This window comes from Amblyomma mixtum, chromosome 2 (assembly GCF_055824585.1).
Source record: "Amblyomma mixtum isolate Tamu chromosome 2, ASM5582458v1, whole genome shotgun sequence".
Taxonomy (NCBI): domain Eukaryota; kingdom Metazoa; phylum Arthropoda; class Arachnida; order Ixodida; family Ixodidae; genus Amblyomma; species Amblyomma mixtum.
Genome location: NC_143013.1, coordinates 227,229,780 through 227,373,958, shown reverse-complemented (window position 1 = coordinate 227,373,958; position 144,179 = coordinate 227,229,780). Strand labels below are relative to the sequence as shown.

The following is a 144,179-nucleotide window of genomic DNA, read 5'->3' as shown; positions in this document are numbered from 1 at the left end:
TGTTCTCTGCGAGTGAAGGCGGTGTTTCATTCTGTGGTTGGCGGTCAAACTTCGCAAATAAGCTTTCAGCACCGTTAGGCTGGTTTTCTTCTGTGCGACATGGAGGTGTATTGCTCAGGTGGGTGCCCCCAGGGCTAAACATATACATTTGCCTATAACACGCAAATCTCTGTCCTGTTGTTCCGCAGGAGCTGTAGGGACACTCTCTGCCCGACGCACTCACGGCGGTTGGTGAAGTAGAAAGCCCCGGCGATGAGCAGAGTCATGACAATGATGAGGTACAAGGCGGCGCAGACGAAGACCAATGGATCCGGAATGATGGGCCGCTGCATCAGGTCGTACATTGCTTGTTGGCTGCGGGAAAGGAGGAAATCGTCGATAAATAACGAAGAGTTGTGTTGTTTCCATGTTGAGTTTTGCAGCGGCTAGCGGCTAAGGCAGGCGAGCATCAATAAACCTCGATGACAATGTCTATGTTGTGTTCAGTGTTCTAAGAGCAACCTCTGGTGGAAAATGATTTGTTCGTATTACAACGCTGCGCAATGTAAATGTAGCACATGTACATACAAAGTGGTTTACTTTGAGCATACCAACGCGTGCTTCAATTTTAAGGTGATCTTCTTGTACGTTCATAAAGTCGTGTGTACCACGTGGACGAAGAATGTTAAGGGGGCATAGAATCACTGCAGTAGAATATCCAGGGCTAAGAAACGCTTATTCGATTAAAAGTTGTCGCGAAAGGCACATCTTGAATGCACCTTTCGAATTCCTGCCGCCTTGAAGTAAGTTCAGGCATTCTATCAGAGATCGTATAACGGGACGCTCTCAACCAGAAGACACTCTCAAAACAGCCACTAAACGCGCTCCCACTCGTGAGCCGCGACCACGAATAGTTTTGAGGCTCTCTTTATATTGACAGCCTTCCGTTATCCGGCCGCAGATTAGAACCTGTCATTCTAAATAAGATATAGCTTCATGTGTGGGTATGACAATGGCAAAGAGCCCGCGGCACAAAGCTATCATGTCAGCCAAAAATCTGCATCTCTCGCGACCGAATCCAAGTGGTTTCTCTCTCCTGTCTCGTATTAAGGTTTCTGTACAGCTGCCCTCAAAACGTGCCCTCAGAGCATTCTTCGAGTGAGAGTGTCATTTGATCTTTAAAACCGAAAATATCACCCCATAGCTTCATTTTCTGTACACGTTTGGCTAGTCGGACGGTCTCCCTGCAACAAAACTTAGTAGGCACCCTAGAGCAGCCACTCACAGCATCATCTCCATCTGAATGGGATCCATCTCGTCGTCGGGTCCAAGAGGGACGCCTGGAGCCCCGCCGGCTGAGACTGGCGGAAGTGGAGCCCCGGCGGCTGGGAATGGCGGCAATGGAGCAGGCTGGCCCATCTCTCCTCAGTACGGTGTTTTCCAGGGCAGTTTTAAAACTCCTGGGCAGTGGAATGGAGCGGCAGGCGACCGATGAGGCAGGCTTCTTCTCTTCTTCTGCACGCGCTTCGCGTGTCTTGCTCCTGCTTTTTCTTCTTCTTGCCGACCGTGGTTTAAACGGCATTGCACAACGGCACAAACAACACTAGGCTTGAGCTGGGCTGCTAAAGGAAAACGCATGGGCATGCCAGAAAATAGACAAGCTATCCATCATTGAAAACCCGAGTGCGGAACAGTGGGAGAGGAAGCTATCCAGCGACATCCTGAGAGTCCAACAAGGACTAGTCAGGGCAGCTACCCTCAGCGGAGCCCTAGACCAGGCGAACCGACCCTGATGATAAGATGAAAGACTCCATCTGAAGGCGCAAAAAAATATTGTAAAAAATAAACGTTTACCACCAACACCATAAAGGAAAACGCGTGAAAAAACGGGAGTTCAATATCATCAAATAATTACTTCATTTCGCTATTATTTATGGGGGTTTGGGTATTATCATTGGCAGCCAGTCTATGCAGTGTGTGAGATAACGGCGTCCCCAATTAATCTCCAGGATTGGTCCGGTAACCCAGAAGCCTCGATGCGGAGATACCTGGATGCGCAACAAGATACCTGGATACGGTCGGTATCCAGGATGGATGATTAGATGAAGCCTGTAGCGCTTGGAAGACACAGACAGATGCGAAGTAGACTACAGAAGCTTTAACTTTCAACTCATTTTATTCACTGGGAGCACAGATTATCTTATAATTAACTTTTTAAATGGTAGGGTTAGGCGCCTAGTGGCAAGTAGGTTTGTAGCCGGTCATTGGCAATAGCCGCATCAGTTTTTAGAATTTCGGAAACGCGGTTACCCTTGGTACTGTAGCTCGACATATTTTGGCTTTTCCGACTAATTACGTGCACTGGAAAGGTTGTTTTGCCTACATGGTTTTCGAAAGCACATGCATTTTGCCACTATGTAACCAGAATTGGTTGAGCCACCATGCCGAGGATAATTGCAAAATTCTCAAAACTGATATGGATATTACTAACGACCGGTTACAAATCCCTGGTTGCAACGAGTTGCCTATTTGTGATAGTTAAAAAATTAGGCTTTGCCTTAGCTCTGTTTAAGCTTGGATATAGAAGCGAAAAGCTGCATTTGTGCTTGGTTTGACGTCATGGCTGTCGCACTTGGCGCACAATGCACTGGGAGCACCACGATAACGGTGGAATGAATGAATGAATGAATGAATGAATGAATGAATGAATGAATGAATGAATGAATGAATGAATGAATGAAAAACTTCGTTGTTATAAGGTTCTCTCAGCGTAGGTAGAGCCCTCAGTCCAGGGCCCCAGTGTCCTTTGCAGTCTTGCGAGCCCTGTCGATCAGCTTGAGCTGTTCTTCAGGCTTCGAGCTAGACAGCGCAGCCTCCCACTGCTCCGGTGGTGGTGTGCTGTTTATCGGCGCTGCCTGCATTTTCTGACAGACCCATGCAACGTGGTAAAGCTTTGGGTGTTCACCGCTTAGCGGGCATTTGTTGTCATATGTGGAAGGATAGATTTTGCTTAGTAAGCTCAGATTGGGGTATGTATTAGTCTGGAGTTGTTTCCAGGCAACCGACTGCTCTCTACTAAGGTCCTTGTGGGGAGGGGGATACGTCCTCCTGAGGGCTCGTTGGTGCTTTAAGATGGCTCCATACTGTCTAGTGGCTGCGTCCAGTTCCCCTTCTGTGCGCGCCTCCCGGTTGGCGTATGCTCGGGCGTTGGCGTCCTCACGTTGGTTTCCTTTGACAGCCTCATGGCCGGGTGTCCACGTTATGAAGCATCTCGTAAAGGTGGAGGCGTTCGATGGAGGCGTTCGGCCGTCCACACACTGCCTGTACGGAGGCGGAGGAGGAGACGCGCATGTAGTGAACACGGTGCTGTTTTAGAAGGTTGCTTTAGAGACATACCGGGTGTTTTTTTTTAGAAGGTCCAAAATTAAAAAAAAAAGGGTAAATTGCTTTAGATTTATTTTAGCACTGGGGCTATACTGGAGGCTACGGCGGGCGCCAGGGGAGAGGGAAACTGCTTTAATTAGTTCGCTGAGTAACTAAATGTGCTAATTAACTTTTCTAATTTTTGTTTTAGGTGATATGTTGTATTCGCAGAATTGGAGATCGTCCTCTAAACAGTCCAACCGAGAAAAACCAATTTTATTTAAAAATTTTTCACGCACGTTACGAGGCGCGAAAAAGTGACCCTGGTAGGCACCTTCACACCGTAACGCAGCGGCGAGAGCGCCTCTGACGTAGTTCACTCCGCCCTGCGCTTTGCGTCACGCGTCCCGGACTGGCGGCCTGCGCTACCGCTGCTTATCTCGCTTCGCTCCGCGGCCTCACGGCAAGCCGCGCTGGAACAAAAACGCATTGACACAAGGTGCAGGGTGGAGCGAGCTACGTCACAGGCGCTCACGGACGCTGTGTTATAGTGTGAAGCTGCCTACCAGGGTGAGTTTTTCTCGTTTTGTTACGCGCGCAAAAAATTTTTTCATGAAAATCTTTTTTCATGGCTGGACTGTTTGGAAGACGATCTCCAATACTGCGAATACAACATATCCCCTAATATAAAAATTATAAAAGTTAATGAACGTATTCAGTTTATCATCGAACTAATTAAAGTAGTTTGCCTCTTACCTGGTGTCCGCCGTAGCCCTCAGTATAGCCCCAGGGTTAAAATAAATCTAAAGGAATTTACCTTTCTTTGAAAATTTTGGACCTTCTAAAAAAACACCCGGTATACTGTGGTGTCAGTTGCTTTCGGGTGTACACCAAGATATGAGAGACAGGCATTTCCTTATCTTAAAATCAATTTTCATTTATGGCCCTTACGGCGCGGTTCGGGTATGCACCGAGATATGAGAGAGACAGGCGTCGTTTCCTTTCCTTAAAACCAATTTCATTTTCATTTTCCTTCCCCTACGGTGCGCTTCGGGTGTCCACCGAGATATGAGAGTTTCGTGGCGCACTTTTTGTCTGTTATTTATTTTTTTGTTTGTGTCGCGTGTGACGTCACTCCTTTCCGGTGTACCAAAGATATCAGACACAGGCATTTCCTTTCCTTAAAACCAATTTTCATTTCATTTCATTTTCCTTAAGGCTCTTACGGCGCGGTTCGGGTATCCACCGATATATGAGAGAGACAGGCGTCGTTTCCTTTCCTTAAAACCAATTTTCTTTTCATTTTCTTTCCTTTACGGTGCGGTTCGGGCGTACAACGAGATATGAGAGTGTCTTGGCGCGCTGTTTTTTTTTTTTAAGGTTAATGCCTCGCACTGTGGTGACCAAGACTTGTTAACAAATGTGTCCGCGTTTCGGATGCATGCCTTATATGGGCATATGCCAATCAATAATCAATCGATACTTAATCGGGTTCAATCGAGAAATCGGTACATGATATAAAGGGATTTCATGATTATATCATTGTACTTAACGACTAGATGACGCACTGGTAATTGGTAGTAGTTAAGAAGTTGCATGTCTCAACTAACACTAATTCACCACTCTACTAGTTAAGATCAGGTTAACTATTACTATCCATACATTAACTACTATCAAGAAATGTGGAAGTCATGCTTAACTATCATTAACCATCATTAATAGTTAGACGTTTCATACACATCGTGTCGAAAATTCGATTTCCATCACTTGACAGGTGAGTGACAGGACATGATGCATGGCATTAGACCAATGGTAAAGACCAATTAGCCTACTTAACTTTTCTAGGCAGACCACACAAATAAATAAAACAGAGTAGGAAATTGGTCGATGTGGAGAATCGAACCAGAGTCCCCGGACTGCGAGACGAGCACGCTAACCACTCCACGATGCAAAGCTCGACAGTTTGGAATGAACAAAGGCGCGTCTAGCTAGTACGGTGTCTTCGTTCATTCCCCTCTTCTTCCCTTCCCTTACGGCGAGGTTCAGGTGTCCACCGAGATATGCGGGTGAGCTACATTTCCTTTCCTCAGAAACCAATTTACCGCCGAGCAAGGCGTAGAGCCGAACGGGCGATGGCGTTCTGTGGACTCCCTGGCAGCGTTGGAAGACGCTGTCGCGTTCCACTCTTAGAGGCGAAGCTTAACCATGCATCAGTGACACAAGCAGCAGCACTGCGTTTAAGGCTTTCGCCTCACCGCACTTTAGGTCAACCAAGTGCCCCCCTGATTTTTTAAGGCGGAAGCCTTTAATGCCTCATCGTTGTAAGCAGGAGCTGTCGACAGAAATGTCACGCTTTTCAGTTGGTCGAAACAGTCGTGACGTCCCAGTGCGCGAATTTCAAACGGGGCCAATTGTACTTTGGCTAATTAACCATGCAACCAATTAAAGGGATCGTATAGTGATGTTCCAAGTTTGACTGAGTTTAGTTAATTGCTTACTTAACCAATTAGTCTAATTAATCTTTCTAGTCAGAGCAGATAAATAAATAAAACCGAGTAAGAAATTGGCCGTTTTTGGGAATCGAACCCCGGTCTCTGGAGTCCGAGTCGAGCACGCTACCACTCCGCCATGCCAGCTCGATGGTTTGCAATGAACAAAGGTGCGTCTATACTCCGTTTCATACATCAGGTGCAACGCTGTTAGACCTTTCTAGTACACTCTAACGCTGTCAAAGCTAGCGCTCTTTTTTGCGCAGCCTGCATCCGTGACAGAAAATAGTGCGTTGCTTGTGGTGAGCGAAAAATAACAAATGCATTGCCGACAGGCTTCGTGGGTAATACATTTGTCATCAGCGTGACAAAAAACGATGATATTGCGAATGAATCGGTCGAGATCTGTGATTTTGTATTTTGCGTGTGTCGTCTTTTTCCATTTCACGTTCTCGCTGTCCCCGCTGGCCGCCGTGTTTACTCTTTCTGTCCGCCTCCCTTTTACTTTTGAGAAAATGGCGTCCAGCTCAGCGGCGTGACGACAATTTGGACCAATCTGAAACGCGGACAAATACGCCTTGCTCGTCGGTAAATTGGTTTTTGAGGAAAGGAAATGTATCTGTCATATCTCGGTGGACACCTAAACCTCGCCGTAACGGGAAGGGAGGAAGATGGAGCGACGCGTTAGACCGCACGGCCACAAAACAGCACGGAGGGATACACCTCTCTTTATTTTTTTCTGCGGACTACTTCCGTAGCCTTCACCGCGTTGCACATGATGTATGAAACGGAGCATAGTGAATACGGTGTCTTCGTTCACTCCCATCTTCTTCTCTTCCCGTTACGGCGAGGTTTAGGTGTCCACCGAGATATGAGAGACACACATTTCCTTTTCTCAAAAACCAATTTACCGACGAGCAAGGCGTATTTGTCCGCGTTTCAGATTGGTCCAAGTTGTCGTGACGTCACGGCGCGCGAATTTTGACGGGTGTACACCGAAATATGTGAGACAGTTAATGCGTAATTTCCTTTCCTCAAATACAATTTTCATTTTCTTCATTACGGCCCCTCTTTCTTCTTTCACTCACACTTCATCCCTTCCTATAAGGTGCGGCTCAGGTGTCCACCGAGATGACAGAGAATTACAGCCCCATTTCCTTTCCTCAAAAAGCGTTGCGTTCAAAGGGCAACGCATCGCGCCGAACGGGTGGTGGCGTTCCTTGGACTCCGTGGCAGCGCTACAACACGCTGACGCGTTCCACTCCTCAAGGCGAAGCTTAAGCGTCATTAATTGGCAGTTAATTAATGCACCAACAAAATGTGCAGTGAACAATCGCGTAGCAGAATGCAGCACTCAGGCTTTCGCCTTTCACCACTTTAGCCGCTAAAGTTCCTCGTAATTTTTTTTTTATTTGTGCTGCGTGTGACGTCACTCGGTTTCGCGCATTCGCAGCTGTGGCAAATCTTGGCACCGACGGCTCACGCGAAGCTCGGCTGCGATGCGGGTAGTGTAGCGTTTCGCTTCAAAAGTTAATTATCACAAGTTAGTTAATAATATTCAGCCTGAAGAGATTTGTCAACATCATAAATTGCTTATAGCAAGATTGAAAGTGCACAAACGTACGACGAGGAAGGTAAGAATCCAAGAGAGTATGCGGCTTTGCACTACATCGGTGCGGTGAGTGGCGAGAAATTTTACGTAAATGAAGGGCTTTCCGCTGTTCGCCTACACTGCTAATACTCCAAGAGGATCGGTCTTGGCGTTTGTAATTTGCCTTTGGGATCTGCCAGGATCTGCCACCAATTCGCCACTTGAAATAAAGCAGAGGGCATTTGGTGGGCTTGCCTTGTGGCACATAAAAACACTACTAATGAAGCAATTAAAGGTGATATGGGATGCGCAACATTAGAATCGGGTGAAGCAAGCGTAAGGTGCAGCACGAACAACGGTTGAGGCATATGAATGAGACGCAATGGGTGCAGACAATCTTCAGATGCTTATACTGATGGAGTATCTATACAGTATGGTGGCTAAAAACTAGATAGCTTATTAATACCTACAAATGTCAAAGGGAAGCAACCGGCAGTAAGACATCCTTGACACAGAGAGTACGATCCCAAGAAAATACACAGTGGCAAAAGAAAATGCTGGATGTGCCGAGGTTGGAGCACTATATGACGGCTAAATCTAAAATTAAAAGGGAGAACCTTATGAGAATTCCAAAGGAGGTGGTTTACTTTTCGGGTTGCTTCTACTCTATCTATCGGGGGTGCTGTTACTTTAAAAAGACGGCACCATGCGGTTTCAAGCCGATAGCCTCTAACGCCTCATACTGTCGTGACCAAGGAATGTTAGAAATTGTGTCCGCGTTTCGGCGTCACTACTTAAAAATAAACTGTATCGAGGCTGGGAATCGAACCAGGGCCTTTGGCATTCGAAGTGGAGACGTACCACTCCGCCACGAAGGGTCAGTGATTGAGCACGACTAAACGCGCAACTAGTGAATGCATGGGTTTCATAAATAAAGTAAAAGAAATTAGAAAATAGAAAAATAGAAACAGAAGAAATTAGAAAAAATTAAAAATAAACAAAAATAAAAAATGAAGCAAAAGGAAGCAAATAAGAAAAGAAGAAACAGTAAAATAAGAGAAAAATAAAGAACAGTGCGCCAGGAAACGCTTTCGCCTTGTAGCGCTTTAGAGAGCCAAAGTGCCCACTGAACTTTTTTCGAATCACTTTTGCGAACAGTAAACGTATCGATGAATCCCTTCCCTTAGATGTTCTGTGACTTCGTCAAAGTCTTTGTTCGTATCTGAACACATATGACTGACTAATAACAGTATCTCCGCTAAGAAAAAATGGGCACTCTCAGTGTATATTTGAGACATGTACATTCTTCAATTCAACAGTTCTCCGGAAAGCGGAAAACAGGTATCCATGGCCTCTTAAGGTGGACGACCCGGTTCTGGGACGGGATGCGCAAGCAGTGAGCAGCGGTCGGGCAGTTGTGGTCATCACATTATAAAATTTGTCGGGACAGCACGGCAACGACTCATGCAGAACTGGACTGTTAAGCTATAAGCCTACGGCGCCAGTAGCTCATTTCCCCTTCCGTGTCCGTCCGAAGTCTGGAGGGGTTGACAATGATGACAGCGCGTCGCGCCCTCCGGACGCTGTCCAAGGCCGCGGGAAACGGGGAGCAAGACCGTGAACAGCGTTGTCAGGGTCGCAAAGAGCTGACGACCGTTTCCCATTGAAAAGACATGAGCTCTCAAGTGGTGGGGGGTCAGTAAGGTCGGAAACTTCTTAAACGACCCGTCTGTCGAGCTAAGCGGTGGGGTTTACTGGCGCCTCGATAGGTTGCATGTTCCAGGCTATGGCGAGCACTGGGCTCGGCCCACATGTATCTACAGTGCCATTGCAGCGGTATTGGTCGAAATTGGGCGAGAACAGATTTACTAAAGCTCCGCCCGATTATCGAAGGGATTAAAAGCCCACTGCAAACAAAGAACGAGAAAAAGAGGTGCGCGCCGAGTCTCAGTCGCGGCCGCCTTTCTACAGCCCAACACCCTTTTCTCTTTGTACTTGCATTTTGCTCCGGTCTTCAATAAATCCGTTTTGTCTGTCAAGAAGTTGGAACTGCTGCCCGCACTGGATAACAACTGGATAGCAATGTCTATTTTGTGTTCAAAGTTTTGAGAGCAACCTCTGGTGGAAAACGATTTGTTCGTCTTCTAACCCTGCGCAGTGTGAATCTTTGCACATGTACATAAATGGCGGTTTACTTTGGGCGCATCAATGCATGCTTCACATTTAAGGTTATCTTCATTCATGTGCGCCGCCGCGGTGGCTCAGTGGCTATGGTGCTCGGCTGCTGGCCCGAAAGACGCGGGTTCGATCCCGGCCGCGGCGGCTGAATTTCTTTGGAGGAGAAATTCGAGGCCCGTGTACTGTGCGATGTCAGTGCACGTTAAAGAACCCCAGGTGGTCGAAATTTCCGGAGCCCTCCACTACGGCGTCTCTCATAGCCTTAGTCGCTTTGGGACGTTAAACCCCATAAACCAAACCAACCAACCATTCATGTGCATAAAGTCGTGTGTACCACGTGAACGAAGAATGTGAAGAGGGCTTAAAATTGCTTCAGTCAAACATCTAGGGACAAGAAACACTTATTCGATTCAAGGTTGTCTCAAAAGGTACATCCTGAAAGCATATTTTCAATTCCTGCCGCCTTCAAGTAAGTTCAGGCATTCTATCAGAGGTCGTATAACGGGACGGTCTCAACCAGAAGACAATCTCAAAACAGCCTCTAAACGCGCTCTCACTCGTGAGCGGAGACCAGGAATAGTTTTGAGGCTCTCTTCAAATTGAGAGCCTTCCGTTATTCGGCGGCAGATTAAAACCTGTCATTTCATAATCATATATAGCTTCATGTGTGGGTATGACAATGGTAAAGAGCCCGTGGCACAAAGCAATCATGTCAGCCAAAAAGCTCCTGAATCTCTCGCGACCGAATTAAAATGGTTTTTCTCTCCTGTCTCGTACTAAGGCTCCTGTACAGCTGCCCTCAAAAACCGCCCTTAGCACTCTATTCGAGTGTGAGTGTCATTTGATCTTTAAAACCAAAATATCACCCCATAGCTTCATTTTTGTGGGCGCGTTTGGCTAGTCGGACGGTCTCCCTGCAATAAACCTAGTAGGCACCCTAGAGCAGCCACTCACAGCATCATCTCCATCTGAATGGGATTCATCTCGTCGTCGGGTCCAACAGGGGCGCCTGGAGCCCCGCCGGCTGAGACTGGCGGAAGTGGAGCAGGCTGAACCATTTCTCCTCAGTGCGGTATTTTTCTGGGGCAATTTACAGCTACTGGGCAGAGGAACGGATCAGGAGGCGACCGATGAAGAAGTAATGTTCTTTCTTCTCCACGTGCTTCGCCTGTCTTGCTCCTGCTTTTCCTCCTTATTTCCGAGCGTGGTTATAACGGCGTTGCGCAACGGTACAAACGGCACCACGTTGGAGCTGTGGTGCTGAAAGAAAACAGGCGTGGATAAACGGGAGTTCTGTATTATTAAAGAATGACTTCACTTCGCTTTCATTTCATTAGCAGCCTGTCTATGCAGTGTGCGAGATAACGGCGTCCCCCATTCATCTCCAGGATTGGTCCAAGTTAAGTTTTTCTGCGTAGAAAACGGCAGGCCGGATTGGGCTGGTCGAATGCTCGTCGCGAGCGACGAATAACGGTGGCACGTTGGTTGATGATCGTATGTGGTTAGCAGTACGAAATGCACTTCATCTGCTTCGCACGCTCCTCCGGTGGCACGTTGCCGGTTGGTGCAGCAGTTCCAACTTCTTGAGAGACAAAACTGAGTTATTGAAGACCGGAGCAAAATAGAAGTACTAAGACAAAAGGCTGTGTAAAAGAAGGGCTTTAGAAAAGCGGTCGAGACTGACACTCGGCGCGCTCCTCTTTCTTTAGTTGTTTGTTTGCAGCGGGCTTTTAATCCCTTCGATAATTGGGCGGAGCTTTAGTAAATCTGTTCTCGCCCAATTTCGACCAATACCGCTGCAATGGCACTGTAGATACATGTAGGCGCAGCCCAGTGCTCGCCAGAGCCCGACTCGGCGTACCGCGCACTTTTCCTGGAACATGGAACCTATCGAGGCGCCAGTAAAGTCCACCGCTTAGCTCGACAGTCGGGTCGTTTCAGAAGTCGCCGACCCTACTGACCCCACCCACTTGATAGCTCATCTCTTTTCAATGGGGAACGGTCGCCAGCCCTTTGCGTCCCTGACAAGGCTGTTCGCAGTCTTGCTCGCCGTTTCCCGCGGCCTTTTACAGCGTCCGGAGCGCGCGACGCGCTTTCATCATTGTCAACCCCTCCAGACTTCAGACGGACACGGTAGGGGGAAATGAGCTACTGGCGCCGTAGGCTTTTAGCTTAACACCTCCCCACCAAGAATGTTGGTTGGGCACTCGCCGTGCACACAACATAAAAAAGCATGCAAAAGCAGAATAGACCCGACCGGCAAACGACATAAAAAAAAAAAATTCCAAAAGCACAAGAGACCTGCCGTCAACTGGGCACTGTACCAACAACATAAAAAAAGGGAGCGCTTCTGCGTCTTACTAAAAATTGCAAAAAACGCTCTGGAAGAAACCTTCAGGTATGCAGATAAAAGCACAATCCTTAGATTGCACATTTCACTTAGAGGCAGACAAACAAATGGAACCCTCTGGTAAAATCAATACAGAAATGGCGCATGCAACAACACTGAAATAAATACAGAACGAAGAAAACATATCCCTACACAGTCTTCCCGAAGTTGCATATGACCTCAATATGATCCCGACGAGGGCAAAACAAACATTATACCACGGCGCTCTTAGTTAGGCACGGATTACATGTCAGCAGAAAGTAAAACAAAAAGTGAACAGTTTACATGAGACAAAAACAGCACACCCGCATGAGCTTGTCCAATCAGTCGCTTGGCTGTAAACTGCTCTCGTTTGCCCATTCTCACCCACTGTACCATTGCGTGCTCAAGCCACTGGACACTTTACGCTTATTGACACGTGTCAGTAGCAGAATCAGTTACGGCTTTGGACATCAGCATTCGTCGCCAGCCACCAGGATCGAACACTTGATCTGGTCTCAGAAAAGTGAACATTACATGTTGCAGCTTGCACCATCCTCGCATACGTGTTGGTTTCCAGCTGTGTCGCTCAGCTTCTATTTCGATGAAGACGCCGACGGTGTGCGCGTATGGGGCGCATGCCTCCGCGAAAGGCTCTAAGTGCTTGTACCTAGAGGACCTCTTAGAATGTGGCATGGCCACCTCAATCAGTTCATCGTCAGCGACCTCTAAGTTTGCTGCCCGCCTGTTGCGCAGACCCGCCAGGAGATCACAGGATGGGTCGCGGCTGGCTCCTGTCAGCGGCAATGTAACTTTGCTTACCTCAGGGAGTGTTGCCAATTCGCCGTCGCGACTGCTCACATTCCGCTCGTTTACCAAGCTCATCGCGGCGTTTCATGAGTCTGAGCTTTCCGGCTCGGAACAGCCTCGCCTACCCATCTGTGCTGCTCCCGGCTTCTCCGACGTCACTGTGAGTGCTGCGCATGCTGTTTGAACGCCCATGCCACTTTCGTCAAACCCTGCTTTGCATGCTGGCGCTTCAGTTGACAACAAGAGGTCGCGCGGGGCAACCTGGTCGGCCGAGCAGTTCATGTTGCGCTCATCGATGCCATTAACATGCCATTAGCACGTCCTCGGCTGCCTCGCAGCACTCAACCTGCACAGACTGATCATTGGTCAGATTTTTCCCAGGGGTGTTCGTGGAGCTCACCACCACCCAGGGAATACCAGACTCCTTGTCTGGGTCAACAATCGTGGTTGACTTCACAACTCGTGGATCCTCGACGCTAACGATAGCTGCACCGTTTGCAGAAACCCGTGATTCCTCCTATGTGTTCTCAGTAGGACCCGATTGAATTCCGCTGCTGCTATCCTGTTTATGTGCCACCTCGATCAACATTAGATCAGCGTCTTTCGCTCTAATGAAGCGCGGCTGCGTCTGTGCAGGCTTCCGCAGTACACTCGCTGCTCTCCATGAGCGTTGCTCCTCCTCAATTCTCTTTATCTCCTGCCGGAGATTCCCTTCAGCAATCGCTAACTGACGCTTGAGGTCTCGAATATAAGCGTCGCTTCTCTCTTTTTCTTTGTCTCATTCGGCCTCAGACATTTGTGGGCTCTCAGCGCCATACCCACAGCCGTATCCATAGTCATATCCACTCCGCCAGCCAACTGCAGCCATTGTGCCTTGGTTAATTCTAACCCTGCGGCTCAAGCACTCAGGAGGAAAGTAAATGAGACTGGGAAAACTCACTTTGTGGTCGGAATGTCGATCATGGCACTTGCTGTGCAGCAACGGCAGGTTGCGTTCATAAGCGCAGATGAATGGCCAGCGTCCAGAGCTCGCAGCAGGCTCATCACGTCCTCCCGGCAGACGAAGTCGGCAGCCTCAGGTGCCGCCGAAGGCGCAGAGCTTTGCTCCGTCGGTCTCGTTTCGCTGGCTCCTCGGCGCTCTCGTGGAGTCTTGGCTCTGAGGCCTCTCACAACGATGTCATCTCAATTGAACCTTGGTCACCGGGGCTTCTCACCAGGATGTCGCCCCGCAATATTCCGGAAAGTACTACCTCCAACCGCTTTGCAGAAAGCCGCTCAGACGATCCTGGTCACGGAACCACTTAAGTTTTTCTCCTTAAAAACTTCAGGACGGATTTGGCTGGTCGAATGCTCGTCGCGAGCATCGTGCCAAAACACATGCACTTTCGAAAAGCACGTAGGCAAAACAACCTTTCCAGTGCACATAATTAGTCGGGAAAGCCAAAATATGTCGAGCCACAGTACAAAAGGTAATCGAGTTTTCGAAATTCAAATACTCATACGGTTATTATTAATGGCCGGCTTCAAATCTCTACTTGCCACTAGGCGCCTAACTCTAGCAGTTAAAAAAAAATGGCTGAGGCTTAGCTAAGGATAAGCCTAGTCAGATGCGAAGCATATTGATGGCTAGGCTTGGCAATACATGGCTTTCCTTGGTTGAATACTTGGTCATTTTAATACAACCACTAGAAGTGTAGCAAGGATTGCCGTGGCAGCTATATACGGGATCATCGGTGAATTCAATGCAGAGTGTACAACCGCTGCCCCAGCACCGGCTACAACAGCATTCTTGGCACCCATGGAAAGTACATTGGAAACACCCTTAGTTATTCCACCACCGCCACCAGCTTTCGCTTCTCGTTCAAATCAGCCCTACTTCGAGTCGGCATCCCAACACCTGGCCGCCTCGTAAGTGCCGGGAGAGCGAGGCAAGCTCAGCTTTATACCGCTGCTGTAGCGTCACGTGGTCAGCTGCAGCACCTCTGATGTGGAGCCTCCACCGCCGCGGCCGACCGCACGAGCCGGCAGCCCATCTCTCCTCTGCTGTGACGTCATGTTGTCACGTGGTCAGCCGCCGCGCCTCTAATGTGGAGCCTCCACCGCCGCGGTCGACCGCGCGAGCCGGCAGCCCATCTCTCCTCTGCTGTGACGTCATGTTGTCACGTGGTGTCACGTGGTCACGCTAAAGGTCAATGGTAGCTCTACCGCCGCGCTCGACGGGCTGTAGTGTAGCTCTAGTAATATGCTTCGCATAAAAGTCAATTATTAGCTAACCTGTGCTTCCAGTGAATAAAATGAGTTGAAAGTTAGCGCTCCTGCAGTCTACCTCGCATCTGTCTGTGTTTTCCAAGCGCTACAGGTTTCATCTAATCATCCATCCTGGATACCGGCCGTATCCAGGTATCTTTTTTTTATTCGAGATGTTTGCCATTAGGCATAATATAAAAGGGAAAGAAATAAGAAGGAGTGTAAACAAGCCTCGCTTAAAAAGTGGCAAAAGTTCACGATAAAGCGATTATCTTGAGTCCACTTGCGACAGTCGTCTGCAACGTCCCGTTGCAGGCCTACATTCTTTAGGAAGCGTCTTCTCACGAGACCTGTAGCCGGGCAAGCCCACAGCAAGTGTTTTTCGTCACACTGGTCCGGTGCAGCACCACAATGCGGACACTTGTCCATCCAGGTATCTGGATGCGCATCCAGATATCTCCGCATCCAGGTTTCTGGGCAACTGGACCAATCCTGGAGATGAATGGGGACGCCGCTATCTCGCGCACTGCATAGAATGGCTGCTAATGATAATACCCAAACCACCAAAAATGGTAGCGAAATGAAGTAATTCTTCAATAATATTCAACCCCCCCTCCCTTGTTTTCCATTACCAGCACAGCTTGAACGTGGTGCTGCTTGTGCCGTTGTGCAACGCCGTTCGAACCACGCTCGGAAAGAAGAAGGAAAAGCAGGAGCAAGACACGCGAAGCGCGTGCAGAAGAAGAGAAGAAGCCTGGCTCATCGGTCGCCTGCCGCTCCATTCCTCTGCACAGGAGTTTTAAAACGGCCCCGGAAAACACCGCACTTAGGAGAGATGGCCCAACCTGCTCCACCGCCGCCATTTCCAGCCGTCGGGGCTCCACTTCCGCCAGTCTCAGCCGGCGGGGCCCCAGGCGTCCCTCTTGGACCCGACGACGAAATGGATCCCATTCAGATGGAGATGATGCTGTGAGTGGCTGCTCTAGGGTGCCTACTAAGTTTATTGCAGGGAGACCGTCCGACTGGGCAAACGCGCACAGAAAATGAAGCTATGAGGGGATATTTTGGTTTTAAAGATCGAATGACACTCTCACTCGAAGAGAGCGCTGAGGGCACTTTTTGAGGGCAGCTGTACAGAAGCCATGGTACGAGACGAGAGAGAAACCATTTTCTTTCGGTTGCGAGAGATGCAGGAGATTTTTGGCTGACATGATTGCTTTGTGCCCCTCGCTCTTTACCATTGTCATACCCACTCATGAAGCTATATCTGATTATAAAATGACAGGTTCTAATCTTCGACCGAATAACGGAAGGCTCTCAATATGAAGAGAGCCTCAAAACTATCCGTGCTCGCGGCTCACGAGTGGGAGCGCATTCAGAGGCTTTTTTGAGATTGTCTTCTGGTTGAGAGCGTCCCGTTATTTGACCTCTGATGGAATGCCTGAACTTACTGGAAGGCAGCAGGAATTCGAAAGGTGCATTCAAGATGTGCCTTTCGAGACAACTTTGAATCTAATTAGCGTTTCTTATCCCTGGATATTTTATGGCAGTGATTCTATGCCCTCTTCACATTCTTCTTTTCACGTGGTACACACGACTTTATGCACTTGAAAGAAGATAACAAAATGTGAAGCATGCATTGATGTGCTCAAAGTAAACCAGCATTTATGGACATGTGCAAAGATTCACACTGCGCAGCGTTAGAAGACGAACAAATCATTTTCCCCCAGCGGTTGCTCTTAAAATTTTGAACACACATAGACACTGTTATCCAGGTATTTGATGCCAGGCTGCCTCAGCCGCTAGCAGTTGCAAAATTCAACAAGGAAACAACACAACTTTTCGTTCTGTATCGACGATTGGCTCCTTTCCCGCAGCCAACAAGCAATGTACGACCTGATGCAGCGGCCCATCATTCCGGATCCATTGGTCTTCGTCTGCGCCGCCTTGTACCTCATCATTGTCATGACTCTGCTCATCGCCGGGGCTTTCTACTTCACCAACCGCCGTGAGTGCGTCGCGCAGAGAGTATTCCTACAGCTCCTGCGGAACAACAGGACAGAGAGCTTTGCGTGTTATAGGCAAATGTATATGTTTACCCCTGGAGGCACGCACCTGAGCAATACACCTCCATATCGCACAGAAGAAAACTAGCCTAACGGTTCCGAAGGCTTATTTGCGAAGTTTGACCGCCTGCCACAGAAGGAAACACCGCCTTCACCCGCAGAGAGCTGGTGGGATGGCTTGACAGTACTCTATAGTCACAGTGCAAAGAATACAGGGGAGGACTGTTACTGCGCCGTTGCGCCACGAGGGGACTCTTCGCTCGCTGGCTAATTTTCGAGCCTTATTTGAATATTATAGGTGTAAAAACTGATGACTGGTGAGAACACAATAATCTCGCCTGGCGTTCCTTCATTTGTCCACTGGGTGGTTTGCTCGTTCTTTCTTCGCCGCTCCATGCGTCTATCACTGCACACCAGGTAGAGTTTCTTCCATCCGAAAAATAAAAGCTCTTACCAAGCTTACCAACCGCAGATGTGCAGCACAGTGGCTAGCTGGCTGAACATCAACAAAGCAGCGTCCGGTAGAAACGTGGAGTTTGTATGGAAAAGAGATAATAATGTATATATATACGTGTTTCTGCGACGAAGCAGCACCGTTCACTCGATGCAACACGCTGCGATCGCAGGATCGGATTCGAGGTCCTTGAATGATACTTTAAGTGCTCACTGGCATACAGCGAATTTCCCGTGCTGGGTTGCCATCTATATATCGTGCACACCGCCCCCCATCCAAGCTCTCGAGTGCGCCCACCTCAAACCATGCGTGGGCGATGTAACCTCTAGTGGCAAAGTCCGTTCTGCTGGCTGCCCTTGCTGCTCCAGTACAGGCGACTCAGCACTTTCGCATTCATTTTACCAGTCTAACAGGCGCGCTCATCACGTACGTATCGGTTCTGCAAAAGTGCCCGGCCAGCCCAGCATGATTCCTAGGCAAGCTTGCACTCTCCCAAGTGAAGGTGCAGATATAGTGCAGCAAGCAGCATGACGGCGCAGGTGAGGAGGTTGGAGAATATATGACTGCAGAATTAATCAAGTTTGCCCAGTTCTTTCTTGAAAGGAGCAGTTGGATAGCTGTTCGTAGCGTCAGAATAGTAAACCTGAGTAGTCGGTTGAAGCCGCGCGGGCAGTTTTTCGGAGCATGTGTTCGTGAACGACAATTTACTGACGTTTATCCATTTGCTCTTCGTAATCTATTCACACGGTTCTAGATGCTGGTTGCCGTTGATGTGGCCGACACACATCTGGCTGCAATTTGAATGAGGCACCATAAGTACCAGACGACCAGGCCTGCACTCGGCCATTCGTTTTGGATGCACCGAGTGCAAAGCTCGACTGCAGTGCCAGAAATTGCCCTGCGCGCTCGCGGCACCAGCGCACAACATTACGGCATCAGTGTAGCCAGTGCAGCCAGTGCAGCCAAATCGAACAGGACTATGGCGACGAGATCGGCGCACGTGTCCTTCGTGTCTGACGTCGGCCTTAGGTGCGTAGTCCTTGAACACGATGTGAACACGAAGGTTTTCAGCCGTGACGCGCTGAGACTGCAGGGCCAGCGCCTAAGTAGACGTCAATGGTGGAGTAATTTATTCTGGAGTCAGGTTGTAGAGAGCGAGCCCGCAGGCAAACGCACTACGCGAAAACGGACATCGGGCCGTGGCGTTAATCGTCGCGTATGCAACAAATGGTGAATCATACAGTAATGAACCACAGGCATGTTCTGTCTGGTTGCCGCGTCATCGCTAGCCGCACTACAGCCGCCGCGCCGTTTCCGACCGACAACGCACAGGGACCGCGCTCTCCCATGTCTTGCAGCAACCATTCGGCGCTAATCGCGGGCGCGCCTTATGTATTGTGCTGAGTCATAGGCCGGTGCTGGCTGTTCTCCATTGCATAATATGCGTGAGGCATGTGTGTAAATATAAGAGGTATCGTGTTCATGGTTCTGTCACGACAATCGTGACGTGACCCGGACGGAGCTGGGACTGATGACCGAGTACCAAGTCCGAAGAAATTAAACGTTGCAAAATACTCCCTTAGGTGTGTACATTACTAACCAGCGTTGCCGTAGTCTTTTTTTTCCGCCCATTGAAAGGGACAACGATTGGAAATGAAGGATGTGGAAGGGGTGACGGATGAAGGCCCGAAAAGGCAGTACGCGAAAGTTGTAATTCTGCATGATAAAATGTCCACTCTCTGATCATCATGCGTGTTTTCTTACGCGCGATCAGTGCAACCACCGCCCCCACCCACACCACCAGAGGAGACCGAAACTACGGCTATATACACGGGTAAGCTACCAAGAGTCCAAATAACGGCGATAACCCCACGAGTTTGGAAACGTTTTACTCGAAAGTGCTAGTTAAATAATTCATTTCACTTTGTTCTCCTTTTCAACAGAACCTCCGCAAGAGAGTAAGTTGAACGCTTATATTAAACGCACCGTGTTCTACCATTTGGACTTGGTTTGCGAAGCAGATATTAAAAAGGGGCTGTAACTTCCCGTCCGGGGTGACCCACACACGCTTTCATTGTCTTCATCTACGTGCACATCAAAGAACTCTTCCTCCGATCTCATCTGCTCAGACTTTGTTTACTGCGAGGAGAACGTCGTATGCAAAGGACAACGAAAATCCTCACCCCATCACAGCCACCTGCTGATCGCGGCGCACAGGCTGCGCACTAACCTTCGCTGTACATTTCTGGCATCTTCTAGGATGCGAATCTTTTCCACGCTTTCGAAGTAATAGTGTGTATGTACGGGGTATGCCTAGTGCCGTTATGAAACGTGCCATTACGTTTTAGGCTTAAATATGGCACGAGGGCTTTCCCGCTGTAGCAAATCCTTTTGGTGTGTGTCCACTGAGCCAAATCCCTACCTTCCCAACCTCGCGCTGTCTCGAGCGAATGAAAGTGAATGATAAATGGCAAAACTTCGCGTCCTACTCTGTTAGCATGCAGTAGAAAGATTGCAGTGTGCGCAAGCAGGCACTGGTGCGTATTTACGTCTGCCATTGGCCCTATGAGGACGAGAAGAGAGTTTTCGGGAGAGGAAGGCGTGACGGTTTCTCACTGTTTAGATGGCCACGTAAATGGCGCCAATCGAGAACGGTTAAAAAAATTATACGGGACTAAAACAACAGAAGTGCAGGTATATACAGCATGTAGGACATCAATGTCCAGCTTTATTATAAGACCAGTTACTGCATTGTGAATCAAAATCTGGACATGATCTTCAAACACTTTCTAGATTTCTCTATATTGATAGTCAACTGCCAACCTACTTGCTAAGAAAGTCCTAATTTGATGAGGACTCTACCGAAGTGACAAGCTGCAACTTCAAAGGTTGTGTTCTACTACGACGATATACGTCATATTTATTGGTTCTGTGCAAGTTTTCTTTGTTTCCTGCATATTTCGGGGTCATCAAGTGTTAGTGAGATTTCGCTGCGAATGAACGGCTAGATAAATATTGATAGAGTAGCATGCGGTTCATCACTTGGTGCTTGGGAAAAGTCTAAAGCAGTCTTCAGCCTCAGAAGCCTCCGAATTTAAGAAATCTATAGACGCGAGGAATGTCTAAAATTTCTTGTTTTGACTGAAGTAAGTATTAAATGGGCGTAGCATAGCGCTCAGGAGTAGTCGCTGTGCAAAATAACTTCTCAAAACCAAAAAATGTTTGCCTTTTGCGTACGCAAAAGTGTTTGCGTACTTCATCTTCTGTAACAGTTGTGTTGCCAATGGGCACCTCTGGCGCCCTCTGGACCATGTATGTGCCACATTAAATGGCCACTGGGGAGAAAAAAAACGACAGAGAATTTTTTCCCAGATTTCATGAGTGAAAGCAAAATTGCATGAATGTTGGCTTGTGTTGTTACTTTACTGTTAGGGTATCATGCTGCTTTTCTTGTCGTAAATGTTAGGTTTCTAACGGAGTTAAACCGAGTAGGAAGAGCGAAGCAATTTAGGCAACAGCGCCTCAGAGGCAACCGCATCAAAAGACAGGCACTGGCAGCGCGCGTTCGTCGCCGCCGCGCGGTTGCTCGGGTGGCTGACACGCCGATGGCTCTCGCGCATCGGGAGTGCGAGCGGCGGAGCGCTCTGTCGACGCGGTGTGGGTTGGAGTATCGGTAGGGTCCCTAGGGACCCTAGTATCGGCCAAGCGAGGGCGCTAGGAGTGTAAGCGTTGTTGTGGGATGGCGGCATCGTCGCCATTGATCGCACTAACTCGCAACGTAGCATCTTGACAACACAAACCCATAAATATCGCATGGTTTTGCTCAGGGTTCACCCATCGGAATAGCAGTTTCGTACCAATCAAAGTCGGCCTGTATCTACAGGGTACCGTGTTCTCTCTCCCTGAGGAGGAGGAGAAGAATAAGCTTTGTTTACGCCGGCAAAAGTAGCAGATAGTGTGAGGTTATAGCCCCATCAATTGGCCATGAGCCCGTGGCGTTCGGCGACTTTTAGGGCACTTGTCACAACTCGGATCTCTGCGTCCAAATCGAAACTGAGCAATGCAGCCTCCCACTGGTCTGGATTCGAGAGCTGCAAACCTCGAGGTGGAGAGTCCCGAGGGCAAGGGCAGAATATGTAGAATAGAGTAGCATGTTGGCCACATAGTTGACAGGAAGGGGGTAACACCCGGATGTATGCGAGCATATATCGCGGTTTTGGGAAAGGTGTTTCTTCGGAGTTGCCTCCACAAAACCTCTTGGGGTTTGGTAAGGGAACTTTGTGCAGGGGGGATATATACGAGGGGGTACCCAAAAGAAACCGGACTAAATTTTTTCGTCGGCAAAGCTTCTGTGGTAACGCGTTTTGCCACTAGGAGCGCATAGAACGAACATTCCAGAGTCAGTTAGCCGAGTGCCGTCGTTGAAGGAGGTGAGACTAGTTTAGGCAGAGTTTTAGAGTGACGACTGTTTTGTGTGAATGTCGTTTTTGCAATGGCTGATTTTCGTGAACAGCGTGCGCCGGTGAAATTCAGATTTTTGCTCGGAAAAAGTTGAATGGAAACTCTTGAATTATTATGAAAGACCTACAAGGATGATGCTATAGGGGACAACTCAAGTGTTCCTGAATCAAATCCTGAATCAAAGCAACAATCATGCCAATGGAAAACTTCAAATTCACCTCGCCTCAAGAAAGCTCGTCAGGTGAAACGAAACCTGAAAACAATGCTGATTTGTTTTTTCCACGTGAGAGGAGTCGTCCATTGAGAATTTGTTCCGCAGGGTCAGACAGTTAGCCAGGCTTTCTACTTGGATGTCTTGAAAAGATTGGGCAACAGTGTGCGGTGGAAGCGGCCAGATTTGTGGCGGTCGGGTGACTGGTTTTTCCATCATGGCAATGCCCCTGCTCACACAGCCCTGTCTCTACGACAATTTTGGACCAAAAATGGCATGACCCCTATTCCTCAACCCTCATACTCTCCCGACCTTGCCCCGTGCTACTTTCTTTGTTTCCTAGAATGAAAAAATAGGTGAATGGAAAGCGTTTCGCTGATGTTGCTGAGGTGAAGAAAAAAACGACGGAGGCACTGTCAAGCATAACAAAAGATGGATTTAAACAATGTTTTGAAAAATGAAATGAAAGATTCGACACGCGTATCATTGCAAGTGGGGAATACTTTGAAGGAGATTGAAGGTCTGTGCTTAAAATGTGAACAAATAAGTTCAAACAAAAATAAGTCCGGTTTCTTTTGGGTACCCCCTCGTAAGTCCAGCTAAGAGGTAGTGCATGGTTATGTCATCAAATGTACCCATATCTGTTGTGGCCGTATGGCTGCGCTCGGGTGGACGTCAATGAGTAATTACTCCCTTATTACCCATACGACCTGTCGCCGTCCGCAGGACTGGCGACTCCACATCCCGATCGGCGAGTCCTCGGGCATAATTGTGGGCTGCCTCGTTCCCTGGATGGGATGAGTGCGCAGGGACCCAGAACAATTGGATCGGGCGGAATTGGAGGTTGGTGGAGGGGAGGAGACATGAAATTACGAATCGCAGATTTACAGTCGCTGAAGATGGTTTCTGCAGAGCTGGAGACCATCGCCAAGGCTATGGCCGCCTCCTCGGCCTCTTCAGTCGATCTCAAGGGAATGCAGCACGCAATGAGCGGCCGTAGACAGTAGTTTAAACCGAGAGCGAAAAAGCATCGAGATCGGGGTATTGGGCGGTGTCGACGTAGGCCGCTCTCATATCTGTTAAATACTTTTTGTGCAGAGCCTTAGCCCCCTCCTTGCGGCGAACGAAATGATACTCTGGGTGCATGTTTTTAGGAACAGGAGTACCGATAAATACTTTCGCCGGAAACGGAGCTTATATAATGCAGTAAAGAAGAAAAAATCAAATACGGGTGTTTCCGTCACCGGCATTTCGGAAGTATCATCCTTGCGTCGACACCAATTGTTGGGAGAGTGTCATAGAGGCTACGTGACAAAAATAGCAACCAGTTATTTTCATGGTAGGCGTCATATGTGCCCTTGAGTCTGTCGAGGTCATCACAGGATGCCAGTGTAAATCCCCCTGTGCTCATCCAGTGTGCTGTAACTGAGGAGCTTGCGGAGGAAGCCTTGTTAACACCCGAGGCTTTTGAGGAACTGAAGCGAGTTCAGAGTAAAACTCAAGAGCTTGCAGTACACAGGGTGAAAACAGAGATCGAAGCCTTCGTTGATGAACCCACAGAGGAAGTAATAGCTGTCAGAGCGGATTACGGGCTTTGAGTCAAGTGGCGAGAAAATTTATGAACACTATTTTTTCAGTCTTAAATCAGAGCTTTGCTCCCGGACAAGCGTCACCGTTCCCACAAAGAGACCAGCGAATCATATTGCAACGTGGCGGCCAGCCGAAGAATGAGGCGTGGTGAACCATGAACGAGAGTTGATTTAATGGCCGCTGGCCTAGCGCGAGCGCTCCGTCCCGCGCCACTGCCAGTTTCGTCTTCGTCACACTACCCGGGGCCTCCGAGCGATCGTCCCGATCAGTGACGAACAGACGGCGAAATGGCGATGGTCTTGAGTGGGGGGTTGAACAGTATGCAGAAGATGGTGCAGTGCTGGCCGCCACGATGAGAAAGAAGAGAGGATTAGTCCTGGTCCCCGAAGCATCCGCGCCGTAGGGTGCCAGGAGCTACCGGCCGAGGTCTCTGGACGCACCGAATGGCAGGGGCAGGGGGGCGGTGTCTTCACGTTTGGGTCTTGGGTCAGCGGGGTCTTGGGTCGGTCGGCTCTTGGGTCGGTGGGCTCTTGGGTCGGTGGGGTCTTGGGTCCGTCGGGTCTGGGATCGTCGTGTCGTGTGGTCCGGGCGGGGGACGGGGCTCGGTGAGCGTCGAGGTCGGTTCAGGTCGGGCAGGCTGGGGCACGGCCGTGCGGCGCTGACCAGGTACTCACGGCCGACGTCCACGGCAGGCCCAGGACGCCGAGGCTCCGTGACCAGGACGGCGATGAAGGGACCCCAGCACCTCACAGCAAATGTAACGTGGCTGCCAGCCGAAGAATGAGGCGTGGTGAACGAGAGTTGATTTAATGGCCGCTGGCCTAGCGCGAGCGCTCCGTCCCGCGCCACTGCCAGCTTCGTCTTCGTTACAATATTTTCACTGAGAACGCCATTTGGACGGAGTTCTCTTCAAAGTACTTGCCTTTAAGCTGTGCAGATTTGTTACGCATTTCGTAGACGGGTTGGTAGGAACTGAACCTGGGTAGCATTTTGGAGAATGTGTTCGGGCAGTCTGCGCATTTAGGAACCGTTTTTTACCTTCAAAAAAAGATGCGTCATGCCAGTGACGATAAAGTTCTAGGCCGTCAGCCTTCACTGGCGCTAAACGGAGACAATGTTGCATACATAATTAAAAAAGTTACTCTACGTTGACTCTGATGGTAACATGTGCGCATGTGAGAGAGCAAATTTTGTTTGTTTTTTTCATGTTCCCATGCGGATATGAGAAAAAAAAGTTGTGAACGTCTGTGAGACGAAGAATTGTTCCGTTAACTTGCGCCATATTTCAAAGTACTGGAAAATCAGAAGCTTTGTCTTCTCTCCTTCGCTAATAGGTTGGTATATTAAGGAGCAAATCTTACTTTTTGTTTCCTGAGTACTGATATGAAACGGAGTTGTTATAATTCACTTTCTTAAGTTAACGTCAAATTTCCACAGCTACCATCGAAGAAAAACTCTGGAGTACTCGTAAGTCTCTCCGTTTTCATATTTCGTCCGCAGCTCTCTAGACGTGACCAGCGCCTCTTTCGAGACTGCGCGGTCAAAATGACACAGTATAGTTGCGTCTTACTGCCACTTTTATTAAGCTAGAGCAGGGGTTCTCAAACCTTTTTGCTTGGAGGAACCCCCCCCCCCCCCCCCGCCCCCGCTTTCACTTACCAGCAATGTTGTCGAGTGCATTTTTGCAAAGAGAGAGTTGCAAAGGTTAAATGTTTATTGCACAGATTAATACAAATACTAATGTGATGGGTGGTATTGCTTCCCTTTTAAGAGCAAGTCAAAGCGTGGCTCAGTAGCACTCAGAGCCAGTCTCATATCATCTGCCGGGACAGGGCCGGTGAGGGTTCTCGCGGAACACAAGAAGACAGCCCGCGGAACACAGGGGTTCCGCGGAACCCAGTTTGAGAACCCCTGAGCTAGAGCATAGCCAAAAGAACCGAGAAAAACAGAACGTTCATTACCTTCTTGCCGCGTAATGGCATTCCTTTAGACTGATTGTGCGACGCATATCAACATCACCGTTAAAGAGACCGGCGCTTTTTCTAGTGCTTTTCGCTGCCCCAGCTCCTAGAGCCACATTTTGATCAAGGCACCAGACGCGTGCAAAGCAACTATTGTACTTTCAGGAGTAGATATTTACAAGAGGAAAGAAGGCGCAGATCGCTTAAAGATTATTGCTACCTTCATAGTAGTAGCCATCCTCGCTTCCTTGAAAAGCACTTCGACAACAGAGATAGCCCTCAGCAGTTCGCATCTGGGCTTGATGCTCTTGTCAAGCAGTGTGCAAAGGGGCTGAGTTTACATCCAGTCGTAGCTTTTGGCCAATATTTGCCTGGCTTCCAAAGCTGGACGCAGGCGGAAGGGGTATGTTGCGGAGCAAACCGTTGCTGCTTCTCACAACAATAATGGAATCCGACGACTTGAAAGCTTTTGAGGCCATTCAAGTACTTCGCAACTTGGAAATACATCCGTACGTCACGATAAAATAGCTATATCATCTAAGAATGACACTTTCGTGGACTGCATCGGCATAACTACGGATATCATGCAAGTGACAATTGCGTAACACTAGAAAAAAACAATGCGTCGCACATTGCGACAGCTCCACGGTCAAGAGAGCTTTTCACGCGCAATTAAAAATAACCGAAAGAAACTCAACAACTCACCCGCGTAGACCTCTAAGCAGTAATAAAGGCATTCTTAGTAAGTGCAGTGTAGCAAGTCAGGGCTCGAGTCGTCAAGGTTTGTAGCTGGAGCGCGGTGAGTACGGATCGCCATGACTTGCCGACAACTGAATAACAACACTTCTTTGCCGCTGGACTCTGTGCTTCAGGAACACCTGAGAAACATTTCCCAAATCTAACACGTCGTTTCTGCACGTTTCGTTATGTTTGCTTCCAACTGACTACGTGCATACAGGAGAGTTAATAAACGAACAAAATTGCCAACTGGTTCTCACAAAGTGCAGCTGTTTTTACCTATAGCCAAGCAGTGGTTTCGTTTTTTCCACCAAGGCAACATGGCTGTCGCAGTTCCCAGAGCGCCAAGAGGTGGCGTTCTGCTTTTTGGATATCGTCAGTTAATAATTAAATAGGTTAGAAAAAAATAGCTTTTTAGCTATTAGGTTTCCAGCTAACATTCAGATGAGCAATTGTAGACTGTCCGGAACCAATTAAAATTGTTTTTTGAGGAGACGTAATGGCGCAGTAACTAACATCTCGATGGACACCTGAACCGCGCCGGAAAGAACGGGATAAAGGAGGGAGTGAAAGAAGAAAAAGGTGCCGTTGTGAAGGTGTCCAGAGTAATATCGACCGCCCGGGTGTCTTTAACGTGCACTTACACCGCACAGCGCATGGGCGCCTTTTGCGCTTCGCCTCCATCGAAACGAGACCTCCGCGGGGGGCTCGAACCCGGGAACTCGGGCTCTGTAGCCGACCGCCCTAACCACTGAGCCATCGCGGCTGGTACATGTTGATGTATGGTATAATTTTTTCCCGCGTTGGAAAGAAAGCGCGCGAAATATAAAAACACATGACCATACGGTCGCGCGCCGAGACAGTAGTGCTCTCAAACGCGGAACGTGTTAACGTAACCGCGTTCAATGGTGCTGAGATTGTATCGAGAGAAACAGCGAAGTGGGCTCTGGCGGTGAAATTGAAAGCACCTTCCACCTGGCCACTTTTATGCGGAAAGTAGCGGGCACTCTGGCTTCTGTTAGGGATACGCAGGGCGAAATACTTGAGAAGTTCGTTTAGTGGTCGGTCGGGCGTTTCATCAGTCGGGCAGGAGAAAAATCATCGGTTTAAGCCGCAAAGCAATGCGCCAGTACGGAAAGACGCAGCATGCGGGGTACAATACGCGTAACGCCGTCCTCGGACTGTGAATGGAGCTTAGCGATTCGGCCGGCGTAAAACTTGCAGTGGTTCGGCTCTTCTCAAGCTAGTTAGAGAGAGCGAAAGCTCTATTACACTTTGTTACGCTTGGGTAGACCCTTGAAATGACTCTCAAACGTTTCAGGCACAGTGTCGCGCGGGCTCTCATCCATGTCGAAACTGCATGTGAGAGCGGCGTCGCTTCTTTAAGCGAACGCCGAGTGAGGTCCAGAAACATATAACCACATCTGGCGAGGCGGCGCGGCGGCTGCAGCTGCGGCGAGTCCCATCATCTGACGTTGCAACCACACCTCCAGCGTTCCTCCTGCTGACGGCCAAACTGCAACACCTGATGTCCTTGGCGAAACATAGCGTATTGGAACCTTCGCTCCAATAGCTATCGGGAATCAGCGCGCTCGCTGTACTCGGCATCGAAGGCGGCAATTTCACAGTTAATTTCAATTCTGCCGGCTGCCTTCACTACATTCTCTTGGCCCCACCACATTCGCGGAGAGAGAGAAGACTTTATTCACACCGACATGGGCCTTAGGGCAGATGCTCAGCCACGGGGAGGGACTCCCCCTTGCAGGCTCTCCTGCGCCGTGACCGCAGACAAGGTCTCGGAGTAAGCCTCCTCCGCCCGGCGTAGGACGATCCTTTATACATCCGCATTTGGGCTGCAGTTGCAGGACTCCCAGGCAACGTGATCAAATGATCAGGTTGTTTCGCTTCCGGAGATTTGGGGCATTGTCAGATTAGATGATTTTGACGCAGATGTACGTTGCAGAGATTTCAGAGCTTCTCGGTCGCCTATAAACTCATTACGGAGAATAACACAAGTGAAGAAGCGATTTTCCTAAATTTTTCGCCAGGCCCTACATTTTGAGGGTGGTGCATAGACACTTTTCACTGTTTAAGAGCGTACGTTGTTGGGCTAGTCGGTCAATCATGGTGAATACAAGTGGGGGTATTGTTGTGTTGTGCGCTTGTTGTGTTATCTTTTTGTCCTTGTCTTTTTGTGCGCAGTACCCCCACTTGTATTCACATTTCTCTCTAGTTGGGGGTATCAGAGAGCTCCTTGTAAGGGATGAGGGTGTCTTTGTCTCCATTTTGCTGGGTCTCTACGGCCGCTCGGGTGTATATCTTGAGCGAGGCGATGGGCAGCCTCATTGCCTGGTAGACTCTCATGAGCTGGAACTCAGATGAATGAAACCTCCTGGTTTAGCGGGTGCTTAATCAATAGACTAGCCGCCTGCTTGTAAATTAGGCGTTTGCAGAAGTTCCTAACAGCCGCTTTATTATCTCAGAGGATAGTTTTGGCTCGTACATGCTAGCGCTATCGTAGTCTCCTCAGAAATTGAAGCGTTACGCTTATTAAGGGACCCAACCTTCTGGGAGTCGTTCCCATCTACCACTGCTATGAACGCGGCCCCTTCTAGCCGGCAGGCAGCATCGCAATAGGCTGATTCCTAGGGAGGGTCTGTCATTAGTTTGCATTGAACAAATTTTGCTCTATGTCCCCTTCGTACCTCATCATGGATGGGTGCATCTTCTTAGGAATCGGTGCAATTCTGAACAGTTTCCGCGTCTCAAGCTCCACCGGTTCAGCGACATAAGGTGGCTCTCCTGACGGACGCCGTAGTTCTTGTAGCATTTTTCGGCTGGCTACAGTGCAGCTGCGCCGCCAGATCTGGGCCCCCTGACTGCTTTGGCAATCTCTTGCCAAGTATTATGCATTCCCATAGCTAGAAGCTTCTTCGTCTAGGAATTGGGGGGATGCTTAAAACCCGTCAGAGTGACGTTCTGATCATGATCTCGAACTTCTCCGCTTCGTCAGAATTAAGATTGAGAAAGGGTGTGCATAAGCAATCCTGCTGAATATGATGACTTGAACCGGTCTTATTAGGCAGTATTCTCTGAGGCCTTTGTACCTGAAGGAGATTCCCCGGAATATCCCCGTTACTTGGGTGATATACGTGTGAAACAATTTAAGAACGGTGGTGTTTTTACTATTCTGCTGTAGGAAATACGCCAGGATCCCAATGGTGCTGACTGTCGGTACCTTACTCCCTCCCGCGTATACCTCAACTGGTTTGTGTAGGTGCAGTAGGTGGGATTGTCAGGTTAGTTGTGCTCGGCGGCAGATAGATCACAGTTCAGACTTCTGAGGAGAGAAATATAGTCCTCTATATAGGGCGTAGCTCTCAACTTATGCACCGCTTCCTGTAGCCTATGCATAATATCGGCGCTGGGCCCTCCTTCGGTTCAGATTGTGATGTCGTTGCCATAGATGCTGGGTTTGGTGGCTTCTGTCGTACTCATCTGGGACGAGAGCTTGCATTGCAAAACCTAAAAGTATCGGGGAGAGGAGAGATCCCTTGGGGTGCCCCTCTGCCCCCGGTACTGATGGGCTTGTACCTGAGTCCCACGAAGGTAACTTCAGTTTGTTTTTCTGCAGGTGAGGAAATTATTGACATATTTGAAGCCCTTGCTTCCCACTCCAGTCGAGTTGAGCCCTTCGAGAACCGCTCTGTGCTCAACATAATCAAACCGTTAACGAGATCAAGTCCCAGAATGGCTCTATATGATGTAGCGTGCTCGGGAGCTTAGGATGTCACTCTTTAATCTAAGCATGACAACCTGGGTGCTTAATCCCGCCCTGTCTCTTACCATCTCTATGGGCCAGAGTTCCTTGTTTTGCATATGCAGAGATATTCTTAGTTGGACGACATTTTCTATGACCTTTCCCAGACAAGAGGTGAGAGATATGGGCCTCATGTGGGATAGTTGAAGTTTCCTGGCAGGTTTAGGTATACGGATCAATCTATAGATTTTTCACTGCTCTGGGATTTCAGCCCTTTTCAAATTTAATTCATTACTTCGCAAATAAACTGTAAGGAGTCATCGGCCATATTTTTGAGCAGGGTGTTTGTGATACTGTCTGGCCGTGGAGCAGATCTTTTGAAATCCTGCAGGACCGCCCTAATTTCTGCCAATTCAATTGGAGCATCTGTGGCCTTATTAATGAGGAAGTATTACCAGGCTATGACGGCGGGGTCGTCTATGGAAAATGTGTCGGCAGCAGTTGTGGGCAACTTAGAAGAAATAGCTTCAAACGAATGGTTGTAATCGAAAGAGGATGATGCGAGGATGCTGTGCAAAAAATGAAATTCGAAAAAGGATTAATAATTAATTACAGCCAAAAATGTTCAAAAACTGTGCGGGGCCAGAGCAAAAGTGGCGCCAAATTTGAAAATGCCGGAAGTATGGGGCCACGTGACCAAAAGTGCGGGCGGAGCCAATGCGCGGCGCCTATTTGAAAGTCCGGAATCAATACTGAGAGTTGAAACGACAGAAAATGTGCAGTTAATCTAAATGCAATCAATAATTATTGATTATAGAAAGTGTCAAGAGTGATTTAAGGTGAACTAAGGTGCATTAATTGTGAATAAAAGTGATTTATTTATTAATCAAGGTGGAATAATGTGATTCAAATGGGAATAATGGTCCGTTAATGTGAATTAAGGGAACTGACTGCTAAATAATTACGAATTTATTGTGAGTTAAGAGGAATTGAAATGAATTTATTATGAATGAAGTAGGTAATTAAGGAACCACTTAAAAACAAGTAAGAAACTTGAAATGAGCAGTAGTCAATGCATTCGCATTAATCCAGTGCGGGTTACCGCAGTGATCTCGATTTTGTTCTCGGGCCCAGTATAACTAGGTAGAAGGGGGCCGGGGTCCTGACATGTATATGTTGTCCTAATTTTATCCAGCAGCTCCTCGTTTCCCCCTTGGAACTTATTCTTGATCTTAATCTGGTCTAGTCTGGCCCGTCTCTTGGTGTTATTGGGATGGTGAGGTAGCGGAGGATAGCCCAGGTCTTGGGAAGGCTCATGTTGAAGCTCATCTAATCAGACCTCGGCCCAGCTCCTTTCAGACAGATTGGCTGCGTACCGCCCAATTTCCTCATTGAGCTTAGCAATCCCCCTTTTGAGATTTCTGTTCCATTTTTTTAGTTTTCCACCTGCCATCCAATCCTCTCTTGGATTTAATGAGATGTAACAGGTGGTTGTCTAAAATTGGACTTGGATATCCGTCGTCTGTTCTTCCGTATGCCTGCGGCGAGAAGGATTTGCTCCTTTCTTTTTCAGATGCACTCCATATTTAGCTTCCTGAGTTGCAGATTTCCTGCCTATTGTGGGACTACTCCATTAGTTCTTTAAGAGACGTTATGTCTACGGCAAGCTTGGCGAGACGCTTGTCCTCAGACTTGGCCCTCTTTTTGCTGGGGGGGTCTCCATTCGCGTTTTGGTTCGTCCTCACTCACGGATAGGGGGGGGGGGGAGAGTTCCCTCATGTTACGATTTTCTAGCTTGATCAACCCCTCTTCTCAACTCTGCATTTTCTTGCTCGATTTTCTCTAATTTCTGCAGGAATTCCTGGTTCTCCCTGATTAGTCTTTCCATTTTGCTTTCAACACTCCCTTAATCAGTTGCAAGCGGGTCCTTGCCTCCTGCCAAGGTACTCTTCTGCTTGAGGCCCCATGGGCCCGTCGGGTCCCTTATGAGGGATCAGAGTTCCGTCCCTTCTCGCTGTGGAGTTCTGAGGGGGCGGGCGCCTGCTCTGGCGCAAGTCCCGGCCCGGGCGTAGCGTCCGCCTTCCCGGTATTGCGATCTTGACTGCTGGCCCTGGCCTGGTGCCCGACATGAAGCGGCTGCGGGAGCGGGAGATGGAGCTTCTCTCCTTGGTTCTGTGGGTCTCAAACTTGTTCTTTAGAAGAATGAGTCCCTGTTTGGGGGCGGTCTCTTGCTCTCTAAGTTTCTTTTTCTAGAGTTTCCTTTTCACTAAGTAGGGGTCCTGTAGATCTTGGTGGAGGTTTTGTCCTACAAGGGCGTGCTGCCCCTGACAGAGTGCATATTTGGGGGTGCACTTATGGCCCGGTAGGGGGTTTTAAACCCCGCATTCTCGGCATTTGCCTGTCTCGGGATTTGGGCAGACGTCAGCCCTATGCCTGGATTGCCCGTATGTGGCGCGCACCTGTTACTTCTTTTTGAACAGCCGGCACTTGAGTGCCGTTGCTTTGAAGTTGATCGTCCACTATCATCCACTGTCTTCTATAAAACACAGCTACCCAGTGCCTGTGTTTTCTCGCAGCCGCGTAGCTGATGTAATGGCCGGATTTCCTGATCTATTCAGGATGGTCAAGCTGTCTTGGTCCGAGAGGCCCGGTGGGATCCCGTAGATAACCCCCCTTCCAAAGGCCTCCGGCGTCACAGGGTAGGCTGTGACTGGGGCGGTGCCTTCTTTATGTCGGAGGTCCACGATGCCTCGGTACCTTCTTACTATTTCCTCCGATGCCATGGCGATCCCGATAGTTTGAGTCTTAGAATTGGTCGCGATTTGATCACCTTGCATATTCTCTTCGTGCATGTCCGCGGCTCTAGCGATGACATCGGTGAGCTCCTCCAACCCGTAGCCTTTAAATATCTTTTCTATGCTTCTTCGAGGTCTTAGGACAATCTTCACCCACTCTCTGGATACCGGGAAAGTCCGCAAATTGAGGTTTTCGCGTCCTTGAGTGCCTTCTTCGTCAGCAGCTTCGTCGCTGTCGCGTCGTAAGCCGCTTTCATTTCCTCCGTTTGTTGCTGAGAAACATATTTCCTCCTGAGCCTGATTTTCCAGTCATGTGCGCCTATCTTTCCCGAAAATTATTTTGCGTTCATAGGAGCATCGCCTACTTCGTTGCGAGGCAAAGAGCAATCTCCCGAGGCCGGCGTCTCCGACATGGTAGAGCCGCAAGACGTCCACTTGCACGGTGTGGCCGCGATTTGGGTCCGTCACAAAACACCTAAAAAGTCGCGAAATTCGTTTGCAGCACATAAAATTCGAATGATGCAATTCGGGCATATACTGATGGTAAATGATGATGAAAAGCAGGCGAGTATGTTGAAGCAGATCGCTGATGGAAGTGGATTAGGCGGGGCACAGAAACATTCGTCCGTCCTCGCTGGCAACTATCCCTCCCCCCCACCCTCCCCCATTCGGGGCAGCATCGAACGCGGCTACGTTCAAGATTCCCAAGTGTGTGAGCTCTTCTATCGCTGCACGCTAGCGCGTGGTTCCATGGGATTTTTTCATACACTGGACGCTTTCTTTTAGACGCGGAGAAAACTTCACCACATATCAACATATAAACTCATGAATTTGAAGTTTTTTAGAGTCCTCTGCAAATTGGCACTAGCATTTTGGCGAAAAATCAAACAGCTAAGAATAATTTTTTCTTTCATCTAATTATTTACATGAACAAAGTTCAAGATATTACAATATGCTACATATAGTGGTCAACAACCAATTCAGCACACCGACCTCATCTAACGCACAGCTTATCTCCGAGCGTAACAGTATTTCATTTGATGCTTGCATTTCGCTCTCTTTTTTGCTTATTTTGAAATTTCTTGTGAAGTTTTCTTTTGCAGCTGTTTCTTTTAGCTCCCCTGTTTGCAATTTTCAAATGTTTGTGAACAATGTATTGTGCTCTGTTTTTAAAATGAGTAGATAACAATGTATTTCAAGTGTGTGTTACCATTGGATTGTAAAGTGGGCACTGTCCTCGTCAAGCCACTAACTGGCTTTTTGACTGCGCCCCCCAGCATCAGTGACGTTGAAATAAAAGATCTGATTTGGTTTTAAGTTTTGTGGGACACTTAGTATACTGATGTTTTACAAATCATTACAAAGCAGTGAACACGCAACCGAAAATGTGTTCCTCTACTCCTTCCAATTAAGCTCGTCTTTTCGTTAGTGTCCCATGTTTTGTTCCCATAAATCCACACTGGGAACGTATAACTGTTGTATCCTTTACTCTCAAGGTGTACTGGTAATATTCATACTGGTGAACAGCGCAAAAAAGGCGGGACAACAACAAGACAAGCGCTTGTCTTGTTGTTGTCCCGCCTTTTTTGCGCTGTTCACCAGTATGAATGCATACCAACTCTCCCAGATCTCAGCCGTACTGGTAATATGTGATCCATTACCTGCAACTTAACTAATGTGGTCCGTGTCTACCGTCGCTACCTCCCCTGAGTAGACGCAGTCCCTAATCACATTCAATTCTTCTCTGCAGCCTACCGTAAACTTGTGTTGTCATTCCTGACTGCTGCACATTACTACAGTTTTCTCCATAATAACTTTAGTCCCTCCAATACGTTTTGCCATTTAAAGCTTTTTACTTACCTTGCCCCAAGGCAGCACGCTGGTTCATCGTCATGGGACATGTGGGCTTTCAGCATTGTGCAGCGTGATTTGATATATCCTTTGAAGTACAGCCTTTTGAGGCAAACAACATCACATACCCTTGTTTATCTTCGGGTAACTATTCGTAGACGGGTGCCTAGTTTTCATTTGCTAGAACTGAGTAATGCGTTTGTGTGTACTTATTTTGCTCTTCATTTTGCCTTCCACTAGCTCATCCGGACAAAAATCCATTTGTCTGCCTCATCGGTCTCCAACACAAGAACCAGAGGGACCTAGTTGAGAGCCTCAAATTTACGTGCGATCACTTTGCGATGAAGGAAAATCTTGACATCGCCAATGGGGTCATGACTCTCCAAGGGAAACGTAAGCCCATCGTAGTCCTCCGTTTATCTCTGCTAAGCTCGAGAATGGCTGCTGCAGTTTTGATACTCGTGAGTTACATCCAGATAATGCCTGACACCGATGCGCGAAGCAAATACGAAGAAGGGATGATCAAGAGACCCACCTTCCTTATTCCCTTCTCTCCACTGATGGGTCAATACGAGGGATGAACACAGGGCAACACGTCTTATTTTTCACTTTGCGACTCGATCATCGATAAACGATCCGCTGTTAGTACACACACTAGTGATGCAAAACTATCGATAGTACTATCGATACTATTGATAGTTGAGTGACTATTGAACTATCGATGGTAAAAAATACTACATCGATAGTAGTATCGATAGTACTATCGATAGTATTTTCGATGGTTCTAATCATAGTACTATAGATAGCCGTATCGGTACTACTTGTTATATATAGTACTATCGATCGATTCTATAAAATCAACCACCCGTACCCACTGCATCCTAAACTTGGTTTCCCGAGTGTGTGGTATGGAGGTGATGGTATGAGTAACTGACAGGACTCGCCCGTTTTCGCTGCCTGCGCGTCAACGAGCTCTGCAGACATTCCCTGCGTAAAGTTGCTGGATAAAATGTTAGCGTGCTAATTTCCAAGTTGCGAAGCATGTGTGCGAAAAGCATTTCTGCAGCGGTTACGTCAGCAAGACGACGCCTGCAGCGCACGATAGTGTCATGCAAGCCAGCAACACTTGGGCTCGTTGTTCTTTAATCGGATGCAGTTCCAGGTATTTATCCGAACTGTCGCAGTGCACGTTAAGAAACCACAGCTAGTCGAAATTTACCCAGAGACCACCAATACGGGATCTCTCATAGCTTGATTCTCTATGGGACGTTAAGCCTCATGAGACCGAGAAACCAATCAGGTGTCGCAAATGTTTTAAGGCGAAAGCCTTTAATATCTCATCGTTGTAAGCAGCAGTTGTCGACAGAGAATGTCACGCTTTTCAGTTGGTCGAAACGGTCGTGACGTCACAGTGCGCCAATTTCAAACGGGGCCAATTGTACTTTGGCTAGTAACCATGCAACCAATTGAAGGGACCATATAGTGATGCTCCAAGTAAGTGGGGCTGAGCTTAGTTAATTGCTTAATTACCCAATTAGCCTAATTAACTTTTCTAGTCAGGCAATATAAATAAATAAAACCTAGTAAGAAATTGGTCGAGCTCGGGAATCGAACCCCGGTCTTCGGAGTGCGAGACGAGCATGCTATCCACTCCGCCATGCCAGCTCGATGGTTTGGAATGAACAAAGGCGCGTCTAGTGAATACGGTGTCTTCGCTCACTGCCATCCTCCTCCCTTCCCTTCCGGCGAGGTTTAGGTGTCCACCGAGATATCAGAGAGAAATACATTTCCTTTCCTCAAAAACCAATTTACCGACGAGCGAGGCGTAGAACCGAATGGGCGATGGCGTTCTATGGACTCCCTGGCAGCGTTGCAAGACGCTCTCGCGTTCCACTCTTAGAGGCGAAGCTTAACATCTTAACCACACATCAGTGACCACACTTTAGGTCAAAAAAGTGCACCCCCCCCCCTGAATTTTGACGGGTGCCCACCGAGATATGTGAGACAGTTACTGCGTAATTTTCTTTCCTCAAATACAATTTTCATTTTCTTCATTAAGGGCCATCTTCGTCTTTCTTCTTTCACTCCCACTTCCTCCGTTCCTCTACGGTGCGGTTCAGGTGTCCACCGAGATGACAGAGATTTACTGCGCCATTTCCTTTCCTCAAAAACCGTTGCGTTGAAACGGCAAGGCATCGCGCCGAACGGGTGGTGGCGTTCCGTGGACTCCCTGGCAGCGCTACAACACGCTGTCGCGTTCCACTCCTAAAGGCGAAGCTTAAGCTTAAGCTTAATTAGCAGTTAATTAATATTCAGGCATTAATCAGTAATTAACCATTAATTAGTGATTTGTCATCACTTAGTAATTAGCACTCAATTACATGTGACGCCACCAGTGCCACAGAAGCACTGAAAGTGGTGCGGAAAACGCTTTCGCCTCTACGCACTTTAGACAGTCTAAGTGCCCCCTGAATTTTTGGTGATATCACTGGCCAACAAATGCATAATATCAGTATTCTTACTATCATTAGTCTTATCATCGACAGTTTCACTATCGATAGTCTTTCTATCAATAGCTGTACTATCGCTAGTAATACTATCGATAGCAACACTATCGGTGGTAGAATCGATAGTAATACTATCGATGCTGACTATCGATAATTCTACCGATAGCAACACTATCGATAGTAGAATCGATAGTATTACTATCGATAATAGACTATCGATAATACTACCGATAGTCTATCGATAGTAGCATTATCGATAGTTTTTTTGCACTATCGATAGTCAATTTTTCGACAGTTTCGCGTCACTAACACACACACACACACACACACAGACATACGCACACGCACGCACGCACGCGCACACACACACACACACACACACACACACACACACAAACACACACACACACAGCACGGAAAATCAACAGAGCCTCATTCCTATTTGTCTTGTGTGCACTGAACGGTCAACACGTGGGATGAGCACAGGGCAACAGTTCTTTTCACTTTGCGAATCGCTCATCGATAAACGATCGGCTGTTCGGACATAGAAGTGTAAGGACAATCAACAAAACCTCCTTCCTATTTTCTTCAGTGCACTGAAGGGTGAACACAAGTAATGAGCACAGCTAAACAGCTCTCAATATCACTTTGCTACTCACTCATGGATCACCAATCTGCTGTTAGCACACATAAAGAGTAAGGTCAATCAACAGAACATCGTTCCTGTGTGTCCTCTGTGCACTGAAGAGTCAACACGAGGGACGAACACTGGGCAACAGCTCTTATTTTCACTTAGCGACTCGCTCATCGATCAGCGATGCGTTGTTAGCACATACACAAAGTAAGGACAGTCAACAGAACTTCATTCTTAATTGTCTTCATGCAATAACAGTCAACACAAGGAATGAGCACAGCTAAACAGGAATGAAATTCTTCGTTATTTGTGGCCTGCGAGCGAAGCACCCTTTTAATTTTTCAAAACTGCCGGCGCACTAGCGTGCCGGGCAGATAAACGCTACAGTCGCATTATCAGTAATGAAAAGGACACGCAAGCCAATTGTCGTAAGAAAGCGGTGGCACCATTGATATAGGTTTGGGGTGTGAGCATTGCAGCAGCAGTGCATATTCAGTACTGTACCCAAACTGGTAAAACATTACGCGTTGGGCCATGCTGGTAAGCAACGATCCAAGCAAGGCACATATTGAATGCATAGCCGTGCTTCAGGAAACTAGATTTCACACCTTCGCTAGTGTTTCCTTTTGTTTTCCTCTTTTAGGGAGTGTGTTCAAAACGCAGTTAATTATTGTCCCCATTTCATGTTTTGTTTTTGTCTCTCGATTCTTGTTTTCCAGCTCACAGTAACGACGAAATAACAAGTATTCTTCAAGCCGAATACGGCGACAGTGCTGGAGAGGTAGCAATCGGATTACTGTGCTGTTCTCTCATCTACAACAGTGATCTTCAGGACACTTTAACTTTTTTGGCCTCTAAATGCAAGATCAAGCTGCAGCCAAACCTCAATGCGACTGCCTTAGACAACTACATCGAAGTGAGTACGAGTAGTTGTAATGTGGGGACATTAAGGCATCTTCGTGCGTGGGAAGCGTACGTGCAGCAGACTCGCCACGCGGTTGTTTCGCAAGACTGTGAATTGAAACGGCGGAAGGCCACGCGTATTTTCTGGAACATACCACCACGTTTTTTTTTTCACGCCGAAGAGTTGATTGGATAGCACAGACATTAGCAAACAGCGTGACTGTGCTTAAAAAGATGGCTTTTCGTCCACTCGGCTATTTAGACACTCCACTGTTACAGGTGTTCTAAGAAGGCTCGGAGCGCCGGCATCGCGCTGAAAAACCCCAGATACGAAAACCGCAGACTCGCTCAATTCGCGATGGCGCCTTTGTGTAATCCGATGCTGTCGCCATCGGCGTTATTGAAAGCGGGCAACTGTCGTAAATTTAACGCGAGCGACGCCAAATGTCGCAAAAGGAAACGCTCCCGCTTCTTGTCCCGTTAAGCAGGGGAGCGCACAGTGAGCGACCGACGCTTGGATAAATGCTTGTGGGATTTAACATCGCGGTAAAAATATATATATATATCTATTTCTGCGAGTTCGTACAAAGCAGGTTAGTGAAAACAAGAGATGCATCAGGAGATACTTGTGCCCTATCCACATCAACAAACACAAGCTCACTGGCTATAACGAAACTGCAGCCCACAAATTTTTGTCCCCCACTGTACAGTCTAGCGGCAAGGTGGGTTGGTCACCAGCCATGTACAGGGTTGGTCAAAAGATAGCAGACCACAGGGTCTGCATTTCATTGTTATATCCTGGCCCTTAAGTTACCGATAAGCCTATCAAGGTTCTCAGAGGTTACAACAATACTTCTTCGTCCTTCTAGATATTCTGTGCTTCACGAATTTCGTAACTGCTTGACGATACTGCTCAAAACGACACCTTGTGACCTGGAAGTTTTTGTCTGACCTTGTACATGCGGTTGCCAGCACTGTTTCGTTATGAGTGAGAAAGGCAGCATTTGGACTCCAACTGCCGTTAACAACTGCTGGGTGTCCGCCGTCAGAAGACATCAAGAGGCTCTAATTTGCTTATCGACTATAAACTATCATAGTCCAAGAATGATTGTTTTTCTGAAGTTTGTGAAAGCGCCTCAGGTTTACTGCGAGAAGCAGTGATGCTGAGCGTGCCAACGCGATGGGATGTTTCTCTATAGAACATTGAGCGATGCACTTCGGGATCAAAAGTGGAACATTCCACGCGCTATTGTACAGGTTGAGCTCCCGCGATGCCTTTTGGGGGGTCTTATCCAAGCAGCAGAGGCGCCTGACTGCGACGATAAAAAAGGCGTGGTAAATGTAAAAACTGTCTCCTCCTCGCCTTGGTGGACCGCAGGCGTTGCGAGTAAGTGGAGTGGTATTGAAGTCCGACCGAAGCTCGAGTGGTATGCGCCACCTTTGCTCCCAATAGTATATAAAAAGCCATCCAGCACTCAGTTGGTCCTTTGGCCTTCAGTCAGCCTGTATTTCTCCTGTGAGATTTAAACATGGCGCAGCTAGGTATGCGGCTGCATTAGTACAGTCGCGCGAACGGAGCGGACACGGTGCGGAGAAAGACGTGCCTTCGATGTGCAGTTGCGGACAGGTTAACGTGTAATGACGCTAAGAGGACCAAGCAAGAAGAGGTGGCGTCATTCAGCTAGAACACGAGCCGATTACGTCACAAGCACTAGCAGCACGACAGTTCGGCCACACTTCATTCTAGTGCGGGTGGCTCTCCCGTTCGTTGACATCCTCGTGGTTTGATAGAGCCACTTGAAAGGCAACAGGCACAAACTTTCGAACGCAAACTAATAATATGATCTTAGTCGTGGATGTAAGCAGATGGCTTTTGGCAAGTTCCAGTCGCAGGCGTTGAATGATGGTTCGGAATATTCTGTGACGAGCCGCTGGGTACTTCCACGCACTTCCTTTGATGACAGGATGCACATACCCAAATGTTGTGGCGTCACCGAACCCACCTGTGCACTACCAGTGCACAAGTGCTTGCCGGTGACGCGAGGTGACGCCGACGCCATCAGGAACGTGGTAATCAAAATTGGCTGGTCGACGGTAACGTAAAGGTTCACAACTTCCTCGCGCCTGCCGAGACGAAAACTGTGTGCACGAATTCGCTTCTAATTATTCACTTTTACGTACTGCGGTTTTGAGATCCTTTTCGTGAATGCTAGATACGTGAGCCGCTTTAAAAGAAAACGGACACACAAAAACTTGGTGCATATCTTTTATTGTGGCCCCCTGTCTATCGTTTCTTTTTGACTCTCTATGACCATATTCGAGCGAGGTTCTAGTCGGTAGAACTTTTATAATGTAATGAGCAACGCATGTAAAGCATGATGAATGGCTAACCGAAAAACTTTCGGAGCACCTGATGTTTAGCCTCCTGTATAAATATGAAATCAAAAGGGGTTTCTTTCTGGGCCCGTTGTGAAACCTTTCCTTTCAGAACCTCGCGAAAGTGAGGTGAGCTCATGTGCCTATATTGCGAGTGCCGCCAGCTCCATTACGCGGGTAATAATCAAATCCCTTGGACCGAAATATTTCACAAAGATACGCACGCTTGCTCTAAAGTGGAGAGATCACGCGAATGGTGGCGGGTGCTGCTTTTCTGCAGAAGAACTCATCGCCAACTCAAGTGCGCCGGAAATAGGACGTGCTAATTCACGTGGGTTCTCCACTTTTGCATACTCTTGCACGTGTACGCATTGCGAGCCTCGAAACCAAATAAGCTATGAGACTGTTGCGAGAAACGCCAAGTTTTAACGCGATAGCTTTAAAGGCTCACAATAGAGACGATGATTCCACAGAAGAGGCTCTTTCTGGCTTCGCTTTCGTCCCTCGACCACCGGCGCTAATATTGCTGGTCCTCTGATTTTGAGCTTCCTCGGAGCATATCTGTTGCGGATGTACTGTACTGACACACAGAGGAAGTACTTGAGAGGTACCTGTATGGGCAACGTTGCTCCAGATCATGTCGTCGTCACGGTCCTCGCACCCCATCATTGCGTACCTTGCAGACACTCCAATAGACCCAACGTCGCACCTCCCTCGCCACCTCCTCGCGCCTTCCCTCCCACCTCGTCACACCGAACGCTCTGTTTAAATGTATGGATTGGCGGCCGTGCGAGACTAATGGGTGCGCCTCTCGTGTGCATACCATACACACTAATCGCCATACCCTTATACTTGGATTGTCATAAGCGCCATAAATGAGAATATAGCGACATGAACGCAAGAGACGCCCCAAACACACGGTTATTATACAGCACACCAGCCGGCGCTGCAATTCGCATTATTACCGGTATGCAATTTCGGTAATGGTTTTGTAAGAATGAACGCAGTTGCGGTGAACCTAGACATTGCAGTCGTCGCGTCGGCTGTATAAGTCACTCAGCTCGCAGAGTGCGCGGACTTACGCTGGTTCCGGTGTTCCGCTCGTATCGGGGCTGCAGCCAAGCTTCAGTTAATTATGCGAGAGCTTCAAGGAGCCCGTTGAGCTGCGACCGGGGTGCCGTAGGCTTGTCGGGAAAAGCAGGTGGCCATCTCGCCAACAAATTCAGGTGACCTTGTGACGTCATCACAATATGCCCACTGCAGTAAGTAGCGGTTAAATTAATCACTTGTCGCAAGAGCTTACTCGGAAAGAGCAACATATTTCCCACAAGCCCCACCGATGGCTGTGCTGTAACAGCCACCTGCCGGTACTGCCACGCGTCGCTTAACCGCTCCACCACTGCATCAGGAGTGGCATGAGGACTCCCCGCTGTCTGAGTGTAGAGGATGACAGTGTTTGACTGACCCCCCCCCCCTCCTGACCACTGAAGGGACTCATTAAGGCTGTCGCTTCGTACCCTTAGGGAGCAGCTTAACTGACCCTTCACGTTTTTCCATCTTGACACGAAGCCTCGTTGGTCGGAACCAACCTGTGCTTCTGACTATTTTGTTTCGTCTCTTTTGACATACCCGCGGTACCTATGTGGATCAGGGGAGTCCTCCTCTGTTGAACTCATCTACTCTCTGTCTCTTTTGACAGGCGTCCGTGGAGTGTCAGAACAATTTACTGGAAATTGGCGAGGCTACCGAAGAGGAGGTGACAAGGCTTGCGCCACTGTACGAGTTTCATTTCATTTCAGTTTTGTTTGCCGAAAAAATTCTGGTGGGACATCTGAGCTAAAAGTTGCTTTTGTAAGCTTGACGACGCCTAGGACCCAGCGGTTTACAAGGCAGGGCCAGTCATACAAATATTGAAAACAGGAAAATAAAGGAACGTAAAAATATAAATACCTAAACACAAAGCACAGATAGACGTGTAAAATGTGGTTATAAGTAGAACGTGTATACAGTTTAGAAGTAATGTAAAACTGAAAATTAAACATGCATATTGATGATTTAAACACATTCAAAATCAAAATAAATAACATGAGTCCAACAGGAGATAGAACAGTGCAAAGAAAATAACAAACAGTTTATGTAATGTGGTTACAATGGTTGTGTGATGAAAAAAAGAATATAAAAAATATTTTGAACGATGGAAAAGTTATTGACCAGAACGTATGTACGGACACAAAGTACTGTCGCAACTGGTTAAGGCTGGGATTGGTAAACTGCAAGAGTTTGTTTCAAATTAACGGGAGGTTGTGGTTAAGTGACTGCAGTTTGTAATTGGTGCGGGAACGGCGAATTTGCTATAAACCAGTGCTACGTGTAAATGTATTATTGCCGCTATGTTTAAGGGATGCGATTGCAGAAATAAATTGTCTGAAAGGGCCTGGTGAAACATAAAATGAGCGCAACAGGCGAAATTCATACATATTTTGCATGCGGACGATGTTATAGTGACGAAAATATTCTTCAGTAGAAGAAAAGTAGTCAATGTTAGCTATGTTGAGCACAATCTTTTTTTGTAACATGTGGATCTTTTTAATGTTCCCTTCAGTAGTTGTTAGCCACACTAAATTGCAATAATTAATATATGACGAGAAGAAGGCGTGGTATATTTGAAGTCTGATATGAACTGGCAGAAAAGAACGGCATCGCGATAAGGCGCCGGCTGTTCTGCAATGTTTTGTGCATATGTTGTCAAAGTGTGAATCCCACGTTAATGTTTCTGATAAGGTCACTCCTAGAATATTATGTTCCTTAATAATAGCAATTTCTTCCCCTTCGCACTGAACAACATATTGTAGGTTCACTGTTTTGTTTCGTGGGCGAAAATATTTACAATTGTTTTTGTCGGATTAATCTTCAGTCCGTTACACTGTGACCACAATACCAATTTTTCGAGCAGGTCATTACACCGTATTACAAGTTTATTTTCATCAGGCCCAGATAACAGTATGTTACTGTCATCGGCATAAATAATAAATTGAGCCTTTGAATCAATGGTTACAATGTCATTAATGTATACATTAAATACAAAGGGTCCTGAAATACTGCCCTGTGGCACTCGGGCTTTAATGTGTAGAAAAAACGACTGCTAATTACTAACACGCACACACTGGCTTCTGTCGCGTAAATAAGAGCGGATCAGATTAAGGGGTGTTCTTCGTACTCCGTGTAGATGTAATCTGTGTCAAAGAATGCCATGGCTGAGGGAATCAAATGCCTCAAATTTCGGTGAATAGGCCGAGGGTGAAAAGCTTATCTTCTATATTTTGCAGGATCTTTTCTTTCAGTCATAGCAAAGCATTTTCAGTAGATCTCCCCTCTCTAAATCCATACTGCGCGTCTGAAAAAAGCTTCATTTTATCAAAAAAAATGTGTTAATCTAGATGACAGTATTTTTTCTAGCCCTTTCGAAAACATCGGTATTACTGATATTGGCCTGCAATTCTTAACATCATTTCGGTCGCAAGCTTTGTGTATGACTCTTAGCCTTGATTTTTTCATTTCCATAAGAAACTCACCATCCTCAATGATCAAATTAAAAACGTATGTGAGAACAGGAATAATTAACTGTAAAACATGCTTTATGGGTTTTGTTTGCAAATTATTAACGTCAAGAGCTTTGCTATTGTTAAGTTGCATAAATGTTCTAGATTCTTCTTCCTCGGTAACTGGGTGACAAACAAAACTATTAACTGGGCTATTGATTTCAGGTGCTGCAAATGGCAGACTGTCTTCTGACGTTATGCTATCGACAAATTTCTTATTCAAGTGATCAGTCAGTTATTGGCCAGAAAGTTCACTGTTATTGAATAATATCTTATAAGGCGCAGCATTTTTAGTCTGACGACCTAAGACTCTGTTGATCGCTTTCCAGGCGGCTGCTGGTTTTTCTTCATTACGTCAAGACACAGGTGCTCAAAGTAGGCAGTCTTTGCACGCCGAAGTTCACTGTTGAACTTATTTCGAGCAGCTTTTAACTCTTTGAACACATTCCGTGTGCGCGCATTTAAAAATGCATGGTACAGATTGTTTTTCTTTATCATGGTTAAGTGAACAGGAGTCACCCATGGCTTTTTATCTTGTTTGATTGGTGAAATGTTCTGAAGAGAAAGTGCGCACAGTACATTTTATAAACGTCTGAATGAAACCTGTGTATGCATTATTTGAATTCCGCTTCCTAAACATAAATGACGAGTCTTGTGTTGTAATCTCTTGCTCGAAAGATTTAAGTGCTTCTTCTGAAATGTGTTGGAAAGTGAAAGCGTCGAGGTGATTTTTGTTCGACTTTTTGGGTGAACCATAGAACATGAAAACAGGGCAATGGTCACTTCTATCTGCAGTGATCGTACCAGCGAGGGAGACAGCTGTTTCAATATTTGCGATTAGTAGATCAAGAGCGGAGGATGTGGACACTGTGACACAGGTTGGTGTCGTGATCACATTTGTGGAACCGGTTGAAGTGAGACTTATCACAAAATCATAGGTACTGGCGCTAGCGTCTAGCATATTCAAATTAAAATCACCGCCACAAATTAACTGACAATTATTCGCGCACGAATATCCCAAAAAACTTTGAAAAAAATCAGTAACTTGTTCATACCTGCCACTGGGGGACGGGAAACAAGGGCGAAGATTTCCAGGTTATGCTTAAGTGTTAAAATTTCATAGCCACTTGTAATCAGGCAGTATGCAGGTATAGGCTAATAATTCCAGGAGTCATCAATATAGGTGGCTACGCCACCTCCACGACGGCCATCACGATTAATGACGAAGCTTTTGTAACCATCAAGGTGAACCCTAATATGCCATCGTAGTACCAAGTTTCGGTTATCATTATGACGTTATATTTAAATTTAAACCTGCTCAGTAGAACGGCGATATCATCTTTGTTTTTAGCGGAGCGCGCATTTAATTGTAATATGACTTTTCTGATGCGAGAGGAGTTCGAACACTGTATAAAAAAACAAGCTGGAGGTAATTCATTTCAGGGAAGGCAAAGATGTACGCCTAGTTTGCTCAGCTGTCGGGGGGCGGCGGCGGCCAGACTATCTTAACAAGGTCTTTCTCACTGATGATCTGAATACCTTCCGATGTGTCACTTTGGCGAGCGAAGATCTTCCCGTTCCGCGTCCAAACTGACTTCCAGCGTTGCTCCTTTTTACGTTTGATTATCTTTCCATGAAGTCGATTCAGAGTAGGGCAGAGGTGCTCATTAATGTAAGTGGCGTCCGTGCTGTCGAGTCCAATGTCTTTATTACTGATTCTAACTTTCCTAGCTTTGTAGAGAGTAGTGTCCAGTTTCGCCCCAGACATGAATTTAACTACAGTATTTGATGTGTCAGGTTTTCGAGTTAGAATACGGTGGCAGGCTTCGATATTGCACTCATTAATAGGCTCCTTGATCAGTCGTCTAATTTTGGACACAATTTGCGAAACATCCTCATGGTCAGTCTTCGTGACTCCTTTAATCTTCAGATTGGCAGATCTTGAAAACTGTTCCAGACCTACCACCTGATTTTCAAGGTCGGTTCCTTTGCTTTCTGATTTAGCGCATTTAGCTTGGATTACCTCGTTCTCTGCGGCTGGCATTGCATTTTTGTCAATTTCAGCCTGAAGTTCTGCTTTAACTGCTGAATATCCTTATGTGCGAAATCAAGACTGTTAGTCATGTTACTCTGCTCAGTTCGCAATTCACGTATCTCATTGAGCAGGTCCGTGCCGCTTTGATTTCCAGCTTCAATTCCTCTCTCGCCTTTACAACATCATTTTTGAGCTTTTTCTTAAATTTCTCAAGATCTCTAGACATTGCTTAATCTGTTCCGCGCAGAACCAGCCACTCAAAAATACCACTTGGCAGCAGGGACGAAAGATCAGGAAGAATGTAACAAATGTATAACGTAACATACAGTGCGAACACCAACCTGCAGCGGAAAAGCAGAGCGATGCTCATTCCATGCTTACAGCGGTCGTCGCCACTGCCAAGTGATGGTCCGGTTCCCGAACACGCTCTTTTGTAGCTGTTGGGATGACGTAACTACCCGCGTTGCAGATAGCAGGTGTCGCTCATGCCGCCGATGCAGTTAGTGAATTAAAACTTGAAGCAACGAAGCAAAGCTTTTTTTTTGTACATCCGCAGAGAACTGAGATTTACATACAAGTAAATCCTCATCGAGCTTGAGAGACTGATACTCTCTCACCGGTAACGTTAAAGAAAATCACCGTTCTGAATTATACATTCTACTTTTTGGTACTGTTGAGGAGAGTGAATGCTAATGAAGGCGGCTAAGATGTTCAGTACCAAATGCGTATTTGGAAAGATTCAAGACGTTCACTTTCACTCTGCCCAGATTGCAAGCCGGGAGACCTCGGACGAAGCCTTCGCTTATACATACAGGCAGCTTGAATTTCAATTTAGGTGAAGACCAGGACAAACATTTGAAACGATTAAGATAAGACATCGGGAACTCTTTTCAGCAACAAATGACGAAAGCAAAAAAACAATTATTCCGAAGCTTTTACGTGCAGTGACGTGGCGGCGTAATTCTTTTCAGGCGGGGATAGCGTTGTGAGGTATAGGGTCCTCGCCCCGTACATTTCAAACAAGCCCGCTTTGCCCACCTTTGTATTCCATCTTTTTTTACTTCACCCCTACAGTTAAGTGAGCGGGTGAAATTAAAAAGCTTGTGGGGTACGGTGGCCGCAGCTCGCAAATGACAGGGTTAATTAGAGAGACATGAGAGAAGCTTTTGCCCTGCAGTGGGCATAGTGAGGCGGACCCTCCTCTGTAGGTGTGCACACGGCCAACTACCTAAGAGCCGCGTGACACGTGCCTGCGTGGCAATAGGAGCGAACAGGCAACTCCTACAATGCTGATACATTTTACTCTCTTTTTTTCTCGGGACGACTCTGAAAGTGCCGCGCGTTAATTTCGAATTTGTGCATTCAGCACTGGTACAGTTCTTCTCATTAAGCATCTCTCCGGCCGCACATAAAAACCTACAAGCGAAAATTTCTCTCACCTCGATTATTTTAATAATCGCAATCACCACGGAAACTTCGAGGCTGCAAACATTGTTTTTTACATAGTACACAGCGCTTTAGATTGCGGGTGAACAGTGTGAACATGTTTAACAGCGAGATCATCGCGTGTAAAACAGTTAGTCTCGGTGCTCAACTTGGTACTCTGCCTCGCAACAATCGCATACAGAGCTTCACCTGTAACCAGACTGTAACCAGGTCTCCTGTAACCAGGTCACCTGTAATCAGGTCTCCCATCAGCACGCTTACCTTTTTTTTTCTATTGTCGTTTTCGCTATCGTCACAAGCGTTCCCCATTGGTTGTCTATGGCAGTCTGAACAGCTCAATGCGAGCGATGGTAACACTACAAGAAAAAAAGATTTGCCACATATCAAGAGAATCGGCCATTATCTTCATTATTTTTAAATAAGTACCTTACAGTTATCCAATGTTCAAAATTTTTGTTTGCGAAGATTAGACATGATATGCCACGAACTAGAAGAAGCGAGACCACATCCGCCGTAGTACAACCTCCGCGCAGTTTGTGAGCAGTCTTTGATACATCTTTGTAAGAAACAAACCCAAAAGTAACACATCATACAAGAATCGCTTTTTCTACAAGAAGATTATGTGAAACACACTGTTTTACGGGTACCGATAAAAAAGAGCCATGCAGGTCAGAAATCCCGGGGGTACGAAAAAAACTGGGCGAGTAGAATACACTTCAAGCAAAGCTTCTCAATTTTCGCTCCCCAATTCGGGCGCCGTTTTTTGCCGCAAAGATAAAAATATTACAAGAGGACAATGTGATCAGTATAATGGACATACTCTCACTTTGCGTGTTGAATGCACTGCACTTAGAAACTCGGCACTCATACAAAGATAGTAAGGGCTACAACGCGCAGAATAAAACATTATTATTTTATGGGAGGCTAGAATACGACGGAACTATGCAGTGGCGCGGGCGGGTGTGCTCGATCCAGGCCGTCCGCCATTAAAACAATCCTGTAACAATCAGTCATCTCGTCTGTATTCGGCTTTCCGTCAAGTAAGAATGTTGAATTCAGAGCCAAGTCGGCATAGCCGGTAATTAAAATCAGCTGCCGCATAAGCTGCACGAACTGACCAAGGTAAAGTAAAGGAAGAAAATTTTCCACAGAAAGATTACTTGAAGCTGATAGACCGTAAACTAATAAAAGAAGTAGCAGCCCCACTTAGCATAATGGAGTCATCTACCAATTTTCTTTGCCAAATCCTATCCGCATTGAAGGGAAGTCTTGTGAATGCCGAGAATGCTTTACGGGAGTTATCTTATGCGCCTTTGCATTGAACATAACGCACCTTACATATAACTAAATATCCATGAAGCAAGAAAAGAGTCTCTATTAAATATGTGGCCAAGAGGTCATAGTGCACCGTAAAACACTTTCATGAAGAAAACTCGCAAAATTGAGAAAAAAGGCATTCGATATTATTTCGGTGGAGGCAAAATTCTAGAGGCAAGTGTAATGTGCGATGTCAGTGCACGTTAAAGACCCACATGTGGTCAAAATTTCCGGTGCTCTTCAATACGGCGTCCCTCATAGCCTAAGTTGCTTTGGGACGTTAAACCTCCATAAACTAACCCAAGCCCATATTATTTTGCGGCAAGCACATTCCTTTACTGACAAAGGACAGGGTTAATTGAAGAGACATGGGAGAGGCCTTTGCCCTGCAGTGGTTGTAGTCAGGCTGAGATTCATGATTAGAGGAGGAGGAGGAGGCGGGGGAGGAGGAAGGGGTGGTGGGTTGAGTGGCCCGGCGCAAAGCTAGGCGTCGGAGGTATGCAGCTTTAGCACACTCGCGTTGCTTAGCAAGGATGAAGGGGCAAGTGGGGTCGAGGGAGGGGTGGGTGTTCACCTGGCAATGAACGCACCAGGGCTGGGCACATACATGAGCGGAAGGGTCGGCGGGTAGAGGAGCAGCACAGCGACGGCACTTGGCCGGAACGCTGTGCTGGGGGCATTGGTGGGCGCGATGGCCTAGAGTGAGACAACGGGTGCAGGTGGGAGGCTTAGGTTTATGAGGGCGGCACCGGAAGGCAACGCGTTTGAAATAAACAAAGTGGGGATGACTGTACCAGCGAACGTTATGAGCACTGATTGAGTGGATCCCATCATGCGAGCAGCGAGAATATCTGTTTTGAAAGATTCCAGGTCATGCATGAGGTCATCAGGAGTGAAGTGGCCCCCGACGTTATGGATGACGCCGAGGCATGAGATGGGAGGATGGGGGGTGTAAGTTTTGATGGTGACAGGCTTACCATGAAGCTGAAGATGCGTGACAGAGAGTAGGAGGTGGGCGGTGAGAGGAGAATGAGTCTTTAGAAACACAAGGCTTTGGGCTGGCCTGGCCTGAGGGGTGATGTCGGCACTGGTCTTCGAGGAAAGTTGTGCAGCGGAGGCGACTGCGGCGAGTACGTCGTAGAGAGGTAGCTTGGGGGTGAGGGTTCCAGGGGGAAGCTGGATGGCAACTGTGATGAGCTCGGCGCGGGGTCGGGCTGCGGTGGCAGGCTTGCGGTTGGCACCGATGGTGGTCCAGCCGATTTCCTGGGAAGGAGTGTCGTCTGCCGGGGACGTCGTAAGGTCCATGTCTGAGTCCTCAGCCGGAGTCTCAGTGTGCGACGCGGGTGCCGGGCTGGAGGTCTTGGTGTCAGTGGGACCTTTGGCTGGAGTAGGTGCAGCGGCTCCAGCGGCGGCGACGAACGCAGCCGGCTGCGACGCGTCTATGGCCCCGAAGCTCTTGGCGTCCCTTAGAGCGTGGAGTTGGCTAGGTGTGGACGCTGCGCCGACGACGAACGCTGCCGGCTGCGCCGCGGCCGTCGATCCGGTGCTCCCAGCGTCGCTCAAGGCGTGCAGTGCGGCAGGAATGTGCTCGGTTGCGTGGGCGGCGTTGAACGTACCCGTTTGAGAGACAGTACCCACTTGTCTAACCCACACCACCTTACCCGTGGCACTCCTCAAGGTGCTGTTCTCTCTCCTACCCTTTTCAATCTCGCTATGGCCCCTCTCGCCTCCCAGCTAGCTGAAATTCCCGACCTGCATCATATATTTTACGCCGATGACATCACTCTCTGGTGTTCATCTGGCTCTCCCGGTCACGTACAGGACACCCTGCAACGTGGCCTAGATCTCAACGACTCCTTTCTCACCACCGCTGGCCTCTCTCCTGCTCCTGAGAAATCCGAGCTTCTCCTTCTCAACCATTCCTCCTACCAGCGCTCACACAACCACTTCGTCTCTCTCCACCTTTCTGGCTCTCCCATTCCTGTCGTCACACAGTGCAAAGTTCTTGGTTTCCCTTTGCATGCGGCTAAGAATGTGCAATCCCTTCACCGCGCTGTCACCACTTGCCACTCTGTAACTCACCTCCTGCGGCGCGTGGTCACTCGACGCTCTGGTCTCCACGAGGCTCACGCGTGCCGAGTTGCCCACGCGCTGGCCCTCAACAAGGTCTTGTACTTTGCACCCTACGCTTCCTTCACTCAGACTCAACTTAACGCTCTCGAGACTGCCCTTGTGGGCCTTTACAAGGCAGCTCTCAACCTCCCTATCACTACCTCTACCACTAAGCTCTTTGCCACAGGCCTCTTCCATCCTCTTCGTTCTCTTCTCAGTCTCCATCGTGACTCGCAGCTTGCCCGGCTTTCCCTTACCCGTCAGGGTCAGTGGTTATTGACTCAAGCGGGTATCTCGCCCATTCCAATCTCCCCGTTTACCTCTCCTATTCCCACCCCCGCCCCCAATCTTCGTATCCTTCCCCTCCCGTCCAACATGTCCCCCGTCCTGCACGCCGGACGTCGTCATGCGGCCGCACAGCACCATTCCCCTCTCTTTGATACCCAGGGTGTAGCTTACACGGATGCCTCCTTCGTGGCTCCTCGAGGTTCCTGCGGCTACGCCCTGTACCATCCACACCTCCCTGCTCCTGAAACCCACACCAGCGGGCCGTATCTACACCCTCCAGACGCATTGTCCCTCGAGGTCCTCGCCATTGCGCATGCCCTCCAGTCATTCTCCCTCCTTCCCTCTCTCCAAGAGTACACAGTCTATTCGGACTCACAAGCCGCTATACACCACATACAGAAACGCACCCTGACCCCTTCTCTCCTACAGGAGGTCGAACGAGCGGTCTCCGCACTGCAGCCTTCCATCGTTTTCCTCCGCTGGGTCCCTGGGCATTCAGGGATTGACGGCAATGAGCTGGCCCATCAGCTCGCCCGCGACACACTTTTCCGGGCACCGTTGATCCCCTGGCCCAAGCCATCGGAGGACAGTGGGAGACTCACCCTTCGCCGCACCATAAAAGAGGTCTACCTTGAGCTCCGCCTCGACAAACGCCTTTACCCTCCCCGTCATCCATCACTCACGGTGCCGGAGTCTCGCCTTCGGCACATTCAGATGAATGCAGTTATCACCCCGTCCCGCCTCTTCCTCTATCGCTATCGATCGGACCCTTCCTGTCCCAACTGCCCCTGTATCTATGCAGACCTGGCCCATTGCCTCTTCTATTGCCCGGCTGCTCAGCAGTCGGGTTCCTTCCCCCCACCCTCTCTATCCATCACCACCTGGCTCGACTGGCTTGGCGCTGAAGGGGAAGAAGAACAGCGGCTTCTGGTCGCCCAGGCGGTCGAAATGCTCGGCCTGTAAATTATGGTCGATTAAAAGTCTTTTACTACTACTACTACTAGTCAGGCTGATGATGATGATGATGATGATACTTTTAGGAGAGAATGCAACAGTAGACTTATCGAGAGTTGTTAGGTTCGTAATAGAACGAAATGTTAAAAACAGACTCTAGTATGTTTAAAAAGGTGGTAGTCTGAATGGCTTCTTGCACTAGTAGTCCGATTAAAAGTCCTGCTTTGTTAAATGAAACAGTACAGAATACACACACACGCACATTTTTTGTGTCTGTTAACCAGTAATACGGCAGGGAAACAATAGAGCTGCAACACGCGGCCAGTAACCGGAGATGTTTTCCTGGGCGCTGTTTTGGTTCGCTAACACTGGAGCTTCTGCACACCGATTACGCCTTTGTTGGTTCGTCCGGTCCATTCAAGCTGTGCAACCTGCCCACAGTGCCAGGGAGCAGTTCAGTTATTCATTAGTCGTGAGAGGTTGCTCGGGAAGAGCCACCTGTCAAGGCCTATCGATGGCAGCACCTGACATCGTAGGGTAGCGGCGCATCGCTTATTCGCTGCACAACTGCGGCAGGAGTGATATAAGGATTCCAGCGATCTATGAATGTAAAGTACAGAATGAGCAGTTCCTCATATATGGGTGTTAACGCATTAACGCTAGCGTGACACCCTTGAAGAAGAGGTTAAGTGTCCCTTCAAGCGTTGGCGCGCTGGCTTGGAGGAACCCAACCCGCAGATTTTGCCGATCTCTCTCTGAAGGCTACTTGACATTGAAAACCGGACCTCAACCAGAGAGCGAAAAATGATCACCAGTTTCAGTCGTTAGGCCAAATGCGTATTAGGTGCGCCAGCAGTTCGATCTTCCTTTCGGTTCTGGTGTTAAGAGCCAGTGTTCCTGGATAGCGATATTGGGTTAATGTCCATATATGCGGAATTCGTCGTTCTCTTCATTCATAGAACCCTGAGAGTCATCCTACCACACTTGGCGCAGTGGTTGAGTGGTGAAGATAAGATGCGCCACTGCTCTTCTATAGCAGGTGCTGCCATCGTTGGGACTTGGGCTGCGTGATTTAGGGTACGATCTAGGTTGCTCTTCTCGACCGCTCTTTTGCGATGAAATGAGCTGCCAGGTATATATATATATATATATATATATATATATATATATATATATATATATTATTGATATTTCCCCTTGATAGGGTTTGGACAGAACAGGTGAGCGAGAAACAGAAATAGGTAGACAAAAGTACAAAAAATTAGAAGTAAAAAGTTTTTGACTTGTATTTTTTTACTTATCTCTACTTATTTCTGTTTCTCGCTCGCCTGTTCTGTGTCCAACCCCTATAAACGGGGACGCAACCCTAGAGGCCCGTGTACTGTGCGATGTCAGTGCTCGTTAAAGAACCCCAAGCGGTCTAAATCTCCGGAGCCCTTCACTACGGCGTCCCTCATAGCCTGAGTCGCTTGGGGGGCTAAACCCCAGTATACCAAACCAATAAACGATATACACACAAACACACACACACCTAAACATGTTGCCCACCACCCCGCAGGCAGGTGCGCAGGCTGGCACAAAACCGGCTTGAGACAGTAGCATCGTGATAATGCTCTTTAATGCGTGATGCACCGGGTCGGAGCAGATTATCTTTAAAAGGTTGGTTGGTTGGTTTCTGGGGTTTAACGTCCCAAAGCGACTAAGGCTATGAGAGACGCCGTAGTGGAGGGCTCCGGAAATTTCGACCACCTGGGGTTCTTTAACATGCACTGACATTGCACAGTACACGGGCCTCGAATTTCTCCTCCAAAGAAATTCGGCCGCCGCGGCCGGCATCGAACCCGCGTCTTTCGGGTCAGCAGCCGAGCACCATAACCACTGAGCCATCGCGGCGGCTATCTTTTAAAGGAAAGAACATGTTTCAGAGTTTGCTTCTAATGTATGACTCCGCTTGCTGCTACCGCGAGCGCTGCTAATATCTTGTTTAGAGTCTGTGCTGCGGAATAAATTACGTGGCCACTGCAGTTTTCGCACAGTGAACACTTCTGCACAGCGTATCGGGAGTTCAGCTTGTGGTTTCGGTTTTTCTCTGTTTCAGTTTCCACGCGCAGAATGTCATCGCCGTGCTTTTCGCTCCCACCCCGATCACGCAGGAAGCCCTTGCGAAGCAGCGCATGTCTCTGCTGCCGAACAACTTTCAAACGCTGGTGAGGATAAGTTCTTTAACCACGGAATCGGATCTCGTGGGAGGCTCTTTTCTAGCCTTGCAGCTTACGTATCAGTTTAGCCCTTTCGTAGAGGTTTTTAGCGTACCCCTCCTGCGCACGCGCAGTGGCATTGCTGTGCTCAGGCGGGGCCACTGCGCGTGCCAGCAACCAACATCCACATCAAGCTGTCATGGTCTTTTGAATGCGAGTTTTTTTTAATGGGCGAAATGCGATAAATAGGAAGTGGGAAAAACGCAAGAGTCTGCGCTTCCTCACAAATCCTTGCACTATTCAAGATACTGTATTCTATTCCCACATGTTATAACAGCAACTCCACACCATTGTCTAATGAAAAAATATGTGCATAATTTTGTAGGTACCAGCATGTAAACTGAATTCTTTCGAAGTGACACTGAACCTGATTCAGTTTTAGACAGAAAAGTAATTTTTACGATATTAACTCACGCTCTGTTTATTTAAATAAAAATTACCCTCTGAATTCAGCAGCAGTAATCATTGAATGCAATAAGGTGCACTGCTGTGCTTAACCAGCAGAAAAGTAAATGTGTGTAACAGGCTTCTGTCGGGACCACTGACGTGACAATCTTCTTTTTTTGGAGCTCACTTTTCGGCAGCGGAAAATTAAACTCGGCACATTGCATAGGATCAAAAATATGTACTATTCTACTCCACTGAGCATTAAAAAGCGATGATTAGTAGCAAAGTAGCAGACGCAGAAGGGGCAGAAAACTACACGACCACGAAGACCGCATTTGAATAGGCGTATTCGTGTTTGCGGCGTACGTATGATTTTTCCGTATGCACGAAGTATTTCTTTAAGTATCCGAACTGATATTTCCTTCCGCTGTGCAACTCCTTCACACTAAACTGTTGCTTTAAATTACCGTCCCCCAAAAGCCACTTCGTCGATTTGCTGTACGATTTGCTGGATTTGCACTGCGTACTGTGGCGCAAGCAAGCGTCAGCAATTACGTCAGAAGTGTTACTATCCAATGCATTGTTCTTACAGCTCCTTCGCAATAAGCCCACGCTCCTTACGGTTTGAAAGCCCAGAGGCTAGAAAGTGCCTGTAAAAAAAGAACTTCAATGTAATCGTAATGTCTTACTGCAGTATGGGGCACTGTGACTGGTCTCACAATGAGCCGGTTTCAAGTCTAACGCAGTTAACACATTTTTAAGATATTGTGTAGAGTTTTATTGAATGTTATTGCCCTACAGATTATAGTTTGATCCTGTATTGCATAATTAGCAATCAAGATAGAAGATAATACGCAATTAGCCCTAAGGGGCGCGGGTTTGATTTCCATCTTAGCCAGTTTCCTTTTCAGTGCAATTTATTTACTTCGCAGTCGTACATGCATAATGAAGTTTTAGGAATGTTGCGACCTTATATTGAGCACTTTATGTGGAGTGGTAATCACTTACGATACGGACGAGCTTTTGACCAATGCGCATTTTCTCGCACGGACGCCGCCGGCGCCGCCGGGCTCTCGCGTAAATATAAAAATGCTCTTATACAACTCAAGAGCGAAGTTTCTTTTCCCCGGCAAAGGACCCTCTTTCAGCCAATGGCGTCGGCCGATTCTCACGAGCCCGGTAGCGTGACAATGCAGGGAGTGGCAGATAAAAGAAAACAGTCCCCTCCCTGCATTGTAATGCTAGCAGGTTCATGGGAATCGGCCGACGCCATTGACTTGAGTTGCATCCGACTCTGGATACATTTAGCATAGCGCTCACCTACTTCTGTGCGATTGCTGATTGGTACCGTCTCGCAAGGCGCGCGCGCGCTGTTGACTGGAACTTGGCGCCATCTGGCGGCCTCATCTGCGCGTGCGCAATGGCGAATCGCGGTAAGGGTAGCGGTACCTGCTATGCTCGAAGTATCTGCTGTATATTGGACATGCATGCCGCATGCAAATCCTCTAAATTCGGGGGATGATTTATGGATAATTTTTAAATTCCCACTCTCGGAACTCGCGGCGACTACCGGCACTGGTCGTTTGCTCTAATCTTTCCTTGCGATGACGTTTACCTTTGTGACGTCAGTCGTAAGGGGACGGTGAATGGCTAGCTAGAAACCGCTATGGCATTCGTTGACCACAATGGCGGAGGTGCGGCTACCTGAAGACGGCGCCGCTTTGCTCCCTCCCACTTTCCTCTCGATCCTCCTGCCCAGGGGAGCGAATGGCAAAAAAAGACATAATAAACAATCGATAATAATAACAATAATATTAAACATCAGGCTTGCTGATGTATTCTTTTGTTATACGTCTTATTTTGTGCTCTGTCTTCTTCCTCGCTGCTTCGCATACCCTCCTAAGACTGCAGGCGACGGAAAGGCCCTGGCGGCGGCTAGGAAGAACGCGAAGAAAGTGTGCGTCATGTTCACCGTGGCGGCACTCAAGTCCACCGGTGTCGCGAAGAACAGCGCGAACCCAATCAATCAGCCTGCGACGAGCGTGGTCGCGGTGAACCAGTCAATGGTAAGCACTCAGCTTGTACAGGGTCCTTCAAAATATGTGCGAACACGGCGAAGCGTGCCCGCGCTCCGCGGAGCGTCAGCGCATCCGGCGCGGTCGCGCATCGAAACAATGTGGCGCATGCGCACAGCAGACTGGAGGCGGTGCTTCGTGTCGTCTGCTACAGCGCGCCGTGCTTCCGTGCTGTAGCAGACGACACGAAGCACCGCCCCCAGTCTGCTGTGCGCATGCGCCACATTGTTTCGATGCGCGACCGCGCCGGATGCGCTGACGCTCCGCGGAGCGCGGGCACGCTTCGCCGTGTTCGCACATATTTTGAAGGACCCTGTACGTCTACAGTTGCAAATCCTGCCACTTGACTGGCATCAATTCTGCTTTGAATTGCGGGCACTTAATTTCTTTACCCGGCGTCAAGTGAGAGTGATATGCGAAAGCGGCTAGGTGTGGATTATGGAAAGGTGAAGTCCTTGCTAACTAACGTCATTACACAATCACCAGGTTGCAGAGTTACCCAGAGCTATTGCACGCCAAATCCAGAGCTGTTTGATCCCAACAGTTGCGAAACTTCTCATATGGGGTCCGTGTATTATAAAACGGTGTTCTGATGGGGCTAAAATTCAGGAGTTTGAAAATTGTCCGACGCCCATGATAAATAACGTTTACTATGTTCAAGTTGCAAACTTCGAGACTTGGTAAACGCACAAGCGCCTGGCATCAGTATCAGTGCTACATACGCCGTAAAATAAAATGCATACCTATAAATCTGAGACATAAAAGAAGAAACAAAGAAAAACAAAAACACGGCAAAAGGTAACGGTGACGAGTGGCGATATTTTTTATTGGCCGCTTCCAGACTGTGCCGCCTTTCGTCACCTCCCTAAAAGTGGCTACTGGGGCTAATAATATTTTCCAGCAGAGTTTCCGTAATATTATGTAGGACCTCTGGGCGATGCCAACGGCGGCTCGCTCGAAATCTGCTTTATGACGCTAAATATTCAAGGCTAATTTTTGTATAACCAGTAGTCGCAAATGGGGAACGTGACTTAATCACCACCTCGTCCACTGCCTTTGCTTTTCATTTCTACTGTTATTCTTATTAGCCAGCACTATATAACTATAATGGTCACAACTAAAGTACCTCGCTGCATTTCCGCTTGCTGCACTGTATTGCGCTTTCCATTGTTATTAACCACTGCCTTCTGCGTAATGAGCTTTTATTGTCTAATGCACCAGAATCTGAGGGCGATCAATTGAATTCAAGCGGCAGCAATGCTCTGGCTTTAGGTTTGCCTTGCTCTGCCCCTTTTGCACGAAATTATGACGCGGTGACTCATTACAGTTCTTGAGACCCAGCTGTATGCTTCAGGTACCTTGCCAAACGCTCTTGTAGCTCCTAGGCCGTTTGAAGTGCGGTCTGCCGACACGTCTCCGTCACCTAGCCTTGGCATACTACCGTCAATGCTCTTGTACAGGATCACTCGTACTACTCGTAGAATACGTAGCTTCATTACTTTCAACAATATGCAACTCACAAAACACAAACGTAGCCACTAACGCGACTCAGATTGCGCTACACCTGCCCGAACGCGAGTGAGGTCCGTTTGTTAACGACCGATGCGCCGAGTGCGGGTCCGCTTTCTAGAGCGCTGCGCGCGAACACTGCTGTCATCCAGGACGCGGTTGCTCCGATTGGTCAGCAGCGGATGGCGTAACACGGGCGCCTCCTCTTTTCCCTTTTGACCTAGCTACTCCTGTTGTCACTTCCTCGCGGCAGCTTCCACTTAGGCGTCTCCTCCCCTTCCACTTGCGTCGGCCTGCTTTTCTCTCCTCTCTTCTTTGTTGCTGCACACAAGTTGACTGGCGGGTTATGATTCGCGTGACCATTCTAATCCTAACGCATTAATTAGCGATTATCGGTGATGCCGACGTGCAGGAATATGCCCAGCATTCCTCGACTTTCAAACTAGCGCCAGCTATTAGCGCCCAGTACCGCACACCCCGTAACTCAATGGGTATACATTTTAAACTTGTGATTTTAAGAAAACTAGAAAGTTCCAAGAGATTCTACGCTAACATGGTGATTACTCTGGCCAAACCTTCCTCCTTGCTGCATAATACGGCTTATGAAATGGTTTCTGCGCTCGCATCAGCTATTTCTGACGGCCATAGAAAATCAATGTACAGCGCCACGCGAATCACGGCGGCAGTCGGGAAAACTAGAAGTGTTTTTACAGATTTGCTGGGCTTGCGAGGTTCTCTCACATCGGACATCCATGAGCCGCTCACGCCAAGCGGTGTTTCGTCATTCGTCCCCTTGTGAAAATCACCTGAAGCCACTTTCTGCACATAGGAGACAAAGGCGTCATCCGGGATCCTGGGACGCAGTTGTGGACAGCACCTTGCGAATTTTCTTAGCATCCCATAGTCCGTGCTCCGAGTAGTTGATTTAAACACCGTAGATACCTTGAAAGCCGGCAATGAAACTTCGAAATAACAGGACAAGGTCATGTATAGTAATCTGGAAAAACGTAGATACAGCTCTTCATGGCTGCGATCAATCGAGATTTGTCCGGTCGCTTGTCGCGCCACGAACAAAAATGATAACACCCCTTTCCTGCGGCCTTGAGCGCGAACGAACGGACACTACAATGATACGTCGCATTACCCCCGCTCCCAAAGAAGCATCGCCTCGATGCTTCAAACATGAAAAAAAAAAAAAACACGGAAAATGCAAACTTCGAGTCCTCCAGCTTTCATAATATGGTTTAAGGCGTACGACATGTACGACTTCCGGGTGTGTGCGTCGTTGCTGAGATGCTGTCGTGCCGTCGGGGATGACTTCATAATCGAGGTCACCGATGCGACGGAGAACCCTGTACGGGCCAAAATAGCGTCGCAGCAACTTTTCACTCATTCCACGGCGGCGAATTGGCGTCCATATACAAACACGATCACCCGGCTTGTAATGCATTTCTCGACGGCGCAGATTGTAGCATCAGGCGTCGGTGTGCTGTTGGTCTTTAATACGAAGCCGCGCAAGTCTTCGGGCTTCCTCGGCGCGATGAAGGTAGGCGGTGGCGTCGAGGTTGTCTTCGTCGGAAACATGCGGGAGCATAGCGTCGAGTGTTGTCGTGGGCTTCCTGCCGTATACCAGCTGAATTGGGGTAAACCTGGTTGTCTCCCGGACGGCAGTGTTATAGGCGAAGATCACGTAGGGCAGAATGATGTCCCACGTCTTGTGTTCGGCGTCGATGTACACGGAGAGCATGTCTGCGATGATTTTGTTCAGACGCTCTGTGAGTCCGTTGGTTTGCGGATGATAGGCAGTTGTCCTCCGATGGCTTGTCTGGCTGTAGTTTAAAATGGCGTGCGTCAGCTCCGCTGTAAATGCCGTTCCTCTGTCTGTGATGATTACTTCGGGGGCGCCGTATCGCAGGAGAATTTGTTCGACAAAACATTTTTCGACTTTTGTTGCGGTGCCACTAGGCAACTCTCTTGCTTCCGCGTAGCGGTTCATGTAAACGGAGGCCACGATGATCCACTTGTTGCGTGATGATGAAGTCGGAAAGGGGCCGATGAGGTCCATCGCTATTGGCTGAAAGGGCTTAGTTCGCGGTGGTATGAGGTTCAGGAGTCCGGCTGGTCTAGTCGGAGGCCTTTTGCGTCGCTGACACTCACGACACGTTTTCACGTAATGGGAAACGTCGGCAGCTAGCCGCGGCCAATAGTACCTCTCCTGGATGCGGTGCAACGTGCGAGCAATCCCGAGATGCCCTGCAGTCGGCTCATCATGACATGCCTGCATAATTTCTTGCCTGAGAATTTTGGGCAAGACAAGAAGATGTACTGTCTTATTGGGCGCGAAGTTCTTCTTCAGGAGGACATTATTGTGAAAGACGAAGGGCGACAGGTGCCACTTGAACCCTCGGGGAGGCGATGCGGTCTTGCCTTGCAGATAATCAACTAGGCTTTGCAACTCAGGATCCGAGCGCTGCTGCTGCGCGAAACTGCTGGCGCGTACCGGTCCTAAGAAAGCGTCGTCGTGTTCCTCTTCCGGTGCTGCGTCGACGCGGGCTCGCGACAAGCAGTCTGCGTCGGAATGCTTGCGGCCAGATTTGTAGACTACAGTTATATCGAATTCTTGAAGGCGCAAACTCCAACGAGCAAGGCGACCGGGGGGATCTTTCAAATTGGCTAGCCAGCACAGAGTATGGTGATCGTTCACAACTTTTAATGGTCGTCCGTACAGGTAAGGGCGAAATATCGACGTGGCCCAAATAATGGCGAGACATTCTTTCTCGGTGGTGGAATAGTTGACCTCGGGTTTCGACTGTGAACGGCTAGCGTGCGCGATAACGTTCTCCTGTCTTCCATTTTTCTGAACGAGGACCGCTCCGAAGCCCAGACTGCTTGCATCAGTACGGTTTTCGGTTTCGGCGTTTTCATTAAAGTGCCCGAGCACAGGAGGGGACTGTAAGCGGCGCTTCAGCTCTTTGCAAGCTTCCTCTTGCGGCCTTTGCCATTTAAAAGGCGCGTCAGCCTTGGTAAGTTGGGTCAAAGGTTCAGCGATGCGCGAAAAGTTCTTGACGAATCGCCAGTAATAAGCGCACAATCCAAGGAATCTGCGTATAGCTTTCTTGTCATTAGGCTGTGGAAACTCTGCGATCGCAGCCGTCTTCGGAGGGTCCGGGTGAACTCCATCCTTGCTTACGACGTGAGAAAGGAAAAACAGCTCCGCGTAGGCGAAGTGGCACTTGTCTGGTTTCAGTGTTAGGCCTGAAGATTTGATTGTTTCCAGCACTATCTGAAGCCTTCTGAAATGGTCTTCAAAGCTTGATGAGAAGACAACAACGTCATCTAAGTTGACTAGACAAATTTGCCACTTCAAGCCTGCGGGCACCGTATCCATTACTCGCTGGAACGACGCTGGGGCAGAGAAGAGGCCGAATGGCATCCCCTTGAACTCGAAGAGCGCGTCTGGTGTGATGAATGCAGTCTTTTCGCGATCTCTTTCGTCGACTTCAGTTTGCCAGTATCCGCTCTTCAGGTCCATCGATGAGAAGTACTTAGCGTTGCACAGCCGATCCAATGTGTCATCGATGCGGGGGCGAGGGTAGACATACTTTTTCGTAATGCTGTTCAGGTGGCGGTAATCGACGCAGAAGCGAAGGGTGCCGTCTTTCTTTTTCACTAGGCCGACTGGTGCTTCCCAGGGGCTCTTCGATGGCTGGATGACGTCGTCACGCAGCATATCCTCTACTTGCTTGCGGATAGCTTGGCGTTCCAGCGGCGATACGCGGTAGGGGCTCTGCCGTAGTGGTCGGGCATGTTCGTCTGTGACAATGCGGTGCTTGGCAAGCCGAGTTCGTCGCACATTCGATGCCGATGAGAAGAAATCGCTGTACTTTTGAAGAAGACTGCGTATTTGGTCTTCTTGTTTGTCTTTTCCGGGATAATGCTGGGTTGATAAACGCAGGTTGATGGCCTTGGTCAGATGGTTCTACGGGTTGGTCGGGGTAGGGCAAATATGTCTCTGATGTCTGCCAGCTCGTCAAGAAAAGCAATCGTCGTACCTTTGTTTAGATGCTGGTATTCTTCGGTGAGGTTGGTTAGCAGCACCTGGGTTTGGCCATTTCGGATTTGAGCGACTCCCCTTGCACGCCCAGTCCTCGATCCAGGAGTAACTGGGTGTTCCCCCCGACGACGCCTCCGGCAATTTTGATGTCTTCAGTACCTAGGCAGGCGAGGACACTCGATCGGGGCGGCACGCTCAATGCTTCTTCGAGGACGTTTAAGGCAACGTGATGAGTGGCGCTCGTCGCAGCAGATATGGCTTTGTCCGTGGAAAGCTTGATCGACTTAGATAGAAGGTCGATGATCGCCCGATGTTCATTCAGGAAGTCCATTCCCAAAATCACGTCTAGCGAGCATTGCTGTAGGACCAGGAAGGTTGTCGCATAGGTCCTCCTATTTTCAGTAACTTTCGCGGTGCACCATCCTGACGGCATAATCAGGCTACCACCTGCGGTGCGGATCAGCGGGCCGTCCCAAGTTGTTGTTAGTTTCCTGAATCGGACAGCGAGTGGCCCACTCATGACGGAGTAGTCGGCTCCGGGGTTGACCAAGGCAGTAACTGCGTGACCGTCGACCGTAACTTCAAGGCTACTTGTTGTCGTTTTGGTATTGCACGTTGTCTTCGGTGTACGATCTCGGCTTCGTCTAGCAGTGAGGCTGCTGTGGGCGTACTCCGATCTTACTTCTCTGGGCGGTGGTAAAAGCTTCGACTGTGGCCGCGTCGCCGTCGTCGGTGTTGTCGAAGTAGTTGAGGCATGGTCTTGCGTTTTCTTGGATGGAGGATATTTGTTCTAGGCCTCAGAAGCAACCTGACCTCCCGGGGCTGTTTTATTCAGTTTAACCTTCGGAGGCTGGGGAAGCGTCCACGCACTGCGTTGACTTGGCTAGGAGATACATAGCACGGTGACGATGGCGACGAAGAACGCGATAGGCGGCTCGGCGATGAGTATTCTTCACGACGCAAGAACTCCTCGATTTCGGCTGGTCGCTGGCCGGGTCGGGGTGGTGGGGCGTCTTAAGAAAACCCTCGGATCCCCATTCTCCTGTATGGGCAGTAAAGGAGAATGTGACCGGCTTCGCCACAGTGGAAGCATATTGGGCGGCGCTGGTCGGGAGTTCTCCACTCGTCGCATTTCCTCGGCTGTGTGCGACGCTCGGAGTACGGGCGGGTTGGGTCGAGAGGGCGATAGGGGCTTGGGTGCCGTCGTCGAGGTGCAGGACGGCGCACTGCTGCGGCGTAAGTCATGGCTGGAGGCTCCCGGGGCTGCGACGTTGTCGGCGTCACACCGAAGGCCTGTTGAACTTCGTCCCGGATGACGTCAGTGAGCGATGTAAGCTGCGGCTGCGTTCCTGTTGGCAGCAATCGTCGGAGCTCTTCTCGCACAACTTCACGTTTATCCTCCCGCAGGTTATCGTTTTTAGTAATGTCCAGGCAGCTTGCTGACAAAAAGCGCTGCTGGCGGTCATACTGGTGGGCTCTGGCATCAAGAGGTTTTTCCATGGTAGATGCCTCTTCGACGAATTCCGCGACGGTTTTCTGTGGGTTCCGTACGAGGCCCGCAAAGAGTTGCTCTTAAATCCTCGCATCAGCAGCTTGACCTTTTCTTCTTCCTTCATGCTCGAGTTGGCACGCCGAAAGAGACGCTTCATCTCCCCAGTATACAATCCAACGGTCTCGTTTGGGTGTTGTATGCGAGACTGTAGCAGCTGCTGGGCTCTCTCCTTTCTCACGACGTTTGTGAAAGTCTTGAGGAGCTGCTCCTTGAAGGTTTCCCAATCCGTAAGGCTAGCTTCCTCATTATCAAACCAGATTCTTGCTGGTCCCTTCAAGGCAAAGTAGACGTACCTAATTTTCATGGCATCGTCCGAGTTGTTGAAGACAGCCACACGGTCGAACTGTTCCAGCCATTCTTCAGGGTCGGCTCCAGGCGAAGCGTCGAAGGTTGGTGTCACCTGGGGCTGCTGAAGAATGATTGAAGTCATCGTCTGGTGCAAGCTCATGGTGGACGTTGCTACTTGCTTTCGCTTCCGAGCAGGGTCTGGCAGAGTCCCGAACTCAGGTTGGTCCCCTAGCAGACGTCGGCTTGCGCGGTGGACTGGACTCAGGTCCTGCGGTGGATGACTCAGAGGGCTGGCGTCACGACTTGTAGGGGTGTCCGGTACATGAAAGGCAACCCAGCACCTGCACCAGATATCACGTTGTAGTGACGGCAGTCCAGCGGTCAGGAAGACACCAAGAAAACTTGGAAAAGAAGCTCTTTATTTGGGCTGACTTGCGCCCGCAAAAGAACTGAATCACTCGGCGGCGGCGTAAGCAACAAACGTGCTCGTCGGTCGTCGAACTACGAACGCCCGCCACTCGGGGCATCGCACAATTTAAAGCCGCAAGGAAACTTCGGGATAACAGGACAAGATCATCTACAGCAATCTGGAAAAACGTAGATGCTGCTCTTCATGGCTGCGATCAATCGAGATTAGTCCGGTCCCTTCTCGCGTCACAAACAAAAATGATAACAGCTCTTTCCTGCGGCCTTGAGCGCGAATGAACGGACACAAGAATGATACGTGGCAATATTCATATGTCTTAACGAGAGAGAGAAAGGAATTTTAATCAGGAAAAGGTGGAGAGGTCGGCCGGTGGTAACATGGCCCTGACCTGCTACTCCACAATGTCGTAACGAGCCCCTCATTTCGCTGTGCCTGTCTGCTGAACAGCTCCACGAGGACCTCTGTCACTTTCTGAGGCATGGAGGCAGGGAGAGGGAGGTGATGATTAGGAGGCGCTTCTGGAAGGTGGGGTTTCAGTCGGCCAATCTTCACAACGACGCTGTTTTGGGGGAATGTTTCTCACATCGCTATATCGAAGTAAACGGCAGACCGAGCAAATATAAAACGCTTCAGTTGATATTTTGACACTAAGGAGCTTGGATAGCATAAGTGACCTGAACGAATCAGTGGGGCAGCATGATTCTAAACACGGTCGAAGGTCGACCATGTTCACCAGAATATATTTGTGCATCATGGAAGCCGTGCGCATAAATTACCCTTATTGTGCTAATATATGCAGTTTCATGATTCCAGATACTTTATGGGGAGCCGTATTACATGCTTACAAGTGTACAAAGCGCACGCTCATTCTTCTCTCAGGTTTATGCAGCTGTTCTTGTCACGTCTGTCGTTTTATTGCGAAAGCAATACTGCTTGCACTTTTCTGTCACCGATGGAGGTTCATCCTTCGCTCCGGCGGAGCTGCGGTGCGCTATCACTTGACCGTGTGACCTCACGACAAGAGGACACGATAAATGAATAAATGAATAAATAAATAAAACTCAATAGAAAATTGGTCGAGTTGGGGAATCGAACCAGGGTTTTCGGAGTACGAGACGAGCACGCTACCACTCCGCCATGGCCAGCTCTATGGCTTCGAATGAACAAAGGGGCGTCTAGTAAATACGGTCTCTTCGTTTACTCCCATCTTCCTTCCTTCCCGTTACGGCGAGGTTCAGGTGTCCACCGAGATATGTGAGACAGATACATTTCCTTTCTTCAAAAACCAATTTACGGACGAGCAAGGTGTAGAGCCGAACGGGCGATGGCGATTGTGGACTCGGTGGCAGCGTTGCAAGGCGCTGTTGCGTTCCAATCTTAGACGCGAAGCTTGACATCTTGACTACGCAACACCGCGCTTAACGCTTTGGTCTCACCGCATTTTAGGTAACCAAAGTGCCCCCCTAAATTTTTTAGAAATTTTGCTTACCTGGATATTTTTGTTCACAAATCTTGGCAATGTGCGATAACTTCGCACTGCTGTGGCTTTATGGCTTTTATTCTGGCAGTTTCGATTTTTTGGGCTAGCTTTCACGAGGCGGCTCACACTTTTGAGAAACTACATGCATATTTACTCGCTTAATGAACGCGCCCGATTAAGGAACGCATCCCCCATTTGGGCTGCCAAAGGACTGAATTTTCCCCCTGACGCAATGAATGCATCCCTTTATTTTGGAACGTGGTCTGTGTGCAACTCTAGTGCATGCTAGCAGGCGCTCTTTTTTTGAAAGATTAAACAAGAAAGTACAGGATCGCACTTAAGTCTGTTTAAGAGCTGAAGTACGAAAGCCTTTCGCTTTCCTCTTTCTGCCTCCTTTTTTCTTGGTCATTCTTTTTGGTATTATTCGTTGTTAGTTTTCAATATAGCTTTTAAGTTTTTTAATTCCGTACTTTTTATTATTTTCCTTTCATTTGTTGTTATTTTTTTTCTTCTGATATTTTTATTTTTGTTTTTAGATCACTCCGGCGGCCCGCATTGGAGCAATGCGAAAGGAAAACGTACACATAATATATCGATGTCCGTGACTGTTCAGACGTCCATGTACTATACCGATGTTCGCGGCTATTTCGACGTCTAAGTGTACTTTTTGGCGTTTTTTCGCGTTTAATGAACTTCTTACACCTCATCAACCAATTTTTTTTTCCACGGCAACATTTTATCACACACTATCGGTTACAATCACACTTTCACACATTTATTATCAGAGAACCACGTGACCGTGCGGACAAAATTGCGGGCACTTTATGCTGTCGCGACAAAGCCACATAATGCTTTCGCATTATTAAACAATATTATAACGCCCTTTCTCTCAATTGTGAAACATAATGAACAAAACATGCCGCACCCTACGGGAAGAGCCGCCAACAGTAATGTTACACGAGAAATCCGAGAACCAACAGAAACCCGGTTGCAAAGGCTTTCCCAGTGCGGCCTGTAGCTGCTTGTGGCCGATGGGCTACACTGAAAGCTGCGAGTTGTGCTAGTGTGAACTCTATTTGTGCTTTCTCCGGACAGCATTACGTACCGCTACGCGAGTTACACGTGTGGAGTTAAGAAAAAAAAATTGATTACGCTCTCGAGCGGAGAAACCTTGCTGAAAAGTTTTATTTAGAAGGCTAGTCGTACCAGATGAAGTATTCATTATACCTGTCTCCTTTTCGTGCCATCATTCCCGCTTCAGATCTTCCCTGAATATTTTCTCCGCGTAAAAAACCCGCCCTTCAAAGCTTTAAATGTTTTTTTTTTAAAAATACGTTCATTATGCGAGTAAGCATTGTAATAAATATAGTCTCAGTCATTTCATAATGCATGCACCGTGGATAATGTTTGCTCGGGAAAAGCATGGTGAAATGAAAAGCCATTAATGTCGGAAAAAATTCGTGCAAGGCGTGAGAGCTCTCATCTCCTGACCTTTGCCTGCTCGATAAGATAACCATGCCCTCTGTTGCGGCACTCATGATGTCACAGGTAGCACAAGAACGCTCTCGAGCAGTTGCCCGCCATCCACGCCTCGGTCACACTCTCACGTGACACTTGAGGTGCAGCAGTCGCACGGCTCACGTCCGCCCCACGTTTCGGGATGTCACTGGGGATCCCACTCCAGGATCGGCCGCACAAAGCACGAATATACTGGGTAGTAGTATAAATTGGGACATCCGCCGCTCTAGCTCAGTTGTTAGAGCAGTGGACGCGACATGCTCAGGTCATGGTTACCTTGTCTGCTGTGTAAGCGAGTACCTAAAAAATTGCTCGTTCTAATTAGTGGTACATTATCAAAAAAATAAAAATATCGCCAATGCTTTCGTTGACTTCTGGCCCCCATTGAACGCACGGTGAGACAGTAGGTTCAGGTCTGTCAGTGCCGTTAATTCTTAAACGACTCGCTGCAGAAAGGTGCTTTTTGAATGGCTGCCATCATGTCCGATCTATTCAGGGCATTACACTGCTTCTACTAGTTTGCGTCCTTGCATATTTTGGGAGCCTTAAGAGATTAGGCACAACCGGTAATGGCTTCTTTATCGCTGAGCAAAAATATTTAGAGTTGGCTCATTACATTGGTGACAGGTTGGCTCTCTTGCCCAGGTATGTCAGTTGGCTGGCTTGATCCATGACAAGCCCTCCATGACGTACTATCGGAAGGGCGATGACATGTTGAGCATCGACAAGCCAGACACCCTGCAGAAGAAGGTTCGTACACCCTGTGAGCAAAGCGCATTGTGTGACGGGGCTCTATCCTGTCTCTCTTGTCTGCACGTCTCGTGTTTTTGTGCGCTAAAAAAACTCTGGGAAGACTCGGAGAAAATCACATGTTTAGCATACACACACTCATATAACAAATCACCACCGTTAGACAACTCCTCAGAGTTTTAAATCGCCTTGTCATATTTTGTGCGGCAAGCACTATGGCTTTTGTGCTGTTATTGAAGTTACTGGCGTCAAGAGCTAAAACTAAAATCAAATAATGCTACACTAATAAAAGGGAACTTTGGAGTATATCTAGCGGCTGTGCGATGCAATCAGTAAAGTTTGCTTCGTGGTCGTTTTATCTGTTAGTCATCGATAACTACATTTTTACTGATGCAATTCATTACAGTCTGGCGTTGAAAATTTTTTTGACCCCTGAATAAATAATTCAGATGGAGCGCATTTTGTGTTTTCGACAAAGGTGGTTCCCCACACGAACACCGAGCTGTGTATTTCAGTGCATTTTTGCCAGATCATTCACATAGAATAGCTAAAAAGCTGGCAGGGGTTTAATTCTTGTTAAACCTAGTGATATGAGCGAAAGCTCTGTTAAGCATGGCTACGTGTGGTTTGGCGCCGGAGTTGGTCCGGCGCGCGCCGCATCCATGGCGAGACTAAGCTACCAAGCTCCAGCGGGGCAGCTGTTATACGTCCGCTAGTCACTTGGTACAGCAGGGGCGAGGCTCCGAGCGAGCGCATCTGCGGCGCCCCTCCACAGCAAATCACGTGGTATGACATCACTTGCCACACTTCCACTCTGCCCGCTCAAGGTCAAATGCGCACCAAACTTGAGCTTGGGAATTGTAGCGCGAAGGGTAGAGATTTCGTCTAAAACACGCTTTGAATCTCGTCATATTTATACTTGGCACGGCAAACGCGCGGCCATGCTTTCGCAGTGATCGTTTTTCATGTTTGATGAGCGAGCGGAAGTGAAGCGCATGCAATGACAGAAGGAACTGTTCTACTGGTTACAGCGTTGGGCAACGACACCTCGCAAAAAAAAAAAAAAAACCTGTGACCTTTGCTTTGGTCCAATGTTTAAGCGAAACCCTCAAGCCGGAGTAGATTTCTAATAAAGAAGCAGTTACTCAGTACATGGGGGACGCTAATAAGTAATAGCTCCTTTATACGAATGTACACCTTGAGGGTTTCCCTTAAACATTGGACCAACACCTTTCTCACTTGGGTATTGATCAATTCGCTCTCGCCTTACCACAAGCCAGCCGTCGCGCTTAGTTCATTTTGTAGAGTTACTGCTCCGGTGAACCTGTGGCCCGGGGTTCGAGCCCAAGAACAGGGCGAATTTTTTTTAATTACGTAGTTTGTGTTGAGGCTGTATAGCTTCCCTTTGTAGCCGTACGGCTGCGCTTGGGTGGATGTCAGTGAGCAAAGAATGCGGCGTGATTGAAAGGTATCCCCCCCCCCCCCCCCCCGTAGCAGCACGAATATGTGCGAAGCATATAATCTCACGTACAGTGTTATCGGCTCGGGTTAATTGGGCAGACATGGGAGAAGCTTTTGCTCTGCAGTGGGCGTAGTCAGGCTGATGATGATGACTCAACTAAAGCGTCCCTCATGACCCATGTTCGCTTCGAAACATAAAATTCTACAATCTACAATTTTTACATATTTGTTACACATTGTGCGTTCGTGTGAATTTCAACTAGGTAGCAGCTACGTTAAGAGTCTCGCACTTCGTACAAAGGAAATCGCTCTGCGCAAATGTGATATGTTTGCTGTGTTTGTTGAACGCGAGGCGCGGACTAGAGTGGTTTCTAATGCGAAATCTTATTGCACGTATTTAATACAGGTGAAGGCGGTCCTCAAGGCCAATCTGGACGTCTGCGTAGGCGCATACGATGTGCAGTTCGACGACTGCAATATCACACAGTCCTTCCCTCTGACGAAGACCATCCGCGGAGTCGCCAATAAAGAGCTACGACGCCGCTGATGGGGACTAGCACTGAGTGTGCAGACTAATACATAGCAGTTACAATGCCAAGTTACAACATCTGCTGTACGAACTGGTTGCTTCCAGGATATGTGCCTATGAACGCATCGCACTTTGGTCGGGACCGTTATAGAGCGGGTGTGAGCAATTCTTGAAAAATATAAATTAAAAAAATGTGCGATATTCAACTGTCTGGGATTTTACTGTTGACTACCTTTACCTGCCTACGAAAACGGTGACCTGTAACTGATGGTAAACCAGAGGCCAGAACACATTCATGTTGATATGTATTGTTTTAATAGATGATGTGGCCAGTTACGGCTGTACTTTATCTATAACTGTTGCTGAGTTCAGGCTTGTGTAGACTCACCCCACTCCGTCCTCTTGGGTTTGCTTCCCCGCAATGCGTACTCTCTAGCTACCTTAACCAGGGAGGGCGCCTGCATCGCGACGAAACGAGTGCCTAGCCCGGGCGAACATCAGCTCGTAACCTTGCTGGTGAGTCGGACGACTTCCAATACTTAGCGTTTTGTTTTTGCGAGCTTACGTTTTTGTGATGGCTTTGGGCACGCGAGAGAACTCTCTCTTCGGCTCGGGAAGTCGTCGTGTGGAGTTTTCAGACGTTTCGGCTCGTCGCTCCGCTCTCCTCCAGCAGGGCGAGGCCTCGTGGGAACACTTTCCTGCGAGCCTGTCCCGTTTTGCCTCAGAGCTTCTCCTTTGCCCTGCCAAGACGAACATTACCTCGTAACCTTGCTGCTGGGATGGGAGCGTCCCTTTTTTTACTAGGTGGCGCTCTTGTTGTATCAATAAATGCCGAGTTGTGCCAGCTGGTGCTGTATTTCTTCGTAACCCCATGGCTAGGGGTCCACTCGGTAGCACTCGCGATCACGGGATGGGGTCTGTGGCTTGGACGGTCAGGCACTGTTAAGCAGGGGAAACGCATTTATCCCCCAATTTTAACCGCACAGACTAGAGCATAAGCTCTCATATTATTGTGCTATCTGTAGTCATGCCATTCACGTGACTTCGTAAGTCCGTGTGCCGTACTGCTGTCCTTGTTTCTTTAACACAGAGGACGCCTAACAGCCCGGAGGCTTTCTTTAGAGGTGCCTGCGCAAAGCACACCGCGCATATTCTAGCACTTCTTAGTAGTTCACTGAAGTAGCAGCAACAGGACCTTCTCGCATCGCTGTTGTGCTTTTCCTATTCTTTTAACACACATGGTTGAATCTGTCAAGCAGGGTCAGTGACGTGAATTCCATGCCATGCTGCTGTAATGCCATGCTGCCATGCCTACCCAACAGTCCTCCACTGGCAGCAGCAGTCCATCAGCTACTTGTCACTCGGATATCACTAATATGCGCGACGGTTTCTACGTCACGGATAGCACGCTATGTCAGACAAAGCTGCTAAAGAACTGATTGGAAGCTTCACAATGCGCGGTTATTTCGGCTCATCATCAATTTACGAAAAGCCTTGTCGGGTGCACGGACTTTATGCTTACTGCATCTCCAACTTTATTTTTGATTGGGGCTAAGCCGTTGATTAAGGTATTAGCTGAATTGGGAGCTGTTGTATACTTCATGCGGGCGTGCCTTTGCTCAGGGCTGAGAATCCAGAACTGTTTCTGAAGCATGCACCACAGGTAGGTCTGCCTACTGGTATCCTACCTTCCAAACGCTGCTGTACCGTCGATTAAATTATATACCACACATTCGTTTTGAGCACACAGTCTGCTCCTTGGCAACAAATTAGGCTATATTCTGCACGAATGACTGTCTCTATCTTTTTATACTATAGTTTTTTTTCGCATACGAGGCCAGATTTCACCATTCATTTGCTACCATTTGTAACGGCGCTTTGAACTTCGTGGCTTAAAATAGGAGTGGTTGAACGCGGTTAAAGCAAGTTTGTCAAGCGATAGCTCGGTTTTGCTTAGTTTGTCAAAGGACGAGACCATTGGTTTCAGGAGATTTTGCTTTTTTCTTAGTAGGCTATAGACTCCTGCTGTATCCCGTTAGATGAAAGCTCGAGCCACTTCCGTCCAGCGGCTAACTGGAGAAACCCCCGCTGAAGCTGTAATTGCATAGGTCATCCGTTGTGAACGTTGCTTAAGGAGGAATCGGCATGAGCGTCTGTAGTAAAGAGCAAGATCGAACAGCAAGAAAGTTCTGAAAGGAGAAAAAAAGATGTCTTGCTCTCTCTTACGCACACTATCCCTTTTAAATTTCTGACGCGCGTCGCCGTTGCTACCATCACGCATCCTTTGCGTGTTTCACGTACACCTCAGCCGCATTATCTCGGCCGCCGTCGGCTGCTTTGCGGCGCCGGTCGCAGACACTTTGGAGTCGCGTTTCTTCATGTGTGTGTGATGTGACTGTTGCGACAACTACGGTGCTGCTTGGGTTTGTGTTTGTGACCTTCAAAGCTGTGAAGAGTGCAGCGTGTCTCTGCACGGATACGAAGCGAAACGCTACCTGCGCTCGTTCTCTAGGGAGCCACCGCTCATTTCGGCACCGTGGATCATGAACAATGATTTAGTCACTGCTGTCGACGAAGCACTCGCGGGGTTTGGTCCACAAAATGTCGGCACATCGTGGGGACCGATTATACAACTTCGTGCTTGCTAACTGAATTTTATTGGTGTCTCATATGTCTGCATAGACAAGGCTATTGCGTGATAGCGGTTTGCTTTCACGCGTTTACATAAGTGCTAACAATTTTTTTTTTAGCATTTATGTATTGTATCAAGACCCGCCGCGGTGGCTCAGTGGTTACGGCTCTCGGCTGCTGTTCCCAAAGACGCGGGTTCGATCCCGGCAGCGGCGGCCGAATTTCGATGGAAACGAAATTCTACAGGCCCGTTTACTGTGCGGTGTCAATGCACGTTAAAGAACCCCAGGTGGTCGAAATTTCCGGAGCCCTTCACTACGGCGGTACTCACAGTCCGAGTCGCTTTGCGACGTTAAACCGAAATAAACCAATAAACCAAACCTATTGCATTAAGGTGCATCGTGAATGCATTATATTGCGTGCGCCCCACGATTGTGTCGACAAACAACAAACGGTTCTGTACGACAAACAGTTGTGTCGCAGTTTTTCCATGAATGGCTGGAAAATCGCCGTCACGTGGAGGTCAGCCAGTGGTGAGCATATATAGATGCAACATATACAGAATTTTCTGAAGAGGCGGTGCTCTGCTTGGTGTATGCGTCATGCGGCCCCTTGATGACGTCACCCTGTTTTTCTTGCTATCGCTGAGATTTTCTCTACGATGTGCGGGTACACACACACTGCCCGATTTTCGGCTTTTCTCGTAATGGGCTATCTGATAAGGGCGAGGGTCACGAGAGCTATTAAAAACTTGGAGGGCGCATTTAAGCTCCACCTTTTGGGTATGATGCGCTATCGTGGTGGGATAAATTTTATATATGCAGGATATCCTCTACTCTGCATTCATGGATCCCTGGAAGTCCTTATACCCCTCCTGACGCAGTGGTGCAGCTGTTAAGCGATGCGCCACTGCCCTGCGATGCCAGACGCTCCAAGCGGTGGGCCTTGTGCGACGCAGGTAGCTGTTCCTGAGCGACCAGTCATTATTTTAACTGCCACCTGTCAAGGTGGCAGTTTGCTCACTATCCGGTGCGCACGTTGGGGTGATGCCGCAAGGTCACGTCCCCTATGCTCTCCCCTGCCTCCTAGGCTGCTTTCTGAAGGCCGCCTGCCAGAGCCATGCCCATGACTTTTCGCTCACAACACCGACGTCGACAACACCAATACTGGATTTTCTGAGGAACAGGGCTTTTAACTCTATCGCGTTAAATTCTGAAATGTAGACGCAGTTCCCATTCGCTGTTCTGCTTGCAGGAAACATTACATCGTCTGCCATTTTTCAGTAAATCAGAGCGAAAGACCAACGAAATGTTTAGTGGCGTCTTGCACAGCCACGACATGGATGCCAACGGAGTTTACTAGGAGATTGGCTATGTCGAAAGAGAGTGTCCTTTTTTTCACCACCTTTTTTTTTGTCGCTCGCTTCTGACAAAATCAAGATACTTCTCAGGGTTGTCCAATCTCCCCGTAGCTATGTGCCATTTGTCTAGAGGACAAGACTATCAGGGTGCACTTGAATGACACTAATATTTTGCAGGGATGATCACGGCGATCCACACTATGCACTAGACTTGATTATTATAAATCTCTGAAACCATAAGAGGGCAAAATTAAGGAACGCATGAAGCTATCATTTTTTTTTTATTTAACTATAACCCCAAGGGACGTCGTGCGAGCATTTCACATGGCGTTAGGGCGACAGATATGCTTACAGGAAGAAGTAGTCATAAGGGATACTTTTTTTTTACAGCGACAAGGTGTTTTAGGTCCCCATCTGCGATGGCCTCGAATCCCGTCACAGACGCAGCTCGATCTGCTCTGTAGTAACCGACTCGTGGCATCGGTGAAGCCAACGTGTCTTCATGCCTGCGTTTCGCGGATACTCCCTCTTCCTGCCCTGGCCAACAGCCCCGGAGCGGCGCATATTCGGAACAAAAAGCAGCGTCTACGAGCAGGACAGAACACCGCGCGTTGCTCTGCGGCTGGTACTGTCTATTTTCCGTCGACTCGCAGACGCCGCTGCAGGTCGGCTTCAAAGACGTCGTTCCGAAAATCTCCTGCCCACGAGGATGTGAGGTGAGACACAAGAGCGGCCGACTCCTCTAAGTGCTGCTTATCACTCGGGCGCCAAAATGGCATGCTTAGCATGTCATTATATCGTGATGAGCCTGACTGCGCCCACTGCACGATAAAGGCCACTTCCTTATCTCTCCTATTAACACCGGCTGGTGCCTGCCGGGGCCACCATATCCGCGCACATTTCTTACCCACCTAACTGTCTACCGCCCCTTGCTGCGCTTACCTTTTCTTCGTATCCAGACCGTTACCGATAACCATCGGTTATCTTGTCAACGCCGTGCTAGATCTAGCGGCAGTGTTGTGCTTCAACCGCTCTCCATCGGTGCAATAAAGACTCGATCGCCGTTTGAACTCAACGCACTGAGTTTATCAAGGGTCACTGTCTTTCGTCACTCCTTTTCTAACTCATTCCATGCGCAGACGGCAGCGGGACAGGACGGCTCTATAGGAAGCCGCGGTCGTTGTTCAGGCGCCCGCTGCTCCGCTGTGCAGGCCACTGCCAGGTCAGGCAACACTTTATCCAGGGGCGGCACGCTCTGCAGCAGCCGGTGTTTCGGTTCTGCTGCTGGCCGCCTCTTCTGCCCCATCTGGGCACCCCCTCCCAACCACTCGGTCTGCTGCACAGTGCCTTTCAATGTTCGAACGCTCACGCACATATGCACACATCTACACGCGGCGCTCCTTCCTAAAGGTGGCCTATGCTCTTCACCGTCTTACAGGCGTCGTTCTGCCGGACTCTACAGCACTGCATGCCTTTCTGCAGAGTCTTTTGTCCGTACGCAGGTGTGATCAACTGATGCGCGCGGCGTTTAAGTCGTTGAAGCCATGGGAGCGGAGAGATCGTCGGCGGGGAGTGAAGGCCTTAATAATATGCGCGCAACTGCTGCATGCTTCACCTGCGCAATGGCAGTCGCGTGACCCTCGCACCATCCGCAGTCGGCTCGTGCGTATGATAGAAACCCTCGCCAACGGCTAAACCCAGCCGTACGTTAAGGCGACCGCGAATCCGACGGGCTTTGCGATAAAACCCACCATTGGCGTCGATCTAGCTAGCGCTGTTCACAAACGGAAGAGTGAGACTTTCGACTCAGCCGTGCCCGGGCCATCGCCGCCGCGGGGACAGCTTTTCGTTGAATTGTTCGTGTTAAGCAACAGCTTAAAACCGACCTATTGTTTAAGGCGAAAGCATTAAAGGACCCGTTCACGAGTAAAGCTGCCCTGCGTCCGTTCGGCTGTTCGAAAAATCAGCTGGCGGCCCACTTGCTACGATCGGCAAGTGGCAACCTGCCCACCGGGTTGTGGGCAACCTCTCCACCGTGGCAGGCGGCAATGAAATTAATAGAAATAAATTCAACGCAACTGCTATCTGCTTATTGGTCGAGAGACAGAGAGCCGCCCCTCCCCCCTCCCTTGAGAAATTGTCCCTGCAAAAATGAGCCATACGAGAGGTCGGGGAGGGCAACATGTGTCTCACAATCTCCACCAGTGGCTGTGTCTGAAACTCACTTGACAGGCAGAAGCGCATAACTCAACCGCTGCATGACTGCGGGGGCAAGTAGTGGTATGAGGTCTCTCCGCGGTCTATGAATCTATGAAAAAGAAAGAGTACTTGAGTGGGCGGGTTCTTTAATGGTAGTGCATTGCATTCTTAAGGGTAGGTTAATCTTTCTCCGGGTTTTTTGTGCCTCAATATTAGAGAGATTTAGCATAGCGTTAGCGTGATAGCGAACCTAAGGGAAATTACGTTAGCGTGCCGCAAGCAACTTATCCCCTCAGAGAGTTTTAGTATAGCGCTTTGAAAACGCTAAACGCCATCTGCTTGACATGGATGCCAACGGTCCTTCTAAAATGGTTGACATTGCCGCTAACCTGCCAAAGTATAATATTTCCGAGTTTTTTAAACGAATTATTAGTGCAACGTTCATTTTCGTCTGCAAAATGATCCCGAAATTGAAATAAAATGAAATGAAAACGTAAAATAGTGGCGCCATCTAGTAAAGGCAATGTTAAATACAAGCCGTTGGAGCAAGGAAATTTGCCATCACAGCCGCCGCGGTGGCTCAGTGGTTATGGTGCTCGGCTGCTGACCCAAAAGACGCGGGTTCGATCCCGGCCGCGGCGGCTGGAATTTCTTTGGAGGAGAAATTCTAGAGGCCCGTGTACTGTGCGATGTCAGTGCACGCTAAAGAACCCCAGGTGGTCGAAATTTCCGGAGCCCTCCACTACGGCGTCTCTCATAGCCTTAGTCGCTTTGGGACGTAAAACCCCCATAAACCAAACCATTTGCCATCACATGACGTCTAATGTTCAAAAACTTGAGGAAAATTTAATATAAACTCTCTTTACATAATTAAAATCCATAAAACACCGCGAAAAACCTCCAAATCTATTTTTGTCTCGTTCCAGACGTTTTTGCTAGGTTTCTGCTGCGTTTCGGGCCGTTGCAGACGGTAGCAGTGCAGCTTGAGGTTCCATTAGGCTCCAGAATCGAGAGCGTATCTCAAAAACTGGGCTGAATTGCAGCTTAAAATTCATCTTCGAAGCAAGGTAAGTCATAGCGAAAAGCAAAAACACCAGTAGTTGCCAGTAAACATGCCGACCGGAATCGCAAGAGCTGCTGAATCGGCTGAAGCGGGCGGCTGTCGCTTGAAAGGACGCCGCCATGTTTCCACGCTAAGGGCGCAAAAGCCGCAACTGCCGCAACGCTAATTGCGTGCGTACGCTAACGCTATTTCCCCGTTAGCGTTCTGCGCATGCGCACTCTGGACCCGCTATTCCGCTATGCACGCATCCCGCAATACTAAAACTCTCTATTTCTGCACTAAGACAGCATTTCTCTTATATTCGCAGTGAAATAGAATATGATTGCACCATCGTGGACAGTGCGAAGCGGTCACTGCAATGACGACGACGACAGGGTCTAAGCCTAGTGGCCACGAGCCGCGTGAGTGCAGCCAGGCGCTAGCAAAGAAGAAGAAAAAGGCAGCCAAGTGCAGTCATCTTGTGATCTTCGGAAAAACAGCTGAACTCTACACGAGAAGCCGTATCTCGGAGGTTCGTTCTTGGTTCAGAGCCCCGGCCTTGCACGTCTCTTGGCGACCGCTGGCCTCCCGAGAAAGCCAGGAGGACTGGATTCCCGCCGCCGACAATGCCACAGAACAGTGAGCGGTGCACTGCAGGTAGGCGACATCGTGATGGCCTGTTCAGTAGGGCGATGCGCAGTCGTCGTGCAACATTAGAATACATACGCAGGATTATCGTGCCTGCCTTTTCAACTGTTTGTTTTGCACTTAATGAAATGACTAGCCTTCACTATGGGAGCAGTCGGACACGGCCCCTGGTCAGAAACGACGCAATCTACGGTAAGAAGGGAACGCGTGGGAGGTATTTGCAGTGTATACGACACTCGACTTGATGGTTCAAGGAAAAAGTGGCTAATGTATTCCTTCGAATTAAATTTTCCATGACTGTGGCATCGAGACTTTATCTCTGCCACTTCCCGGCTGCCTTAAAGTAATTGCGTTAACCTTCTTACACACGCGCTCATGCAGGAGATACAACCAAGAAGAGCTTGGTGACGCAAGACATCGAGCTGCAGCGCAAGGATCGCAGCTTCCAGGACTGCCTCGAGTATCTCATGCCTGTCTACCTGCTGCCTTTGGACCTTGGTGACAAGGTGGGAATGTGCACGAAAGTTAGATGACCTAATTAACGATATAGGACCTATAGAGACCATTCATCTTATTTGCCTAGGTTATGGCAGAACTATCTTATGGCGTCTACGGCATGGTCCTCTCCGAGTTTTCCTGTGCGTATAGACTTTTTCAGTTTCTAAACCAACCCGGCAGATAATTACTATTAGTGCTCCCCGAAACACATCTAGCCGATGACCTGCCGGAATCTTCGGCACAGTGTTTAAAATGGCGTGCGTCTTTGCAGGTTCGGTAGCTTTTCTGACCTCTCTTTTTTCGGAGTTCATTACCTCCTTGAGTTTCCGAATGAATATTTCAAGCAGCCAGTCTGTGAAGCTCACGGGCGGTTGCGAAAATCACTACTACCACCAAGTAGCTCGGGATAATAAAAAGGGAGTAATCACTCACTGGTACCCACACAAGCGCAGCCATTCGGCTACAAAGTAAAGCTTCCGCAGAAACTTCATAATTCAATAAAGGGTGGGGGGGATCAGGCTATACGTTTGACCAAGCAAGGAATAGCGGGGAACCGCTTTCCCGCATTTACGGATCGCGAACATCGCTGTCTGTTGCGCTGAACGCGCGGCTTAGCCTAGGAAGCCAGGCTCACTCTACAAGCGGTAGTCAGACGCTGAAAGTTCGACACTTTCTCAGTGCCCTAAGAATTTAGCGCCGGATTCGCCAATAGTAAGGCATCCGCCGTAATCAACTGAAACTGCTGCGCTTACCTGCGCACGCGAAACACTACAACAGCAACAAAATGTTTTACACCTCTACACATATTTTTCTTAACAAAATACGCGCTATTTGCATGTAGAATGGTTTTGCTTCATACACGGAAGCGAATGCAACACGTCTTCTTAACCCAGCCGGCTGAGCAGTGCCAGAGATAGTTTACAAACATTAAAGGCCTCGCCTTTAGGACGCCACAATGCCCACTCTTTGGATAGACAGAGGGATAAATGGAAGACAGATAACGATTAAGAACTTTGCGGGGACAGGGTGGCCGCAGCTGGCACAGGAGAGACAAAGACGCTTGTCTTTGTCTTGCGGTGGGCGTAGTCAGGCTGAGGATGATGATTATCAAAGTCCACTTGTTGCGCCCGACTTCAAGCCGTAAATTTCTTGGAGGCCTGGCTGTGTGTTGTCAGAGCCTAAGAAGGCTTTCGTCGAAAAGGCTGATAACGATCGATCAGTGTCGTACTCGACAGGTCGGTATTAGGCGTTCTTGACGCGTTGTAACGCTTCCATCCGGTCGGTGGCTTACGTCTCACAGCGCTCACAGCTGGGCGCCACAGCAGCTGAGGGATCTGACTCACACGGGTACTCCCCATCCACCTAAGCGCTGCGCCAGTGCCTTGGCATGGCAGCAGTCAATTGTGTGACAGTTTTCCGGGCTTCTTCTACTCGAGTGCCGGCAGAGCTTCAAAGCCTACAAATCTCAGTACTATGCGGCCACGTGTCGGAATATTTCTTCGCAGGACGAGCGATTGCAGCTTTAACGTCGGTATTAGTGCACTGCACGGGCTCGGGCCGGCCCCAAAGCCCGGGCCCGGCCCGGCCCGCGGGCCGGGCCGGGCCGGGACATGATCTGTTTTGCCGGGCCTGGGGCGGGCCCGGGCCTGAAGTTGCGGGCCCGGGCCTGGCTCGGGCTTAAAGCTGCGGACCCGAGCCGGGCTTGGGTCCGTATAGAAAAGGCTAGTGTCCGACTATTCATTCACTATGGCAGAGTGAAGTGCACAATTGCTACGCGCTGAGATAAAAACTAAGCTTTATTCATTCACTGATTTATTTCCTTATTTCCAAGGCGCGGTGGCTTAGTGGTCAAGGCGCTTGATTACTGAGCCGGTGTACCAGGCTTTGCTCCTAGCCTCAGCGGCCGCATTTCTCTTTAGGCGGCAAGTATGACAGCCATGCATACTTTGTAGTATCATTGCTCGTTGAAGAAACCCAGGTGGTCGAAATGATCCGGAGCCCTCTGCTTCGGTTTCCCCTTGGGCCCCCAAAAGCATAGCTGCTATTTTATAGCTGTATTTTCTCATGTGAGAAAATTCACTAACTAAAACGCGTTTGGTTTTCTTTTTGATCAGCTTACCACAAAAGCTAGCGAGAGTTTGTAAATCTCATCTCATGACCAAATCTATCCATCCTCGCTTCTTCAGCCTGGTTGACATAACAATTAAGTGCTTTTCCCTGTAAGTTATCACGTGATTCGCGCGTTATCATCTGTTCCACCAGCAAGAGTAAAATTTAACCGGTCCTGATCGTTCGTCATCCCAAAACATACCTATACACTATTATAAATGCATTCTGGAAGAACATATTAGATTAGGAAGCTTATAATCTTCAAAACACACGCCGTGAAATACCCAAGCCTTTTAGCTTTTCGTTTCTGCTGAAAGGTGACCAGTTAGGCTATGAGTTCAACCTGTGAGATCGCGTTCACTAAAAAAAATGTCATCCTACTGCTTGCTAGGCAGCTTTGATGTTTATACTTCGAGGGCGGCAAAATATAACTGATTAAAATCATGGGGGAATGCAAAGTAGTCTATTAAGCGCGTATGCAGCCCTTTTTATTTGGCTCTCGGAACTTCGGAGTGTATCTTTGCGCACCTATAGTACACGAGATCACTGTCCAAAAGAGGGCCTGGCGAGCACTACTCTTCATCACTTCTTCTGGGTTAAAAAGAACCAACTTTCTGCAACCCAAACTGTGGTTCCAGAACATTTGTCGGCCAGTTTCTTATCGGTCTATTAGTAGCAGACTACTTGCTCAGCGTGAGCAGTATACCTCACGCGTTATGTGAAACGGGCCGGGCCCGGGCTGGGCTTCACTTCGGGATTCACGGGCCGGGCCGGGCTCGCTAGAGCGATAATTTGGCGGGCCTGGGCCGGGCCTGGGCTTGAAGCCGCGGGCCTGGGCCGGGCTCGGGCTTCAAGTCTCGGGCCCGGGCCGGGCTTAGGCCTCAGATTTAGGCCCGTGCAGTGCTCTAGTCGGTATAACTATACCAAAGACATTTCTGAAAAACGGTCAGTGCTGACATTTTTCTCCAGCGACTCGTTTCGGTGTTACTTGGATGATTTTGCGCTTGAATTTCCGTTTTTTTCAGTCACTATGCGAGCGAGTTATTCAATGAAACTATTAAAAATGTCTGCCCGAAAAGTCACCCAGTGGTGAACAGAATGACCGAGTTCGACAATTACGAGGAAAGTTATTCGCCAATAAATTCTCTGAAAATGCAATAAGGATCCCACACATGCCCTTTCACTTTGAAAGGTGGGGAAAAGTGTGAAATAAACAAGTAAACCGACCTTAGCATTGCGCTGTTGTGCTCGAAGTTGTTGGCCAAAGGCCTCCGAAGGCGCGCAGTTCCTGTCCCGTGGCCGCTGACGTATACAAGATCGTCTTACCGCTGTCTAGGAACGCAGCACGAGCCGATACTTGGCACACACTGCTGCATCTTTTTTCCCACCTGAAGTCCTTGCTTGAAATCACTTTGTTTGGACACCCATGCATCAGCACACACTTGTTGGCGTCTTTCCTCATGCAGGCGGCCATCTGCATACGAATGCACACAGGATCCCAAGAACTTCGTTCATAAAAACATTTATTTTCTCACAAAAAACAACTCATACGGAAAAACGTGGCTATTTACAATATTTTCGCATCATATACAACAGCACAAAAGCTTCTGCTGTAAATGTCATCAACTGCAAACAAATGGCATTTGTCAAAACTTCTACCCCATACATGCAAACCTGCGGGGGCCTGTGCCCATGCGGTAGCACGCTCCTTCGTTGGCTTTGAAACGCGCGCGGTATCAGAGCGGCGGTGACGTCAGCCCGGAAAAAGGCGCCGAGCTTGTTTCCGGCTTCACAAAATGTCACGTGACGGCCTCTCCTCTAAATTCTCCTTCCTCCAAGCATAGATCGCAATATAACCTCCTTGACATAGATGATAACGACTACGTGGAGAAATGACAAAACTGCCTTATTTGAAATAAAACAATCGAGGAGGACATTTTCTCAACAGGTATATATTAGCGCCACGCCGCCCGTAATGTTTCTATCCTAGCGGCACAAGCATGGGGCACAAGGCATGATCTAGAACGTGCGCGCTGTAGCAGGGCCACTTGTGTAGGCGTATAAAAGTGTGTAGGTCTGTTCGCAAGACGTGGTCACATGCGTGGTCACCCATGGAGGAAGGAAAACTCTTTCCTTCCTCCATGGTGGTCACCATTCGTGGTCACATAGTCCGGCGCAGTGTCGCCATTTTAGCGATTTTCCCGCTAAATTTAGTGACTTTTGTTGCCTCTTAGCGGGAAAAATGTTCGTCTAGCGGCTAGCGGATTTTTTTGCGGATTTTGAATCTTTATTTGGTGGGTCTCGTTGTTTTAGCGGATTTCAGGTTATTTAAGCAAACGTGAAGTGGATCTGAACGAAATGAACAATTCTCTCTGTGGGCTTCAGTAAAAAAATAGTGGCCGGCGGCATGGAGGAAGTTCCTCCATGCCGGCGGGTTATGTACGAGGAAGGGAATTTATCAGCGGCGCCGGCCGCTGGCTCGTTGGTGTGGCCAGTTGGCGTGGGCCGTTATATGGCGCGCCTAGAAGAAGCCCACGGAGAGATTCGTAGCTTGCGCCTCTCCGCACCTGTCTGCTGTAGGGTTTCAACTGATCCCATGCATGACACCATGCATCGACCCTGCGAGGCGCGGTGAAAGGCCTAGGCGCCTCGGTCACTTTTGCTACCCTATCTCGCAGATTACTTCGGCACCAGCATCTTCAAAAAAAAAAAAGTCACTCTACACTTTGAACGCTCTCAGTGCTTCCTCCTTGCTTCTTTGAGCAGAATAAAGCAGTCCGCTTGGTATATATCGGCACTGACTGTGGCTCTGCGGCACGAAATAACCTATCCCAAACGGTGCGCACGAGCATGGGAGATATCATGGCAAAAACGCCGAAAGTGAAGTACGTTCAGAAGTTTCGACACGAATGGCTTAAAGACCCGGGTCTGAGCAGCTGGCTCCTCTGCAAGAAAACACCCAATGGATTGAAGGTTGCCGAATGTAAGTTTTGCAGGTACCAACTCGGATCCAAGTACAACGAACTCTCACAAAGATACAAAAAAGCACCAGAATGAGACTATCATATTGGGCCCGTCAGCAGATTACATTCCCCAAAAGAACCGAAAGCAATGCCGCGAGCACAGCAGAGGGCAGGGCCGCGTTGTTCATAGCTGAACACTGCAGCATTATGACTGCCGACCATCTGGCAGAATTCGTGAAGAAATCATTCCCAGGCTGCCAGAGACTACCGAATGAAGAGGACAAAATGCGCTGCAGTGGTTAAAATGTTCTGTACCCGCACTTTAAAGAGGACCTTCCATCAGACATTTGCAAGAGCAAATACAGAATCATTGTTGACGACATATCAGTAACAAAATATTTGTCAATGTGTGTCATTAACCACAGTGAAGCAATGTCGTCACTTGTAACAACATTCCAGTCCCTGTTCGTGCAAGGAACATGCGATGCGCGAGGCAATGTAAAAATTTTTGAAAGTGTTCGCTGAAGCGCCCGGTACAATAAACCTATGAAGAATGACACCTTGTGGAGTACTTTTTATATGTGTTATTGCAGACTGTGTATTTGAGGAGAACAGGCTTACCTTACGGCCTACTTATGTTGGGTTTTCTTTACTCACGCCTTTAAACAAAATTACTGGCAGGAGCAAGCGCAAAACAATGCTGTACAAGCTGCCCTGGACGCTGCCAACGAATGTTGCTCAAAAAATAATCTGACTGAACGCTTGAAGAAAATGCTGTTTCCTCTTGCGGGATAAAATATGCCACCTTTTCCTTGACCTCATGTTCGTGGCTGGTTGTGATACGCGCACAAGCAGACGCCGCTTCAAACGGCGATGCGCATTCTGGTTTAGTTTAGTTTGGTTTATGGGGTTTAACGTCCGAAAGCGACTAGGCTATGAGAGACGCCGTAGTGCAGGGCTCCAGAAATTTCGACCATCCGAAATTCGTGTGGTTTCGTTTTTGCTTAAAGGGGTAGAGACATCAAATTCCAAGGTTTCCTTTGTATGTGAGGATCATAAGAGCGAAGTATTAAATTTAAGGGAGGTCTGGAACATATTTAAATTTCATTTTAAAGTTTGTGAAAATGCTCACTCTTGAAGTCTGAGCCATCCCTAGTGCATCAATGTGACGTAGCAACAGAGAAGAAAACACAAGCATGCAAGTATTTCCTACGTCATTGCAGTTTTCTGACGTAGTTTTGCGGTTTCGCGGCCTAGCAACCTTTGTTACGAGTGCTCACGAGTCTTTTTCTGCACGCTCGCGAGTGCGACGGTGCTTCACTCCCGGCGTTGCCGCAGGCGATGTCGTTACCGAAAGATCCACTTTTGCACAGGCATATTGCCGGTGCTCTAATCTAAGAAGCGTCCTCTCTGGTATCATGGATGTTATGTATTTTCTTGTGCGAACGTGAAGTACGCCGAGCATGCCGGCCAGCCTGGATCCCGTCTGCCGGGTCATAAAAACGAGCTAAGGTGTGTTCTTGACGTACCCTGGGATAAGAAATGTGAAAAATGTGTCATTTTTGAGGATCGCTGACCAATACTGAGCTGCTGGCAAAGGTAACGACTGTGATACGAGCAAACTTCTTGCCACAACGAGCATCGATCGGCCGTGCCACAACCGCCTCGCAGCTGCCGCTGGCCCGACGTTGGGGTCCGGCTCGCCTGGCGCCCGCTAGCTTCGCTGCTGAAGGCGTCGCGGAGATTTACCATACTATTATTTTATTGTCAGATGATGCTTTTGACAGTAAAGCGATGTGTAGAGTAGGTCTTTTATTATAGCGCAGGCGACTTCCGAAGCGCCAGCCGCTGCGGCTTCGATGCGAAAGAGGCTGTAGGCCTAGCGACGACCACGGCAACCAGGTAGCAGAAGAGCTCGTCGCTCGGAGCGCCCGCGAGCGATGCCGTTGCCGAAAGCTCGAAACATAAGCAGGCATGCTTCGTCGCTGCTCGAGCAGTCTTTCTGATAACAAGGCGATCTTGTCTTTTCTTATGAGATTTGTACACCATCCCAAGCAGCGCTCAGGCACTGCTGCACGGCGGCGAAGTGCGACGCCGGTTGTGGGCGGAGCTTGTAGAGCGGCGCAGCGATGCTCACCGCTCCGTGTGTCCCTGCTTGCAGTGGGGCGGCCATGGATGGGGGCGGCAGTTCGCAAGCGACGATCGGTGCGGCGCGTCGCGGCCAAGTGGCCATATGGCTTGATGAATGTTGCTTCGCGTGCATTATTTGACTGCACTTCGCGCTCTGAGCTCGCTACTTGCTTTTGGTCGGCGAATGTTTTCGCTCGGCCGCTGATCTGCCCACGACACGTCGGCCGACGGGTCTCGTCGGCATCTTTGGTCGGCGGCGTTGTCACACTAGGACGACGCTTGGTCGTGGGGGCGTCGTCGTCGGTGCAGTGTGACTGGCTAGTCGGGCAACGACCAGGTTGGCCGACGCGACCGTCGGCGTCGGCATCGGGGTCCCGTCGGCCTAGTGTGAACGTTGCCTACACACTCGGCGTTCGCTGGCACAATCTGAGCTGCGTCGGGCCTGACGCCTGCCTCCTCTTCGGAATCGCTGGCCAGCGGATCAAAAATGAAGTGGTTGTCGGGGTTCGAACCGCGGCGTCTTCTTCCTCGTCTGCGTCATCCCGCGATTCCTCATAATCGGTGTCTTCGCCGAAATAAAACTTTTCTTCAGCGTCCCACTCGGAGCTATTCGGCATTGCGACTTGCCGTCCGCCCGGCTCTCCGTGTTAACGCGCACCACGTGCGTCTCAAGCAGACGACATGCCTACAACGACGTCACGGCTTTCCGGACCCACGTGACATGGTCCGGCGTAGTTTAAGCCATAGAGCCATGGATAGAGCTAATATACCATGGAGGAAGAAAAACTAGGAGGGACCATGACGTCACAATCTTGAAGCCTAGTCATAAAAAATATAATGGAAAGCATCATGGGAAATAGGCCCTCACGTGACAAGGCAGTGGTAGTTCTTAGCTGGATTTCGGTTTCGGTTTCGCTCTCTCGCTGTACGAGCAACTAGGCGACCATCTGCTTGTGTTCACTGACGGCTCCGTGGTGAGCGCAAACTGCTCGCTCGCCGCAGCGGCCACCATCCCCGAGCGACGCGTGCGCTGACTGCGGCGCAGTGGAGACACTTGGAGCACATGCTCCTTCGCTGTGCCGCTTCTGCAGTGCCGCGTCGCGAGATTCTCGCGGCCTGCTGGGCGCTGGGAATCATCCCGGACAGTCTCGAAGCGCTCCTGTGGCCGCGCGGCACTGCGCGCACCCGTGATATTCTAGCCTCTATACCCGTGACAGAACAGTGGTGAGCCTCTGTGCGTTCATCGAACAGGCGGGCTTGACTTCCCGCTCGCTCTTCGCCAGGTAGCGCACGCGTGACACGAACGCTCCGTGGGTGCTACCTCCGACGGTATACGCGGCCGGGCGCCCCACCCCGGCCGCTAGTGCAGTATGCCGCGCGCGCGATTAGTCCGAGACAGGACGCTACGAGCGCGCGGCTATGTATACATACAGTTTACTTCTTTTTGTAAGTGATTGTGCGCAGTGGCCGGGAGACCCCGCGCAAGGGCAGACGTAAAGCCGCCGGCACTCTCTCTCGACAGAGAGAGAGAGAGAAATACTTCACTGCTGAATTTCACGTCGGAACCGCCTATGTGTGCGCGCGTATTCGGCACGACTTGTGCCTTGAGAATAGCGGAGAACGGAGGGCCCATGGGCGGGCCGAAGTCCGCCTGCCCGAGAAATAGAATCTTGCGCAGCGCGCCGGAGCACTCGTTCAACACGTCCGTCCGCCGTGAGCGCTCTGGAAGCCGCTGCGCCCTTTTTTAGAGGCTCGTTTCTTCGCCTACTCTCGAGTTCTCCGCTCATAGCATGCGCTGAAATAAACGCTCCGTATGTGTGTATATAACGACGAAAGGAATTCCTCTCCATTCTCTTTATGAACCACAGTTGAACAGTGACGAGGTCGCGGCCGCACCCTTTGATGAAAAGTTTACCCGCAGTTTTCTACAGTGCACCCAAAAACTCAAGAGTGTAATCAACAGAGACGCGGAGCCTGCAGACAACCTCGAGCTCGGTACGCATTCCGCCAAAGCGCTGCGCTGCGCTACTTCGGAGCACGGACGTTCACTAAAAAGCACCGCTAGCTGGCAGTCTGGTAACTGTGGAGGAGGGCCTATTTCCCATGAGTCAGTGCGCAAAAGGGCCCTCGGCAGCGGCGTCAGAGGAGAAGCGTTTGCGGGACGGCAGGCTGGAAACGCTGATTGGTCGATGGGATGCGCTTCTCCGTGACGTTTTTTGACTTCGCCCTCGTTCTCAACCGGACGTGGCGTCAGCGCGCCTTTCTCGACCTCTCCCTAGAGCGCCTGGGGAATCGCTAGGTGCACCCGCCGCGCCGCGCGTGCGTGGTGAGCGGGCATGCCGCATTCGTTTCGTGATCCTCGGCGCGCTCGTTTCGAGGCGTGTGCAGCTATGGCGTTCGTGTGTGGTGCGCTCGGCGGCGACAGCCAGCTGAAATTTCTGTGCAGTTTTTGCTTGCGGCTTTCGCCGTTTCCCCAGGAGCACGTGGCTAGTGTCGTGCTCGTATTTAAAGTTTTTGCCGCGGCCATGGGCGTCCGGAAGGGGGGGCAAGGGGGGGCGGTTGCCCCCCCTTGGAATTACGGATATTATTTATGCACTAGTAGAAAACAACTACATAGCTGCCGCCTCCCCCATAACCGGCCATCGGGTGCACCCCCCTGGAAAAAGTTCTGCGGACGCCCTTGGCCGCGGCACTACAAGGATCCGCATCAGGCGCGCTTTGAGGACCGCCGCTTGACAGCTACGCTGACGCGCTTGTCGGGGGTGCGCATTCTCAACCCTGAGGTAAGGACTGAACTACATTGTCGCAAGTTTTCTCGTGCATTGAGGACTCACCAAATTGCGGTGCTTGTAACGAAACTTTTCTTTTTTTTTTTTGCAGCGCCGTTCCCTGGATATGCTTCTCGGAAGCCGATGTCATTGTTCGCCGCGGACGCTGGGCCTACTGCTCGCCGCCACGCCGCTGTAGGTTGACGTTGAAGAGCTGCTCCAAACGGCCCTTTTCAGGGCCGCTTCATTGCTTCCTGGAAGATTGCGGGCATCAATCTCGCGGCCGTGTTCCCTCTCTTTGTCGAAATCGGCGCCAGACATCAGAACCCGCGCTAGGCCTCGTTGCAGGGTTAAACGAGTGCAGTGTGGCTTTAGAGAAGTTATGACTTGCGCTTAGTCTATCTATATCATTCATTCAGTGCAGTGTGCCTTTGCTTCTTTAGAGACTTCTCACGCCTTGTCGAAATCGGAATTAAAGCTCACGCCACGCCTCGTTGAATGGGTTAACCGAGTGCAGCGCCTAGCTTTGTTTTTGTGTTCTAACCTGTAAGCAGTGCACCTTTCTTCGCTCCTTACTTTTGTTCTTTTCAGTCGTTTCCTGAATCCGTCGAAAGAGCCAGGCTTGCCGGATGGTTGTTCGCCGTGAATGGAACCACGAGGCGATCGCATCTGCATACACAGCACGACTTTCTTTGTTCCCTCGTGTTTTTTTTTACCAAGGATTGCTTCGACAGCTCGTGCAAAACGAGGACTGCGCACGCCGTGTCGTCGCTGCTTAGTGAAGAGGCACAAAACGGATGTCGTCCTTACTAAAGGCCCTTCTCGGGGCCACCTCAGTGTTTCCTGGCAGACCACGCGCTTTCCGCCCTGTGCACATGTTCCCCTCATTTCCAATCATTTGTAAGTTGCATATCAATGAATTAATAAATCAGTCAATGCACTTTATTTACCAGAAAAATCTCGCTGGTCACCCTGGGCTAAAAGCTGTGCACACAGCTTGACAAGGCCCAGGGGACCATTAGATGACAGTTTTGAACGTAGGAAAAACAAGTTGGTACTTTAAAAGAACATGGAAAGTACACCAAACAATATAAGAGATAAACATTACAATCGCGCATTACAGTAAAGAAAAAGAAAACACTTTGACAGCAGACATACAGTATCAATTTACACTATAATACATACAAAAATCACGACATTCAGCATTATGGCACGAAATATAAGAACAGCACATAAAGCAAAAAAGAATGCAAGTTACAATAGTACAGATAGATTAGCTGTTTACATTTGCATATGCATAAAATTAGTCCTCGTCTCCTTGGGCCTCCTTCAAATCCTGCAGAAGGCTTGAATTTGCAACTGCTAATATCAAAGAAGATTTAGAAGAACTTCAGTTTGGGATACACGGTGCATAGTACTTGAGAAAACAAACAATAGCGCCTACAATGACACACAGAAGAATAACTATGCAGCACAAGCGCTATCCTGCGCTCTACAGTATGGAACTGTGACTGAAAAATGAACCTTCACGTCAGTGAAATATGAGCCTTTAGGCTGTCTACAAATTGTTATTACAGAAAGAAAGAAATATTAGTGAATGTTGTGTGAGAGGCTTGCATATTACTCTGTTTATTTATTTATTTACCCCTCAAGGCCAGTGGCATTACACAGATGTTAGGGTGGGCTTGTCTAAAAGGAAAGTAAAATAATAGAGCCCGGCCCGCACCGCTTAGAGCACAACGGGCTAGTGGCATTACACAGGGGGAATGGTAAATATACTAAAACTGAGAGAAAAATACAGTTGATTACATGAACATTAAACAGCGCCTGAATATACAATGTTAGCTAGTGCTACGCGGAACTGCTCGTAATTTTCAGTGCCGGCAACTTCTGCGGTAAGGTGGTTCCAGTCGCATGAGGTTCGCGGCAGGAATGACTACGAGCAGCATTTTCTGTTGCATGACATACTTCCAACTTTGTGATCATGATCAATGCGGCGGGATACAGAAATTGTACGGGGGATGAGGTGATCACGAAGAGCGGGATGATGGTACAGCTTGTGGAACAGGGTGATACGAAACACTTTTCTACGCGATGTCAGTTATGGGAGGCAGATATTAGACTTCATAGCTGTGCGGTTGTAGTTAACAAGGATTAAACGCACAGAGTTATTTTGCACCAGCTCAAGATCATTAATGAAGTCATGAGCAGGGTGCCATACACGTGTTGCATGCTCGAGTTTTTATCGTATTAGTGTTTGATAAAGCAGTAGTTTCAAATTGGAAGGAACGTTAAAGAAGTTGCGACGTAAGTAGCAAAGCATGCGATTAGCATTTTCAATTATGTTCTCGGTATGAAGAGACCAGTTAAGATAATAAGTAATGTGGACGCCGATGCACTTATATGATGAGGCTGATTCCAACGAAATGTTATCGATGTAGAAGTGAGGTGGGACGGAAGTTTTTCTAGATACACGCATGACTTTGCATTTGTTCATATATAGCTGCATTCACCATTCTTCGCACTGAAGTCAGTGGCGGTCTCGTCAAGTAGTCCCCTGCTTTGTACGTTCACCTTGTTAGCGGCTGTCTTATTTCACACAATTCCACGTTCTACACGTTGATAGGTATCGTGTTCCTGCCTTGGCGGTAGTGGTTTATTTAAAAAAAAAAAGGAAGCAAAAGAGTGTTGCCGGCTGCGGCAATTGCTATCTAATATCTTAAGCACCCGAGCTGCAGCCGGCGGAAACGACAGGGAAAGGGAGAGGATAGTAAGGAGAAGTATAGAGGGGAGCGACAGCAAGAAAGGACAGGGGAGAGCTTTGTACACTATTTACAAAATACAAAAGTAATCAAGTTCCCGCCACCGTTGTCTTGCCATGCCGCCGGCGCGGCGGCGACGGCGGTGCCATTTACCTGCGGTTGCGGTGGCCAACAACCTCGTCGGCGGGAGGGGGGGGGGAGCCACCCATTCATGTCTTTATCCCACCAGGGACACAGCGACGCAAGCGAGGGGACCATCCCTTTCTGGCTTGACAAGGAGCGCCGACCAGCCGCCTTGGGGACTGAGGGCAGAACAAATTAAGCCACTTCACAGAACTGATAAATGAAGGCCGCTAACCCCACTGGTGAAATGTCCGGGCAGGTGCTTTGACCTTAGTGGACATGTCGTGGCAATTATCTCAGACGTCGACTCGTTTCGCCTGGTATCGAAATGAATATTGCTCGCGTAAGCGTTAACATTCAAAGATTGAGTAATGGTATAACGTCTATACCTTTCGCCATTTATTTTTCAATAACAAAGCGCAAAAAAATTTTTGTGCAAATAAAATGAAAAATCGTTGTTTCTATTTTTTCTTTTTTTATATACAGCAGTCTGTCCGCTCCCCCTAAAACCACTCTCTGTGACCGCCACTGACTGAAGTAATGTAAGGTTGTTAGTGTTGGTTATTTCTCTAAAAATGACGCAAAAATCAGCGAATAGGTGAATATGAGAATCCATAAGAGAGCGGGGATCATTAATGTTAGATCAGGAACAGTAGCTAGGGTCCAAGAACTGAACCTTGTGGAACTCCGGAAGACACCTCTGTAAAACAGGTGTTATAACCGTAAGCAATAACTAATTGTGAGCGATTAAGTAGACATTCAATCCATTTCAATAAGTTACAGTCAATATTAAGATGTTTTAGTTTGTGAGCCAAAAGGTTGTGACATACATCGTCGAAAGCCTTTGAAAAATTCAGAAATATACAGCCAGTTAGTGATGATAGGTCTAGAATACAGTGCAATGCATGTGTAAACTATATTAACTGTGTTTCGCAAGAGTAAAGTTTTCGAAAACAATGTTGCGCTGACATAAAAAGTTGTTCAATGAAAGGAAGTTAACAAGGTTGGTGAAAATTATATGTTTGAACATTTTGGGTCAAGTATTGGCAAGGGATATGGGACGATAATTAATAGGGGATGCTTTGCTGCCGGATTTGTAGACTGTAACCACCTTTCCGATCTTCCACTCAGTAGCAGCGTTGACTGGTCAATGCTGGAAAAGTTTGGTTAGTATAATGGGCGAATAAGCTGCAGTGCTTTTTAAGTAACGCAGTCATAACCCGGAGCGGAATGAACACTGAGTCCATCAATAAGCTTATTCACACCAGTAGGAGCAACAGTTATAGGTGGCATGAAAACATAGTTGAAGTGGTGAGTTGTAGGCATATGTATACATCAGATATGGGTGTAAAGTTGTCAGTGATTACGCGGTTAAGAATCGTGACGCGAACGTCGGAAGGGATGAGGTCGCCTAACGGGTCAGATAACGCAAAACTATCGTCGGTGGAAGGATTAATGACCCGCCAGAATTTTTGACATTGGTGGTTACATGTGAGTGGAAGTGCTTTTAGCGCTTTTGAGCGCCTGAACATACATGTTGGAAGCCGCTGAATACGAAGTCCGATCGCTCACTAGTTGGCGAGAACTTTGCGATGCTGTAGAGGCTTTCTTTTTGTTAGATAAACGTTTAATGTGATTATTACACTAGGGAGCTATTGAGTGGGTGGTAGCAGTGCGTTCAGGAGTGTATTGTTCTGTGAGTTGGGTGATTATAGCTGTGAACATGCTCCAGTTGGTTTGAATGCTGCGGACACCAAAGCTATGGGAAAGCATCGATAAAAAAAAATAGTTCATTATTTATCGCCTGAAAATTTGCTCCATTGTAGTCTCGTATTATTATTTTTTTTTCTTTTTGTTAGTGTTCGGAGTGGCTAGATTAATGTCATAGTGCATTAGCAAGTGGTCGCTGATGCCTGGCAGGTATGTAATAGGTGAGACTATGTCAGATCGATTTGTCAGGATTAAATCTAGCGTATTAGCCGCGTTGGCTGTTATAGTCCCTTGTGAGCACAAATGCACTAACGAGAATACTGAGCGCACATCTAAAAATTCGCGACTTCGAGACGAGAACGGGGACATTAAAGGGGAGTTGGTATCCCATGTTATCTTCGAAAAAATTAGATCGGCAAATAAAACAATACTGAAATAGATCATGGTGCTTTGTTTTTAAGTGTTTCCATAAAAAAGTATGGCAACAGATAAGGAAAGGCTTAGGTGATCGTGATCGAGGAGGTTAGACTGAATTATAGTGCAACAGCTTGAAACAGGTCTTCGCATCATTCATATATACTTTTGCATCTGAGCCTTGTATTTATTGCTGTATTTTGTGTTACAACTTGTATTTGACATTTTTCAATTTTGCTAAACCTGTTCTTTTTTGCATATATTATGTATTCGCCCCTCCTGCTTGGGCCTACTGTAGGCCTGCAGTATGTTCTAAATAAAATAAAAATAAAAAGAACATTGCAGGAGCCCGAACAAAGCAAAATTACACAAATTACGTTTGAATAGAGATTATGGCAGGAAAGTGGATGAAATATAGCTAAAAGAAGAATTGTGAACCGAAGCAAAGTATGTAATGAGCCAGAAATATGCATATCAAAGAAGACACTGCACTGAGAAAATGGACAGCATGAAATAAATGAGCAGCACAAGTGCAGTGTACAGGCCTTTATCAAAGAATTTATTTTTTGTTTATTTACCACGTCCTGGTAGTGTTAGCTCCATAAAGCATTATCAAAATTATCACAATTTTCAGTTTTATTTGCTTAGGAGAACGTTAGAGCATTAAGAACTTGGCTCATAAATGCACCTCAAATATTGCCATAAATCATCGTACTCTTCGTCCTGGGCCACAAGAGCTGGGGCTTCATGAGATAATTATTACGGTGCATTAACGAAAATTTCAACATGCCGTCAGCATGCAAAGATTTTATACTGGCGCTGAAAAAACCGCATTTTTTTAATTTTCGCTGGCAGGAGGGAGTAACTTTCTTGACTGCGCTGCTTTCTTCCTAAGCAAATGAAAGACGTGTATGCCGAGCAAAAACAATTCGAAAATATGTAGCGTAAGATATAACACTAATGCACTGTGAAGCTTGATGCCTTATTGGTCCAGTAGAGTGGAGAGCTGGGCGAGTTAATTGGTTCACGATTGTAGAAAGAAAACCAGCGCAAAAGACGGGGACACAGAACTCGGAACACAGAATACAGGAACACAGAACACAGCGTCGTCCTGTGTTCCTGTTGTGCGTCTCCGTCCTTTGCCCTTGTTTTTTTTTTCCTTAATTGGCCATGCACTTGTGGCAATTTAAGTGCACTTCCTGTGAATTTTGCACAAAAGTAGTGTATTTTTGCATTCACCTTTTTTACACGCTGAGTTGTTTTATCTTTTGGTCACTTCAGAAGGGAGGAGTTAGTATAGAAGTAATTTACTTGGAGAATACAAGGAAATATATCTTGCGATGAATTTTCTCATATTTTAATTCTGCCTGATGGGAATGCATTACGCGCCATACGGTGTTACTCACAACCAAACGCCCAAGGCTCTAAGTTGGGCAAAGCATGTATCATATATGTGGAAGTGCGAATATGGCTGTGGTGCGCTGGGCGTCTTGCATGCACAGCAGGAAGTGATTTGTGTCTAGACCATCCAGGAGGGCATGTACAAGGACGGGAAGATAGTACAAACGCTAAAAAAAAAAAAAAAAGCTAGCTGGGGCTAGAAACGCATTTTTCGTTCTAGCAAGTACCAACGTTGGGGCAAAGCAACCAGTTTTGGGCGCCTTGTAAGAAGAAAGGATGGTTCTGGGAAGCGGAGGCAGGGCTGCGTACGGCGCACGCGAGGTCGCGGGGTCACGGAGTAGCGCTGCAGCAGCACATCGGGAAAAGGTTAAATTCTTCCACTCGCCACTCGCAGCGCACCGCAGAGCCGGCAGCCTTCTCTCTTGTCCGCCTACCCGGCAGGTTCCGGCCGGGGAGACGGACAATAGTCGCGGGCGAGAGCGAAGGAGGGGGGGGGGCACCACATGAAAAGCATTAGAAGAATGTCACTGGCGCCTCCACTACGGCTCAGCTTGTACTATTCTGGCGCAGTGCTGCGTTTCGCCGTAATCGCTTGTCAGCAAAGTGAACACAGCACCGTGCCTTCCCGTGAATAGTACAAGCAGGGACGTCGCGGCCACATCGGCATTCGCAGTATAGCGCCGCCCTGTCGCTTATTTGCTCGCTTATCCTCTAACAAGTCAAAAAGTCTTCCTGTTGTGGCACGCCATCCATGGCTTACGACACCACGTCTGTCATTCCCCTTCATACTTCAAGCGTTTCTCTTGCTATGGAAGTATTAGCCGTTGCGGCCACCAATTCAAGCAGCGAGAAAAATTTCAGCGCCGCAGGATTCGTAATGAAAGAGCGCCGCTCTTGTTTCGATCAAGCCATCATCAATGAACAACTTGCATATTTAGAGTGATAAATCTATACCTTTATGCGTTGTGTCTTGTGTATAATCCCAAACTGTGATCTGGAATGCGAGGTCAAAATTTGAATGTCATTGAAATAAACTCATTTTCCTGAAATTCTCTTTTTGTGTCGTCGCCGCTTTGCAGGTCGGGCCGAGCACGAGCGTGCTCAGGGTCCTTCAGTGTCGGGCCGGGCTTCCTGTCGGTAGGTTAAGTCCCGGGCCGGGCGCGGGTTCGAAATTGCGGCCCGTGCACAGCTCTATTCAGAAACCTAATCACATTTCCTTTTGTGAAAAAAGAGCTATGTGCAGAGTTTAAATGGTGCAAGTATGAAGCTACAATGAAGTCAATTACCAAATACATCGAAACATCAGTTGTGATGCCTGAAAAAAGATGTACTGCAACATATAAATACTCAAGTCTCGATAAGCAGGAATACTGAAGGGGAATAAAAACAGTTTTCTTTTGTTCGGGCTCACGCACCTGCTACAAACATATTCTTTATACATAGCAATAAAACTTGAAATAACTGTTTAAGAAGCCTTTTGGTCAAAGTATAGCTAAGTATGACTGAAAGGAGTCCGCAAGAAATGCACGGAAGCAGGCATGCAGTTTGACAGCGCAGCGCGACAGGTGCGCTTTTTAATCTCGCGCGCGCACTGAAGAACATGGGTTTATGGTTTATTGGGGTTTTAACGTCGCAAAACGAGTCAGGCTGTGAGGGACGCCGTAGTGAAAGGGGTTCGGAAATTTCGACCACCTGGGGTTCTTTAACGTGCACTGACATCGCACAGTACACGGGCCTCTAGAATTTAGCCTCCATCGAAATTCGACCACCCCGACCGGGATCGAACCCGCGTCTTTCGGATCAGCGGCCGAGCGCCATAGCCACTGAGCCACCGCGGCGGGTCGAAAGACATGACGGGGACACGCCGAGGAGGCAACGCTGCAGTGCACGCTGCCTCCTCGCCTCTCGGCTCCTCGCGAGCAGCCCCGTCCGCTGACGAGCGGTGGCGGGGGAAAATCTAGAGAAAACATGCCTGTCCCCAACCGGACATGACGTCATTAAATATCACGTGACCTATGACGTCACGCGTATGACGTCATATTTTTTTGACCAATCAGCGTTTCCAGCCTGCCGTCCCGCAAACGCTTGTGTCAGAGGAGGATGGCTTGCAGAGGCTGAGCTATAGGCTGAGCGCACTCCCTCCTAGTTTTTTTACCTCCATGTAATATACCAACTGAGTTGAAGTGGTCGCGGGCGCGAGATGGATCCCATTCACCGCAGGAAGTTCGAAGATTCCGATATGCTTAATTCTTTAGCTGCGTGCATTGATTACGACGTACTGGCGCAGGGCTTGTTAGAGAAGCGTATCATGACGGCAGCGATGGTCGACGACATTTGGGTGAGGTCTTAATTCGTTTGTTGTACCTCCGCGAGTAGCAGCGGAGAGCGAAACTTTTGCGTGAACACACGCACGCACCACTCGTTCATAGCCTCCTCTATTTTCTTCTGTTACCCCTTGCATTTCAAGAACCTAAGGATATGCAAAGTATCATTAGACCAGTCGAGGCACTCGCTGTGGTTTGTCCGCTTTGCCCATTCACACCTGTGAGTCGCAAGGGGCATGCCAGGCAGAAGCTCGACAGCACCATTGTTCACACTTGCAAGCGCGACTTGCGGATCACTTCTCGTTAGATTCTCGTTCGAAGCGGTAACTCTCGGGAATGACGTTGTTCGCGCGCTTTCGAGAGTTTCGTCTGCTTTGGCAGCGTCTCCTGCACTCGCACTCGGTCCTCTAAAGTGCTATTCGGAATGTATACTACGACGACCTGAGCAAAGAGGAGGTTGTTGTGGTGGTATTGATGTGCACTGCGGCCGTACAAGTGTCATGATGACATGAACACGCTTTTCAGGGCCGGCCTGCCAGCCTGTATGCTGGCCGCCGGCGTCAGAAAAATGCGCTAGTATTACTTGTTCTATACCAAGCCCTTGGGTAGAGGAATTCAAAAAATGATAATTTTTTTAGGATCGTTGGCCAATACCGAGTTGCTGGTATAAGCAATACCTGCGATACAAGTAAATTTCTTCTCATAGCCGCTTTGCTGCCTAATGCGGCTCGCCTGTTGTCTGCTAGCCCCGCTGCTGAAGGCATTGCAGAAATCGAGCATATCTTTATATTATTATGAGACGAAAGTAGCATCTTAAAGGCCTACTTGACTGAAAATTTACTTCGGCTAATTGGGTGCTCGATATAGTGTGCATGTTGTAAACAATATTTATTTTAAATATTATGGTTGTGAAGCATCTAATAGCGTTCAAAAAAGGCTGTAGCAGACGACGCAGTCCCCTAGCGATGTGCTGGACAGCTAACAATCCATGCCCGAAATGACGCACCATTGAGAAGCCGGCATCGGCTGGCTGGTTTCAGGCACTCTCAATTGAGACAACGCCCTTTGTAAGCCCCCTTTTTCTGGGCGGTTTCGCCGTGAAGCACGATTGTCTCCGAGAAAAATTAACTGCTGGCATCATGTTGATGCAGTGCATGGCTGCGTGAAGGAATGCGGAATGTACCATTGTACCCTTTTGGCTACTGACCTTTACGCCCCATCTCGAAACCTGTCGGAGTTGAGGTTTCAACGTGAATTCCCCTCTTTTTTTTAAAAAAGATAACGATGGTGGGCGACTGATGCTTCTCCCTCATGCTAACCCTTTTTGTGGGCAGGGCTTTGTCAATAAACCTCCCGTTCTACATCATCAGCGCACGTACGTCTGGTCCGATCGGTAAAGCACACCACGTACCAAGGGGCTATATAACTGGCAGAAGAAAGGCTGCGAGGCACCTCTAATCGGGAGAATAAAGACGACGAGGGTGTGCTGGTCACAAGCTAGCTTAGCCGCGGTTCAGAATCTAAAGTGGACAGCTTCGCTCATCGAGCAACGCCCTTTTGAGGTCACATTGTTTACATCAGGCAGAGGTCTAGCGAGGGGTCAAGATGGGTTACTTTGCGTTGACGCCCATGTTGCTCAAAGCACGCAGTAAGCCACAGCTGCTTTTCTTTTATTTATTTGGTGAAGTGTTTTTCTACTCATTAAGTACAACTTGTGAAAGTAACGTGGTTCTTGGTGTATTTATTGTAACGTTCAGCATTGGAATCAAGCCAGACAAGGCGTTACTCTGTCATTCCTGTAGTGGTTTGTGGTGCAGTGGGAGGCTTGACATAGGCTTTCAGCATCTGCGTAGCCAGTGGGGCCTTTGGGCTTGTTTGGGAACGGTGTTGGGTTATTGCATGGCAAGTAAAACATAGCACAGAGAGAAATGTAAACACTCCGGATGATCAGTCCCTTGCACTTTCTGTGTTACATTTTCTGAGCTTAAATTTCTAGGTGTCATGAATGCATTCCGGATTTCACAGCTGTTTTTTCTGCTGCTGCAGTTAGTGAAAACACAGACTGATGGGCAAGTTGGTATGACATAAGGCTAAAACAGCACACCTGCATAAGGAAGATGCTGTCTTGTCTCATCTTCAACAGAATGGAAAGATGGGCTAGTTGTAGGTTGTTCATGATGAAAATTTCTGGGTGCGAACAAACAAAGGACAGCGAAGAAAGCGTGAGTAAGCCGTCAGTATCGCTCACGAAAAAGGAAATAGTTTATCTGCGAAAATTTTGAGTTTGTTCAGTCATGACATTTAATCTTAACTGTTTTCATCTGTATCTACCTTTGATATCTTTTCGTATTTAAGTGTTTGTTGCTTTCCCATTAAACTAGTTGTGAAAAAGGCGCTTGTCCTGTGGTTTCTTCGCTGTCCTTTGTTTGTTCGCGCCCAGAAATTTTTGTCTCATCTTCCTTCATTCTTGTGCGGGTGTGCAGTTTTAGCCTTATTAGTAAAAGTGTGCTTCACAGGGACGTTGGATGCCATGCATGCCATAATATGCTGCATGAACTATGTGCTAGCATTTGTAGCTAGAAGGATTTCTTTTTGAAATTAGCGCTGTATAAGTGAATATAATTTGTGCACGTACATGAATAACATGCTGACTTGGCCTTATGTAGGCCAGTGGATGATTACGAAGTGCATGAGGTGTCACATTATACTGTGGACCAGTGCAAAACGGACAATGGACCAAGGAAAGAGAAGACGACACGGGCGCTGTCTAGCAACTGAAATTTTATTGAAAAACCACATGAAATATATAACGTACGAAACAAAAACAACAACCAAAAAACCAGAACCACATTGAAGATTACACAGCGGGTGTACGACAGTTATCACATTAATTGCATGCCTGCGTTTACAGCATGTTGTCTTGTTTTGAGGGGAAAATCTGTTTTGTGTGGACTCAGCACTGACTAGGCAAGTGACCTTTAACTGCAAATGAACTTGCTCCATAGGTGGCAGCTCTATGGGGCAATAGACGCTCAAAAATATGAGTAGCCATGACCTTTTAATATAAAGTGAAGAACCATCATAAACCAAACATCAACACACCATGCATATGGCATGCTTCTCTGCATGCAGTGAAGAGCTTAAAAATGCACGAAATGTAAGCATATCTTGTCTACTTATATTTGGTTATTCCTTGTAGAGGGAAGCATTTTGACAAATTTTTCTGTAGTTTAAGGCAAATGTCTAAAGTGGAGTGGGGTTACAGTAAGGAAACATTTACAATTGGCCACATAAGTATGAAGTTTTCAACTTGGAAGGTCTGAAAAAGCTGTGTGCCTTTCCTTTCTAGCTGCATTCTAATTTTAATTCCATGTTGACATGCTGCTGAATGGATGGGTTTGCTGGTTCTTCCTGAATTACTGGTTTTCTAACGGGCACAGTCAGAACGTATGTATATCGTGAGTATGAGGCTACATGGTTAAAAGCACAATGCGAAAAGAGCTGGTGTATAGATTTTTTGAAGGTTGCAAGCTCGGTTCGCTGATATGTTTAGGTGCCTTTTATATTGTCAAGGCCCAGTAGGTATTGATGGAGTAGAGACAACAAAATTTTAGTTGATTCTTTTGGTTAGAATGATGCGCAGTACTTTACAAAACATAGACAGCTTCATGGATTGCGACAACAAGGGGCAATATATTTATAATTGCATTTTTTTCTCACACATTGCTGTAGCTTAAACAACTGACTGACGACTGTGATGTCAGGGTTGCGCTCACGTCATGTGAGGCATGCAAAGACTGCAGTATTGTTGCAGCTTTGTTCGTTGTTCTTTATATCAACTTGTACACAAACCTGCCTAAGAGTTGGAATCACATGAAATGAACAGGGAGCGATCATATCTGTCTTTGCATGCCTCATGTGACCTGAACGCTTATCTGACATCAGAGCAGTCGTTTGGCTGTTAAAAACCGAAACCAGACGACACGAGAAAACAATTAAATTATAAATTATTCAGCTGGCATAGTTGAATTCCACATGGTGGCTTGCGTGGGATGTCATTTCTGCTGAGGGACGAACATAACAACTGTTTATTCGATTAGCAGTGGCAGCGGACGAGCATACAACGCTACGCTCGTCTCGGTAGTGGAAGGAAAAAGCCGCCCTCCTGCTCCTCAAAATTCCAGTTACTGGTTCATAGAGTTCAACTTCCCAAAGCATCTAAGGCTATAAGGGACACTGTAGTGGAGGGCTGCGGATAATTTCGACCACGTGGGGTTCTTTAATGTGCAAAGACATTGCACATTACTTGGGTTTCCAGCATTTCGCCGTCATCGAAATTAGAGTGCCGCGGCTGGGATTGAACCTGAGTCTTTCAGCTAAGCACCACAACCACTGAGGCACTGCGGTGACTCAATCTACCTTTTTCACAAGAAGTGGCGCCCTCTGGGGAGTAGCGAAAATTGCACGTGAGAGACGCAGGCATGATCTGGTTCCACGAGGAGCTAGCTGTACCTCTGAAGTGCTTGAAGTACTGAAGTGCTTGACAGCTGCTGCCATCTGTCGTGTGCGTCTGTCACTAACATGAACTATGCATGCGCAGTAGAATTTAGCGGTTTTCTTTTCAACCAGAGGAGCTGGGCAAATGCGGCAGTGCGTTATAAAAATCTGCCGACGCCATTCGCTTGGAGGGCTTCTTTTGAGGGCCTTATGCCGCTTCGTTCAAGAGTTGTATCCGACGATAACGAAGTCAAACAAGAAAAACTTACTAGGCTAATTAGCAGATTTACTGGCGCATTCATACCAGTGTCAAACCGAGTATGCGTGGCGGCCACCATGCAACGAATTCTGGCTCTCCAGCCTCGTCCAACTCCAGCAAGTTAAGTCAAATTGTGCAGGCTGCTGTACTAACCAGCGTACATCACACGGGGGGCGTGCACGTTACGCGTCCAGCCACGTGGCGCCCAGGCGAGAGCGGAGAGCAGTGAAACAACACGTGACGTACCCAGCACTGGTTGAAACTGCTCGTTAAGGCCGATTCACACGACGGACCGTTCGCCCGCGGTCCGCGCACTACGTGTGCATACGTCAGCACTTTGAGGGGCGCGCTGTCGGCCGCCATCCATCCATGCATCGAGCGCGCCTCTCAAAGTGCTGACGTATGCACACGTAGTGCGCGGGCCGCGGGCGAACGGTCCGTCGTGTGAATCGGCCTTTAGGAGCAGCGCGCCCAAGCCACCTAGCCTTGCACGCTCAACACATTCCACTGGCACCCCACATTCACGTTCTCGGTCTGCACCTCTAAGCGGACGGCCGCACGAGGTCTACTAGAACAGTTTTTCCACCAAAATCGCGCAGAGTTCTGGGCCTCTGCCCTTGTATTCTTCACCGTTGTGCCGGACTGCCCGAACAAGACCCAGTTCACCTGCTAAAGGCCATTTTTCTCGGCCGTTTTGAATATGTTACCCCGTACATGACCCTCACACCCTCGCCCGCCGTGGTGGCTGAGTGGTTATGGTCCTCGGCTGCTGACCCGAAAGACGCGGGTTCGATCCGGGCTGCGGCGGCCGAATTTCAATTGAGGTGAAATTCTAGAGGCCCATGTACTGTGCGATGTCAGTGCACGTTAAAGAACACCGGGTGATCGAAATTTCCGGAGCCCTTCACTACGGTGTCCCTATTAGCCTGAGTCGCTTTGGGACGTTAAACCCTAATAAACCAAACCAATCATACTTCCGTATGGCATATCTTTTTTTTTTTTTCTGCTTTCAAGAAGATGAGCTTGGGAAGGTGCTCCCTTTTTACCTCTGACAAAGGACCCAGACATTGCTGTAGTCTTAATTTTGTTCAGCACACAAAAGAAGACATTTTGAGATTTGGCGCTGTAAATTGTGGCGAGTGGCAAAGGCAGTGTGGAGTTTCAGGCTAGGGAGAGTGTGTCTAATACCTGTGCCACACGCACACAAGAAATGGCAGTAAATGCTTAAGGCCTTAAGATTGTTAATGCCATCATTTTCGGAGTTGGTGCCGCACATCCACATTTAATGCCATTATCGAAAGTGACGATGACGATAACGCTTACAAGGTAGTCAAAAGTTTCATCTGAATATAAACATTCCTAATGAGCACAATATATCGGGAATGTTGTTCAAATGTAATGTAAAAAACGATTTTCCAGAAAATAAGGCTGTCCCTGCATTATAAGTTGAAAAAGTAGCCATAAACTCGCATGTCAGCACATAAGTCGAGAGTACCTGTCAATAAGGCTGGTTAAAATGGTGCTCTTCGCATCGAAAATGCGGTATAGATGCCTCATCTGACTGAAAGTTAAGAATTAGCCATTTCCTACTGGTTAGGAAGTTGTTACTCACAAAGCTGCATGCTTTTCTCCGTGAGGAATGGGAACGAGAGTACGCATTGCACGGGCGAATGAGTTGTGGCGAACTCAGTAGGTCGCGAATGGCAGTAAGGCTAATGCCATTAAATTTATGTGTGTGGCACCACATGAATGCCATTAAAACTTAAGGCAGTAAGCCCTTAATGGCATTAAATCTGCCTGTGTGGCACGGGTATAAGTTCCATTAAGAAACAAAAACAAAGGCAAAAGGAATACTGTTTGGGCATATTACTTCATTGACACTTGTGCTTCATCAGGGTGGTTCATGTATTCTAGAACAGAGCATGATGCAGCATGACAACATTGGTGTTTGCAGGCGAAGCACCCAGATGACCGCAAAATGTGTTTGCTACGGCGCCTTCCCAAGCGGGGCCCGCTGGCCTATGATCGCTTCATCATCTTGCTGCGTGAGAACCACATGTATCGGGCCGTTGAGCTGCTCACGGGGACACCCCTTCAAGAACCTCCAGCTGAACCGGCCACACTCACCCGTCCTTCTCAAATCCGTGCCTTTGGCGGCGGCGACGCTCGCTTTGTCAACTCGGTTCAAAATCGTAAGTGGAGTTTTCTTGCTTCAGCAATGCAATTTGTTTGAACCACTATTAGAAAGAAAAAAAATGCAGATAACATTGATGAGAACATGTGCCATTAAACTTGCAAAAAACAAATGACATTAATCTGGGGTAACTTGGTTGATACCTGACTTTGATCATCAATAGTACACATGAAGATGGAGATATTGTGGTGCGAAATTTACTGAAGTGAAACTGCAGTTGATTAGTTGCTGCTTTGCACATTTATAAGTCGCGTCTCGGAACTGTGTACAGGGGAAACCTCAGTTTTAATCGCATTTGTCAGCTGAATCGTAAGAAATCTCGTGTCCCATGTTCTTTAGGTGCCACATGTCTGTGAGGAGCGAACTTTTCTCTGATATTAAAGATTTGCACATGAAATAACTACTGAAGTTACTACAAGCACATAAATTGATTGCGGTACTTGACTGCAATGTGGCAGATGTGCGTTGTGGTCAAGTTGCATTCTGCAGTGCATATTTGCACAGATCACATATTTCATATTCAAAAATAACTTTTCGGCTGCTAGTTCTACGCTTGCCGACAGATTTTCTTCTCAGTGAAGGGGAGGTTGTAGGAGTGGGGCATCTGTAACTATGTCATTCGCCAAATAGTTTGGTCGCACAGGTGCGCTTGGCCACATGACACATTCCTCTCTTTGCGGTGCGTTCATGGCAGCTCACACTATAGATAGAAGCTTCTTGTAGCTGGACATGCCTAGCAAATTTGTTGTAATCAGCAAAACTGTTCTTTCCTTGACTTTGAACACTGAAAGTTGTTAGTTGTGTTAAAAATATACGTAAAATAACGAATATTGGCACTGTAGTATATTTTATGAGAAACCTATTAAATGCAAATGGGGACTATATATTGCGGTGTGTAGGAGAGACGGCATGTTTGGCTCTGTAGCTTCTGCTCTACTACCAGAAAAATTGTCGTGAAGTATACTTCATCGTATTTCATGCGTGCCAGCAATAAAGATTTTTGTGTATAACAGGGATGTGAAGGTACTTCTAAATTTCAGATGTTAATGGAATCTTGAACATTTAACAATTGTTTTTCATTAAAAAGCCTAGTCTCCTGCGTATTTTAGATATTCTAAAAGGCATGCATCCTCGGAGCAAATCGATTAGGGGGGGGGGTTGCAATCACAAACTTAAGTTTTCTTGTTTGCACGCGAGTCCTGAGCTTGACCGACAGTGAATCAGCAACATGATGGTTCCGTGGACTATCCTGCTGGCTATGCAGTTGTGGACAATCTGTTTTCTCGAAGGTACACTTCGAGGGTAGACTATTCTCTGAAGGAGAGTATCGTAGATCATAGTTCTGTGCCTGCTTAGAAGTCGGGGATTATTGCACTGAGCCTCCTGCGAAATGGAGATGCGTGACTCAGAAACTAAAGTATTGGGAATACTTTGCTGACGCAACGTGCTGATGCAAAGTGATGCAAGTGATGCGCATGCTTGATGTGCAACCTTACAGCGATGTGGAACACCATTTTTATGGAACTTGCGATTCAAGCTGTTGCCTATCATTGGACTCCACACCGGCACTTCTTTAGGTGCCTTATATGTTTCATTTCATTTATTTCATTTATTGTTTCCTTAAAGGCTCGAAGGCATTACATAAGGGGGGGACATATTGGTTTACAACGGCGATGATGGGAACATGCATAATAATAAAAAGAACAAACATACAAACAAACATAACAGGGGTTGTAGTCATATCAGGGTTCCCCAGCAGGTGATACATCATTCATTAAAGATATATCAAGCAATACTCGCTACAAAGAGCGCAGAAGTGATCAAAATCTATGTGAGGTGAATTTTTTATTTTCTTGCGGAATGTTTTGTGATCAGTGTATGCAGCGATGTCGTTGGGCAGTGAATTCCAGAGTGCTATTGCGTTGGGAAAAAATGAGTTGTTGTAAGCAGATGTGTGGCCACTGTGCGTGCTATCGGGTTACCGTGACTGAGCCGGGGGGACGTTCGTAGTGGGGCGGTTAATAGAGCGTGCCGTGATCTTGTGTTATGATAAAATGCATGAAGTAAGCATAGGCGGGAAACAACGTGGCGTGATTCTAGCGTTGAGAGATGGAGGGACTGCTTGAGGGCGGTGACACTGGCTTCTTGAGTAACATGAAATGATGAACCGAGCTGCACAATTTTGGATCGATTCTATGTCTATCAACATGTGGAAGGATATGTCTATCAACATGTGAAAGGATATGAAACAAGATAAGCAGGGCCTCTGAATGTTGTATCGCAGCTGTTGCCTTTATTAACGACATGTGAACTGGAGGAAATTTGAGTGATCCTTACCTTTCCTCTTCATGAAACTGATCACACTCAGCTCTCATTGCATGACTGTTAGGGCCAGCGATCAGGGATGAGGATAAAAATGTTGGCATATTTTAGTCAGTCTCTTATGATGGTGATACAAAGAAGTGTAGAATTCGTGGTTTTGGCAGGAATTTATGTCTGAAACTGGCAAAGAAAGTCAGGCATGACCTGATGGTGGCGCCACACTGTATTCAAACATCGCAGCTCTGGTGGCAGTTGAGCTACATCAAAATAAACTCTACTGGATCGTCTAGATTTATGAACAGGACTCAGTGCAACAGATAGGGTTATATTTGCTAGAAGGAACTTCTGGTTCTTGTTTTGTTGCGTTAGCAACACTACGCTAGGTTTTCGCCTCGTCGCGTAGCCGGTGGCCGGTAGGCACGAACGGCCTTGAACAGCTGTTGCCTAGCAGCCGCTTCAGCCGAGCTCCACCAGGTGGCGTCGCTGTTGTTGGCATTGCGCTGCTGCCGTGCACGTAGTCGCTCGCTCCCGCCAAGTGTGTGCTCTTCACCGTGGTAGAGGGTGAGGAGGTAGCTCTTCGGGGGGTATATGTGCACTTTGCCTCGATGGAATCTTGTCGTTACGGGCCAAGCTAGAAAGAGACAACGTGCTCGAGAGACAGCAGAAGAACGTGCTGCACGACTCGAAAAGCGTCGCAGCTAACGCAACTGACCAAACTTAGCCAGAGCTAAACCATGGCTACTTTTTTTTTTTCTTTTTGAGCTAGTGGCCGTTTCGTGCACGGTGTAGCCATGCTTTTTCATCACCTCTCAAAATTTTCTTAAAAGGCAGCCTGCTACTCTTGGCAGTGGTACTGCTATTGGCAGTGGTACTGCTATTGGCGATATGGCTGGCGGCGAAATATGATTGCAGATATATGTGACAGTTATCACCACTCTTATCTTATGGATGGCTTTTTAACCCTAGTTGCTTAAATTGTAGACTGAAGCAAACCTGTGCATCTCAGCTAATGTCGAGCTGATTATTGATTGACGATGGTGGCGAATCGTCGCTTCTGTAATGTCGTGGTTTGCAGATACCAACTAGCACAGAAAAATGCAATTCTGATTTTAAAAAATTGCTTTAAATAGGGCAAGTGGGGCTCATTTTGGACTGTTTCTTGTGTGTGTGCCCATACGTTACCTATTGCTTTGGGAAGTATGTATTATCTTCTGTAAGTGCTTTTGTTCTGTTTAACGTTATCTGACAGCAGGCATGGGCAGTATAGAAAATTGTGCAATCCCCTGTCCTAACGACAGTGCCAGTTCTGTCGTCACAACAGACACCTTGAGGAACTTTAGCAGCTAAAGTGTTGTAAGGTGAAAGCCTGAGTGCTGCATTTTGCTACACGATTGCTCAGTTCACATTCTGTTGGTGCATTAATTAACTGCCAATTAATTATGCTTAATCTTTGCCTTTAGGAGTGGAACACGACAGCGTGTTGTAGCGCTGCCAGGGAGTCCATGGAACACCACCAAGTTGCCCTTTGAACGCAATGCTTTTTGAGGAAAGGAAACTGTAATTCTCTGTGATCTGGGTGGACACTTGAATGGCACACAGGAAGGGAGAAAGTGGGAGTGAAAGAAGAAAGAGGGGCCCTAGTGAAGAAAATGAAAATTGTATTTGAGGAAAGGAAATTACGCAGTGACTGTCTCGCATATCTCGGTAGACACCAGTGGAAAATTGTATTTGAAGAAAGGAAATTGAGCAGTAACTGTTTCACATATTTCGGTGGACACCCATCAAAATTGGGGCGCAGTGACATCAGGACCATTTCTACCAATCTGAAACGCGGACAAATTTGCTAACATGTCTTGGTCACGACAGTATGAGCCATTAAAGGTTTTCGCCTTAAAATACATGTGTCTTTGATATTATTTTTAAATACATTTTGTGTGTTGGTTGGCATCGGTTGCCAGATTAAAGTATTGAAGTATCGGTATCGAAAATACATTTTTGCCGCATCGTGTATTTTAACAACACTCGATACTCAAAAAAAATGAAGCGCACGGCTGATTTTGAAGATGCTGTGGGTCAGACTTTGGGTTGGCGGGGTTAGTTAAGGCGGTATCATACTGAAAAAAGGATAGAACTAAGATTCTGGTGCTGTTAGCCCGGTCAGTTGTCTTTCCTCCTATGTTCATTCTTTGGTAGACAGATGACAAGCATGCTAAAGTTCTGCACACTCGGTGGCAGAAGGGAAAAGAAGACAGGCTCATTGTTAAATTAGAAACAACACCCCTTCATGGCTCTACTGTGCGATGTCAGTGCACATTAAAGAACCCCAGGTGGTCGAAATTTCCGGAGCCCTCCAGTACGGCGTCCCTCATAGCCTTAGTCGCTTTCGGACATTAAACCCCGATAAAGCAAACCAAATCAAACTTTCATGGCTCTTTGAAGTTGCGGAGGTTGCCAACAAAAATGGAAGACTTTCGCCTTCATGCTCAAGAGCTTACAGATCATTTTCTGTTTACTTTGCAAGCACAATAACAGTCATGGACTCTTCCACACGCTGGTAAATGGGCTGGCCAGTACTGGCTGCATAAAATGCATCAGTTGAAGCGTTGCTTCCTGTACCCAGATATTCTGGACAAGTACATTTTTTCAGAGGAAAGTTGTTTATGAACGCAGTTCTTACATATACAGTAAGATTGCGCTATAACAATAAATAAATAAACAGATTCCTCCTCAGGGCACACGTAGTTTGCTCCTATTTATTGTCAAAAACACACTGCGCTGCGTTTCTTTGGCAGTCGTAATTACTGGGAGAGAGCGCAGGACAAGCATTAAAGGGGCTCTGAAACACCTTCCGAGGAGAGCACGTCAACTCGCTCAATCACTGCATTGGGTGTCATGAACACCTGAGCCAAATAATACACTTCTACATGCAGCAGAGAACCTACAATTACGTGCGAAAATTGGCAAGCCCTTCCTGACGACTTTTTCATGCTTGCACCCTCCTCTGTTGCTCATACCTGCTATACAAGTTGAGGGCTGGCTATTGGTTAGATTCTTTGAGACGTCAGGCAGCTGCCATGGCCATGGCCAATATGCTGTGTAGCTCTGAGGGGTCGGAAGCCTGCTCCTGAAGGTGAGGTTAGCGGAGGAGCGCCTACCCTTCCAGTGTGCAAAGTGTGACGAGAGGAGAGGGCAAGGCGCACAGACGCTGAAATTCAAATTTTGTCTACAGATAACTCTGCTTCTATAAAGCGCATTAAAAAAATTCTTCCTGGAAAATATTCATGAAACGGCGTGCCAGGCATACTGCAACTTTATTAGACCCCCTTTCAACGCCCCTTAAATGCAAGGTTTTGCTATGAATCGGAGGATTGGACCACTCCCATCAAAATGTTAACAACAGTGCGTTACAGTATTCCATAGTTGCCCCACAACTGATAGAAATGCGTCCCATTGTGCTCTTCTGTGGCAGTGTTAAGTATTTGATGCTAGTGCAGGACGAGCTTTAAAGCAAGAGCTTGCTAGGCATTAGAAAGTTAAAGCATTCCCATCGATATGTTCGTAACAGCTTCTTGCAACAGTCCGCGGTTGCCTCACAATTAAAAATGACGTCCTAGAAAAGTGGATTTGGTTTTGGAAGAGCAACGCCACAAGCCAGAGTTCTCAAGAGGCTCTCAATGAACTACTAATTAGCCCAGGTTTCTGCCTTGACAGCGTTAATGAAACTTGAGTATCTTAACTATACTACATCAAGGACGCTCGAGTGAACGGGGCTGTGCTTAAGTCTTCCCTGCTGATAAAAGGTACCTTTATAAAATACAACACAGATATGTGCTCGTGTGCTCCAAGTATGCAACAGCCTTTGTCATTTACAGCTGCATCGCGGTGCTCTTTCAGACCGGCGGCTCAAGGAAGTTCTGTTACTAACTAGTTAACTCTCAAGGTTAGGTTACTTGTAAACATAAATACCCCCGAAAGCAGAAGGTTTGACAGCCGTCGCCGTAGCTCAGCGGTAGAGCACCGGACGCGTAATTCGGAGGTCGTGGGTTCGGAGCCCACCGGCGGCATGTGGTTGTTTTTTTCTTCTGCTTTTCTAATCAATTAGCTTTAAGCGATAACATATTCAGTAATATTCTAAATTGATCAACAACACAAAATAAATTAATTTAAAAAAATATCCCCTGTGCCCCTTGGTTTCTGTGGCTGTTGGCTTCTGTCATATTTATAACGAGCCCCTCACCCCTTCCCTTGTTTGCTTAATTACAAATAGCAGAGATTAGCAAGATGTGTTTTGTCTGAAAAATTTCTTCGCTCTTTTATTGTTTGGCATTTTCATTGTAGCCTTTATGAAAAATGTTCAACTTCAAACCTCTGTTAAACATAGTGATGGGAAAATAACTCTTCATCTTTCACATGCTTACAGAGCTTTTTACCTCTGGCTGAGGCAGCCAGTAAATACAGCAGTAACAAACGAAGAGCATCAGAGACAGTTTTGAGTTCAATCAACTGCTCAGAGACCGGTTCACATGAAGAGTTTTAGGTTTAAAAAAGATTTTGCCAGGCATCTTATAGAAGTGATCATTTCAATGTCACCATGACTTCATTCCAATTTTAAAGTTTTAAAGAAACCTGCTGTGCGGACAGTGGACCCTAAAGAAGTTCATTCAGCCTCTTTTGTTTAAACTCTTTCAAATACAGTGGGCTAGACCAAATACACTAAATATTTCAGAAACCACGGAAATTTTTTTTAACTTAGCAAATTATATTACCAGCTTTATTAATATTGGCGATTTTAATGGGGCATTGAATATCTGTACTGGAAATTATTTTCGGCTCTGTATCTTGTATTGCTATTGGAAATAAAATTTTTGAGGTTGTCAGGTATTGGTATCAAAGATGCTTTTTTCAAGTATTATGTCCAGCCCGGTCTGACAGCACTGAGATTGATGCTGTTGCATTGGTTTGTGGCACAGAATGCCTATTGCATGTTTCTTGTTGCTTGTTAAATGTGAATATATATATATATATATATATATATATATATATATATATATATATATATTCACACACACTACGAAATTACGAAATTGAGAAACAGTTCATTTAGGTAAACATTTACTGCGAGTCGTAATTTCGGACAGAGTCTGACCTTTTTCAAGACTCAGTCTTGAAAAAGGACAGGCTCTGTCCGAAACGTCGACTCGCAGTAAATGTTTACCTAAATGAACTGTTTCTCGATTTCACATTTTACCCCCTAGCAACTAGAGCACTGCACGGGCCTGAATTTGAGGCCCGAGCCCGGCCCGGGCCCGCGACCTGAAACCCGAGCCCGGGCCCGGCCCGGGCCCGCTAAATTATCGCTCTAGTGAGCCCGGCCCGGCCCGTGAATCCCGGAGCGAAGCCCAGCCCGGGCCCGGCCCAGCCCGGGCCCGGCCCGGCCCGTTTTACAGTAACTGAACAAGTAGACTGCTACTACACCGATAAGGAACTGGCCTACAAAGGTTCTGAAACCGCAGTTTGGCTTAAAGAAAGTTGGTTCTTTTTAACCCAGAAGGAAGTGATGAAGAGTAGTTCTCGCCAGGCCTGTCTTTTGGAGACTGATCTCGTGTAGGTGGGCAAAGATAAACTCGGAAGTTCCGACAGCCAAATAAAAAGGGCTGCATACACGCGTATTAGCCTACTATGCGTTCCCCCATGATTGTAATGAGTTATATTCTGCCGCCTGCGAAGTATAAATATTAAAGCTACCTAGCAAGCAGTAGGATGACATTTTTTTTACTGAAAGCGATCTCACAGGTTGAGCTCATAGCCAAACTGGTCACCTTTCAGCAGAAACGAAAAGCTAAAAGGCTTGAGTATTTCATGGTATGTGCTTGAAGACCATAAGCGTCCTAAACTAATATGTTCTTCCCTAATGCATTTCTAATAGTGTATAGGTATATTTTCGGAACGCGAATGATCAATGGCCAATTAAGGCCGGTTGAATTTTACTCTTACTGCACCGCGGCGTGGAAAGAAGGAAATAAATAAGTCAATGAATAAAGCTCAGTTTTTTTTTCTCAGTGCGTACTATAACTCATAGCCCAAACGTGTCGCTGCTTCAATGCCACAGTTCTGCACTTCACTCTGCAATATTGAATGAAAAGTTGAACACCAGCCGTTTCTGTACGGACCGAAGCCTGGCTCGGGCCCGCAGCTTTAAGCCCGAGCCCGGCCCGGGCCCGCAACTTCAGGCCCGGGCCCGGCCCAGGCCCGGCAAAATAAATCATGTCCCGGCCCGGCCTGGGCTTTCGGGCTGGCCCGAGCCCGTGCAGTGCACTACTAGCAACCAAGTATGTTTATCTTTTTTCGATGGCTGCTAGCAGCGCTTCTAAAAAAGTTTTTTGGAAATATCCCCTTCATCCGCCAACATGGGCACTAATTGGGGATTCCCACACAAAACACCTCTCCAACCATTTCGACCCCTCGAATCGGTGCTCCCCGGCCTTCATTACTCACCCTGGTGTGAAGATCAACGACATTCGGAATCTGCTGGACTTTGTGCCTCCATCAGTGAGCGGTTTTATACTCCATTTGGCGACGAATGACCTGAATAGCGACGACATCCAAACTGCTGTTGAGCGGTATGCAGACATCCGCACGAAGCGGCCTGAAGTGCAAGTAATCTATGTAACGTTGGTTCTCCCACTTGTCCCAGACCACCGGCGACGCTGTAGTAAGTGGCGACCAGTGGAGAGATTCAATTGCCGGGCTGAGAGTTTCAATCGTCAACTTGTTGAACTTTGCCATCGAGACCACAGTGCATTTTTCCTAAACCACTCTTTGGAGGTCTTTCCCTCAATCAGTGTACTCGCTGCAGATGGAGTGCACCCAAGTTTTTGTGGGGTTTCGTTGTTTGCGTGGCACATTTACAACCTCCTCTTCGACTACCATCGGCATCGCCTGACAGAGTGTAAAGACGATCTGATGACAACTGGTGATTACACCTGCCCCAACATGGAGTATCCCACTCGAGTAGCTCCTAGCTACTCTGAGGTCGTCACTAACTGTCAGAAAAAGGACAGACAAGGCGAAAACCTACACTCCCCAACCACATCTGATACACATTGACAGGTGGAGGAGGATCGGACACCTGTCCTCCAAGGGTGTCGTCCCAAGAGACCACTACAGCACCCAAGGCTTTTGCCCGAGGGGGATATTGCGACACCATCCATGACCCAACGCTGAGCTCTACTCCCAACACCAATGTGGCCACCACCTTTTCCCAATGTGGAATGCAACATGATCCCCGCTACCATCTCCAGGGAAGCGACACGAGACAGCACCACCGAGAGACCCCAGTTAATCAAAGACACCCTCTGGAACCCCCTGGGAGCAACTTCCATCTAATGTGAACCATGTGAATACACCAAGCAACTCATGCACGGCACAGAAATCCACAGAAAATACCGCGAGGACTCCAGCAAGCCCCAGCGCAGCCTCACACCGTTCCGACCAAGTGCAGCGACAGCTTTTCTTCCACTGTAGAAGGCCATGTGGATACCGCCACCAGCCCGAAACCGGAAATTCCCAACACTCCTCTCTCTCAGTACAATCTCCAAAAGCGCGGTAGTTCCGCACAACGGGTTCGTCAGCGCTGACAATCAGGCCGCATGAGTGCAACTCTCTCTTTGTCACCCTACCGACAGCCTTCCTCAAATAACTCAAAATTTTTAAAGTTAAGAAAAATCGTGGATAAATGAATTAGGCATGAACTCCATATCGATAGCCTAAAGATATATATGCAATCCAAAATCACACCAAAAGGTTTACAAGTTTCACTAACACCATCAATGGTTAACCTGGGTGACGAGGAAAAGGACAATTGGAATCGTGTACTAGAATCTCCATCTTTAGATTTGCTTGGAGTTACAATTGGGCATTTTGAGAAGGTGTTGGGACTCTGAGAAAAGAAGAGTTGTACTTGTCTTCACATCCCCATAACCGCGCCTGAGGCTGCCGAACTTACGCACTTTGAGGAAAAGAGAACCGGCGAGGTACTCAAGATAAAATGCAAAAAATTCATTAGGGACGAGATTTCACACCTTGCGTGGACAAATCTAGCAGCATGCGAAGAAGAATTCAAAACGGAGGCAGGTGCTCCGACCAGAGATTCAACGCAACAACACAAGCGACATTAATACCGACAACAAAGGCGGAACGAACTGGAACGGGAGCAGCCACCAGTGATAATCCTGCGGCTACAAGCTCTGGCTTTGGTTTGCAGGATAACATTATCTATCGTCCAGCTCCCTAACGATGGACGAGAGATCCGTTCTCTCTCAAGGCCTTATGTTTTGCTCCAGCACAAAGTAAATGCAATGAATTCTCGGTTTTAAAAGATTTGGACAATTTTGCGCGAATGTTGCGACTCAGAGAATGCTTTTGTGATAGGCCCCAACTTACTGCGGATAGCAGACAATTCTGCATTACAAACCAACACTGGACTCCTAACATGGGAAGAGACAAACACTTAGACATGTATGTTAAAGCGGTCCAAAACGACATAATTCATGCCTACAAAGGCCACCCTCCAAGGAGAGCGAACCTGTCCAAAAAAGAACGGGATGCATTGAATGCTCTCAGCAGACGGACAGATGTAATCATAGAGCCAGTGGATAAAGGAGGCGGTATAGTAGTCATGGATAGTGAAACATACATTGAGAAAGGCATGAGACAACTCTGTAACACTTGTTTCTATGAAAGTTTTGGAGGAGACCCAACTTTCAACAACCAACAGACCGAACCCAAAACCAACAGTAAGGACAGGCTCTGTCCAAAACGTTGACTCGCATTAAATGTTTACCTAATGAAGCGTCCCTAGCAACCAAGTACGTTAATCTTTTTGTGATATATATATATATATATATATATATATATATATATATATATATATATATATATATATATATACATACATATATATATATATACATACGTTCTACGTCACACCTGCGGTAACTCAGGACGTTCTACGTCCACCGCTTATGAACGTGGGTGGCGCTGATGAACACTCTCAAGGTTAGGTTACTTGTAAACATAAATACCCCCGAAAGCAGATTTGACAGCCGTCGCCGTAGCTCAAGAGGTAGAGCACCGGACGCGTAATTCGGAGGTCGTGGGTTCGGATCCCACCGGCGGCAGTGGTTGTTTTTTTCTTCTGCTTTTCTAATCAATTAGCTTTAAGCGATAACATGTTCAGTAATATTCTAAATTGATCAACACCACAAAATAAATAAATAAATTAAAAATCCCCTGTGCCCCTTGGTTTCTGTGGCTGTTGGCTTCTTTCATATATATATATATATATACACATACATATATACATATGGTGAAGTATACGCTTCGTTAAAGGAAACATATTTATTCGACTCGACGTTTCGATCGGAAGACCGATCTTCTTCAGGAGTAGCCGCCGCGGTGGCTCAGCGGCTATGGTGCTCGGCTGCTGACCCAAAAGACGCGGGTTCGATCCCGGCCGCGGCGGCTAGAATTTCTTTGGAGGAGAAATTCTAGAGGCCCGTGTACTGTGCGATGTCAGTGCACGTTAAAGAACCCCAGGTGGTCGAAATTTCCGGAGCCCTCCACTACGGCGTCTCTCATAGCCTTAGTCGCTTTGGGACGTTAAACCCCATAAACCATCTTCAGGAGTGATTTTACTTTGTTGATGCATATACACACACGCACACACACACTTCTCTGTGTTTATCTTATGGCAGGTTCAGGTGGTGTGGCATTTGTTTCAGCACATTTTATAATTATGCTCATGCTTAATTCTGATTTCTTTCATTTTTAAATATGTGAGTAAAAGTAAGCTTGTGTGCTAAAGTAATCTTTCAAAGCAAAAAAGCCTACACCATTCTTCTGGCTTTACAAATTTCTGTGCTGTGAAAAGGACAAATCTATTCTAAACACTGATGCCAGCACTAGTGCCTTGAGCAGTGGAGCTTGTGTCTGATGCATATGGATTATGAATGCTGTAGCAGGTTGAATAAGTGAAGTGCGCTCAGTTACTTTGTTCACCATAGTAGCTCATTAATGCTAGTTTATTGAGCAGTTTCTGTTGTGCTTGCTAAGTTTTCAATAAAAAGCTTGTGCAGTGAATCTTCTTTTGTGCACTTTACTGCGAGCTAGATTGTTGAGCCAGTTTATAAGAGGCTGACAAAAAGGATTTGCGATCATTGGTGGCAAGCTTGAAAATACTTTCCGCGGCGGCTTCAGCACGAAACACACTAGGCTTAGCAACATTGAGCGAGCAGTGGGCCGCATGTCACTGTTGAAAGCGTGCCGCCAGTGCTGGTAAGCTCTAATCTCGTATTAACATCTTGACTGCATTTTCTTTTCCTATGTGATGAGGACACCCAGTGCAGACACTACTGCATAAATGGTGGAGTGATGGTGGGTCTGGCGGAGTGTAAACAGAACAACGCATCGCGGGCATGCTCACATCACACATCACAGAATGTCTTTGAAGGTTTAGAGCAGCCGTATTTCTTGCGCACTGTCGAAAGCAACGATTGCGAGGCACATGTGACCCCTAAATAGTGTGCCGCGATGGAAGTACACACACATCGGTGATGCCGTGTGGCAGTGCAGTCCCAGTACCAACTTCAAGTAAGAACAGGCGCTTTTGTAATACATGAATGATAGAGAGAAAAAAACGGTCCATTTTGACAGCCAGAGTAGCTGACGTCTTGAAAAATTTAGCGCGACACACAAGGACAGAAAGAGTAGACGACACGCTCTGACAAGAGTAGCTGACGTGTTTATTACGTGAATGCGTCCATTGAGCGAGGTTTCCGATTATGTGACAGCCAGATTATTTTAGTTTCACGTGATCCCCTGAACGTCACTTATATTCGTGGTTCTGCTTAGTTCTGTTGCTTGAATTGTGAGTTTAGCATTAAGGTTTATTGGAATAACAAGCAAATGAGAGAAAATTTTTTGCCTATCGAAGGGCAATGTTTGCTATGGAGCCATCTAGCGAACAAACATGGGACCCTTTTAATTTGCATACTGAGAAGATTGCCCAGAAACACGAGGACTAAGCCGAGACAAACACAAGGATGAGCGCTATTCGCAACTGAAGTTCCTTTTTATATGTGCATGTTTTTTGGAATAAACTTCAGTTGTGAGTACCGTTCGTCCTTGTGTTTGTCTCCACTTAGTCCTCGTGTTTCTGCGCAATTTTTTCATTATGCATATCAACTAACTAGCCCAACTTTTTGCTCTCCTGTTAATTTGCTTTTCTGAGGTAAAAAATAGGTTGCAGCACTTACTTTTCCATCTAGTTGCTTTATGCTGCTCGATCTCCTATATATTGCGCGATTCTTTTTGACTTGTGCTGCTACTAAGAGACATTTGGCCCATTGCAGCACGACCACGCATTGAACGCTGCCCGAACGAAGTTTTCATCTCAGAAAAGGGCAATGGGAAGGTCAAGATCTACTTCTCGGCTTCAACGCTGTTGGAGGTATCACTATTTAAGGACGGTCTCCAGATACTGGAGAGTGACCGCCTCAAGTACACTGTGTTCGATGATTACATCAGTGTGTGCCTGTATGAGGCAGTGAAGCCCGACGAGGGCAAGTACCAGCTCACCCTCAAGGACAGCAGTGGCACGGCGAGTGCCCAGTTTACACTGTATGTCACAGGTGAGCAGGAATTCTCCATATCTCTGGCTGGCTTGTAATTGGAGGTTTAACAATCTCAACTTTTTGGGTACAGAGTGCATAGAAATGATAAAAATTGGTTGTGCATTGAATTGATTATTTTTGGCTATCTGTACAGGGAGCTCTTTGCCAACTACTTAAAAAAAAAGTTCGTAATAAAAACTGCAAAAGTAGTATATTACAAGTGTGCGCACGAATGAATGTAATTTAGTTTTCTTTTGCTTTAAAAAGACGCGCCGTATTCAAACTTGTATAAACAACGCGAAAAAACGAGGACGATGCAAAAGTTCACTTACGAACAAGAAGGGTGCTCATTACTACCAACGCATGTGTTCAGCCTGGAAAGAAAATATTTATACGTACGGTGTCCTGAGCTTTTTGCGCGGTTTCTAGAAGTTCAACATGAACCAACCAGCCCAAACCAGAACGTTAATGCGTCATATTAGTTTGCAGTAATAATACTTCAACATTTTTTCTAGTGCTCCCTCTCGGATCTCGGGCTAGGACATCTAGCAGCCCCTCTAAGCTTGTGAAACGATGCCCATGTGGAAACCTTTTTTGCATGCGGGGAGTCAGCATGTTCAGCGTTGTCATGGTTTTGCTTCTTGCAGAGTTCTGCACACAGCATTGGTTATGTGTGTCAGACATCTCGCATTTTCTTGTGTTGACCTTGGTGAAGTTCGTAGCTACAGGAAGGTCAAAGGCGGTTCATGTTCATACAGGAGTATGACCTCTCTCAGGTTTGAAACGGGCACTTCTGTAATGGCTGCGGCAAAAAAATATATACAGGGTCTGTTCTGAAAGTAGTAGGACTGGTTTTTTACTGGGCGAACGGTTGGATGAGAGGCGGTTTGCGCGTGCAGGATCGTTGAAGGGGGATATTGGGAATGCTGAAGAAAATCGGCAGTCGGCTCTCGGTCGTTCAAGAGAGCAGGTCGCTTGTACTGTGAACCCCTATCGAAACGTCTCGTCACGCAGAATCATGGAGCGTTTACTGGATCAGCGATACGCGATCAAATTTTGTGTAAATCCTCGTAAAACGGGCAAAGAGACTCACGACATGATTAAGGAGGCCTACTGTGACGCTTCCATGGGTAGATCAGGTGTTTTTTGAGTGGCACAAGCTGTTCCGAGAACGTAAGGAAAAATTGGAGGAAGACGACCGCTCCAGACGCCCTTGGACCAGCAAGACCAATTAAAATATGTAACGAGTGAAACATTTATTTAACAGTGATCTTAGAATGAGTATCAGAATGATTGCTGATGACTTGAGCATTCCTCAAACCCAAGTTTTTGACATCGTGACAGAAAACTTAACCATGAGGATAGCGTGCGCGAAGTTGGCGCCGGGAGTGTTGTCAGAGGAGGAAAAGGCCAACCGGTAGGATCATCTTCATGTGAATGAGGACCCCGATTTTTTGCCCAGCAAAGCTCGGCAACGATGCCTCAGCCCCCCTACAGCCTCGACTTGGCCCCGCCAGACTTTTTTCTATTCCCGAGAATAAAATCGACGCTCTAGGGGGAACATCACGGATCGGTAGAGGTGGTTCAACAGGCCGTGACGAGGGAGCTAAACAGCATTCCGGTCGAGGCGTTCCTGGAGGCGTATGAAAACTGGAAAACTCATTGGCAGCAGCGTGTAGGTGCGGAAGGGTGCTACTTTGAAAAATTATCATCGTTTGTACTACTCCCATGTATAAATTTTATTTAAAAAATGAGCCCTACTACTTTCAGAACAGACCATGTATGCACTTTGATAGCTAGTGTAGCGGGTGCATTTTTAATGCGAAAGCATTACCAGGCTATGTCGACGAGGTCGTATCGCCAAAACGTGTCCACAGTAGTCGTGTTGTTCTCAGAAGAGAGAGTATCAAACAAATGATTGTCAATTGATGGGGGACAATGTGAGGATGATGCGCAAAAAATTTCATGTTAATAGGATGATAATTAATTAGAGCAAAATGTGTTGAAAAACCGCCGAACTAACATGGACGTCGAGAGAGTGAGTGGACAGGAAAACAGCCATGGACGGCAAAATAATGAAAAAGTAGTCAACGGAGTGAAAATAAAGTTTGAAATGAATTGAAATGTATTTGATTAATGATAATTAATCAAACAAAAAGTTTGATTGATATCAATTAATTAGTTAATTATGAGCAAAAACCATTGGACGGTTGAATAGGCTGGACGGGGATATAGTGAGTGGATGAGAAAGCAACCGCTGCGCCAAATTTAAAAAACCAAAATCGTTGATTGAGGTAAAAGAAGCTATAATTAGGGCAAATAAATCGATCATTAATTAAAGCGTAAGATAACTTTGCTAATTGTGTAGTTAAATGAATTAACAAAGAAAACGAACGTGATAGAATGTTGGAATGTGGCGACGATTAATCAGCACGGCTATTATGGTGACGTGTGACGTCATGTCGTGACGCCTTAACTGTCCGTTGGTGTGATGTCACAGTGACGTCAGAGGATAGTGCCCGCCACAGCGTCTCAGTGCGCCGCAGCGCCAACTTGTTGAGGATCAAAGAGAGGCAAAGAGAAGCGACGAGTGCCGGGGAGGCATCAGTGCTTTCGCATTCTTTCAATTTTGAAATAACAAAAGGTCAAAGCTAAAATATTTGGAAATACAGCAGAACCTCGCTGTAGTAAAGCCACTCGAACCAGCAAAAATCTTTACTCTACCAGTGTCTTTACTTTGTCAGCTGTTGATGATGGCATGGCTCTCAGGATGCTGTCTAGTAATTAAGTGGCTGCTTACTAGACACATAGTATTGGTCTATAAATTAAACATTAAGAAATCCCTTCCATCCTGCTCTTATTAACCCTTAAAGTAATAATTATTTATTCTCAGTTATCACATTTTCGATTTCGTTTCATGTTTTGTAGAAGTACCACAATTACGCGACTACAATGCGGCTGCAAATATCACACGAGTTTGATTCGATATGAAAAGTAAAGCTTTGTGTGAACACAGCATTGTCTTACGTGGCCTCGGTGTCACTTAAAATGCAATGGTTAAGAAATGCGCCCAACACAGTCAAGCGTGGTGCAAGCGCCGACACCGTGCCACTGAAACGTCACTGAAGTTTCCGCTGCAGTGACGTTTTTCACTGGTCTCGTGAATATGATTGTAGCAGGATTCGACTATTCCTGCTCAATTCTGACTTGTTTTCTGTTGAACTGTGCGAGTCAAAGTAAGCCTACATGCCATATTTTTATGCTGTGGAAAGAACAGATTAACTAACGAAACACCAATGCCAGCACTGGTGCCTTCAGCAGTGGAGCTTGTGTATGATGCGTATGGTTTGTGAATGCTCCAGCAGGTTGAATAAGTGGAGTGTACTCAGTTCCTTGTGTTCACAACAGTGCCTCATTAATGCTAATTTATGTAGCAGTTTCTGTCGTGCTTGCGAAGCTTACGAACTACAAAGCTTGTGCAGGGCATCTTCTCTGGCGCAGTTTACTGCGAGGCAGATTGTCAAGCTAATTATCATAAGAGGCTGACAGGGAAGATTTCACATGGTGCATTACTTGCCATGCAGTTGTTGCTTTGGTTGAACTGTCTGCCTCCATTTCTGTTTGGTGCACCCTGCCTGGCACTCTGGGTGTCTGAGGGGCTGATGTATTCTTCTGCTGCCAGGCCCCGGCAGAGTTTGTGGTGCTGATGAGACCGAGCCGTTGGTGACGCCAGCCGAGGGTTGGAAACGCGGACCTCGTGTAAGGGGTTCTTGTTTTGGCACATTTTGCAAGGCTGCTGCCGCTGCTTATCTGTCCATTCTGTGCTCGCACTGTGTTGCTTGCATCTTCGTGCAACACAGCTTATTGCAAAGCTTACATGCAGCAGCTGTACAGGGCAAGAGCATGAATCACAGCCATTCTTTTTTTTAGTGTGCTGGCACTTATAGTGTCCATTCCCCACATTTAGCTATTGCGTGTCTTTCTGAAGCCTGTTTTATGGCAGGCTGCTTACTTCCGGGTGGTGGGTAATCTGCCCCAAATATGTGTGTGTGTGTGCGTGTATTTATATATATATATATATATATATATATACACACACACACACAGGAATGCAGCTGGAGAACATGATGAAGACGGCGTTATATATATATTGTGAAGAACTCAAGCTAGCTCAAATGCCGCCGTTCAGTCGAACGCCGTCTTCATAGTCTTCTTCTCCAGATGCATTCCTCAATATAAATGTGTGTGTGTGTGTCCCTAGCAATATGCCCACCGTGTCAGGAGGCAAGTAATTCAGTGAAGGGAGGCTGCTCAGAAAGACCAGCCTGGGTTGCAACCCAATCCAAACAAACCATGTCCCACCGATGGCAGCACCTGCCATAGAAGGGCAGTGGTGCATCGCTTGACCGCTGCACCACTGCACCAGGAGTGGTATGAGGACTCCTAGGGATCTATGAATTACCACTATCCAAACAACTGCCACCGTCAACACTGGATCTGAACACCGGAATAGAAGGCAAAACCTAGCTGCTAGCGCACGTAGTTCACATTTGGCCTAACGACGCAAATCGACCCTTTTTTTTTGTTGCCGCGATGGCTCAATGGTTATGGTGCTCGGCTTCTGACACAAAAGACGCGGGCTTGATCCAGGCTACGGCGGACGAATTTCTATGGAGGCGAAATTCTGGAACCCGCCACGGTGGCTCAGTGGTAAGGCACTCGTCTACCAAGCCAGAGTACCCCGGTTCAAACCCGACCATGGCGGCCGCGTTTCGATGGAGGCAAAACGCAAGGGGTGCCCATGTGCTGTGCGATGTCAGTGCACGTTAAAGATCCCCAGGTGGTCGAAATTATTCCGGAGACCTCCACTATGGCACCTCTTTCTCTCTTTCTTCTTTCAATCCTACTTTCCTCCCTTCCCTGGTGCGGTTCCGTGTCCGCCGAGATATTTAAATACTGCGCCATTTCCTTTCCTCAAAAACCAATTTACCAATTTTAAATTCTGGAGGTCTATGTGCTGTGCGATGTGGGTGCACATTAAAGAGCCCCGCGTTGTCGAAATTTCTGGAGCCCTTCACTACGGCGTCCCTCGTAGCCTGAGTCGCTTTGGGACGTTAAACCCCTAGAAACCATAAACCAACCATTTTTTTGTCAGCACTTGGAATTCAGCTCCCTATGGCATCTGATAGGGAATGCAGTAGACTCTCAATAATTCGGCCTCAATGGATATGAAAAATTTATTGGATTTTAGTGGATCTTGAAATGAGGGGAGCCTTTCTTAATAGAAGTTATGGTGGCAGGACCAAAGTTTAGGCTCATATTAACCGGATGTTGAAATCAAGCGGGTTTGAAATAGTGTAACCAGATTCCGCTCTGTGTGAGAAGAGTAGAATAAGAGAGTGCAGCGCTAATGCTTGCCATAATTTCTCTTCATGCTTAGTTATGTCATAGAGTTTGTGAAATTCGCTTGCGTTCTCAGTAGTGGCTCAGAAAGGCAGCGATATGTGCCAGCTAATATTCTTGCAGTGGGGACTTCAGGTGTCGAGAACCCACTGCACACATTTTGTTGGGCATATACACAGAGGTGACTGCCCTGCTGCTGCATTTTCAGCCTTGAGTGCCAAGTGATTGCTGTTCGCTGAATTGTGGCTCCTTTTATTTTCTCTTTGCCGGCCTAGCAGATGTACGACATGGTGCGCTCACCAAGAGGCTTGTGCGTCATCATCAACAACTACAAATTTGAAACCCACCGAGAGGAGCGCAAAGGCTCTGAGCTCGATGTGCGGCACATGGTCGACTTGTTCAGTGCATTGCACTTCAAGTGTGTTGTCCATGAAGACCTTAGTGCGAAGGTGAGTGACCACCGTAGATGTTACTGTGTGCCAAGATGCTGTGCGCCACTAACAATGCCGTCTGCTTATGTGTTGACGGGAACGCCGGCGCTGTGGCTTCTTGCCTGGCAAACTTAGCAGCGTGTCAAGACACTGCTACACCCAGCTGTGCCAGTGCACATATGTTTAGAGCGCCGGAAAGATGATGTGAAAGGGCCATGGCAAAAGGTGACGCATGTTACTCACCCTTATGGGTGTGGTAACTGAAAGTGTGAGCTGGACTGCCAAGCTAGCTGAGTCCGGACAAGACAAAAACAAAAGTGTTCGCATCTCATCAGATGCTTTTTTCGGGAATTCAGTGGCATCGGCGGAGCTGGCGCGAGGTTTTGCTGCCGGCGAGTCCATTTGCATCAGAAAACCAGTGTCGGTTGAAATTAGAAAAAAAACAACAAAACGTTGACTCCTCACTGATGGCGGAGCGGGGAGCAGCATTTATTCTGTAAAAGCCGCACGAGTGGGCCACTTGATTCTGCGTGCAGCCCATCCAGTCGAGTGCGCGAATGCGGGGCAATGTCGGTCTTATGACTAGTTTTCTGCATTCTTGTCTTGAGGTTAGAGGTGTGAGCATAAGAGATGGGAATTGAAAAATTGGCCGTGGTTTAGCCCCTTTAAACCTAGTGATACGAGTGAAAGCTCTGTTAACCATGGCCATACACTGGTTTTGCTCCAGAGCAGAGCTTGGTACATCGTTTGTGGCGAGACTGAGCGCGAGCGCCGGCTAAGTAGGCGAAGCAGCTGAAGTGCAAGTGTGGCAGCGCTGCGGAGAGTCATTGCGGTATCAGCGACGCAGCTGCGGCGAGCGCTGATGCGGTGAATCAGCAGCGCCGAGCGAGCGCGGAGGCTCTGAGTGAGAGCGAGCGGAGCTGTGGCGAGTCACGTGGTATGACCTCATAGACACACCTCCGCTCCTCCTGGTTTGAAAGTCATCCGACAACATTGAATGACCTTGGGAGTTGCAGTGCAAACAGCAGCGCTCTCATTCTAATAAAAAATAAAAAATTGATTGCTGAAGGCAAGAAAACAAATACAAAAACGAACGAAACAGCAGAAAAAAGCACAAAGGGTCCACTCACAGGAACATCGACTGACTGTGACGCTTGTGACGGCAGATTGTAGCGGGGAGGGAGGTTGCTAAGCACATGTTGGAGGCTGTTGGGCTGCCTTGAGGCAAAAAAGATTGAGAACCCCTGCACTAGACTATTCTTAGTGACATGACCAGTTGCCTTTGAGAGGGCTTCCTCATGGGAAAAGTTCACAATGGCAGCGGTGGCTCAGTGTTTAAGGCGCTCGTCTACCGAGCCGGAATATACCCGGGTTCGAACCCAACCGCGGCGGCCTTGTTTCGATGGAGGCGGAACCCAGAAGACGCCTGTGTGCTGTGCGATGCCAGTGCACATTAAAGATCCCCAGGTGGTCGAAATTATTCCGGATACCTCCACTACAGCACCTATTTTTCTCTTTATTCTTTCACTCCCACCTTCCTCCCATCCCTTAAAGTGCAGTTCCGAGATATGTGAGACAGATACTGCGCCCTTTCCTTCCCTCAAAAACGAATTACCAGTTCACCGCATTAAAAATTTCCTTAGCTTGCAGCGCGTTACTGGTGCACATGGCGTATGCATACAAAGTGTGAAATTACCATATTAACATAAATATAACATGTCCACGGATAGAGTAAAGTCGTTAATTCAAATTTCAATGTACTAGCAAAGATATTGAAGGTATTCAAATTTTGAATTATCGAATATCCCCAAAAATGTTGGAGGAACCGCTTGCGTCACAGCAAGTTTTTTCTGGTGAAACAATGGGCAATGGTCGCCTGCTTTTCAGGTGAGGACAGTGCGACAATGCCCAATTTTTTATATTTCCATCAATGCTTTTATTATGTGCACACTGTTGGGAGCATCGAAGTTGAGCTGCTCCAAAATCGTAAGAGCTTCCCTGGCATCCTTAACTGAGTTTCCTGTCCACGGACGTTCGTTGTACCCCAGATTTGGTGCTATAGTTCTCATGCAAATTGTGGCGGTCGCGTCAACTTTGTTAGTACCAAGTGAGTGTTTGTTAATGAATAAACACATGTTTCCTGGTGCAAGCAAACAAACGAACTTAGTAGAAATCAGCCTTTATCCTAAACCTTTCAATAAAAAAAGTCCTTACCTAAATGTAAGTCATTATAAACCTTTTTGGTCGCTCGTCATTGAAGATGTTGCTTTATAGTTTCGGATGAATTAGTAATTAGTTTGCTAAGAAATGCCTTCTGTAGAAATATGACAGGTGCTTTAGTGTCTCCTTTGTAGCAGCCTGCTACGTGCAAGACACTTACAGATCGTTTTGATTCTGGATCTTTATGCCATAGTTCTACTGTGAGCTATGGGCTGCTCTGTGGGGGCCAGCCCTGAATTAGCTTTAACTCAACCACATGAAATTTTCATGTGCTGTGTTCATGTGTGTGTCATGTGTAGTGTCATGTGGTGTAGCCAAATTAGAAGCGATGAGTTTGTGCCAAACAAATCTCTTCAAGCAGTTGCAGGCTCCTAAGGTTTTTCCAAAGCATATGTCTGATGCTGGAAGAGATTGGAGCTAAGAATAAAATTTCTAGCTGAAGCATTGTGGTTTGGTGTTGGGCAGTGTTTTGCTCTGATTTTAAGCTGTGCAGGAAAACATGAACTTGTGCTGTTGGTGAGAGTTAATTTGTGGGGCTTCCGAGTGTAATATGTACTGTTTAACTAATGTTGTATGTTTTATGAATAAAACTGTTTGTAAAAACACATGCTTAATTTGCATGACATTCTAGTAGAGTGCTATAACAGCAATCTGAACATTAAAATCACCGTGTGTTGGGTACCTGGTCATGCTGGGATCGAGGGGAAACGAGTTGGTTCATCAATGGGCCCGCAAAATCAACGTCCGGGTGCCTTCAATCCCCTGGCCAAATCCAGCATCAGTGAAACACGCTGCAACATTCAAGGAGCATGTAGCTGAACACTGCCACAATACCGGGGAAAATCGCATAATTTTATCGCAACCTCGCCACTCACTGAACCCGTAAGCAATGTCCTTCACAAAGTTCAAACTAACACTCTCCTCACCCCACTAATGCTCGACAACTTCGGATGGCATGACACAGCTTACTGTTCCAACCAGGGGTGGGCTTATAAGGCCCCCCCCCCCCCCCCCCCCCCGCCGAAATATTTTCGAACTATCACCGACCCCAGCATGGCCCAAGTACATATCGCAGTTTTGTTCTTGCCTGGGTCGTCTGTCTTTCCGTGTGTAAAGTTTACTTTGTGTGACAGCGCAAAATGTTTATTTGCCTTGTTTGACGCATTATATAGGGTGACTTTTGCTTAGATGCGTAGATTTAATGGAGACATACGTGTATTTAAATATCTTGTTGCGAGGTTTGGTGCATACATATAGTGACTTTGTTTCCAGTGACAGTTTTTTGTCCTTTGTCAAGTTGTATCTTCACATTTCTAATGTATATTTTGCAGAACTCCTCGTTTATTCATGTGCTCGCTTTTATGACTAAAATTTCGGTGCAATTACTCGCAATGCATGACCGGTGACAGCTGCTGCTGCGCAGTATACTGGGACGAAGGGCATCGTAATTGAGATTTTTCCTTGGCCATTGCATATGTACAAAAATGTAAAGGTTCTTGAACGACAAAGATTCATTAAAATATTTGTCTATTTTTGCTAATTTCATGGCCTTTACGTTTTTCATATGAGCGGCATGCACTGCTTTGCTTTGCATATGTACAAAAATGTAAAGGTTCTTGAACGGCAAAGGCTCATTAAAATATCTGTCCTCTAGTATTTGCTAATTTCATGGCCTTTACGTTTTTCATATGAGCGGCATGCACTGCTTTGCTGGTTTCAGACTGACATATAGTTCAATGCTTCGTGTGATATTTTGTTTACTTAGTAAGTACGCAAAAACTTGGAAGCATTTCATGTAATATTTTCTTTACTTACTAAATACGCAAAAACATGGAAGCATTGGTATCAGTTATGTCTGCCATGATTTTTAAGACATACGAATACATTGTTTTACTATAAAAAGTGCATATTTCACTTGAATAGACAATGAGTAGCGTTATCTAATGCACAATGGCATTCTCAATGGCAATGCAGTTCATATTCTTGCGTTTGATCCCTCCGCAAAGTCTATGAGGAGGCTGTGCTGCAACATGAGCCCCCCCCCCCGAACAAAATTTCTGGCTACGCCACTGGTCCCAGCTGTCCAGAGGTCGTGGCAGACACAGAACACATTCTCTACGCATGGAGCACTGCTGTTCCCTCTCTTTGTTCCCTCCTCCTCTTTCCTGGAGTGCTTGGCTTCACTTGGGCTCAGCAGGTTATCAGCGGGCCTTGGCGGCTGAAGCGCTGTTCTTCACTAGGCCTTAGTGCTGGCCTCACATAAGGTTTTTTTCCCTCCTCCTACCTCAGGACATGAGAGATGAACTTCAGCGGGTGGCCAAGTCAGAGCATCACCAGGATGTAGACTGCCTTGTAGTGATCCTGATGTCTCATGGGGATGAAAAGGGGATTCACGGTACAGATGGTGAAGTTGTGGACCTGGATAAGCATGTGTACGCTCTGTTCAACAATGACAATTGCACCTCACTCCAGGGGAAACCGAAGATCTTCTTTGTCCAAGCTTGCAGGGGAAGTATGTGTGCTTAGTATCATTTTTATTATTTTGCTCGTGTTCCTGTTATTCCGTGAAGATTTTTTTGCAGTATAGCAATGCTTTCTATTAAGCGTGCATTAATAAACATTTTCTGTTCAGAGCGAATACGAAGAGAATAGCTATTTTGTTGGAATAGTAGTTTCGAACTAAAGTGAATAGTTTGCAGCTAAAAATATAGCAGTAAAAAAAAGAGAGGCAAAGGAAATCAAACTAGCATGACACTGAATATAAATTTCCTGGTCTTTCGATAGCACCACAAAAAATAAGGTGTCTATCTGGGAAGATATTACTTGGCTGATGCTTATGGTTTCCAGCAGCTGAAAAACCAAATTTTGCTGCAACTGGATAATCATTTGGCATCTTTCAACCGAGTACAGCAAAGCTTTTAGCTGATTCCTGTTTGCTTTAATGCAATGCAGTGCTTAACACTCTTATGGAGAGTGTTTGAAATCACTGTGTGACAGTAAATACTACTTCATTAAGGCATTTACTTTTCAGACACTGTTTAACACTCTTGTGGTCCCAATAAGACTAACAAATTGCCTTACAACCTTGTGTAAGTCGACACCAAATGAAACACAAACAAGACATTTGAAACATGAACAGCAAAACATGATTATATTAGCCAGGGAAAGGTCAATACTAGTTTAGGTTAATTTCACCCAGAATGTACGAAGACTTGTTCATAAATGTTAGTCATGTTCTTTGTATTTTCTCTCCAGGAGCTAATATTTATGTTTCTGTGTTGGCATATCAGTTCCCTTGTTTGCATTCTGTTTGTTGCTAGTGGTGCACTTATTCCTTTTGTTCGGTTGCGACGATACAGTTTCTTCTCTAGACCCGTTCTCACCAACTTGGGCGCCACACCTACTCACAGTTCCATGGCTCTCTTCTTGTGCAGGAGGAGCTGACATTGGAACCAAGCGCATTATGCGCAACACCCGAGATGCAGCACCGACACCTGGGGGAAGTTGCCGCGCACCACCATCTGGTGATGACGGACGAGAGGCAACCTGGGCGGACATGTTCATCGTTTACGCTACCATGCACAGTTATGTAGCTTATAAGAACGAACACATTGGCTCGTGGCTTTTGTCGGCTGTGTACAGCGTCTTCAGGGAGAACGCCTGCAGCTTGCATTTAGATGAGCTGATGCACCTTGTCCACGATCAGGTGCTGAAGTTGTGTTTTTACGATGGTTGTAAGCAGACATCAGAAGGGATTGGGAAGGGTTGGAGGAAGCAGTTGTACTTCAACCCTGGACTATACGAAAAGAGTAGCCCACAAGAAAGTGACATTTGTCACGCTGCCGGCGTGTAACTGACTGTGATCAAGAGGAAATTTCGTCTGGTCAGGTATCATAGTGGTAACGAAAAACTGCCGCCACAAACATGGCCACAGGGAAAATAGGCATTTGAGAGCCAATCTGGGTTCCCAGTTTCAAACCTGGACTAAGGCTTCGGGACACAACCATTCAGACACCTCAGTGTTTCGGAACTATCGCAGTTCTAAGTTGAGGACGCATATTGTGCCTAAATATTCAAACTATGCAAGCATACGGATGGCACAGCAAAGGGCATTGGCATATTGGTGTCCACTGCCAGCTTCATTGCGGAAGATGAAGAAAAAGGTACTGAGCAACGACACTTTTTCACTGAAAGCTTTCCTGCTTTACATGAGCAGCTGTTGCACATCTTTTGGAAGGACATCGAAACATTCTTAGGCACCCTGAATGTGATAATACACTATGTAGATTACATTTAAAATGGAGCATGAAAGTAGGCTTCCTATCCTTGACATCCATCTAATTAATCCATTCCGCTGGCAGCCTGCCCTTTTCTTTGTATGAGAAGAAAATCACTCAGGTTTTTACTTCACCTCTTCTTCGTGTCACTTGGTTGCTCAAAAGGGATTAATGGTTTCTTCTTTGATTACGTGAGCCAAGCATGTCTCCTCTAATGAGAGAAAGGTCCATGACTGTTCATCAGTTGATGATTGGTTGGTTGGTTTATGAGGTTTAACGTCCCAAAGCGACTAAGGCTATGAGGGACGCCGTAGTGGAGGGCTCCGGAAATTTCGACCACCTGGGGTTCTTTAACGTTGATGAACAATTGCCTTGTTCATTTTATAAGCAGTTTAATAAAATGAGATTCTTTGGCTAGCACATACAAGCACAACTTCCCGATTTGACTGAGGTGTTACACTGCATATTCATACGTTTTTTTTTCAGATTCAGCATGCGTACTGCATACAGTCCACAAGCTTTTGAACAAGCTACGAAATAAACTTAAATGTAAAAGATACATTTGGCAGGCAAAAATTGCAAGAGTAATGCATTGATCTACAAATTTTCTTTCGTGGATGGCAGTCATGTTTAAATAAACCAAACAGCCCAATTCTCAAAATGCCCAAAAGAACACTAACACAATTGCAACAATGGCACGAAATGCAGTCAAGCATAAAATGTGCTACCTCAGCACGCCCATCACCTCTGTCACTGCTTCAAATCAGACACGGTTTCTGTCATGGTAGTAGACAGAAATCTAACATGCCCTGTTTCATCATTTTTTGGTGACCCAGGCAACACTACACGATCAGTAAGACGGGGCACGACATGCCAACCACCTATGTACACTAGCTAGTTGAAATTTTCTGAGTTAAGTACTCGGCTACCCTTTGCCTGTTTCATTGTGATCAAAGAACCTAGATGACCTCTGAAATGTGCATTCCATTTTCTCTTACACGGTCAGAAAAAACCCTAGTCAGATGATTACCAAGATCTACGTGGCAGTGCGATTTCTCGTTTCTACTTAACTTGCTATTGCTTTCTAGGATGGACGTTCTTAGGTGCAAGCTGCAGGGATTTTCTCATGTTGCACAATTGTAGTAGGGAGCTCTTTGTTGCCAGGTGCTTCAGAATTCTTTTATAATTCCAGTTAAGGATGAGTGAATGATTGAAAAAGTTCATGAGGAGGAACTTGAATAAAAGAGAGGGCTTCTTCTGCAGTAAGTTGCTGCAGTTTAAGAGGCCTGGACATTGTGCATGAGCTATGCAGTCAGCTCTTGGGGGCGGGTGAACCTCTATTTGTCTCTTCATGTGTCGAGAACACAATTAATCTTGGGTTAAAGGGCTACTCCAGCATTTTTCGTACCCCCACAGATTTCACTGAAACTTTCGGGGCTGTACCACGAGATCAGAGCTACCCAGTGTATGCGTAGTCTCCTCTAACCCAGACCACACCAAGCAATTCATTGCGTTTAAACATCATCACACTCCATTCGCACCCTTCCCCTCTTCTCCGGTGAGGAGTTGCAAGCCAAGGTCACCTTACTGCTGGCCGACCCCTTCTCCTTTACTTTCATTAAAAACTTTGTCTCTTTTAGGGTCAGTTCACCGCAGTTTCCTAGTCATCTGTGCCAAATTTCACAGCTGGGTGACGTCTTGATGCAGCGTAAATTAATTTTAAAACTTTCTATTTCGTGGCTTCAATCAGGGCAATTTATAGGGCAACCTTGCATGTGTGACATCGCAGGAGATGGCATACTCATTAATATTTGCTCTACATTTGCTGAAGAATGAAACTTCGTGGTTGATTTTGCTCAGTTCAGACAAATAATGAACCAGGCTGTCCGTTGCCGTCGCTAGTTTAGCCAGTTAATGCGCAAACGATTAGCTTTGGGACCGTATTCATGACAGCATAAGTTGGTACGTCGAGTTTGGACGGAACCCAATTTCGGTTTCAATTTTTGCTGCTTTAAAATTGTTCTACTCGGTGTTTTGAAAAACGGTTTCTGGCAATGAAGAGAGGGGACTCTGAAGAATGCGAGGTGATTATCAACTCAAAATGTTCTAAAAACCCTCTGGAGTTGCCCTCTAATATCAGTGGAAAAGCTAACGTGACAGTTCGTTAACCATCGGCTTTCGAACTAATCGGCATCTCGCTTGCTTGAAGTGACCTTATCGTGTTTCTCAACGAAGCGATTCTATGTAAAATGCAGCACATTTCAGGCATTTCCTAGTCCTAGCACTACTGCTTACCCCTTCCTTGACTTTCATGTTGAAAATTGCTTTTGTCGGACCAAATCACCTCGCATAGTCCTGCTTCTTTTGATTGTGCTGTTATCGGGTCATCAAGAAGCTCTACTCTGTAAAGCTTAGTTTACTTCACTAACTCAGGGTTTGCGTCAAAGTGCAAACCAATGAATTACGCTTTTGTTTGGCATGGGATCTCTGGAACTGCTAGTACATGGCCCCATCCTTGCAGAAGCTGCATCCTAGACCCAGCATTTTTCTTGTCACCCCGCCGTGATGGCTCAGTGGTTGCGGCGCTCGGCTGCTAACTCGAAAGACGCAGGTTCGATCCCGGCCGCCGCGGCCGAATTTCTATGAAGGCAAAATTCTAGAGGCCCGTGTACTGTGCGATGTCAGTGCACGTTAAAGGTCCCCAGGTGGTTGAAATTTCCGGAGCCCTTCACTACGGTGTCCCTCATAGCCCGAGGTGATTTGGGACAATAAACCCCATTAAAACCAAAACCAGCATTTTTCTTGTACATTCCTGCCAAAGCCCTCCCTTGTACCATTTGTGGATATTGCCTCATCTCTTAAGCTCCTCGCAGCTGAAGCTGAGATGTTTCAGGACCATGTTTCTGTTGAGCAGAATTGTTAAATGGTCCAACTTGTACTTTTTGCTGTTGCAACAAAAAAAAAACTCCCTTTGATTTTGAATTGCCTGCAGTATTTTCAAAAGACACTCTTGTCTGCCCAAGCTGCAGTGCTCTCTTTCCCATGTTTTATGCCTAGACCTGGCCAAGCTTGCGAGGTCAGTTTTTGATTGTTGGAGTGGACTACCTGGAACTCCCGCTTTTCTTGCCAGTGCCGGTTGTACTGCTGTCCTTCTAATGTGTGCTTGCTTTTCGCATACATTTGATGTGCCTTCATGCTCGTTGTACTGGCGTTGTGTCAGGTAAAAAAGCTAGCCTGGAAGCAACCACAGCACACGCTCAATTTTTGCAGTGCCATAATCATTAAAACTTGTAGGCCTCTGTGCTCAAGGGAGCAGCAATGCTTCCAGGTATTCTGCGCACACATTGATGCAGAACAAATTACATGTGATAAGACTGAAATATTTGTGATGTCCTTACAATGCTGAGCAAAAGCTCGAATAACATTTTAATGCCATTTTGAAGTTCTTTTCTTTACACATGTTCAGGCAAACTTGCTTACAACTTTGGCTTCCATGCAACTTCGCCTTTAGTATCTGGCACATCATAATATGTTATAGCTGTGGATATAATTTGGTGACTGTGAAATGGAAATGTCATATAAATGTAATGTGATGTGTTGAAGTGTTTGTAACTTACAGGGTATTTTTAATTGCTGGACACCACAGGTGTCACCTTCTAAAGAGTTTCATGGTGAATGCTATTGAAGAGCACAGCAGATGTGTGTTATGTGTTTAATGGACTATATAAACACTTAGTGTATGTGAGTTATGTGTTTAATGGATTTTATAAGCACTCAGTGTATGAATCTGTGATGTAAATAATAGGTTATTTTTGTTATTTAAGTAAAGGTAATGTAAGTTGCGTTATTTTTGTAACTGCTGTACGAAAGTTACGGTTCACACTGGTGGTTACCTAGTGCAAGTTTGCTAGAACTTCTTAGATTGTGTCGGTCAATTTCTTGGTTATTTGACGCTATCGGAGTAAAGGTTCCCCTCAGCAGCTAACTTCATACACGCAGGTCTCGCACCTCTCTTTGTTGTTAGACTAATCACACTGCACTTTATTGCAGACAGTTTACTATGAAACTGGTCGCTAATTACATTGAGGTGTTCTCTGAAGGGCCTGCACACTCCTTTTTGCCATGCATGTCAGGTAAGAAGGGATGGAAGCCAGGACATGTGGGATGCCCCCGTACCTTCTGAAAACGGTTGGGGTCCCCCTAAAAAGATGGTGAACCCATACGAAATGCTGTTTGATAGCTGTTTATGTTCCTGCCAGTGTGTACTGCCACTGTCTGCAAGTGCTGGGTTGGCTGTTGCAGTGTGCTAAGTTGGAGTTTCTGCACCTTGCCCTTTCCTAGTCGCTTATCCCAATATATTATTATCCTGATGGATTGTTGAGTTTAATGTACCCTCATGTGCCTTTCACCTCATTCCTGCTGCTCAAAGAAATATACTCAAGTGTACTGCCATATTTAATAAGTTTAATATGTAAAAGAACAGGAGTCGCAGCACATTACCTGTTCACTGTTGTACTTAGCTTTATAGCTGTCTACTGCTTTTCTAAGTGGTACGAACAGGAGTGTGAGAGGCATCATGCATATTTTATGCTGTTTTTCATTTGATCATGTATGTTTGTCAAAAAGCCTTTTAAAAATGGATCATCTGGCAATGCAATATAGGGGCTTTTGGTTGGCCTTTAATGTATTTCGATACCTTTTTTTTCCAGTGAGCCAGTACTATTGCTGTTATTAGAAGCAGCAAGCAGTCTCATTCATTGTTCTATGTAACCATATTTGATGCAGTAGCCAAATGGTGGTAGAGTGGATGGCTATTCCGGACACAGTTCTACGCCTGGCCAGATTGTGACTCTTTGTTCCTACAGTGTCCAGCTTTATGTTGGATGCTTTTACTTGGAGTGTATTTTGCTGTGACTTGAACTGTAGTAGGCTGTGCGTTGTGGGTATGTTGTGCATATGCAGGTGATATTTTTCATCCTGCAGAAGTGTGACAAACTGGCACTGCATGGAAATTTAAGGAAGATGATCCTGTGAGTATAAAGGCCGTGACTGCTGTGCTCTTCTGGTTTTGACAACTAGAAAAAATATTGTGCCTTATTTATTGAGTACGGTTGTTATCACTGTGTAAAGTTAGAAAATAAAATGTTTTTTTTTTGTCTCTAGCAGTAGTGTCTTTATGCAAGGTAGTAACAGCACTGTAACAATGTCTGGGACATGACAATATGATATTACAAAGGTAAAGAAAAACTGGTTGGGGGCTTACCTTTGGTTAAGCCTGGTAGGCTGCGAAAGCAGGTGTTTTATACTGCATATGCAGCGTCTCTAGTGGGAAGAGCGCGGCACGCAGTGGCAAGCGGCCGCCGTCACCCGACGAGCCGAGTTGGTAGCCAGTCTCTCGCTCCTGGTATGACGTCACGCCATAAAGTCACTAGCGCCTCTAGCGGGAGGAGAGCACTGTGGCAAGCGGCCGCCGTTACCCGACGAGCCGAGTTGGTAGCCCCTCTCTCGCTCCTGGTATGACGTCAGGCTATAACATCACTAGCGCCTGTATGTAATTTCCTTTCCTCTCTTTTTGAGGCGAAAGCCTTTAACGACTCACGCTCGCGGTGTCCGTCCTTGCGCTGGAATTGTGCTAACTGTGGCCCCTCCTCCTCACAGGGGCGCAACATCCTGCGTAATTTCCTTTCCCTTATTTCATTTTCTTCACTACGGCCCTCTGTGTTCCTTCTTTCACTCCCACTTCCTCTGCAAATGGATCACAGGTGTCCACCGTCAGTTACTTCCTTAATTTCAGACAGTTAATTTCCTTTCCTCAAATAGAATTTTCATTTTCTTCACTATGGCTCCTCTTCGTCTTTCCTCTTTCACTCCCACTGCCTCCCTTCTTGTACAGTGCGGTTCAGGTGTCCACCGCGACGGTTGCTACGTCAGAGGTCATTCTAAAGGTCAAACGTGGCTACCGGCCGCCGCTACGCGAAATGCCGTTAGTGAGCGTAGTATTGCTTTTGCAGTAATAAGTGCCACATGGAATTTACTTAAAATCAATACTGAGGTTGATGTAGCAGTACAATGGGCAATATACTGCACGACTTCGGCCACGGGGAACTTTGAAACCTTCCATGACCAAATTAATACTATTTGCATTGATCCTCATAGATTTACTTGTTTAGGAAGAGGATAATTCACAAAAATGAGAAAATTCGAGCTCAGCCGTTCTTCATTTTTTCTGCACGATTCCAAATAGAATTGGTGGGATTTTGAGGCTGCGAAATATGAAATTGGATGGGTTAAATGAAAAAAAAATTTTTCCATCGAAAAGCATTTGAACATTGGCAGTCGTCGTGAAAGTAGAAGTGAAGTGTCAATAACTTGTAGTATGAGCTTTTTGTCGTAGTTTATGGGCTAATGCTTGGTCTTTGCTAAGAGCAGTCTCTGCTTGGAAGCGGTTTGTAAGTGGCAGGTTGACTACGCCTTTTTGCTACCAATATTTATGCCTTAAGGAGGGCCTTGCAGTTTACACTCTTAACAGATCGACAGAATCCAGATTTCTGCATGCACTAAAGGTAAAATAGAATTCTGAAAGGCTAAATCGCGGCAGGGTTTTTTTTATCATTCTTGAGGTAAAGCTGGTGCTTCTTCTTGTCGGAGTTTACATTATGCTTTATTTTTTTTTCTTCTGTCTTAGTAAGCAGTTACCATGCTGTGTTGGAAGGAATTTTTTGTAAGCAGGATTTTTTTCTGTCCAGTTTTCTGGTGGTTGTCATTGCACAACTGCTCGGTTTTTCATTATATTGTAGCTTTGAATCTCGTGCGAGGGCAGCAACTGGTTCATTGCTTTCGTGTTCTGCTTGTTTTTGCCGGGTTCATGCGACGACTGCTTCTTCAGCATCTGATGAATCTGATGAGCCATCTCCAACAACTCATCCCCAGAGATTGTCAGCTCATGCTCATGTTCAGTCTCGTGTTCTAAATGTCTGCTTTGGGGGGAAAAACATTTTTGCTGATATATAAGGTGCAGAAATGTCAGAAAAGGCAACATTTAGACAAAGTGCCATTACAATAACTCAACACTACCGCAGTGTTCTACTCGAGGGCGTCCACCTTCCAATGATTTCATTTGGAATCACTGATCTCTGCAAACACTTGTAGCCCCCATAATTAAGAAAGAAGTTACTTTCAAGGAATAACGTGTCACGTGATAGCCCACCTCTAAAACAAGCACTGTTCTTTTTCTTGCAAACGGCCGAAGGGAGGCAGAGGTATCCGTAAATAGCTAGGGTGCCTTGATGTCCGTGCGTCTTCGCTTTCAGTGTGAGGACCCCCTTTGTACCACCCCACGCCACAGGAAGAAACACGAGGGAGACTGAAAGAGCGCAAACTAGACAGGTAGTTAAGAAGAACTTGTTGGGCGAGTTGGTGCATACTGTTGTAGGTACGAATTGCGCACAAAAGACACACGCAGGAAGAAACACGAGGGAGACTGAAAGAGCACAGACTAGACAGGTAGTTAAGAACTTCTTGTTGGGCGAGTTGGTGCATACTGTTGTAGGTACGAATTGCGCACAAAAGACACACATTGGAAGAAACACGAGGGAGACTGAAAGAGCGCAAACTAGGCAGCTAGTTAAGAACTTCTTATTGGGTGAGTTGGTGCATACCGTTGTAGGTACGAATTGCGCACAAAAGACGCACACAGGAAGAAACACGAGGGAGACTGAAAGAGCACAAACTAGACAGGTAGTTAAGAAGACCTTCTTGTTGGGCGAGTTGGTGCTTACTGTTGTAGGTACGAATTGCGCACAAAAGACACACATAGGAAGAAACACGATGGAGACTGAAAGAGCGCAAACTAGACAGCTAGTTAAGAACTTCTTATTGGGTGAGTTGGTGCATACCGTTGTAGGTACGAATTGCGCACAAAAGACACACACAGGAAGAAACACGAGGGAGACTGAAAGAGCACAAACTAGACAGGTAGTTAAGAAGAACTTCTTGTTGGGCGAGTTGGTGCATACTGTTGTAGGTACGAATTGTGCACAAAAGACACACACACAGCGAGAAACACGAGGGTGACTGAAAGAGCGCAAACTAGACAGGTAGTTAAGAAGAACTTCTTGTTGGGCGAGTTGGTGCATACTGTTGTAGGTACGAATTGCGCACAAAAGACACACGCAGGAAGAAACACGAGGGAGACTGAAAGAGCGCAAACTAGACAGGTAGTTAAGAAGAACTTCTTGTTGGGCGAGTTGGTGCACACTGTTGTAGGTACGAATTGCGCACAAAAGACACACACAGGAAGAATCACGAGGGAGCCTGAAAGAGCACAAACTAGACAGGTAGTTAAGAAGAACTTCTTGTTGGGCGAGTTGGTGCATACTGTGGTAGGTACGAATTGCGCACAAAAGACACACGCAGGAAGAAACACGAGGGAGACTGAAAGAGTACAAACTAGACAGGTAGTTAAGAACTTCTTGTTGGGCGAGTTGGTGCATACTGTTGTAGGTACGAATTGCGCACAAAAGACACACGCAGGAAGAAACACGAGGGAGACTGAAAGAGCACAAACTAGACAGGTAGTTAAGAAGAACTTCTTGTTGGGCGAGTTGGCGCATACTGTTGTAGGCACGAATTGTGCACAAAAGACACACACAGGAAGAAACACGAGGGTTACTGAAAGAGCACAAACTAGACAGGTAGTTAAGATGAACTTCTTGTTGGGCGAGTTGGTGCATACTGTTGTAGGTACGAATTGCGCACAAAAGACACAGGAAGAAACACGAGGGAGACTGAAAGAGCACAAACTAGACAGGCAGTTAGGAAGAACTTCTTGTTGGGCGAGTTGGTGCATGCTGTTGTAGGTACGAATTGTGCACAAAAGACACACACAGGAAGAAACGGAGACTGAAAGAGCGCAAACTAAACCGGTAGTTAAGAAGAACTTCTTGTTGGACGAGTCGGTGCATACTGTTGTAGGTACGGATTGCGCACAAAAGACACACACAGAAAAAAACACGAGGGAGACTGAAAGAGCACAAACTGTGCGCAATTCGTACCTGCAACGCTACGCACCAACTCGCCCAACAAGAAGTTCTTCTTAACTACCTGTCTAGTTTGCGCTCTTTCAGTCTCCCTCGTGTTTCTTCCGGTGTGTGTCTTTTGTGCGCAATTCGTACCTACAATTGTTTGCTTGATTCGGGCCGAGTTATAATGCACAAGTTTAACGTTTCATCCTCGCAGACTTCTCGCACTTGACTTCGCGTCGAATGAGAAGCTGTTTTAATGACAATCTTTGGCGAATATGAAAATGTTCGAAATAAGTAACCCTGGTTGCTTACAAAGTAATGAAATGCAAAGTATCCGGGTCAGCAGATTACACTGGAGTATAAATAGGCAACGCCCGTTGTGAGAATGTAACCACTGTTCACAAGTCGCAGTTTCTCGGGAGATTAGCTGCGGGAAAAAAGATACATTTTAAGATGGGAGCCTTTAATGCCTCATCGTTGTAAGCAGGAGTTGTCGACAGAAATGTCACGCTTTTCAAATGGTCGAAACGGTCGTGACGTCCCAGTGCGCAAATTTCAAACGGGGTTAATTGTGCTTTGGCTAGTAACTACGCAACCAATTAAAGGGATCGTATAGTGATGCTCCAAGTAAGTGGGAATGAGTTTAAAAATTGCTGAATCACCCAATTAGCCTAATTAACCTTTATAATGGGGCAGATAAATAAAACCGAGTAGGAAATTGGTCGAGTTCGGGAATCGAACCTCGGTCTCCGGAGTGTGAGACGAGCATGCTAACTACTCCGCCATGCCAGTTTTTTTTTCTTTATTGTACTCCGCCATGCCAGTTCAATAGTTTGGAATGAACAAAAGCGCGTCTAGTGAATACGGTGTTTTCCCTTCCTTCCCATTACGGCGAGGTTCAGGGGTCCTCCAAGATATGCGACACACATGCATTTCCTTTCCTCAAAAACCAATTTACCGACAAGCAAGGCTTAGAACCAAACGGGCGGTGGCGTTCTGTGCACTCTCTGGCAGCGTTGCAAGACGCTGTCGCCTTTCACTCTTAGAGGCGAAGCTTAACATATTAACAACACATCATTGACACAAGCAGCTACACCGCGCTTAAGGCTTTCCCCTCACCGCACTTTAGGTCAACAAAGTGCCCCTTTGAATTTTTGTGTAACTTATTCACTTTTTAAACAATCTGTGACACCACCCTGTCTTGGGAGGACACCTATTTGCGGAATTTCACGCGGTAGAGGAAGTTTTCGGTTCTAAAGAGCTCGCCGACGCATTGCTCCCAATGTAACTGAACGGAAGAGTGGGACCCAACATGCCTCCGTCGAGAGCGGTGTCCTCGCCCTATAAATGCACCCTATTATTAGCAGTAGCAGAGCATAAGGAGTTTTTGCGCTCCTTTCTTACAAAGCAGCATTTGCTTGTGAGGTGAAAGGATTTTCTAGCGATAGCTACACAACGCCAGACACTTCGCGAGGTCAGCGTGGCTGCGGGCTGAGCCGTGGCACCACCACTACACCAGATTTGCCCATGCGCGGTGGTGTGCGCGCCGCGCGCCTCGCCGCTGCGCCGACGGCGGAGCAGACGCCGCCCGCCTCGTCAGTTGTGCGCATGCGTGGAGTGACGTGAGATCACGCAGCTGGTGTGCGCGCCTCGCGCCTACATTATGATAGCATTTCGAGCCTTCAGTGTGGCGGCGCCGTGGCCACCGTGGCTGGTCACGTGGTTGGTCACGTGGTGCGTAGCAGCTGCCGGCGGCGATGTGGTGGAAAACATTTATTTACAGATAAACTTCGGGAGGTGAGGTATTAGCTGACCCAAAGGGGGCCAGCCCTCACAAGTACTAGGTGGAGGTCCCTAGTTCGGGACCCCAGTGGCGTCGGCCGCTGCCCGGGCTCGCGCGACCAGGGCCCGTTGGGCCTGCAGGTCAGAGCAGCCGAGCAGGGTCGCCTCCCAGTCCTCCCGGGTTGGGTTGGGGTGAGGGGGGATAGCAGGGTTGGAGGGGCAGGCCCACACCATGTGGTAGATGTCCGAAGACTTCTCCGCACAGTGCGGACAGCTGCCAGAGAAAGAAGGGTCAAAGTGTTTTAGAGCTGCCGGGCACAGCAAAGTATTTGTATATAGGCGAAGCAGAAGCCGCTCCTCCGCCTTTGAGAGACCTTTACACGGGCGGGGATAAAGACTATGGCCAGATTGATAAAGTAAAGAAATGTCTTTAAACGAGTAAGCTGGAGAGAATTCGAGTTCCTGATCGTCGGGGTCGGAGGGGAATGTCCGGTGAGAGAGCGCGCGGGCGGCGGCGTCAGCTGCCTCATTTCCCTCAAGGACCATGTGAGCAGGAGCCCAAACGATACGCCGGTGAGCGGGGTCCCCGGTATAGACGCTGTTTTGGAGAATGCGGTAGGCTAGATACGGTACCCAGCCCTGCTCGACGTTCCGACATGCCCCTCGCGAGTCGGAAATAATTGTTTTTGAATTTGAATGAGATGCAGCCAAAGCAATGGCGACCTCCTCCGCGTGTGTTATGTCACGGGCTCGGAAAGTAAGGCCGTTCACTGTTTTGGATTCGTGGACGACTGCGGCCGTGAACCATCCCCCATGGTGGGGGCCGGAGGCATCCACGTAGAATACGCCGGGTTTCGATCCATAGTGGCGGGCCAGGGCTTCCGCCCGCGCCAGGCGCCGGCCATTATGGTCCTCACGGTTCATTTTCGTGGGAAGAGGGCGCACGTGGAGGGCGCATCTCCACTGGGATGGAATACGTACGCGCTCTTCCATGAGAGTGGTGTGTTGGATGTGTAGTCGGGCAAGACGGCGGCGACCCGACGATGTCTTCGAGAGACGTGTGTATTGGTTGGTCAAGTGAGCTTCCCGGAGCTCCCGAAATGTGTTCACCATGCCCAGCCCCAGGAGGCGTTTGTTGGAGGTGGTCACGGGGAGGTCCAGAGCCCGCTTAATAATTTTGCGGAGGATGACTTCGAGTGAATCCTCGTCTTGCTTCCGCAGGTGGAGGTATGGAGTCGAATATAGAATTCGACTGGTTACAAATGCATGCGCCAGCCGCAAGGCGTCCTTACATCGTAACCCCCCGCGCTTGTTAGAAACCCGGCGGACTAAGCGGCCCACTTGGTCCCCCACCTGACGGAGTTTGGCCAATGTTGTTTCTGACCGTGTGTCTTGATGTATAAAGAGCCCCAGTACCCGGACTTCGATTTTTTCAGGGATTGGACCTGTCTCAAGAGACAATGAAATTTTGGCTGTGCACTTTGGTGAGGGGCGTATGTGCAGAAATTCAGACTTTTGGGTGGAGCATTGGAGGCCGCAGCGGCGAGCATAACGGTCCACTATGGTCGCCGCCTCCTGCAGGTTGGCCTCAATGCCTCCAAGGCAACCCTGTGTGGCCCACAGGGTGATGTCATCGGCGTACAGCG

At 47.4% G+C, this 144,179-nt stretch overlaps 3 protein-coding genes, 1 long non-coding RNA gene and 1 pseudogene across 4 annotated transcripts; 4 read left to right on the top strand and 1 right to left on the bottom strand.

Moving 5' to 3' along the window:
* Positions 1-1,398, bottom strand: part of LOC149362809 (uncharacterized) — a 1,403-nt pseudogene extending 5 nt beyond the window's left edge.
* Positions 1,399-15,860: 14,462 nt separating this feature from the next.
* On the top strand, positions 15,861-41,465 carry LOC149362808 (uncharacterized). Its single transcript, XM_089568382.1, has 6 exons — positions 15,861-15,994; positions 16,903-17,033; positions 19,320-19,379; positions 35,153-35,305; positions 38,773-38,969; positions 41,445-41,465. Exons 1-6 carry the CDS (start codon positions 15,861-15,863, stop codon positions 41,463-41,465), a joined length of 696 nt encoding a protein of 231 aa, XP_089424508.1.
* Positions 41,466-43,031: 1,566 nt separating this feature from the next.
* Positions 43,032-57,687, top strand: LOC149362807 (uncharacterized). Its single transcript, XR_016288531.1, has 3 exons — positions 43,032-43,108; positions 55,182-55,290; positions 57,633-57,687. It is a non-coding gene; the product is annotated as an uncharacterized LOC149362807 (long non-coding RNA).
* Positions 57,685-71,506, top strand: LOC149362806 (uncharacterized). Its single transcript, XM_089569818.1, has 3 exons — positions 57,685-57,794; positions 69,277-69,381; positions 71,249-71,506. The coding sequence occupies exons 1-3, from the start codon at positions 57,693-57,695 to the stop codon at positions 71,387-71,389; spliced, it is 348 nt and encodes a 115-aa protein (XP_089425944.1). The 5' UTR covers positions 57,685-57,692; the 3' UTR covers positions 71,390-71,506.
* A 26,799-nt stretch (positions 71,507-98,305) lies between these two features.
* LOC149362805 (caspase-2-like) lies at positions 98,306-136,890 on the top strand. The gene is made up of 7 exons (XM_089573250.1): positions 98,306-98,467; positions 105,164-105,401; positions 119,137-119,415; positions 123,080-123,156; positions 125,079-125,249; positions 129,741-129,963; positions 130,886-136,890. The coding sequence occupies exons 1-7, from the start codon at positions 98,330-98,332 to the stop codon at positions 131,302-131,304; spliced, it is 1,545 nt and encodes a 514-aa protein (XP_089429376.1). The 5' UTR covers positions 98,306-98,329; the 3' UTR covers positions 131,305-136,890.
* The last annotated feature ends 7,289 nt before the right edge of the window (positions 136,891-144,179 follow it).

Bases quoted from the DNA above. Each gene is read 5' to 3' on its own strand.
- LOC149362808 (XM_089568382.1), top strand. From the start codon at position 15,861: ATGGCCCAACCTGCTCCACCGCCGCCATTTCCAGCCGTCGGGGCTCCA. The intron at 15,995-16,902 runs GTGAGTGGCTGC...CCTTTCCCGCAG, and splicing joins ATTCAGATGGAGATGATGCT to CCAACAAGCAATGTACGACC. The intron at 38,970-41,444 runs GTGAGTACGAGT...CTTTCCTTTCAG, and splicing joins CCTTAGACAACTACATCGAA to AACCTCGCGAAAGTGAGGTG.
- LOC149362806 (XM_089569818.1), top strand. From the start codon at position 57,693: ATGTTCACCGTGGCGGCACTCAAGTCCACCGGTGTCGCGAAGAACAGC. The intron at 57,795-69,276 runs GTAAGCACTCAG...TCTCTTGCCCAG, and splicing joins TCGCGGTGAACCAGTCAATG to GTATGTCAGTTGGCTGGCTT. The intron at 69,382-71,248 runs GTTCGTACACCC...TATTTAATACAG, and splicing joins CAGACACCCTGCAGAAGAAG to GTGAAGGCGGTCCTCAAGGC.
- LOC149362805 (XM_089573250.1), top strand. From the start codon at position 98,330: ATGGATCCCATTCACCGCAGGAAGTTCGAAGATTCCGATATGCTTAAT. The intron at 105,402-119,136 runs GTAAGTGGAGTT...GGCCCATTGCAG, and splicing joins TGTCAACTCGGTTCAAAATC to CACGACCACGCATTGAACGC. The intron at 125,250-129,740 runs GTGAGTGACCAC...CTCCTACCTCAG, and splicing joins ATGAAGACCTTAGTGCGAAG to GACATGAGAGATGAACTTCA.